General features: G+C 33.7%; 7 protein-coding genes and 1 long non-coding RNA gene across 9 annotated transcripts; 4 read left to right on the forward strand and 4 right to left on the reverse strand.

The window, feature by feature from the left end:
• The first annotated feature begins 22,129 nt into the window (after nucleotides 1–22,129).
• On the forward strand, nucleotides 22,130–25,524 carry LOC129909202 (uncharacterized). Its single transcript, XM_055986233.1, has 4 exons — nucleotides 22,130–22,635; nucleotides 22,695–22,932; nucleotides 23,008–23,105; nucleotides 24,586–25,524. Exons 1-4 carry the CDS (start codon nucleotides 22,299–22,301, stop codon nucleotides 25,092–25,094), a joined length of 1,182 nt encoding a protein of 393 aa, XP_055842208.1. The 5' UTR covers nucleotides 22,130–22,298; the 3' UTR covers nucleotides 25,095–25,524.
• A 2,085-nt stretch (nucleotides 25,525–27,609) lies between these two features.
• Nucleotides 27,610–40,831, reverse strand: LOC129909201 (uncharacterized). Its single transcript, XM_055986232.1, has 13 exons — nucleotides 40,581–40,831; nucleotides 40,389–40,515; nucleotides 39,882–40,318; nucleotides 36,257–36,564; nucleotides 35,827–36,190; nucleotides 35,572–35,762; nucleotides 35,180–35,516; nucleotides 34,563–35,119; nucleotides 31,423–34,396; nucleotides 31,178–31,360; nucleotides 28,008–29,926; nucleotides 27,804–27,933; nucleotides 27,610–27,738 (listed from the first exon to the last, which is right to left on the reverse strand). The coding sequence occupies exons 1-13, from the start codon at nucleotides 40,672–40,674 to the stop codon at nucleotides 27,686–27,688; spliced, it is 7,674 nt and encodes a 2,557-aa protein (XP_055842207.1). The 5' UTR covers nucleotides 40,675–40,831; the 3' UTR covers nucleotides 27,610–27,685.
• A 5,179-nt stretch (nucleotides 40,832–46,010) lies between these two features.
• LOC129909893 (ATP-binding cassette sub-family F member 2) lies at nucleotides 46,011–55,263 on the forward strand. The gene is made up of 4 exons (XM_055987040.1): nucleotides 46,011–46,183; nucleotides 53,010–54,200; nucleotides 54,260–54,796; nucleotides 54,858–55,263. The coding sequence occupies exons 2-4, from the start codon at nucleotides 53,022–53,024 to the stop codon at nucleotides 54,990–54,992; spliced, it is 1,851 nt and encodes a 616-aa protein (XP_055843015.1). The 5' UTR covers nucleotides 46,011–46,183; nucleotides 53,010–53,021; the 3' UTR covers nucleotides 54,993–55,263.
• Nucleotides 55,264–57,067: 1,804 nt separating this feature from the next.
• LOC129910297 (transmembrane protein 98-like) lies at nucleotides 57,068–58,365 on the forward strand. Its single transcript, XM_055987628.1, has 4 exons — nucleotides 57,068–57,320; nucleotides 57,392–57,657; nucleotides 57,733–57,893; nucleotides 57,978–58,365. The coding sequence occupies exons 1-4, from the start codon at nucleotides 57,181–57,183 to the stop codon at nucleotides 58,035–58,037; spliced, it is 627 nt and encodes a 208-aa protein (XP_055843603.1). The 5' UTR covers nucleotides 57,068–57,180; the 3' UTR covers nucleotides 58,038–58,365.
• A 4,047-nt stretch (nucleotides 58,366–62,412) lies between these two features.
• LOC129908746 (abnormal cell migration protein 10) lies at nucleotides 62,413–84,420 on the forward strand. Of its 2 annotated transcripts, XM_055985478.1 has the most exons (4): nucleotides 62,413–63,248; nucleotides 75,233–75,479; nucleotides 75,964–76,738; nucleotides 81,321–84,420. In XM_055985478.1, the coding sequence occupies exons 3-4, from the start codon at nucleotides 76,144–76,146 to the stop codon at nucleotides 83,477–83,479; spliced, it is 2,754 nt and encodes a 917-aa protein (XP_055841453.1). In that variant the 5' UTR covers nucleotides 62,413–63,248; nucleotides 75,233–75,479; nucleotides 75,964–76,143; the 3' UTR covers nucleotides 83,480–84,420. The 2 variants fall into 2 exon arrangements, with proteins under 2 accessions (XP_055841453.1, XP_055841452.1); XM_055985477.1 differs by lacking the exon at nucleotides 75,233–75,479.
• On the reverse strand, nucleotides 62,787–63,576 carry LOC129908747 (uncharacterized). Its single transcript, XR_008771324.1, has 2 exons — nucleotides 63,385–63,576; nucleotides 62,787–63,325 (listed from the first exon to the last, which is right to left on the reverse strand). It is a non-coding gene; the product is annotated as an uncharacterized LOC129908747 (long non-coding RNA).
• A 45,737-nt stretch (nucleotides 84,421–130,157) lies between the features above and the next one.
• LOC129908929 (UDP-glycosyltransferase UGT5-like) lies at nucleotides 130,158–133,440 on the reverse strand. Its single transcript, XM_055985768.1, has 3 exons — nucleotides 132,726–133,440; nucleotides 130,967–131,135; nucleotides 130,158–130,909 (listed from the first exon to the last, which is right to left on the reverse strand). The coding sequence occupies exons 1-3, from the start codon at nucleotides 133,385–133,387 to the stop codon at nucleotides 130,187–130,189; spliced, it is 1,554 nt and encodes a 517-aa protein (XP_055841743.1). The 5' UTR covers nucleotides 133,388–133,440; the 3' UTR covers nucleotides 130,158–130,186.
• A 6,749-nt stretch (nucleotides 133,441–140,189) lies between these two features.
• LOC129908930 (UDP-glycosyltransferase UGT5-like) lies at nucleotides 140,190–142,088 on the reverse strand. Its single transcript, XM_055985769.1, has 3 exons — nucleotides 141,305–142,088; nucleotides 141,001–141,169; nucleotides 140,190–140,929 (listed from the first exon to the last, which is right to left on the reverse strand). The coding sequence occupies exons 1-3, from the start codon at nucleotides 141,961–141,963 to the stop codon at nucleotides 140,216–140,218; spliced, it is 1,542 nt and encodes a 513-aa protein (XP_055841744.1). The 5' UTR covers nucleotides 141,964–142,088; the 3' UTR covers nucleotides 140,190–140,215.
• Between the last annotated feature and the right edge of the window lie 2,091 nt (nucleotides 142,089–144,179).

Raw genomic sequence — 144,179 nt, forward strand, 5'->3', positions numbered from 1 at the left:
TCCCGAGCATGTCCCGAAGATGTCCCGAGCATGTCCCGAAGATGTCCCGAGGATGTCCCGAAGATGTCCCGAGCATGTCCCGAAGATGTCCCGAAGATGTCCCGAGCATATCCCGAAGATGTCCCGAGCATGTCCCGAAGATGTCCCGAAGATGTCCCGAAGATGTCCCGAAGATGTCCCGAAGATGTCCCGAGCATGTCCCGAAGATGTCCCGAAGATGTCCCGAGCATGTCCCGAAGATGTCCCGATCATGTCCCGAAGATGTCCCGAGCATGTCCCGAAGATGTCCCGAGCATGTCCCGAAGATGTCCCGAGCATGTCCCGAAGATGTCCCGAAGATGTCACGAGCATGTCCCGAAGATGTCCCGAGAATGTCCCGAAGATGTCCCGAAGATGTCCCGAGGATGTCCCGCGCATGTCCCGAAGATGTCCCGAAGATGTCCCGATGATGTCCCGAGCATGTCCCGAAGATGTCCCAAAGATGTCCCGAGCATGTCCCGAAGATGTCCCGAAGATATCCCGAGCATGTCCCGAAGATGTCCCGAGCATGTCCCGAAGATGTCCCGAGCATGTCCCGAAGATGTCCCGAAAATGTCCCGAAGATGTCCCGAGCATGTCCCGAAGATGTCCCGAGCATGTCCCGAAGATGTCCCGAGCATGTCCCGAAGATGTCCCGAAGATGTCCCGAAGATGTCCCGAAGATGTCCCGAAGATGTCCCGAGCATGTCCCGAAGATGTCCCGAAGATGTCCCGAGCATGTCCCGAAGATGTCCCGATCATGTCCCGAAGATGTCCCGAGCATGTCCCGAAGATGTCCCGAGCATGTCCCGAGCATGTCCCGAAGATGTCCCGAAGATGTCCCGAGCATGTCCCGAAGATGTCCCGAAGATGTCACGAGCATGTCCCGAAGGTGTCCCGAGAATGTCCCGAAGATGTCCCGAAGATGTCCCGAGGATGTCCCGCGCATGTCCCGAAGATGTCCCGAAGATGTCCCGAAGATGTCCCGATGATGTCCCGAGCATGTCCCGAAGATGTCCCAAAGATGTCCCGAGCATGTCCCGAAGATGTCCCGAAGATATCCCGAGCATGTCCCGAAGATGTCCCGAGCATGTCCCGAAGATGTCCCGAGCATGTCCCGAAGATGTCCCGAGAATGTCCCGAAAATGTCCCGAAGATGTCCCGAGCATGTCCCGAAGATGTCCCGAGCATGTCCCGAAGATGTCCCGAAGATGTCCCGAAGATGTCCCGAGCATGTCCCGAAGTTGTCCCGAGCATGTTCCGAAGATGTCCCGAAGATGTCCCGAAGATGTCCCGAAGATGTCCCGAGCATGTCCCGAAAATGTCCCGAAGATGTCCCGAGCATGTCCCGAGCATGTCCCGAAGATGTCCCGAGCATGTCCCGAAGATGTCCCGAAGATGTCCCGAAGATGTCCCGAGCATGTCCCGAAGATGTCCCGAGCATGTCCCGAAGATGTCCCGAAGATGTCCCGAAGATGTCCCGAAGATGTCCCGAGCATGTCCCGAAGATGTCCCGAAGATGTCCCGAGCATGTCCCGAGCATGTCCCGAAGATGTCCCGAGCATGTCCCAAAGATGTCCCGAAGATGTCCCGAGCATGTCCCGAAGATGTCCCGAAGATGTCCCGAGCATGTCCCGAAGATGTCCCGAGCATGTCCCGAAGATGTCCCGAGCATGTCCCTAAGATGTCCCGAGCATGTCCCGAAGATGTCCCGAGCATGTCCCGAAGATGTCCCGAAGATGTCCCGAGCATGTCCCGAAAATGTCCCGAATATGTCCCGAGCATGTCCCGAAGATGTCCCGAGCATGTCCCGAAGATGTCCCGAGCATGTCCCGAAGTTGTCCCGAGCATGTTTTGAAGATGTCCCGAAGATGTCCCGAGCATGTCCCGAAGATGTCCCGAAGATGTCCCGAGCATGTCCCGAAGATGTCCCGAGCATGTCCCGAAGATGTCCCGAAGATGTCCCGAGCATGTCCCGAAGATGTCCCGAGCATGTCCCGAAGATGTCCCGAGCATGTCCCGAAGATGTCCCGAAGATTTCCCGAAGATGTCCCGAAGATGTCCCGAGCATGTCCCGAAGATGTCCCGAAGATATCCCGAGCATGTCCCGAAGATGTCCCGAGCATGTCCCGAAGATGTCCCGAAGATGTCCCGAGCATGTCCCGAAGGTGTCCCGAGCATGTCCCGAAGATGTCCCGAGCATGTCCCGAGCATGTCCCGAAGATGTCCCGAGCATGTCCCGAAGATGTCCCGAAGATGTCCCGAAGACGTCCCGAAGATGTCCCGAAGATGTCCCGAGCATGTCCCGAAGATGTCCCGAAGATGTCCCGAGCATGTCCCGAAGATGTCCCGAGCATGTCCCGAAGATGTCCCGAAGATGTCCCGAAGATGTCCCGAAGATGTCCTGAGCATGTCCCGAAGTTGTCACGAGCATGTTCCGAAGATGTCCCGAAGATGTCCCGATCATGTCCCGAGCATGTCCCGAAAATGTCCCGAAGATGTCCCGAGCATGTCCCGAGCATGTCCCGAAGATGTCCCGAAGATGTCCCGAAGATGTCCCGAGCATGTCCCGAAGATGTCCCGAGCATGTCCCGAAGATGTCCCGAAGACGTCCCGAAGATGTCCCGAAGATGTCCCGAGCATGTCCCGAAGATGTCCCGAAGATGTCCCGAGCATGTCCCGAGCATGTCCCGAAGATGTCCCGAGCATGTCCCGAAGATGTCCCGAAGATGTCCCGAGCATGTCCCGAAGATGTCCCGAAGATGTCCCGAGCATGTCCCGAAGATGTCCCGAGCATGTCCCGAAGATGTCCCGAGCATTTCCCGAAGATGTCCCGAAGACGTCCCGAAGATGTCCCGAAGATGTCCCGAGCATGTCCCGAAAATGTCCCGAAGATGTCCCGAGCATGTCCCGAAGATGTCCCGAGCATGTCCCGAAGATGTCCCGAAGATGTCCCGAGCATGTCCCGAAGTTGTCCCGAGCATGTTTTGAAGATGTCCCGAAGATGTCCCGAAGATGTCCCGAGCATGTCCCGAAGATGTCCCGAGCATGTCCCGAGCATGTCCCGAAGATGTCCCGAGCATGTCCCGAAGATGTCCCGAAGATGTCCCGAGCATGTCCCGAAGATGTCCCGAGCATGTCCCGAAGATGTCCCGAGCATGTCCCGAAGATGTCCCGAGCATGTCCCGAAGCTGTCCCGAGGATGTCCCGAGCATGTCCCGAAGATGTCCCGAGCATGTCCCGAAGATGTCCCGAAGATGTCCCGAGCATGTCCCGAAGATGTCCCGAGCATGTCCCGAAGATGTCCCGAAGACGTCCCGAAGATGTCCCGAAGATGTCCCGATCATGTCCCGAAGATGTCCCGAGCATGTCCCGAAGATGTCCCGAGCATGTCCCGAAGATGTCCCGAGGATGTCCCGAGCATGTCCCGAAGATGTCCCGAAGATGTCCCGAGCATGTCCCGAAAATGTCCCGAGCATGTCCCGAAGATGTCCCGAAGACGTCCTGAAGATGTCCCGAAGATGTCCCGAGCATGTCCCGAAGATGTCCCGAAGATGTCCCGAGCATGTCCCAAAGATGTCCCGAGCATGTCCCGAAGATGTCCCGATCATGTCCCGATCATGTCCCGAAGATGTCCCGAGCATGTCCCGAAGATGTCCCGAGCATGTCCCGAAGATGTCCCGAAGATGTCCCGAGCATGTCCCGAAGATGTCCCGAAGATGTCCCGAGCATGTCCCGAAGATGTCCCGAGAATGTCCCGAAGATGTCCCGAAGATGTCCCGAAGATGTCTCGAGGATGTCCCGCGCATGTCCCGAAGATGTCCCGAAGATGTCCCGATGATGTCCCGAGCATGTCCCGAAGATGTCCCGAGCATGTCCCGAGCATGTCCCGAAGATGTCCCGAAGATGTCCTGAGCATGTCCCGAAGTTGTCACGAGCATGTTCCGAAGATGTCCCGAAGATGTCCCGAAGATGTCCCGAGCATGTCCCGAAAATGTCCCGAAGATGTCCCGAGCATGTCCCGAGCATGTCCCGAAGATGTCCCGAAGATGTCCCGAAGATGTCCCGAGCATGTCCCGAAGATGTCCCGAGCATGTCCCGAAGATGTCCCGAAGACGTCCCCAAGGTGTCCCGAAGATGTCCCGAGCATGTCCCGAAGATGTCCCGAAGATGTCCCGAGCATGTCCCGAAGATGTCCCGAGCATGTCCCGAAGATGTCCCGAGCATGTCCCGAAGATGTCCCGAAGACGTCCCGAAGATGTCCCGAAGATGTCCCGAGCATGTCCCGAAAATGTCCCGAAGATGTCCCGAGCATGTCCCGAAGATGTCCCGAGCATGTCCCGAAGATGTCCCGAAGATGTCCCGAGCATGTCCCGAAGTTGTCCCGAGCATGTTTTGAAGATGTCCCGAAGATGTCCCGAAGATGTCCCGAGCATGTCCCGAAGATGTCCCGAGCATGTCCCGAGCATGTCCCGAAGATGTCCCGAGCATGTCCCGAAGATGTCCCGAAGATGTCCCGAGCATGTCCCGAAGATGTCCCGAGCATGTCCCGAAGATGTCCCGAGCATGTCCCGAAGATGTCCCGAGCATGTCCCGAAGCTGTCCCGAGGATGTCCCGAGCATGTCCCGAAGATGTCCCGAGCATGTCCCGAAGATGTCCCGAAGATGTCCCGAGCATGTCCCGAAGATGTCCCGAGCATGTCCCGAAGATGTCCCGAAGACGTCCCGAAGATGTCCCGAAGATGTCCCGATCATGTCCCGAAGATGTCCCGAGCATGTCCCGAAGATGTCCCGAGCATGTCCCGAAGATGTCCCGAGGATGTCCCGAGCATGTCCCGAAGATGTCCCGAAGATGTCCCGAGCATGTCCCGAAAATGTCCCGAGCATGTCCCGAAGATGTCCCGAAGACGTCCTGAAGATGTCCCGAAGATGTCCCGAGCATGTCCCGAAGATGTCCCGAAGATGTCCCGAGCATGTCCCAAAGATGTCCCGAGCATGTCCCGAAGATGTCCCGATCATGTCCCGAAGATGTCCCGAGCATGTCCCGAAGATGTCCCGAGCATGTCCCGAAGATGTCCCGAAGATGTCCCGAGCATGTCCCGAAGATGTCCCGAAGATGTCCCGAGCATGTCCCGAAGATGTCCCGAGAATGTCCCGAAGATGTCCCGAAGATGTCCCGAGGATGTCCCGCGCATGTCCCGAAGATGTCCCGAAGATGTCCCGATGATGTCCCGAGCATGTCCCGAAGATGTCCCGAGCATGTCCCGAGCATGTCCCGAAGATGTCCCGAAGATATCCCGAGCATGTCCCGAAGATGTCCCGAGCATGTCCCGAAGATGTCCCGAGCATGTCCCGAAGATGTCCCGAAGATGTCCCGAGCATGTCCCGAAAATGTCCCGAAGATGTCCCGAGCATGTCTCGAAGATGTCCCGAGCATGTCCCGAAGATGTCCCGAAGATGTCCCGAGCATGTCCCGAAGTTGTCCCGAGCATGTCCCGAAGATGTCCCGAAGATGTCCCGAAGATGTCCCGAGCATGTCCCGAAAATGTCCCGAAGATGTCCCGAGCATGTCCCGAGCATGTCCCGAAGATGTCCCGAGCATGTCCCGAAGATGTCCCGAAGATGTCCCGAGCATGTCCCGAGCATGTCCCGAAGATGTCCCGAGCATGTCCCGAAGATGTCCCGATTATGTCTCGAAGATGTCCCGAAGATGTCCCGAAGATGTCCCGAGCATGTCCCGAAGATGTCCCGAGCATGTCCCGAAGATGTCCCGAAGATGTCCCGAAGATGTCCCGAGCATGTCCCGAAAATGTCCCGAAGATGTCCCGAGCATGTCCCGAGCATGTCCCGAAGATGTCCCGAGCATGTCCCGAAGATGTCCCGAAGATGTCCCGAAGATGTCCCGAGCATGTCCCGAAGATGTCCCGAGCATGTCCCGAAGATGTCCCGAAGATGTCCCGAAGATGTCCCGAAGATGTCCCGAGCATGTCCCGAAGATGTCCCGAAGATGTCCCGAGCATGTCCCGAGCATGTCCCGAAGATGTCCCGAGCATGTCCCAAAGATGTCCCGAAGATGTCCCGAGCATGTCCCGAAGATGTCCCGAAGATGTCCCGAGCATGTCCCGAAGATGTCCCGAGCATGTCCCGAAGATGTCCCGAGCATGTCCCTAAGATGTCCCGAGCATGTCCCGAAGATGTCCCGAGCATGTCCCGAAGATGTCCCGAAGATGTCCCGAGCATGTCCCGAATATGTCCCGAGCATGTCCCGAAGATGTCCCGAGCATGTCCCGAAGATGTCCCGAGCATGTCCCGAAGTTGTCCAGAGCATGTCCCGAAGATGTCCCGAGCATGTCCCAAAGATGTCCCGAAGATGTCCCGAGCATGTCCCGAAGATGTCCCGAAGATGTCCCGAGCATGTCCCGAAGATGTCCCGAGCATGTCCCGAAGATGTCCCGAGCATGTCCCTAAGATGTCCCGAGCATGTCCCGAAGATGTCCCGAAGATGTCCCGAAGATGTCCCGAGCATGTCCCGAAAATGTCCCGAATATGTCCCGAGCATGTCCCGAAGATGTCCCGAGCATGTCCCGAAGATGTCCCGAAGATGTCCCGAGCATGTCCCGAAGATGTCCCGAGCATGTCCCGAAGATGTCCCGAGCATGTCCCTAAGATGTCCCGAGCATGTCCCGAAGATGTCCCGAGCATGTCCCGAAGATGTCCCGAAGATGTCCCGAGCATGTCCCGAAAATGTCCCGAAGATGTCCCGAGCATGTCTCGAAGATGTCCCGAGCATGTCCCGAAGATGTCCCGAAGATGTCCCGAAGATGTCCCGAGCATGTCCCGAAGTTGTCCCGAGCATGTCCCGAAGATGTCCCGAAGATGTCCCGAAGATGTCCCGAGCATGTCCCGAAAATGTCCCGAAGATGTCCCGAGCATGTCCCGAGCATGTCCCGAAGATGTCCCGAGCATGTCCCGAAGATGTCCCGAAGATGTCCCGAGCATGTCCCGAGCATGTCCCGAAGATGTCCCGAGCATGTCCCGAAGATGTCCCGATTATGTCTCGAAGATGTCCCGAAGATGTCCCGAGCATGTCCCGAAGATGTCCCGAGCATGTCCCGAAGATGTCCCGAAGATGTCCCGAGCATGTCCCGAAAATGTCCCGAAGATGTCCCGAGCATGTCCCGAGCATGTCCTGAAGATGTCCCGAGCATGTCCCGAAGATGTCCCGAAGATGTCCCGAAGATGTCCCGAGCATGTCCCGAAGATGTCCCGAGCATGTCCCGAAGATGTCCCGAAGATGTCCCGAAGATGTCCCGAGCATGTCCCGAAGATGTCCCGAAGATGTCCCGAGCATGTCCCGAGCATGTCCCGAAGATGTCCCGTGCATGTCCCAAAGATGTCCCGAAGATGTCCCGAGCATGTCCCGAAGATGTCCCGAAGATGTCCCGAGCATGTCCCGAAGATGTCCCGAGCATGTCCCGAAGATGTCCCGAGCATGTCCCTAAGATGTCCCGAGCATGTCCCGAAGATGTCCCGAGCATGTCCCGAAGATGTCCCGAAGATGTCCCGAGCATGTCCCGAAAATGTCCCGAATATGTCCCGAGCATGTCCCGAAGATGTCCCGAGCATGTCCCGAAGATGTCCCGAGCATGTCCCGAAAATGTCCCGAAGATGTCCCGAGCATGTCCCGAAGATGTCCCGAGCATGTCCCGAAGATGTCCCGAGCATGTCCCTAAGATGTCCCGAGCATGTCCCGAAGATGTCCCGAGCATGTCCCGAAGATGTCCCGAAGATGTCCCGAGCATGTCCCGAAAATGTCCCGAATATGTCCCGAGCATGTCCCGAAGATGTCCCGAGCATGTCCCGAAGATGTCCCGAGCATGTCCCGAAGATGTCCCGAGCATGTCCCGAAGATGTCCCGAAGATGTCCCGAGCATGTCCCGAAGATGTCCCGAAGACGTCCCGAGCATGTCCCGAAGATGTCCCGAGCATGTCCCGAAGATGTCCCGAAGATGTCCCGAGCATGTCCCGAGCATGTCCCGAAGATGTCCCGAGCATGTCCCGAAGATGTCCCGAAGATGTCCCGAGCATGTCCCGAAGATGTCCCGAAGATGTCCCGAGCATGTCCCGAAGATGTCCCGAGCATGTCCCGAAGATGTCCCGAAGATGTCCCGAGCATGTCCCGAAGATGTCCCGAGCATGTCCCGAAGATGTCCCGAAGATGTCCCGAGCATGTCCCGAAAATGTCCCGAAGATGTCCCGAGCATGTCCCGAAGATGTCCCGAGCATGTCCCGAAGATGTCCCGAAGATGTCCCGAGCATGTCCCGAAGTTGTCCCGAGCATGTTTTGAAGATGTCCCGAAGATGTCCCGAAATGTCCCGAGCATGTCCCGAAGATGTCCCGAAGATGTCCCGAGCATGTCCCGAAGATGTCCCGAGCATGTCCCGAAGATGTCCCGAAGATGTCCCGAGCATGTCCCGAAGATGTCCCGAGCATGTCCCGAAGATGTCCCGAGCATGTCCCGAAGATGTCCCGAAGATTTCCCGAAGATGTCCCGCAGATGTCCCGAGCATGTCCCGAAGATGTCCCGAAGATATCCCGAAGATATCCCGAGCATGTCCCGAAGATGTCGCGAGCATGTCCCGAAGACGTCCCGAAGATGTCCCGAAGATGTCCCGAGCATGTCCCGAAGATGTCCCGAGCATGTCCCGAAGATGCCCCGAGCATGTCCCGAAAATGTCCCGAAGATGTCCCGAGCATGTCCCGAAGATGTCCCGAGCATGTCCCGAAGATGTCCCGAAGACGTCCCGAAGATGGCCCGAAGATGTCCCGAGCATGTCCCGAAGATGTCCCGAGCATGTCCCGAAGATGTCCCGAAGATGTCCCGAGCATGTCCCGAAGATGTCCCGAGCATGTCCCGAAGATGTCCCGAAGATGTCCCGAGCATGTCCCGAAGATGTCCCGAGCATGTCCCGAAGATGTCCCGAAGATGTCCCGAGCATGTCCCGAAAATGTCCCGAAGATATCCCGAGCATGTCCCGAAGATGTCCCGAGCATGTCCCGAAGATGTCCCGAAGATGTCCCGAACATGTCCCGAAGTTGTCCCGAGCATGTTCCGAAGATGTCCCGAAGATGTCCCGAAGATGTCCCGAGCATGTCCCGAAAATGTCCCGAAGATGTCCCGAGCATGTCCCGAGCATGTCCCGAAGATGTCCCGAGCATGTCCCGAAGATGTCCCGATTATGTCTCGAAGATGTCCCGAAGATGTCCCGAAGATGTCCCGAGCATGTCCCGAAGATGTCCCGAGCATGTCCCGAAGATGTCCCGAAGATGTCCCGAAGATGTCCCGAGCATGTCCCGAAGATGTCCCGAGCATGTCCCGAAGATGTCCCGAGCATGTCCCGAAGATGTCCCGAAGATGTCCCGAGCATGTCCCGAAGATGTCCCGAAGATGTCCCGAAGATGTCCCGAGCATGTCCCGAGCATGTCCCGAAGATGTCCCGAGCATGTCCCGAAGATGTCCCGAGCATGTCCCGAAGATGTCCCGAGCATGTCCCGAAGATGTCCCGAGCATGTCCCGAAGATGTCCCGAGCATGTCCCGAAGATGTCCCGAGCATGTCCCGAAGATGTCCCCAAGATGTCCCGAGCATGTCCAGAAGACGTCCCGAAGATGTCCCGAAGATGTCGCGAGCATGTCCCGAAGATGTCCCGAGCATGTCCCGAAGATGTCCCGAGCATGTCCCGAAGATGTCCCGAAGATGTCCCGAGCATGTCCCGAAGATGTCCCGAAGATGTCCCGAGCATGTCCCGAAGATGTCCCGAAGATGTCCCGAAGATGTCCCGAGCATGTCCCGAAGATGTCCCGAGCATGTCCCGAAAATGTCCCGAAGATGTCCCGAGCATGTCCCGAAGATGTCCCGAGCATGTCCCGAAGATGTCCCGAGCATGTCCCGAAGATGTCCCGAGCATGTCCCGAAGATGTCCCGAAGATGTCCCGAGCATGTCCCGAAGATGTCCCGAAGATGTCCCGAGCATGTCCCGAAGATGTCCAGAGCATGTCCCGAAGATGTCCCGAAGATGTCCCGAGCATGTCCCGAAGATGTCCCGAGCATGTCCCGAAGATGTCCCGAGCATGTCCCGAAGATGTCCCGAAGATGTCCCGAGCATGTCCCGAAGATGTCCCGAGCATGTCCCGAAGATGTCCCGAAGATGTCCCGAAGATGTCCCGAAGATGTCCCGAGCATGTCCCGAAGATGTCCCGAGCATGTCCCGAAGATGTCCCGAGCATGTCCCGAAGATGTCCCGAAGATGTCCCGAGCATGTCCCAAAGATGTCCCGAAGATGTCCCGAAGATGTCCCGAGCATGTCCCGAGCATGTCCCGAAGATGTCCCGAGCATGTCCCGAAGATGTCCCGAGCATGTCCCGAAGATGTCCCGAGCATGTCCCGAAGATGTCCCGAGCATGTCCCGAAGATGTCCCGAGCATGTCCCGAAGATATCCCGAGCATGTCCCGAAGATGTCCCGAGCATGTCCAGAAGACGTCCCGAAGATGTCCCGAAGATGTCCCGAAGATGTCGCGAGCATGTCCCGAAGATGTCCCGAGCATGTCCCGAAGATGTCCCGAGCATGTCCCGAAGATGTCCCGAAGATGTCCCGAGCATGTCCCGAAGATGTCCCGAGCATGTCCCGAAGATGTCCCGAAGATGTCCCGAAGATGTCCCGAGCATGTCCCGAAGATGTCCCGAGCATGTCCCGAAAATGTCCCGAAGATGTCCCGAGCATGTCCCGAAGATGTCCCGAGCATGTCCCGAAGATGTCCCGAGCATGTCCCGAAGATGTCCCGAGCATGTCCCGAAGATGTCCCGAAGATGTCCCGAGCATGTCCCGAAGATGTCCCGAGCATGTCCCGAGCATGTCCCGAAGATGTCCCGAGCATGTCCCGAAGATGTCCCGAGCATGTCCCGAAGATGTCCCGAGCATGTCCCGAAGATGTCCCGAGCATGTCCCGAAGATGTCCCCAAGATGTCCCGAGCATGTCCCGAAGACGTCCCGAAGATGTCCCGAAGATGTCGCGAGCATGTCCCGAAGATGTCCCGAGCATGTCCCGAAGATGTCCCGAGCATGTCATGTCCCGATGATGTCCCGAGCATGTCCCGAAGATGTCCCGAGCATGTCCCGAAGATGTCCCGAAGATGTCCCGAGCATGTCCCGAAGATGTCCCGAAGATGTCCCCAAGATGTCCCGAAGATGTCCCAAGCATGTCCCGAGCATGTCCCGAAGATGTCCCGAGCATGTCCCGAAGATGTCCCGAGCATGTCCCGAAGATATCCCGAGCATGTCCCGAAGATGTCCCGAAGATTTCCCGAAGATGTCCCGAAGATGTCCCGAGCATGTCCCGAAGATGTCCCGAGCATGTCCCGAAGATGTCCCGAAGGTGTCCCGAGCATGTCCCGAAGATGTCCCGAAAAAGTCCCGAAGATGTCCTGAGCATGTCCCGAAGATGTCCCGAGCATGTCCCGAAGATGTCCCGAGCATGTCCCGAGCATGTCCCGAAGATGTCCCGAGCATGTCCCGAAGATGTCCCGAGCATGTCCCGACGATGTCCCGAGCATGTCCCGAAGATGTCCCGAGCATGTCCCGAAGATGTCCCCAAGATGTCCCGAGCATGTCCCGAAGACGTCCCGAAGATGTCCCGAAGATGTCCCGAAGATGTCGCGAGCATGTCCCGAAGATGTCCCGAAGATGTCCCGAGCATGTCCCGAAGATGTCCCGAGCATGTCCCGAAGATGTCCCGAAGATGTCCCGAGCATGTCCCGAAGATGTCCCGAAGATGTCCCGAGCATGTCCCGAAGATGTCCCGAAGATGTCCCGAAGATGTCCCGAAGATGTCCCGAAGATGTCCCGAGCATGTCCCGAAGATGTCCCGAGCATGTCCCGAAAATGTCCCGAAGATGTCCCGAGCATGTCCCGAGCATGTCCCGAAGATGTCCCGAGCATGTCCCGAAGATGTCCCGAGCATGTCCCGAAGATGTCCCGAGCATGTCCCGAAGATGTCCCGAAGATGTCCCTAGCATGTCCCGAAGATGTCCCGAGCATGTCCCGAGCATGTCCCGAAGATGTCCCGAGCATGTCCCGAAGATGTCCCGAGCATGTCCCGAAGATGTCCCGAGCATGTCCCGAAGATGTCCCGAGCATGTCCCGAAGATGTCCCCAAGATGTCCCGAGCATGTCCCGAAGACGTCCCGAAGATGTCCCGAAGATGTCGCGAGCATGTCCCGAAGATGTCCCGAGCATGTCCCGAAGATGTCCCGAGCATGTCATGTCCCGATGATGTCCCGAGCATGTCCCGAAGATGTCCCGAGCATGTCCCGAAGATGTCCCGAAGATGTCCCGAGCATGTCCCGAAGATGTCCCGAAGCTGTCCCGAAGATGTCCCCAAGATGTCCCGAAGATGTCCCAAGCATGTCCCGAGCATGTCCCGAAGATGTCCCGAGCATGTCCCGAAGATGTCCCGAAGATGTCCCGAGCATGTCCCGAAGATATCCCGAGCATGTCCCGAAGATGTCCCGAAGATTTCCCGAAGATGTCCCGAAGATGTCCCGAGCATGTCCCGAAGATGTCCCGAGCATGTCCCGAAGATGTCCCGAAGGTGTCCCGAGCATGTCCCGAAGATGTCCCGAAAAAGTCCCGAAGATGTCCCGAGCATGTCCCGAAGATGTCCCGAGCATGTCCCGAGCATGTCCCGAAGATGTCCCGAGCATGTCCCGAAGATGTCCCGAAGATGTCCCGAAGATGTCCCGAGCATGTCCCGAAGATGTCCCGAAGATGTCCCGAAGATGTCCCGAAGATGTCCCGAGCATGTCCCGAAGATGTCCCGAGCATGTCCCGAAGATGACCCGAAGATTTCCCGAATATGTCCCGAGCATTTCCCGAAGTTGTCCCGAAGATGTCCCGAAGATGTCCCGAAGATGTCCCGAAGACGTCCCGAAGATGTCCCGAAGATGTCCCTAGCATGTCCCGAAGATTTCCCGAGCATGTCCCGAAGATGTCCCGAAGATGTCCCGAGCATGTCCCGAGCATGTCCCGAAGATGTCCCGAGCATGTCCCGAAGGTGTCCCGAGCATGTCCCGAAGATGTCCCGAGCATGTCTTTAGCGTGTCCCGAAGATGTCCAGAGCATGTCCCGAAGATGTCCCGAGCATGTCCCGAGCATGTCTCGAGCATGTTCCGACAAGAAGTGACGCGCGTAAGATTTCAAAAGGGGACGTGCGTCAGTTTTCAAAAAGTGACATGCGTCAGTTTTCAAAAAGTGACGTGCGTCAGTTTTCAAAAGTGACCACAGTAAGTTTTAAAAAAGTGACGCTCGTCAGTGTTCAAAAGAGACGCGCCTCAGTTTTCAAAAAAGGCAAGCTTCAGTTTTCCAAGTTTTCTGCCCTTACCATTTAGGTGTATTCAAAATAGATTTTGGCAGTTTCTTGGACCTCCCCAATATGCATTAAGATCGTTCCAAATTTTTTTGTTTTAAATTTGTTTGGACCATCCTAAAGCCTGGTACGCACATCCGAGCAAAATTGTAGCTAAAATTTAGCTCGAAGTCCCGAAGATGTCCCGAAGATGTCCCGAAGATGTCGCGAGCATGTCCCGAAGATGTCCCGAGCATGTCCCGAAGATGTCCCGAGCATGTCCCGAAGATGTCCCGAAGATGTCCCGAGCATGTCCCGAAGATGTCCCGAAGATGTCCCGAGCATGTCCCGAAGATGTCCCGAAGATGTCCCGAAGATGTCCCGAAGATGTCCCGAAGATGTCCCGAGCATGTCCCGAAGATGTCCCGAGCATGTCCCGAAAATGTCCCGAAGATGTCCCGAGCATGTCCCGAAGATGTCCCGAGCATGTCCCGAAGATGTCCCGAGCATGTCCCGAAGATGTCCCGAGCATGTCCCGAAGATGTCCCTAGCATGTCCCGAAGATGTCCCGAGCATGTCCCGAGCATGTCCCGAAGATGTCCCGAGCATGTCCCGAAGATGTCCCGAGCATGTCCCGAAGATGTCCCGAGCATGTCCCGAAGATGTCCCGAGCATGTCCCGAAGATGTCCCCAAGATGTCCCGAGCATGTCCCGAAGACGTCCCGAAGATGTCCCGAAGATGTCGCGAGCATGTCCCGAAGATGTCCCGAGCATGTCCCGAAGATGTCCCGAGCATGTCATGTCCCGATGATGTCCCGAGCATGTCCCGAAGATGTCCCGAGCATGTCCCGAAGATGTCCCGAAGATGTCCCGAGCATGTCCCGAAGATGTCCCGAAGCTGTCCCGAAGATGTCCCCAAGATGTCCCGAAGATGTCCCAAGCATGTCCCGAGCATGTCCCGAAGATGTCCCGAGCATGTCCCGAAGATGTCCCGAAGATGTCCCGAGCATGTCCCGAAGATATCCCGAGCATGTCCCGAAGATGTCCCGAAGATTTCCCGAAGATGTCCCGAAGATGTCCCGAGCATGTCCCGAAGATGTCCCGAGCATGTCCCGAAGATGTCCCGAGCATGTCCCGAAGATGTCCCGAAAAAGTCCCGAAGATGTCCTGAGCATGTCCCGAGCATGTCCCGAAGATGTCCCGAGCATGTCCCGAAGATGTCCCGAGCATGTCCCGAAGATGTCCCGAGCATGTCCCGAGCATGTCCCGAAGATGTCCCGAGCATGTCCCGAAGATGTCCCGAAGATGTCCCGAAGATGTCCCGAGCATGTCCCGAAGATGTCCCGAAGATGTCCCGAAGATGTCCCGAAGATGTCCCGAGCATGTCCCGAAGATGTCCCGAGCATGTCCCGAAGATGACCCGAAGATTTCCCGAATATGTCCCGAGCATTTCCCGAAGTTGTCCCGAAGATGTCCCGAAGATGTCCCGAAGATGTCCCGAAGACGTCCCGAAGATGTCCCGAAGATGTCCCTAGCATGTCCCGAAGATTTCCCGAGCATGTCCCGAAGATGTCCCGAAGATGTCCCGAGCATGTCCCGAGCATGTCCCGGAGATGTCCCGAGCATGTCCCGAAGGTGTCCCGAGCATGTCCCGAAGATGTCCCGAGCATGTCTTTAGCGTGTCCCGAAGATGTCCAGAGCATGTCCCGAAGATGTCCCGAGCATGTCCCGAGCATGTCTCGAGCATGTTCCGACAAGAAGTGACGCGCGTAAGATTTCAAAAGGGGACGTGCGTCAGTTTTCAAAAAGTGACATGCGTCAGTTTTCAAAAAGTGACGTGCGTCAGTTTTCAAAAGTGACCACAGTAAGTTTTAAAAAAGTGACGCTCGTCAGTGTTCAAAAGAGACGCGCCTCAGTTTTCAAAAAAGGCAAGCTTCAGTTTTCCAAGTTTTCTGCCCTTACCATTTAGGTGTATTCAAAATAGATTTTGGCAGTTTCTTGGACCTCCCCAATATGCATTAAGATCGTTCCAAATTTTTTTGTTTTAAATTTGTTTGGACCATCCTAAAGCCTGGTACGCACATCCGAGCAAAATTGTAGCTAAAATTTAGCTCGATCTGAGTATTTCAGAAAATCAAAACTTATATTTATATACATACATAGATAAAATTGGTTTTTTCTGACAAACGCCCAAAAAATCATACCAAAATTTTAATTAATAACACTATAACTTTTAATTTTAATATAAAAATTTGTAATTAAAATTTTTAACAGTCTACTCAAATTGACTTGAAAAAAAAAGATATTTTATGCTTCACAACACACACCTATAAGTTTATATTAATTCAAAAATATATTAAATTAAATAAAGTATAACTATCAAGTGAAGGCAAATTCCACATTTGTATATGAATACAGGATTTTCTTGTTTGCGGCTTTCGCCGCCCGTTCTTTTTCGTATCTTGAGCCAACTTGGTGGATTCCAATTCCATTCCCAGTTCAGTCTTCAGTGATGTGTTTGGTTCCGCGGTGGTGGTAGATTTTGTCGGCATATCGTCTCTTTTTCATTTTACCCAACCGAAGAATATAAACATAAATAAAAAAGAAAGAAAAAAAAACCAGAGAAAAAAAATATATCCAAATGGGAGATCCATCATCAAGATCTTTAAATGGAGAACATTCTAATGAATGAAGAAACAAGTTACTATTAGACCAAACAAGATTATTTGCTAATTACCTATTGATTTTTTTTTTTTGAAAATTTAAAAGTATCTACTTGTACAGATTAACTATTGATCAATGCATGAAATCATATTTTATGATAAAAATTACAGAATTCGTTGAAAACGAAAGGTGAATTCAAATAAAATAAAACCAATGCCCCTTTCCAAGTACGTGTATCGTCTTTCAAGAATTTTTTTTGAATAAAATTTAATAAGCTGAGTTGAAGTGTGCAAATAATTCCCACGAAGTGCTGTGTGCGGGGAAGATGTGGATGTGCTAAAGAAGATAATAAATGAGTGGCTAACTTAAAGTGCTGCAAGAATTTTTCTACGGAGAAATTCGAAGGTTAATATAATGAGAAAGAAGTTTAAAAGTTATGGATCACCACTTGCACACGGTAAGTCAGATGCATCCAGCGACCGCGATTGTAGGAATATAGGTAGTAGACCCCTTATAACAGTCAGTAGTGGTATGCCAAGTAAAGGTATGGTGTATAGGTTACCAAAAGTTTAGGAATGCTCATCAATTGAGATGCTTTTGACTTTAAAGCATAACCAGTTCTTGAAAAAAAGAAAAAAAATCTTCGAGCTTAACGATTGGCTATTGGTCCAGGGAGTATCTTGTATCTTGTTGAATCGATATTGACTTGTATATTTAAAAATGCACGCTGATATTTTATTAGCTTGAATGTTGTATGCCAATACGTTTTCTTAGCAATTCTTGCCTATTTTAAAGATTCTTTTATTTTTCCTTACAAAAAAATGTATCTAATAAAAAAAAAATATACACCAATCCACCCTAAAAAAAAAGGGCACTTAGTTGGTAGCATAAGTGGCACTTCTTAAATTTCCAAAGCAGGTGTGCGGAGGAAATGGCTCGCGCTATAGAAAATTTGAAGACAGGTGCTGGTGCTAGTGCATACGAACACATATTAGAATAAAGAATTCAGAGGGGTGATCCCCCTCTGACACAAGAATGTAACGGAAATTAAGGAAATGAGAGTGAATCAAACGACAAAACAACATAAGAAAAAAGAAACAGGTTATACTATTCCCGCGTTTCGTATTCCGTAGGATGAATGTTGTATTATTGTGTTGAAATCTTGTTCCGAGGAACTGTCTACCAGTTTGGCGGAGTAGATAGATACTCATATTGGTATGCAAATTTTAAACTAAAAATACCTACTTACAAACCCAGAAGTTATGAAATTCAAATGAAACCGTTTGAATTTTGTTAGTTTGTTAATTTGTTTATTGTTTTTTTGTTGATTTTTTTTATCGGAAGAACATTGAAAATAAGTTTGCTTATGTGAGAATTATGTTTATTTGTTTTTTTTTTTTTGCATATTTTAAAATAGAGTAACGATCCTAATTTGAGTACCTTTGGAAAAAGTTTCAATAAAAGTTTAGGTAATTCTGGATTGATGATAGAAAAAGTGCATGACATTGGGAAAATTTAGTAAAAAAAATCATCTTATCAAATATTCATTGTAATTTAATTTGTTCTTCTTAAATGCATGGTAATGGTATCTTTTTTTAAAAATAACACTTCAGAATGTGAATAGCAGTTTTCAACCTATATAAAAAAAATAAACAAAATTAAAAGGAAGAATTTCTTTCGTCGTTAAATATGTTGTAAAGGAACTTTTCAATTAAACGTAAAGGGTCCAGGGGAAAAAAGGCACATTTCCACTTTTTGTCAAAAATAAACTAATGATGTAGTATTTACTTGTATAAAACAAATTTAAGCCTTGCTAAAAAAATAAATAAATTGTATGCTTTTAGTACTAAGTATGAAATAACTTCACATTTATTGTTATAAATTTAAAGTAAATACAAAAAAAAGACGGACATGTAAATAAGAAATTCTTAGCTTTTTAATGATATACAGTGTGTCCCAAAAGTCAACGTCGAAACGAAAACGGTAGATAAGGTAGGTGGTGACAGTAATCAGAAAAATAATTTAAAAAAATCGCAGCCATGTATTTTGTGAGTTATGGGCATTCGAAAAAATTCGAAAAAATGGTCACCCTGTGACGGTTTTTTATGTGCCGTGACTACAAATCTTAAGTTTTCTCAATTTTTTCTTTTGCTACAGAACCTTGAATAAACTTGATACCAAATGCATACAAAACTTTTAACTCAGCTGCATCAGTCAAAGCAAATATCATTTTTTGTCCAACTAAGTGCGCAAAAATTTTAGATGACTCTAATTCAATGAACCGTAGTGTAAAAAAAGTGCACTACGATATTTCGGCAAGTTACCCTAAAAGTTGGTGTATTCAATTCTCTTTTCAAAATGGTGTAACATTGTTGAGAATATTTCATAAATAACTGAGATACAAATTTCGTTCTTAAGAAATCCGACTTTTTTTATTAGGTCATTTTTCCATATTATTTAATTTTTGTACCCTTTAAGAACCGAATTTGTATTTTTAGAAGTAGTTAAGTGTTGATTTTTAAAGGTTAAACAAGCTTTATTAATATTCTTAAGAGCCGATTTTTCAATATTCTAATAAACAGTCAGTTAATTATGGCGTTTTCGATTGGAAGTCTGGAAGCGTCCGGAATCATTCTGAAAAAGTTTTATTCACACAAAACTATTATTTTTGTGGCGAATAAAACGCTTTCAGAATGATTCCGGACGCTTCCGCAAAGCTATCCGCAGTAGAATTTCCTAAATATCAACACTGAAAAAAAATGTATATGCACACACCAAGAGAAAGGAAAACGTAAACGTATACACCGCGTAAAATTTCTATCCGCAGCTTGGTTTACCTTCTATTCCTATCGGCAGCCAAAAAACAATCCAAAATTTACTTTTTTTCGAAATTTTATTTCTGGTTTATATTAAAATTATATACCTACATAAGTAAAAGCTTTTGTATAAAAATTTAGTTGAAATTAAATTAGCATTTTGGCAGAAAATCAATTTGAAAAAAAAATAAATTGCACGACTGGGGTCGCACGTACTTGCTCTTATGCTTAAAGTAACTATAATGTTAAAGCTTTTTATTCAAGAAATTAAAAATTTGATATTTTAAAGAAATTTCATAATAAGTATAAAAAAATTAAATCTGTTTTTATAATTAATTAAACTCCGTTTTAAATTATCTTAAAAAAAAAAACAAATATGCCATTTTATTTCTTGTATAAAAATGTATTTTTAGAAAAAAATTTTCGAAAATTGTAGGAGCCGTTTTTTAAAAAAATAATTTTTTATATATAAAAATGTTTTAACATTTTTCAAAAAAAAAGTTGGTATGCCATTTTGAAGAAATAATTAATTTACACATAAAAACTAAATTTCAAAATTTTTCATTGATCCGTTTTCAAAAAATTGATTTTTCAAAAAAAAATTTTGAAATATTTTTTAAAAAACCAAAAATGCGTTTTTTGAAAATTTTCTAAAATTTTAATATTATCTTTACTTACACACTTTTGTATAAAAATTTTCATTTAAATCGGGTTAATGTTGTACGAGATATTAAGAAACAAAAAAAACCGTTCTATGACAGGTACCGTTAATAACGGTACAAAAAATATTTTTTTTATTAAAAAAGTTGGCTCTTATGTGTAGTACTACACACAAAAATTTTAATCAAAATCGTTAGAGCCGTTTTTGAAAAAATTTAACTTTTATATTTCCGTTATATGGCAGGTACCGTTAGTTTTGGTCATAAAAAAAAATTTCAATTTCCCCTCTAGGGAATCACCAAAAACTGCTAACTACCAAGTTTGAAGAAAATCACTTCACTCGTTTAGGCTGCAGCTCCAGATAGAGACAGACACACAGACAGACAGACAGACAGACAGACAGAATTGCCGGACCCACTTTTTTGGCATTCTCCATCATCGTAATGTCATGTAAAATTGTTATCTCGAGTTCGATTTTTTTTACGAATCCTAAACTTGCCCTATAGTACCTATATCGCAAGTAAAAACGGTTATATGGCAAGTACCGTTAATAAATGATTTTCGAAAAAAAAATTTTCATCAAAAGATAGAACCAACATTTGATATTTTTTGACAAAATCGTTGGAGCCGTTTTTGAAAAAATTGAACTTTCTCGAAATTAGTATACGACATGTAGCGTTATTTTTGGTCCAAAAAAATTAGTTCCAAAATCCCCTCTGGAGAGTCTCTAAAAAATGCTACATGCCAAGTTTGATGTCGATCGGTTCATCCGTTTATGCCGACTTTTCACGAGTCGAATTTTTGTGTGCGGCGAAGCTTTTCGACTCGTGTGAACGTAAGCCACAGGTGACTTAAGTGACAATCCCCATAGAAAAATCCGTGCGACACATCGTGCGGCTAAAATGGACTCGTGAAAAGTCGGTATTAGGCTGCAGCTCCTTAGACAGACAAACGAACTTCCGGAACCCACTTTTTTGCCTCCTCTGTCATCGTAATGTCATGTCTGATTGTTATCTCAACTTTTTACTTGCTCAATAGGGCAAGTATTGGTTTCGTGTCGAAAAAAAAATTCGAGGTTTTAATCAAAACCAACATTACGATGATGGAGAATTCCAAAAAAGTGGGTCTCGCAATTCCGTCCGTGCGTCTGTGCGTCTGTACGTCCATCTGTACACATTTCCACAGCCTAAACGGGTGGACGGATTTTCTTCAAATTTGGTACAGATAATTTTTATGGAATTCTGAAAGTTGGTTTTTTTTGTTTTTTTTTTTATCTCGCTTAGAAAGTGTACCTCCCATACAAATTTTTTAATTCAAACCAAATAACTCAAAAACGGCTCTAACGATTTTGATTAAACTTTGCAGACGTAATATTTGAAGCAATTGCAATAAAACTGCATTTTTATTTTTTCTCAAAAAGTCAAAAAAGTGTACCTCCCATACAATTTTTTCAAAATTTTGCGCTAAATGTCGGCTCTTCCAACATCAAGAAAATTTCTTTAAATTTATATAGAGGCAGCTCTTAAAATCTACAATTAAACTAACATAAAAGTGTTTTAAACTGCAAGAGCAAGTACGTGCGACCCCAGTCGTGCATTTTATTTTTTGTACAAATGCATAACTTGTTATTATCTTAAAAAATTATTTCATGAAGTTTTGAAAAGCTTTAATGTTCCAAGCAACTTTTAATAAAAGAGCAAATACTTGTGACCATTCCTGCATTTTATGTATTTTGACTTTTCAAAACGCTCGATGACATTTTTTCGTTGGCATTTTCGCTGTCGAATATGGAGATTTAGAAGGATATCGTAGGATAAAGTTATCATTTCCAAACTTTTTCTGTAGGTAGTTTTAGGAAAATATAACTTTCAGCTGGTATAATGATGAGTGTATGTCGTTTTTTGGCGGGATTTTCTTTTTTTAAAGAGACTGTTCGATAAAGTTTTGTTAAGCATTTTATATTTTTGAGATTGTTTTTTCAGGAAAAGAAGAAAAATACATAGGTAGTCCTCAAGAAAGCAAAGTGCATTGCCAAATTTAAATGAATTGATTTTTGGTACCCTTTTTCGTTTAAGTCAATTCCCCTTAATTAAAATGTTATTTTCAATGTGCCGACGACGCGTTGTTTTAATGAAATCTGACCTTTGATTTGTTTTAACCAAACAAATTTTTTTTTTAAATTTAAGTAGGTACATAGGTACGGATAATAAAGTGTATTTATAATAAAGGGTTAAGTTAATATAGTTTCATAATAAAGGGTTGCAAAACATAATAAATTGCGATAGGGTTGACTTTTTGTAACACCATATGACTAAACCACAAAGATTATTAAGGGTTAAGTCAGATTGAATATCATTGAAAATAAGTTGGGCCTTAAAAAAAGGGTTTTTTGGATATCAACATTTTCAATATTTTCATAACTTAATTAAAAGTCTAAGGGTGAAATCGGCTTACGCGATAGTCGATAATTTATAAGAAGATACTTCTGATGTAACTATTTTTAGCGGCTTATATAAGTATGTATATTTAGGATGAACACGAATTTATAGTTATACCTACCTGCTAGAAAAAAAAATTACAAATCATAGATTACAATCTTTTTCAGATGAAATGTTCTAAATTATATAAAAGACATACAATATGAACCTCATTCTTAGGAGAAATCAACGTTCTTCAATAAAAATGTCAATATTAAGCGAAAGAAGCAAATCAAGAAAAGGAAATAAATAAACAAACAAATGTTGAAACATATGCCGCCTATACAACCACCAGGGCAACCTCGTCCACATGCTAACAGGGGCTTACATCCAAGGCCTCCACAACCGTTAAACATATCGACCCTATCAACATCGTCGGTACCACCGAAAAACATTGCCAATGGAGGTCCGAGATTGACAAATTTACTCAACATAGCACCAACTACACCAACAAGTATTAGCAATAATCTTAACTTACTTGCAACCAATGGTTGCAACAATCCCCATAGCAATTGCAATAACTTCACTTTGGGATATCATCCGAAACAGGGTCCAGGAGTGCGGGAAGCTCTCACTAGTTTAGGTCTTCTTTGTTTAGGTAAGATAAATTTGAATATTTTGTAAAAGTTTTAAACTTATTTTGGATTATATTTTCAGTGTCGTTATTATTAGCATTATTGTCACTAATTTTCTTATTGAAAATTTCACCTGGGGGAAGGGAACTCCCACCACAACCTCCAGGACCAGCTACGTCCGAGGACTATATCATAGTTTATGATGTTACTTTGGCATTATGTGCACTATCATTGTCGCTTAATTTGTGCTGCTTACTCGTATGTGCCATTCAATTTCTTTTTGCTGTAAAGTTGATAAGAGGCTCTACCGCAAATGGAAGGTAATTTTTGTTTTCAATAGAATTAATTTCAAGTTTTTTTTACATTTTTTTAAACATTTTTTTTTTATCTTACAGATTTTGTTACAGAAGTAACAAATATTTGCAAAAATCCAGTGTGAGCAGAGTGTGTGCTGTTGGCGGCTTTTTTATATCCATACCAATATTTTTAACAGGTGAGTGTATAAACATAAGCATTACCCTAGCTTACAATGGTTTCGTTTTAGGAACAAAACAATATTTTTCTAAATGTTGTGGGTGTGTTGAACTCGAAACTGAATTTTTCTATCAGCTCGTGTTTTCTAGAAATTCCAATTATAAAATCTCGATAATCGATTTTTCGCTATGTTTACAAAGGCATTTCCCTAGCTTACAGTTTAGTTTCAGCAGCAAAACAATGTTTTTCTAAATTTTTTTGGTGTGCTGAACTTGATACCGAAAAAACAGTAGTTCTAAAATTTCATTAAACATAAAAAGGTGCAATTTTGTTGACCAGGGTAATTCATACAACTCTACAAAATAAAAATTTAATCTTCTAACCGATGTCGATATTTAAAAAAAATATATAGCGTCTTGTCATCAAACTCTGCAGCGGGAAATGTTATTGGAAAGGTTTTTTACACAATTTGTGTAATTTTTGACATGCTACAAGAAACAATCAACATGTTCTTAAAAATGTGTATCATTATTTGTATAAGTCAAATTTCGGGAAAAAACTATATTTTACTTTTGGCACTTAAATGCAATTATTTTGCAAAATTAATAAATCAAATTATGCTCTATAAGAAGTTCCATTTCAACTTTTTCGGTACGAGAGACCAGTGCTCTTTAAAAATGTGAGTTCGATGTTTTTGATAAATGACGACTATTTAATAAAGAATTTAAAACGATATTTATCTCTTAGTCGAATGATGTATTTATCAAAAAAACCGATTGAAAATTGACTGAGAAAAAATTTGAACAACTTCAACCCAATTCCCAATTGATTTTCATAAAAAAAACATGTTTTATAAAAGGTTGAGAAGGTCTCCAAGTCTCTAGCAGCCGTATTCTGCATTCACGTGAATTGCAAGAATCACTTCATTAATCCCGTCAAATTGATTTTGAAAATGTTCTATTTTTCGATTGCAAAGCATTGGTTCCATCGTTTTAAAAATGTTCAAACGCCTCTTATAGACTTTCAAGTAAATCGAAAAGTAGAATAGCCTGAAACGCTCTTGGATCAAAGGTTGGATCAAAGCAAGGAAACAACTTGTTTGGGAGGGGTCTTTGTCGACGCATTGACAAATCTCTCCATGAAATATACAACCCTCCTGTATGGTACGACTATACAAAGTTTTTTTAATTTAAAATGAAATATTCACCCCTTCTTGCTCTGCCCCTAAACATTTGGCCCCTTTTTTCTTAAATTAATATATATCAATTCCTCTAGATGGGAGAGAAAAATACAATAAAATGCAGAATCTAATAAAATATATATTTTGAGAAGCTTTTCTTTGATGAAGCATTGGAACCTTACACCGTAACAATTCTTAAAAAATGTACTATTTTTTTCAAGTTTTTCGTGACATTACTACTTAAAACCATAACACATAATATAATATAGTATAATACTTTCATTTGTTATTTCATTAATTGAACATCTTTTATTTACAGGAATAATTCTCTACACTTTCACCCAATTTCACTCAACACCAGCTATAATCACCAGTGTTCTTATCGGAATCGGTATTGTTTTCTGCGGAGGAGCAATGGTACACAATGTATTCGTCTGGCAAAAAGAGAAAACGATATGTGTTCGAAATCATTCTATGAATATGTCAGCGCTAAGCGCTATTACACCCCCAGTGCAATTTATGAATCATTCCACTTCAAATCACTTGAATTTGAATTCAACAAGCCATTCCAATGCACAAATTCATCCCACATCCGTCACTCCACTATCACCAAATCATTCACATGGTAGTTTTAATCATTCTTGTGCAGCTGGATTTTCAATGCGACCTTCAACGGCCACTCCGCCCACTCCAAAAGTACTATCGAATGGATGTGTTCCTATTGGTGGCCGTGAAGCTAGTGGATCTGTTAGTCCAGGCTTGCCACAAACTCTAGACATGAGCAATGTAACTAGTACATCACAACATGAACTGTCAACTTTAGTGTAAAAAATATAATTAATTTCTTTTACTATATTTTCATCTGCTTAAATTATCTTGCCTCTTATAGATCCTAGTTAATCTACTATATTTTATGTAAGTTTCTTCACTCTTTTATTATACTATGTACCTGATGTGTTGTCAATATAGTTTTATGCATAAGGGTATTCTTTCAAAAGTTTATATTTCTATTTTTAAAAAATAATTGAAACTTGCCTCAATCTCGGTCTATTATATTTAAGATTTTGTAAATAGTTAAATAATAATAAGATTAAAATTTAAGATTTATACTGACGTAATTTATAAGCTTTAAGGATTAAATCTAAACTTTGTACCGATAACTTAAAAAAAAAATAGAGTACAACAAACTCAATACCACAATGGCTTTGTATGATTGCTATATTTTGTAACATAGTTTGAATACTAAAATAAATATAAATGCCCAAGTATTCTTAATAAGTTATTTTATTTTATTAATTTGTCAACTTCTTATTGTTTTTCATGTTGAGCAAAAAAAATATGCCGCACAAAAAAAAGTTCATTTGAAGTACTCCAATGGTTTTAAGCTCATTATCAGGAGTCATTAGTTTATTCTCTTGTTTTACAACACTTCATCAGAATTTGGACCAAAATTTAATTTACCACAAACAAATAATTTAAAAAAAAAATATTTATTTTATTGGTTTTTATATTTATAACTTAAAAAACAAACTTTTACCTAATATAGAATTTTATCTAATATAGAATTTGACACTGTCTTTCCAGTTTCGAAAGTTTTTTCAATTCTGTAATCAATAATTTACTAATTTCAACATTGAATTTATAATTCTGTTGAATAAAGTTCAATTTTTCCTCTTTGGATTTTTCACAATTTTCACCAACACAATACACACCCCAATTGGAGGGCAACTCGTTTGCATCTTTATCAAAAGGTAATCTTTCAACTAAATTGTGTGCCTTTAAAAATTTTTCCAGAATTTCTCTTCTTTCAAGAATGCTTGCAACAATGCTCCACAGTTCTTGATGTTTGGTTTTTATTCTATTTTGATTTTGCAATGAAGAGGTATTTATTGCATTTTCATGTTCCAAGTCTACTGATGATCTATAAGAATAAATAAACAAATCAGTATTAAATGTAGTAATTACCATTTTAACATTGCACTCACCCTAAATTTAAACATAACACCAAATTGAGAACATTTAATACAAAAATCAAATGTGTAACATTTAACATTTTAATAATAAATTAATTCTGTACACCTTACTCACCACCAATGGTAGTAAAACTGTGTATCATGAAGCGAAAATAAAGACATTCAGCAATAAAGACCACATGTTGTAGTTTTTTGCTTATCAAGCTTAAATCAAATGCTATATCACATTTACAATGCCAAGAACAGAGGTGACTTTCACTACTTAGGTTACTCAAGGCTTCGACTTAATGAAATATAAACGAATTGCTTTGGGTAAGTGTACATCAAATCGATTTAGGTGTCGTGTCATGCGTTATGATGATAAGACAAGAAAACTATAACAACTGTGGCACTTCTAACTCATGATGATGGAGCTCGACAGGAACAATTTCATTATCTGACCAACAGAAATTGAAATCATTTTAAAAAAGGTAATGGGGACGAGCCTATAAATTACTTTTTTTTCAGCTTTACAACATTGCATATAAAGTTTGGTGCTTTGATTACATTTTGAATGATAAAACTTAATAAACGAATTGCTTAGCCTTCTATTTTCTGAAGCAGTAGGTATAGAACGTCAATCTTTAACATAAAATGTTCAAAATTTTAAATTAAATATTTTTTTCTACCACACTTTTTCGCTATTATCTGTAGGAATAAGCTAAATCCATTTGATAAAATGTGTGGGGGTGGGGGTGAGAAGAGCGGATAATTGGATTAATGGTCAATTCAATTCCAAAAAGGATCTAGGAAGCTTTACCAAAAGCATTTGATATCCTGCAATAGCTTTAGTATAACCAAACATCTTCTTTTGCACCGCCCCTTAGTGTTTCTTAATGAAAAAACATGCCATGATTGGAACTGTCTCTTTAAAGGCGGTGATTTCAATTCGGTCCACCTGATTCGTGGATAGCTTTTCTACATTTTTTTCTTTCTTTAGTTTTAAAGAAATTTTATATATTTCTTAATAATGTGGATTAACAAAAATGTATGACTTACCATCTTCATGTTGAGTTGTTATTGAAATTCTTTCATATGGTTTCACAAGATCCAATTTCCGACGTGTGATGGATGGTTGATTACTTATAGGCATTGTGAAAAATGTAATCAGTGACCATTTCTACCCAATGCTCCTCATCCAGGTGGTATGTTAAAAGATTTTTGAATTCAACACTGAAGCTCACCGTTGCTTAATCTTTGGCGATATACTTTAACAATCTAATAAGTTAGTTTTATGAAAACTGAAATACAAATTAAAAACCTTAAAAGAAAAAAAATCTTTTCAGCTTTTTTATTCCAACTTAATTTATAAAAAAAACACCAACGCCAAATTGATTGCTTTTCAACAATGTTTTATTCTATTTGTAAAATAAGTATAACGTAATAAATGTTTAATTTTATCAACATTTATTTCTTATGGCGAGTTGTTCTTTTGTTGCTAGCCTCGCTTCCTTCCGAACCTGAAATAAATTATGGTATGAAATCGCACTTTTTATTATTTTCAATCAATCTATGTTAAACTAACCTGAAGGACCCTCCTCCGGTATAACTTTAAGTGCAGCTATTGGTGAAATTTGTTCTTTTACTCTCTTCCTTTTTCGTTTGCTGCTTTCTGTTGAACTGGCAATGCTAACCATATCGTCTGTGATATTTTCCTAGAAAAAAAATCATACATACAAATTCCTATTCACATAATTTCCAATTATGTACAGTCAATATCAAATTTTACCTTTAAAGCCAAACTTCTTGTAACTCTTCGTGAAGCAGTTGAAATATGGCTCATTCGAGAAGAAGTCGATTCATTATCACTTCCTTTAACATCTGGTGGCGAATCAAAGTCTGTTGTATTTGATCCACGTCTTTTTTTGATAACTGGTGACATGACAAGTTGTTTCGACAAAGCTTTATTCCTCTCCATAGCAGCTAATTGTGTCCGTGTAAGACGTCTGGATAAGGTATAATCTTCATTTTGTGAACTTTCTGGTTCATCTTGGGGACTTTTTGAACTGTCTTTTTCTTCTCTTTTTTGAACTCTTGACTTGCTTGTAGTAGGACTAGTGTCATCCGAAGGTGACTCTTTTTTAGAAACTGACAATCTTCGTGGAGTTTTAATAGGAGTATTGATAGCATCAGTATTGATAGCTTTGGAGAAAATTGCTTTCGGTGTTCCAACTGCTTTGGATGGTGTACTAACCACCTCTTTATCGACCGACATACTACTTCGCCTTCTAGTTTTTGGAGTTTGTGGTTGCTCAATTGAAGTTATACTTGAAATAGATGACAGCCGAGAACGTTTTACATTGGATACTGTTGAACTTTCAACATCATCGATAGAATCCGAACGTATTTTCGATCGAGTTCGACTTGAAGGAGAATCAGGTGTGGAATTCTCATCTAAGGTCTCTAAGAGCAAGGATCTCCTTCTAGTAACGATTTGATTGGCAGTTGATGGAGGAACAGATCCACCTCTAGAAAGTCTTCGAGTGCTCGGAGATGCAGTAATATCTATTTCAGTAGTTAGATTTTGCGAAACCGATGATGATCTTCTATTTCGCAACTTCGGAGTGAGTTCTACGTCTACATTCGATTGCTTTTTATTTTCTTCATCTACAGAATCTACATTTGAAGTGCTAATATTTGATTCGACTTCTGTTGGTTTTTTCAAAGGAGGCATAGATCCACTTCGAGAATTTCTTCGAGTACGTGGAGATGCTACAACAACCTTTTCGTTACTTAAATTTTTCGAAAATGATTGTGATCGAAGTCTTGGTGTCAATTCTACTTCGTCGGATAGTTGTTTTTGCTTTTTATCATCTGCAACATCTTTGATTTGTATTGTTTTGTCAATGTTCACAGTTGATTCAGCTTCAACTACTTCTACAACTTCAACAACTTTACTTGGCATAGCAATTTCGACATCTTGGATTTCATTGCTTTTCAATTTATCATCATTTTCTTCAGCTAAAACTGTTTTTTCTTCAATTTTTTCATCCGTAGATGTAGTTTCACAAATTTCCTTGTGTTCATCTAATTCTTTGACTTCTTCAGTTGGTTGCAGTTGAGATTCACAAACATCCTCAGTCTTATCTGCTTCTTTGGATTCAACACTAACAATATCAATTTTCTCTTTTTCTTCCGATTTTGCTTCAATAGATTGCACTTCTGGTTTTTCTTTTTGTGATTCTTCAATTTCAGAAACGTTCGGTTCTAACTGACTTTGATCTAATGTTTCATGAGGTGTTTCTTTGTAAAGCACAACAATATCTTCCGTTTCCATATTTTCTTCATCATTCTGTACATTGGATTGTTCAGCAATTTCACTTTGGTGTGTACTGTCTTCTGCTTGTTTTTGTACATTCTCAACCACAGGCTCTTCAAGTTGCACTGCAACTTCATTATCAGTTTCGGTAACCTTATTTTGTTGATCTCCAAAAATAATTACATTATTTGCATAATTTTGTTCAGTGCTCTCAGGTTCTTCAATTAGATCTACTACTTCAACATCACAAGAGGAAGAAGTTTTTCGTGCCACTTGTTCTTCTTCTATAATTACAGCATTATTTTCAGTTTCATTAATGCTTTCAGAAGTAACAGACAGTTTAAATTCCGATTCACTCGTGTCTTTGCAATCACTGGCTTTTTGTTGTTCTGAACACGCAACAAATTAAATATAAATAAGAAAGTAAATATAAGTTAGGTTCTATAATTAAATGTTTAATAATTTCAGTGGAGTTGCTATAAACTTGTACTTTAAACTAAAATACTTGAAGAATGAAGATGTGTAATTTGCATGTCTATGAAAAAATTATACGAAAACTTAAATTTATATATATTCAGGACTTCTCCACTGCCACTAAATTTTTAGGAAAAACTTTAACTCACTGATTCAAGTATTTGAAAAAATGTCTGTTGAAACTCATAATTTTTTAAGCATTTTGTATTAGGATTTTTTTTGATATAATATGATTTAACGATTTTATAGCCCTTTTTTCACCGAATTCTGTTTTTTTAATAAATGATTTTTTTCGTCAAACTTATCCCATTCCTTTAAAAATCACTAATTCATAAAAATCCAACTGAGGTTGGGTGCCTACATTACGGGGAAATTTTAATTTTTTGATCGAGAAAAAAAATTTGCAACCTGCAGCTTTTTGCCCGTGAAAAAAAAGGAATTTGCGATCATCCAGAATTACGACGTCATTTTATTATTAAAGAATTTCATATTAGCCTATTTTTGACTTTTGTGTGATCTTGCTATGATTTTAATTAAAAATTACCGCAAGTTATTAACCGTTCTTAACATTATTCCTATTGGTTCATTTTTACCAGTCAGTTATATGAAGAGCCTGATGAAATTGGGATACAGATCTAAGGGTGTATAAATTGACGTTAAACTCATTGGACTAAGTATGGTAAATGGCTCTGTTAAGTTAAGATCTGGTGGACAAAAATAATATCTACTTGTTTCTGTTCTATTAATATGTATTTGATGATAAGGGGACCTTGCTAGCGTATTCCAGAAGGCATTTTCTACAACTTACTCACTATCGTCAATGACACTCTGGAAACAATTTGGTCATTGACTAAATATTTCAGAATTCATGGCTGGGATACGAACACCAGATCATACTACTATAAATTTCGGATGGTTGGTTAAAGTTCGACGGATGGTACCTTTTTATGTGATTCCACCTTATTGTGGACTTGTAAAGCTCACTTTGAAGTCGCTAAAGAATCCCTTTGTTATCTTAACATTATTGTATGATGCAGCAGAGTTAATGATTTTCCAAGGGTAGATGAAGTAGGTTAACATGTGTTTTGAAAGAAAACTTCTTCAAGGCATTTAAAATTTAAATGGGAAACAAAAAATAAGAATTAAAACTAAAATTGTTCACTCACCAACATCATCTTTCTCGCCAGAGTGAAGTGTTTTATATTTTGTCGATGCAGATAAGCTTTGAGAATTTGATGAGTCTTCTATGTTTTTAACTTTCATTGTCTCTTGCAACAATCTATCCGAATGTGATGAATTTTCACTGAATACAAAACTAGCTAAGGAAGAACTCGTACTTGTAGAAGTAACTAAAATTAGAAAAATATTTTTAATGTTGTTATTTAAATTTAAAGAATAGTAAACAACATACCATCACGAATCTTGTTCGAAAATGAATTGCTAAGATCTTCTGAGCCATCACTTTCTATTATTTCTACGCTTTCGTCTTCATCTTCATCAGCATCTTCTTCATTGTTATCATTCCCGTCATCATCATCACTATCATCATAATTTTCCTCATAATCATTCTCATCATCATCTATTGAAATGTGTCTTTGTGCCACATCATTTGAATCTTGATTTCTAGAAATTGCTCGTGAACTACTGCGTGATGAGAGTAAAATAATAGACGAACCACTACCATCATCGACAACTTCTTCATTTTCTGATGTTTTTCCATCAAGATAATTTAGTTCTGAATTGGTTGATTCTTCTTCTTGTGCTTCAATGTTATCATAAGTATCTAAACTACTGGAATTCTCACTCTCAGGTTGTTGTTTTTGTTGCGGTTCAAGAAGATTTTCTTCAAAACCCATTGTATCATACAAAGTCATTCCAACAGTAGTGTCTAGCATTTGTTCTTTTTCACTCGGTTGCAAAGTTACACTTGATGGTTCTGGTAAATTTTGAGATACTTCCATTGTTGGCAAATATGTGAGTTCACCAATGACAGTGGTTCGTTCCGAAAAAGTTACTTTCGAAGGCGATTTTTCTGAATCCAGTTTAGATTCTGTTTCCATTATCACTTTATTAAACCTAGATTCAGTTGAACAAACTTTCGAAGATGACGTGTGAGGCTTGAAATCGATTAAGGTATCTGTGCTAAAAACAGTCTTTGTTGTTGTAATTTTCTCGACTGCAGGTTCCGTTGGAGTTTTATATTCGGAAACATCGCCAGAAGAATTGTGAATTGATGCTCGTCCTTTAAGCTGTTTTCTATTGCGTTGAATCGACGAATCATTTGAATTGCTGTCAGAACTCTGAGAAAGTGCTCTTTTTGGTGGTTTTATTGTGGAGCTGGAATTAGAGTCCAAATTTGAGAGACTTTCAAATTTCCTAGTATTAGACTTATCAGTTGTGAAATCCATTGAAATTGTTTCTGATTCGAATCTCTTGGTTGAGGCATTGGTAAAGCTAAATGAAGCAAAAGTATTTTCTTCTTTCGAACGGATAATATTTGTTCCAAAATCTATGTTTGTTTTTGGCTCAGTGACTTGTAAAATGTCAGACTGTATTTTTGATACCGAAGAACTACTTTCAAACAGACTTGTCGTTTTTGCTGAAGACAAGTTTTTAGGTGCCTCATTTTTCACTTTGTCTAAAATATCTTGTAGCTCATTTCTACTAATTGGGGTACAAGAACTGTAATTTAACATGGTTTTAGTTTGGTGTTCTTGTTGTTTAAATTTAGAACCAAAATCTTCACTTGTCTTTGGCTCATTGAATTGTGCGATATCAGACAATTTCTGAGTTACCTCATTTGACTGCGATTTTGTAAACAAAGAATTTTTTTCTATTTGGCTACTTGTCGTTTTTATCGTAGACTCTAATTTAGACTCTTGATTCTTGACTTTATCTAAAATGTCTTGGAGCTCGTTTTTGCTCATTGGAATTAAACTGTAGCTAGTTGTTGATCGTAGCGATTTTCTTGTTGATGGTCCACTATATGGACGTTGCGATTTTTCCAAAGGCTCTTGCAAGACTTCTTCGCTTTCCACTGATAGATCCCGTTCATTGATTTGCTCTAATGATTCATCAACTGGCAAAACAAAACGTATGATTTTCTCTTCCTCAAAATCTTTCTTTTTCTCTGGTTCTTCTGAAGGTGCTTTAACACTGCGATCTGTTTCATCTATTGATGTTTTTGGTTGACTAACTTTAAGAATTCCAGGCAATGCGGTATTCAATTTTTCAGGAACTTGACTACTTGCATTATCTGTTGGAGTATTTTTTACATACGGAGTTTCCAAGAATAATGAATTATCCCGTGATGGTGTTTTCTGATTGATCTTGGTTAAAATACTAACATCAGGATTGTATGTTGATGAATTCTTGAAATGGGTTAGCAAATTATCAGATGTTGATAATTCGAAGTCATATCGACCTAATATTCTTCGACGTTTCTTGGGATTTTCACGAGTTTTACTTGTTTTGTCAGAATCAATCGGACTATTGTCTAGACGACGTTTTTGAGCTGGTTTAAATGGCTCCGGATATGATATAACTTCCCTGGGATTATATTCGGAATAGGATAATGAAATTTGCGGGCATCTCAGAAATGGTGCATTGGTAGATTGCTGCAGAGCATTTCCTTCAGACTTCTGTTGATCCCAGTAATGACTAGCAAAATGAGTACCTAACGCAGAGCTATGGTATATACCACCAAGAAGATCGGTTGCATTTTGTTTGATAAGTTGACAACTTAGGGGATAGGGTGAATTTTGTTCAGTTTCTTTGTTTTTGATTCGTTTTTTTATCTTCAGATACACATCCGATATGTTCTTTGTGACCGGAGTCATTGTAGTGTGATAAGCAGATAAAATTAAAGATGGAGTATCAACATCCATCGCTGTCTGATTATTTCTTCCTTTTGATAACTCATCGACTGCACGTTGAATATCCCTGTCTTTCGAAATTTCATCCTGATAAGCAACAGCTTCAATGTATTTATACTTTTGAAGCAGATAGACAAAGCTTAGATCTTCAGCGCTGCGATTTTTGCTACTCTTCAAAAGAGATTGCACTAATTTTCCTTCACTCTCAGTAAGTGCTAAATCGCGAATTACTCCGAATTTTTTCATTAGCAAACAACGACTGAAGAAAAGCTTTAAAAGCTCTTCGTCTTTTTCAGATCGAGCGAAATGAAATGCTTCTGATATAAGGTCATTTGCTAAATAAGTATTTAATTGAAGGAGAGGTGATATTGGCAAGGATTTGGCTTCGAGCACTCTTAGAGCTAGATTTGATTCGATCTGATCTAGAAGCGATGCTATGAATAATTCAATTTGCCACTGAGGGCATACGTGATCTTTGTTGAATGGCGAAATGAATTCATCGACAGCGGCCTAGAAAAAAAATTAATATTATAAATTTAAAGCTAATTTTTAAAGGCTTTTCAGATTCTAAGTAACAATTTTGCAAAATAACCTATTAATTCCTTAACTGAAAGTTTGCTAAATTACGTGTCCAAAATGTAATCTTGGAACCAAATAAATCAATATTTTAACTTACCTGAAAATGACAATGATCCAGATTCCAAAACGCCTGAATTTGTTTAATTAACGATGCTGAAAGCTTAAATACACTTGGAAATTTGATAAAATTCTGCACGATCGGTTCATACCGCTTGTCTTCGATTGCCATATTAAGATCGAGGAAAAAATACAAAAACAATGCACATTTATTCTCAAACGAAACGTCTGGTATGAGCATTATTCTGAGCATAGCTTGTACCGAAGTTGGTGGATATAATCCATCACCACCACTTTCCTGCCAGCTATCTCTTAATGTGTTTCCTTTAAATGAGTGCTCTAAAAATGAGTCAATAAATAGTAAATAACAGCTTCGAGCTTTTCGCGACGAATATCGCATAAATTCTAATCTTCGTTTCTCATAGAAACCATGCAACGATTCATAAGGATAAGGCACAAGATTCAATTCATTTTCAAGACTTCTTGTTAAACGAGAAGCCTCAGGCAGCAATCCAATATTGAGTAGCCACAATAGAATTTCTTGGTAATCGGAGGCCATGCGAATAGAATTGCCCTGTGATTCCAATGTACTCAAAACTAGACAGAAGAAAGAAAATGTTGTCAAAATAAATTACTTTAGTTTATTTCTTAAATTACCATCCGATGGGATATTTTCACCAAACTTTGCAATTATATCACTTGAAACTTCGGCTAGAGTTCGAAGTTGTTTAGAGATGTAGCAAAGTTCTTGTTTTTCTCTCTGATCCAATGTATAACCGGAATGATCGAATAAAACTTTACACAATTTGTTACAACGTTCTTTTATACATGACGCTCGCACCCATAGCCAATCAGTTAAAGTAGAAAGCGATAGGCCCTCACTTAGAGAAGTTCCTTGGTGACTTCCATCTGACCAATTTTTTGCACATTCTTTCAGCAGTCCATTGCAATTATTTTCTATTGCCACTGATAGTAGAGTTTCTCTTTTTGCTTTCTATTAAAATACAAATTATCAATAAAGGTTTTAATTAAAAAAGTAAAAGTATTACCAATGAGAAGGTAGCTTTGTAGTTAAGACCAGAAAATTGAGGAAGCAAACGTGCATTTAAAACTTCCATGAAAATTGGATTGGGATCTAATAACGCCAGTGATCCTTGGGATCTTAACACATCAATAACTCTGTTTTGAACACCTGGCCAATTCAAGTGTAAGCAGCTTTTTTCTCCAAGTCCGATTGAATCTATAAAACAAATACAGATATATTTGGCGCTTAGTTTTTATTTATAAACTAGCAAAGTACTTACCAAAACTTAGGGATATAGGATAAAAATGTTCTTCTGGTCTTTGAATAGAATTGAAGAGTGAAATCGTATTAGGATTGAAATACATATCCAGACACGACAAACCCGGTAGAACAAACGAAGCTAAATAGCTGGGATCCTCCCTCCAATCACCTACATACGGCATTTCCTCTTTGTACCATTGATTTATGTCGAAGAGTAATACCTCGGTTTGAGTTTCTTGTTCTTGTTTCCAAACTATAGCACATAGAGATATTGTTTCTTCGTTTCCATGCGATGGTGCTTTTGAAATGGCTTGGCATGCAATTGGAACACTTTTGGGACAATTTAATGGAAGCTGCAATCTTACACTTGATACTTGAAAATTCTTTGAAATAAAAATCAACACGAGTTAGTGGAAGAATTTTTTTTAGGTAAAAGATTTTTGACATACTTCAAAATAACAAAATCCTTCATCGGTAACAACTCGCTTTTCATACATTAGAGAATGCATAACAGCCATAGAATTTTGATAGTTTTCATGGAATGCCCAGACATAAACACATGGGCGTGGATCATCTGGTGGCTCCATGGAGCTTATTTTAACAAGCGGTGATGATCGTTCTTGTGGAGGTGCCACATAAAATACCTGCATATCTGTAAGATCATAAAATACCAAACGTCCATCTGCTAAGCCTACGGCGAGTCCTAATATAAGATCGATTGGTAGTAAAGACTGAATGAACTCTGCATTGTCAAGCACTTCAAAGAAAGAAAAAAAAACAAATAACGATTTTTTTTACTGATTTCGGATTATTAATACGTTTTTGAAAAATAACCAAATAAAATATTTAGGCCTAATTTATTCACCATCCATTAAAATTAAATTAGCCATTAAAAACGGGAAAATTTAAAATTTATATGCGATTTAAGAGATTTTTAATGGCGACTTTTTATATAATGGAGAGTGAATAAATTGGGGCTTAATTAATGAATGAGTATTGAGTTTCACTTAGAGCCAAAAGTAAACATGGTAGCGTATCATGTGATTGTAATTTGTTGTTTCTGTAATGTTTTTCTCCTTCTAGATAAATTACTAATACACTTTTTACATACATAGATACATTTAGAAATAGATACGAGTAAATTCTTTGGCACTAAGCCGATTGTGAAATGAAATAAAAAGGTTAACTTGCGATCGTTCGCCATAATTGGGCCCAGATCTTAAGTAACAACTAACTATGATATAACTTCTGAAAAGCCATAGCAAACTTTCAACTCACACTTTTTTCGTTCAAGAAAGTGCTGTTCTTCTGTTTTTTTTTTTTTCTTATTTAGACCTTCTTTTGAATTTAACAATTTTGTTTCTGTCCCGAACGCCATTGTAATTTTTTACAAGTATACAAATTATTTTATGCCAAATAATTTTATCAAACCATTTTTATAGTTATGGTATATGAATTCTTGCAAGAAATCCATAATAGTAAAGATGGCCTTGGCCAACCACCCCAAACTACTGATGAAAAGCATGACAACCAAACAACGATATCCCAAAAATAGGTACTTTTTTGCTTTGCATATATCGGATGAGCACATAATTTCAACGGACAACGAGGAAATAATAATTTTCTTCTATGATTTTTTTAATTTTTTTCTTTCAATGGCGCTGAACAGTGTGCAAGTATTCCTATCTACCATTTACCATAATGAAGTGAGAAGAACCGGCATAATTGTATGGGAGGAGCAGCTAAGAGCAAAATGGATGTTGATAAATAGAACAATGAACAAGGTCTTTAGCACGGGGATTCTTGAAAACGCTTCACAAAGCCAAAGGACCTAAGGTCTTAAAACAAAACGAAGTTTCAGAACACATTTTTTCTTGTACATTTACCTTAATGGAATACTAACAAATAATACAAAAAAATATACATATAATTTGTCAGCAGCGATCAGTTTATCTAGAAGAATTCTGTTAGATTTAAGTTTGTTGTTGCTTAATTTAATGTTTATAACCAGGGATAGGATGTTGTGGAATTTGCCTTTTTTTCTTGCTTAATCGTACGACATTATAGATTAAATACAAACACGTTTCACGTCCCCCTCGTTCCAAATATATGTATTTTATTTTGCCTTTTTTTGCCTTTTCTTTCGTTATTGCCTTTTTTTTTGCCTTTTCTCTTGTTATTGCCTTTTTTTGTCTTTTCCTATGTTTTTTTATCTTTTTAGCATTTTAAAGGTAATGCCTACACACAAAACACTCAAATATACAAACAAAAAGCTAACTTACTCAGTATATTACTTACTCAATATATCTATTCTATATTAAAAATTCACTAATTACCCCACACAAACAAATTCGAATGAAAAGATCTACCTATGCAACTTGTTTGTCTACTATTGCTACCATTTATTGTCTTCTACGTTCTATTGCGCGGCCGACAACCGACACGTATCAGAGTTCAAAAGCTAACTTTCTCAATTTACAATACTCCATTGAAGAAGTTCTCCAGATTTTGGACATAATCCTGTGAGATTTGGAAGCTGCGAAAGGGGCAGTCGCAAAAGATGTTTTTGAGGGACTCGAAAAAGTTGAACAAATAAATTGCGTAATTTATTCCAATTAAATAGGGGTCCAGTCGTCTCTACAGATGTAGAGAGTTATTTTAGCTCCTTTAAAGCACTCTTAAGCCTGGTACGCTGCTCGCGCTAAATTTTAGCTCCCATACAAATTATCGAAAAATTTTAGCAGAGCTAAAATGAGTACCATACAAATTATCGATAACTTGTATGGAAATTTTTATTTAACTAGAATTTAGCGCGAGCAGCGTACCAGGCTTTAAGGGACAATCGCAGGCGCTTGTTAACTGAAAATTTTAAAAAACTTATGATTGTTCCAAATTACTGCAATTAATTTTTATATTTCATTCTTTTCTCAATAAATGCCTTTTTATGCCTTTTTCGGAGTTTTATTTTGCCTTTTTTTAAGTTTTTAGGTCCACAAGATCCTATCCCTGTTTATAACATTGCAGAATGGTAAATGCAGTTTTATTTTAAGTTTTTTTTTAGATTTTATTGCTACGAATTTTACTTTCTAATCATCGATTTTTTTAAAATTACCATTCTTTTGCTTTTATCTACAATTTTCATGATTTCGAATGCGATTATACCCAAAGGCTCCAAATGTAAGGTTTGACGGCAGTTTTTTTTTCAATTATTCCAGGTCTTAAGCCAACTGAATGCAGGTGCTTTTCATTTACATATTTTTTTTCTACAGGCCTGTCCTTTTTTCACGATTGTGTTGGAATTTTGAACGCTTTTTTGAACTGGATTTTCTTCTTTGAACATGACAATATTGTCATTGGAAGAAACTATCTAACTAGATCGCGCTGTATTTTGCTCATGACTGTAGGCCATATTCATAGACACTTTTTAAGTAGCTTTTAATAAAGATTGGAATTCATCATATTCAAATAACATTGGACAAACCCCATTCTAAGATAAACTGGGGTCTAAAAATGACTATGAATTTCCGCCCGTATTTTTAACGTAGAGGCTAAAGTATGTAATTTTTTGTCAGTCACAATACTGAACGTCACGATTGTAGCTTTTACTGGCTGAATACAATGGTGTACCTGTGGTTGTAGCTTGTAGTACTGTTAAAATTTTGCTGAGGGAAAACCCTACAAAAGTTCGCTACAGCTGAGGTAAAAGTTGAGAATTCTTCAACTTGCGCTACAAGCTACAGCCCGGGCTAGACCATTGTATTCAGGGGGTGACACTTCATAAGCCAACAACAAAACAATGCGTTTTGAATGTCAACAACCAAAAAACACATAACCAGTTATGAAACCGGTTAACGCGATAGTCTACAGTTGAATGTGAAAATCGACAATTTATGCCGGTTTTTGACTATCGCATTAGCCGATTCCAACCCTGAATTGATTTGAAGAGTTAAGGTTCCCCAGAATGTAACTGAGATCTGATATATTTTTGTCTAATCCCACACCTTCTTAGTTTTTATTTTTTTTTTAATTCATAATTTTGAATATTAAAAAGTTTCATTAGTGATAATTTCATACCTTCTAATTGAATTCCAAAATGAACTCCTTCCTGTTGGCAATGTTGAAAATGCCTATGAAGATGTAACAAACTCATGCTAGAATCAACAATATGACAAGGAACAAGGGAAATCCCAACGTCTTCTTTTGCAGCAGGAATATCGGCGTTGTTTAAATTCAAATCTACCAACAACACGCTTCCTCCATCAGTTCCAACAGCCAAACAACCATTCATGTTTTGTAAAATTGTATGCTGGGAAACTTCATGACTGATAAACTTGCAACACGTAATTTTGTATTTCAAATCAATGCAACAAATTACTGTTGATTCTTCAACAGAATACAAGACGACCAGACCTCCAGGGCTGTCGGCATATTGGATACCAATTGCGATAAGTGTATCCTTTAAGTAGGGCATTTGAATTTCCGATACACACGTAATAATGCAAACACCAAACCTTTTTAAAGAACAAAATGTAATAAATAACTAGATTTGTGAATGCTCGAATTGGAAAGTAATCTTCTTACCCATTACTTGCATCAAAATCATATTTTGATATTGATTGTCCGCTTCGGAGGGAAGTGATGCATAAACGAGAACCTTTGGTTAACCATCCCCATTGCCCAGATTTTATTATTCCTCCAAAGATATCACCTATTAATTAAACATGTTTAGAACAATTTAAAATAGTTTTTTCTTTATTAAAAAAATAATTTTACCGAAATTCTCCTCGGGAAGTGGTATTGCCTGAACGAGACCTTCGGCGAACCGAACTTCTTTTTTTGTTACTAAATTAGGTTCAAATAGATCCATAATTTTATTATTTCTCTTTATTTGCACACAAACACATAAACTTTTTTGATAATTTTAATAAATAATTTAATAATGATTATTGGATTATTTTATGCGAATAAATAATTCCAACGCGCGAATTTTTATTTCGGTCTTTGACGGCTTTTTACCAAAAATAAAGGGAATGTCAATTCAGAAGGTTTGTTTGATGGCGCACTGTCAGCTCATTACCCAACCCAACAGCGAACGGAACGAGTAGAAAAATAAAAACTACAATAACAGTACCGTCCAGAAATTAAACTACAAAGGCTAGTTTTTACAAACGCGTTTTTTTTAAATATGAGACTGGAATATTTAAAACAGATGTAGAAGATCACAGTACACATAATAGGGGTATTCACGATCTGGTGCAACAGGCCTAGTAAAAATGTAAAATTTTATTTTTTTACAATAGATCGTGAATGCCCCTTTTCTTATCTATAGTAAATATTGAAGCATGAATGATGTTTTTTTTTTAACAGGGTTGTTCCTCCACTGTTGCTTCTTCTTTTTTTTCCATTTTTTTAAATTTAATTTTTTGTTTTGTTCGGGTTAATTAATTTTCACAAATTAGGGGTATTCACGATCTGGTGCAACAGGCCTAGTAAAAATGTAAAATTTTATTTTTTTACAATAGATCGTGAACGCCTCTTTTCTTATCTATAGTAAATATTGAAGCATTTATGAAATCCATGATGTTTTTTTTTTTAACAGGGTTGTTCCTCCACTGTTGCTTCTTCTTTTTTTTTTCATTTTTTATAATTTAATTCTTTGTTTTGTTCGGGTTAATTAATTTTCACAAATTATTTTACATCAAAAGAAACTAAATTACTGATTATTAGTTACTGATGATTACTAATGAGTACCGACAAGCCGACAACCATAATAAACAGAATAAAAAAGACAAACTGTTTATCATGGGCGACGACGCGATGACGGTGAGCTGCCATCTGTAAAAATAATTTTACTCTATTGTATTTTTATTTTGCAATAGGTCTAGGGTATAGCAAAAGTGCAAGACTGTTGTAAAATTTTAATCCGTATATTTTGTTGTTGTAGTGATGTAAGATTTTACACTTTTGCACTTTTGCAATGATACAAGACCAGTTGCATCGGATCGTGAATACCCCTAATAAGGTAATATATTCCGAACGTTGTCAAAATTTGTTTGTCAAAAATGGGCACCAATCTGTCAGGTCGGCCTTTAATTTTTATATTTCACTCGCAGTAAACAGGAAATTTGTTTTTGTTTTAAATTATAAAATGTCATTTAAAAATATTATAAATTGAAAAATATCAAATTTTCTTCGTGTTTCATCGCGGAAAATGGTAAATAATTGTTTAAAAATTAGTGGTGTGCGTGGTTTATCGGTTTTTGTTCGTTTTTCTTCGGTATTTTAAGCAATTAAGAATTCGGTAGCTGACATTGGTCGCCAAAGTGTCATGTTTTGACAACCTGGCGACCAATGTCAGTTCGGAATATATTACCTTTTTATGTGTACTTTGGTAGAAGATAACGGAAATTGTAAATTTTTTACTTTTTACAGTTTAGCGTAGGGACAAAAAAAAAAGGTCAGCTAAAGTTCAAGGTTCATAATGTGACATCATTAGGCGCGTCCCATGAAGAAAAAATCTCTGAGGCTCAATGTCATTTTGAAAGAAAAAGCAAAATAATTTGTGGGAAAAGTTTCTCACTTCAACTGCAACTCCACAGAACTGCAAAATTTCTTCAAGTATTCAATTATGATAAAAATTATTTCAAAATAAATTATTTCGTGTAGCAAGTTAAAAAAAAAATAACCTTTTCTTCAAATTTTCATTAAATTTTTCATGTTTTTATCACTTTTATAACAACTACTGCTCACCACAAAAAAACAAACGTCTAAGCAATAAGAAAAAAAAAAAATAACGAAAGAGAAAGAAAACTGAGAAAAGTGAATCCTAAAAATTCTCAGACATCTCTGAAAAAAATTGAGCGTTCAGCTGAGATATTTTGTCTCACTTAAAAATTGCTGAGCCCTCAGAGATCTCTCTTTTCGTAGGATTCACCTATTGCGAAGGAAAAGTTTTTTAAACTTGGTCCAGTTCAGGAATTTAACTAGCCGATTTCGGTGGATTAGCTGTCGTTCAACTTTGGTTCTAGGTACTCTCTTCTTTTCCTGATTGAAATACATTTACGAAAAAATCTTTCGTATGCAGTGGAACAGGTAAACTTTAAAACACTTCAGGGGAACGATTTTTTCATTTTGTTTCAAATGTGAATCAGTTGGCACGAAAAATGAATTTGCATCTGGAAAACAAATAGATACAATTTAAAAGAAAAATAATTGTTCCATTGTAAATTTTCTTTTCGAAATAAAATTCTTTGAGTCATTTATAATCGATTGGTATAGCATTTGTGTTTCAAATCGAATTAAAACATCACAAAATAACTATTTGAAAATGTTTTCTGATCGCTATAACTGGCCCCTTCACTAGAGCCCAAATGAGATAATTTCGCAAATTATCTCATTCGAATGTCAAATCATAAAGAGAATTTTTTAAATTTGAATTTCGAACTGACCGAATCTGTGAAATTATCTTACTTGGGGTCCAGTGAAAACAGCCCTACTAGCAATTTTGCTTCTATAATGCTTTACAGAAGCAACCATTGGATCTGTAAAGCTTTATAGAACCAAAATTGTTTGTCGGGATGCTATAAAAAATACCTGTAGTGTGTAGTGGCCTAACACCCCGCCTCCACAGGAGATATTTTTCTCTAATACTATGTTTCCACCTACGCTAAATCCGAGATTTAGCTAAGTAGATTTAGAATAAATCTCGAGATTTATTTTAAATCTACTTCGCTAAATCTCAGATTTGGGTTCAGCTACCCTAAATCTAAGATTTTCACCTACTTTCAATCCAAGATTTAGAATAAAACTCGAGATTTTTGCTAAATCTACTAAGCTAAATCTCGGATTTAGGGTAGGTGGAAACGTAGTATAACTCAATGTCTAACATCTACAACATAACAATTTTCTTTTCTTGGCTGGGCAAATTTTGTTCGGACAATTCATTTCATATGCTTCGTTCGCCAGCAGGATGATGTATGATTTTTTGAGGACAAAATTTATTTATATGGTCATTTTGTATGAATACTTCTTTTTTTTTTAATTTTTTTCAATTTGTACATGTACCCATTGCTTGGTATGTTTTTTATTTGCCTTCCAAAAAATAAACAATTTATTTTTATAAAAATCAATTATAATACCTGTTAAATAAATTCAAAATTATTAAATAAATTCAAAAAGTATAATACCATTTCATGAAATCTAATTCATTTCAACATAAAACATGCAAAAATTCCCAAAACAAACAAATATATTTTGTCATCCGCTACTACGGAGACAACCTTCTTCATGAGAGGACAAAAGTAATGAAAAAACTGCAGTTCCAAAAGAAAAAAACACATCTGTCAAATTCGATGTTAGACAATCGTGTTCAGACAAAATCGAAGGTTGTCTAACATTAGGTGTGTTTTTTATTACCACCGGTCTTAACTGGACAAAAAAAAACGCCTCGGGGCTTAACCTGAAATCTTGGCAGCACTGTATATTGAATGTTCCGAAAACAGCAGACACAACAAAAATTTAGAGTTGTCATATTTTTCGCTTTCGTCATTTTCTTGTATTTTTCATATATGTTTTACAAAGAGAGAAAAAAGAGAAATCTCCGGGCTAAACAACTAAGCCCAAGGGGCTAAGGTGTTTTTGTATTTAACATGTAAATTGCTTAGTCCAGACTGCGTTTTTTTTTTGTCTAGTTAAGACCGGTTGTAATAAAAAACACACCTATTGAATCATAACAAGAAATAGCGAGCCTCCACAAGACATTTCTTGTTAAGACACGTCAACATGACAAAAATTATCTCCTGTGGAACCGTCATCAACTTAGCATCACTTAGTGGGGATTTTCAAAAATTTTTATGCAAATAATTAGGTGAGAATTAGGTGAAATTTAGTGAATCAATTTTACAATTTGGTGAATCATAGTTTAAAAGTTATTAACAAATTACGTAAGGCGTAAAGTTAGCAGCACTTGGTCATGAAATTCAAAAAAAAATTCTCCATAATTCAGTGTCAATTTAGTGAATCGTATTTCATCAGTTTCATAATTTGGTGAATCATAGTTTATTAAATAATAACTAAAATAGAAAAATTAACAAACGTGACGTAACGTAAAAAAGCATTTGTTAATCATGGACACAAACCTCACGAATGAGAATGGCAGAGTTCAACACACCAAAACTGAACCTAAATTCAGATTTTTTCACATTGAACGCACTTAATATAAATGTATACTATGACAATGCGTTCAGGTGACGTTTTTCATTTACAAGATACACTTTGATTTGAAAATTTCCAATGCGAGTTACAACAAAAATGCTATTTTATAATACAAAAAAAGTTTGTTTACATCTTCACTAGCCCAGAACTAACATTCAGTGGAAGTTACTCACAAGAAAGATTTTGTTTTTTTTTTCGCATGAGCCTTGGACACTGATCTGTCTTGGAACATTTTTGAACTTCCGCAGATGATTACTTCAAAAGTATGATTCACCAAATTCTGAAATTTGGAACATTTATTCAGAAAAAGACCACAAGCATTTTGGTACATAATTCATAATTTGGTGAATCTTAATTCAAGAGTTACATGCGATTTTCTTTTTTTCGCGTGCGTCTTGGAACATTTTTGAACTTTCGCAGATGATTACTTCAAAAGTATGATTCACCAAATTCTGAAATTTGGAACATTTATTCAGAAAAAGACCACAAGCATTTTGGTACATAATTCATAATTTGGTTTAATGCTTTTTTACGTTACGTCACGTTTGTTAATTTTTCTATTTTAGTTATTATTTAATAAACTATGATTCACCAAATTATGAAACTGATGAAATACGATTCACTAAATTGACACTGAATTATGGAGAAATTTTTTTTGAATTTCATGACCAAGTGCTGCTAACTTTACGCCTTACGTAATTTGTTAATAACTTTTAAACTATGATTCACCAAATTGTAAAATTGATTCACTAAATTTCACCTAATTCTCACCTAATTATTTGCATAAAAAATTTTGAAAATCCCCACTAAGTGCTGCTAAGTTGATGGCGGTTCCTGTGGAGGCGGCCTGTAACAACTCAATTTACATGCAGTCCTGAACATATTCATCCATTCATCGTTAATTCTTCGCTGAACGCATCAAAACTAATTATATTTAACGAAACTTTTTCTTTCGTTAAATCTTACGTCAGTTTCAAAATCGAAGCAAAAAATTATTGCTTTCTTTCTCTGGCACACGCAGTTCCACCGATCACGGAAAAATTTGCCTTTGGTCGTAAAATTTCGAATTTCTTTAAAAAAAAAAAGAAAAGAAATTTACCTCAACACGTGAAATAACTTTATACGTGATTAAATCGTTTTTTCAATTCGCTGCCAACTAAAAGGTTTGTGTTAATTATGTTTAAATATTATTTCTTTAAAAAAGTGCTCTCTGTTTCGTCCCATAAAAGGAAGCAAAAAAAAAAAAAATTACACAAAAAAAATTTTTATTCTGAGAAAAAAATCAATATGTTGTAACGTGGTAAATTTATATTATATGCCCTCATAATAAAACTTAAAGCTTAACTTTCTATTAATTAAAGAAGGTGCATTGTGCATTCATAAAATATTGCTAACAAAGGAAAAAAAGAAAAAAACTAAAATCTATCAAGTACGCAAATTTTATTTGCATTTCATCAACTGTTGTCGAGCACATGTGTGTCGTTTGTCGTCGTCGTGGTGAAGAAATAGGGAAGTGGAAGTGTTTCTTTTTTTTTTCTTGTTTCATTTGATGTACTCATGTACTATTTGCCAGACGATTCACGATAGTGACTGGCGTTTGGGGATTTTCCTCTTGAAAATTTTAAAGCAAGGCCATGCGAAACTGATTTCGTTCGAACTTCGATTGATCAGATAAATGATCATCAACTTCTCTAACTTCTACAAATACGAGTATGAAGTATATTTTGTCCAGGTTGTAAATGAATCATATTAATTATCATTAACAACTCAAGTTCAGTGCCTCAAACTCTTTGTTGATTATTTTTGTGTACCCTGAAAGTTATGTCCGAAGAGACTGAGTGTCGCACAAATCAAATAATTAGGATTTTTGTTTTTTCTTTAAACAAAATAGGTACCTACTTATTTAGATCTACTGCGTAGTAAACGCTATCTGTTTCTAATTTACTAAAAAAACCTTAAGCATAGGAATAAGCTTTCATAATATTCAATTGACTTGATGACTAAGTTATTTGATTTGTATCAAATGAAAAGTATTGACAAGTACACAAAGGTCAATCAATTGCAAGATTTTTATATTTTAAAAACTTGTTTTATATATTTTTGCTTGAAAATGCCATATCATCTACACCACCTGAGTTTTTTTTGAATCACCAGTATTTTTTTATAAAAAAAAATTGGAGCGATGTTCATAGTTTTCGCCACCTGTCAAAACTTGCTACCGAAATACAAATACAATTAAAGGTGGTTCAAGAAATAAAACAACTCCAACACTTTACAAAATATGCAACTTTGATTAAACAAATTATTGATTAAATAGAAAATAAGCCAAAATATCATTTTAAAAGAAGAAGATAAACTATCATATACTGAAATCTTAAGGACCCTAATTCATTAGAGAGAAAAAAAATGTTAAAACAAGTCAAAATGCCTACAAAATGTAAGGAAAACAAAGAGTTATCTTAACTTTGAAATTTTCTAGAAAACTTTGACAAAAACTGTTTCCAGCCATACAATCCATAATCGGTCTTGAATCTTATTATCGATTTTAATTCCATTTCATTTAATTCAAAGTGATATTCGTAATTTGATTATGTTTAGATCAACTTAATATAGTACAAACAAAATATAAATAAATTAAATTATAAATTCTTATTCTCTTCTCATTTCTCTGACAAAGTCATAAAAAGTACAACGGTCACTTTTTCCAAAAAGTCAAAAAGTGAAAATTTTCAAACTCATTTTGTGACAATTTTCCTGACACAAAATTAAAAATAATGATGCAGAAAGCTTATTTTTTAGTTTAAAAAACAGTTTTTGTAGTTTTTTTTTTCCAAAAAAAAAACAAATAGCGCTAGAAAAAAATAAAAGTTTTTTACTTTTGTAAATTTCCCACTTTTTAAAAACTTAAAGCTTTAATATAAATAAAAAATAAAATTTTGAAAAAAAAAATTCATGCAATAAATAACAATTTTTTTTTTCTGTTATAATTCAAATTTAAATTCAAATTGTTTTTCATTTAGTTTTTCTAAAGTGCTGTGATGTATGTTTTTATTTTTTATTTTAACTTTTATTTATTAAATGTCAATAATTTATATTTTTATTTTAGAAAATTCAAAAGTTTTTAATTATTAATTATCTGTCAACTTATAAATGTAACAAAATAATATTTTCATGTAAGTTTAAACAATTTTTGTAATAGTGTAAAAAGTTTTAAATGTAATATTTAACAGATTTAATAAAAAAACCCCTGAAGAAGTCGAGAAATTACAACGAAACGTAGGGAGAAAGTATGAAATAAAGATTTTTATTTGCATACAAAAGGAAGTGACCAAAAAAGCCCGATTCAACATAAACATTAATAGTTCAAATAATTGGTCAAATTATCATTAATTCAATAACAATTATTGTTTTTTTTTTTTTGAAAATTAGATTTTTTTTTAAATTTTGATTTTAGTTGTTGATTAATAATATAATATTACTTAGTTATTTAAAGAAAAATAGCTTTAACGATTTTGAATTTTTTTTCTTCCAAAAATGCATCTTTATAAACGATATTAAATTGCATATTGTTTTTTAACTCAAATTTATTTAAGAAGTTCTGTTTTTTTTTTTTTGAAGAACGAAATTCATGTTTTTTTTTTCAAATACTTATTTTGTATACAAAATGTTTAAGAATTTAAATATTTCCTACCTTCGTGACCTTTGTTGAATAACTTATCTTTTTGTTCTATATAGGTTATAGAACAACAATTTAAGTTTTTGCTTTAAATGTAGTCACTTTAAGGATACCTAAATACCAAGAACTTTTTGTTGAAATTTCAAGGATTTTCAATTTTAAGAGCAAGTGTTTACCTGTGCGTACCTGCATATTACTTGGGTTCATTTATTACCATAAATTACCATGTCAAATTATTTGTACTAGCCGACCCCGCACTCAAAATTCGAGTGCCAATTGTAACTTTTATTTATGCTCAAATAAGCACACTATATAAATCACTTTATTTACTACTAAGAATATGCAACACTTAATTTTATTCGAAATTCGAGAATGTCTTCGAAGGTTCTCGTCTTTGCTTTTAGAAGTTTTCACTTCCAGAAGGGAGAGGGCGTGGTTCAGCACATTTGTTTTTGTTTTTTCCTCAATTTTAATTTATTGTTTTTATCTATTTCGGTAAAAAAAAATAAACAAAGTATACATTCTGCACATCTAGATAAAATTTTCTATCGTTCGGTATATAATTTATGCCCCTTCGGTTTTTGTGGGCCGCGTATTTTGTACCACAAAATAAGTGTTTGCCGTTTTATTATATGATGATGATGATGATGATTCTATGTTTTATTTTAATCTTCCTAGTAAATACTAGCTATAGGAAAATTAATAAGTATAAAATAGGTTTGATATGCACAAAATGTGGATGAAAAAGTTTATTTTTTTTCAAGTAAAAGCATTTACTATTTTTTATGCACATGTGAATTTTAAAATGATTTGTGATTATAATCCAAGGCCATACAAAAAAACAAATTTTACAAACTCTTATAATTTTTAACGTATAGTTAAAAAGTACTATTGTACTGATTTTGATATTGATTTTTCTGTTGAACACTGTCGAGTACAGAAGTTAATGTTTAGTAATTTTATTTATATTTTGAAAATGGTGAACTTTCGTACTGTTAACAATTTGTCCATCGTGCACCTACATACATAATAAAATAAAATTTTCAAAACATTTTTTTATAATTTATGTCCAGTCTATGGTATTTTTGTTATATCTTGAAAAGAAATTATTTGCTTTATAAGACCAAATGCATAAAATGATTTATGACATACAGTGCTGCTAAAAACATTCCGGATTTTTTTGTCATTTTCATCAAATACAATTTTATAACACAAACCTGGAACAAAATATTGTTTTAATATTTTTTCTAGATCGTTCATATATCACTTAAGCAATTTCAACAAAAAATAATGATCTTTAACACATACAAAAAATTTAAAAATTAAAAAATGAAGTAAAGCCGGAATTTCAGCTGTGAAAAACTAACCGGATTTATTAATGTTAATGTTCAAAGTTAATATTTTGCTCAGAAACCTTTGTTTTCGAAAACTGCTTGGCACCAACGAGGCTTGGACTCGGTCAAATTATTTAAAATAGAACTAGGAATATCTTCCTAGTAATTTTTCAAAGCTGCAAGTACGTTAGTTGCTGAGGTGTGCTTTTTCTTCTCTACCTGTCACATAAAGATTGCCCACAAATTTTCAATCGGGTGCGGTCGGATAAATTGTTCCGGCTATTCCAAGCCAGGAGTATTGTCTACCCCGAACTGCTGTTTTACGAGCTTTTAAAAATTTTTGGCATCATAACTTGCAGGAAGAGCCAATGTAAAGGCACTTCTTTCTCCTTTTATGGAGCCATTATCGTCTCCAACATCTCTCCATTCTGAAAATGATCCATAAATCCGTTGATTCTGTGTAACGGGGTAGAGCCTGTAGCTGAAAGAACCCCCAAACCATCACTGATCCTCTGCTGTGTTCACGGTAGGGAGCATATTTTTTTGGTTTTAAACATGTCCATGTTTGAGAGCCTGGCTGCCAATTTACAATCGGAATAGACCCAGTTAAAATTGCTTTTATCATTGAAAAACATATTTTTCCGTTTTGTTATCGAGCAATTGAGATGATTTTTTGTAAATAAAACCATGATGAAGTATTTTTATTTTAAAATTTAAAGATCCTTTAATTGCCAACTTTTTTAGACAATGCTTAGTATTAAAGAATGGCCTTTTTCCGAGTGGAGACAGATTAAGACCAAGTCTCTGAAAGCCTTCTTTACTGTACTTGATGTTGAAGGCAGATTAAGCTCCTCACAAATCGTTTAAGAAGCCGCAAAGGGATCTTATATCAAAAAATTCTTTATTCGCCTATCACTTTTTAAGGATATTTTGTTATGGCATCCACCCAAGTGATCTGCTTCAACTGATTTTTCTCTTTTTTACTTTTTGACGATATCATACTCACTTGACGTTGCAATTAACAACATTCCAAAGGGATAACATTATGTTTTATTTCGGCTTGAAAGTGTTCTACGACTCAGTTACGAATTTTGCGACTATAATGCGTTTTTTCCGTTATTCCATTAAGTAATTTATACAATTCACAAAGCTAACAACTTTGTTTGTCACTGCAAACAAAAATTTTACAGAAGTGACGCTTAAAACCGTTGCCTCAACAGCGAAAATTGAAATCCTTAAAAAATCCGGTTAGTTTTGCACAGACGAAATGCTGCCTTTCCTTCATTTTTCAATTTTTAAAATTTTTGAATGTATTAAAGAACATTAATTTGTGTTCAAATTCCTTGACTGATATATTAATGATCTAGAAAAAATATTAAAACAATATTTTGTTCCAGTTTTGTGTTATAAAATTTCAATTGATGAAAATTACAAAAAAATCCGGAATGTTTTTAGCAGCACTGTACATATCTGAAATGAAATTAAATTTATATTTTTTGAAAACGGCACTCTGTTGATTTTCCTCTCCAAGCTGAGCAAAAAAGAAACAAACATTTATTTATTTCTATTTTGAATAAAAGCCTTGCTTATTTTTTTTTTATTTTGCTCTACAAATCCCATGTGTTCGATATAAAATTTTAACATCTTTTCAACTTAAAAAACTGCAATAGCAGGGCAAATTTTTGAAAAAAATCAGGTATTATGATACCTTACAGTATTTTTTCAGGGGTGAAATTGGCTAACGCGATAGTCGATAGGTGATAATCAAAATCGACGATTTTTGGAGCAAAATTATAGTTTTTTGATCGCGTTAGCCCATTCCACCCCAAATTTCGTACTGTTTGTTAATTTGTAGGAAAATGATGAAAGAAATAAAAACATTTTGTTCAGTAAATTTATTTCAACTATCAACCTTTGTTCAATTGGAAGATTTTGGAAAAAAAAACATAAGTTAATAACGATGAAAGAAATAAACGGTTTAAACGTGTTTTTTTGCTATACTACTGGTGTCTGTATTGATAACATAAAAAAAAGCAGTACAGTGTAATTTTTACGCTCTAGAATGTTTTAAATGCGTGACCTTAAGTGAGTGTTTCATTGGTAACGATTTTTGTTGCACCCTTTGGTCGCTTGTCGTGCTTTAATTTTATTTTGAAACTAATAGCTACTTAATTTTTGTAATAATTTAAATTGTCTTTTTTTTTGTCGATTGAAAAATCTAGAATTAAAGATTTTACATCCGGAGTAAATGATTTTTCCCCTTTTCTAATATATACTATACGAAGAGCAGAAATGACTTGCGCGTCATATAGTAAAAGTAACATGCTCTCAACGGCACTGGTTCTGCTTCCTACATAGACTTTAAAATGCATGAATAGTAAAAATATGTACTAATTAAAAAAATACCCAATTTTCAAACAAGACAGGATAATAATTTCATAATTATAACCGCAGCTTAATTAAGCTTTTGTTTTTATCGCCTGTTGCGTGTTGCAATTATGAAATTATAACAAATGCTTTTTTGTTCTTTTTCTTAAGAAACTCGATGAATGTTATCGGTACTCTACTTTAAACTGACCATACTTCTTCAACGTTTTTAATCTACTCCTAGTTGTGCATGCTTGAACTTCACCACGATGTTTCTGTGTCAATTTGATAGTTTATCTGGTTAAAGCAGTAAATGCTTCGATTTAAGTTCTCTTAATTAAAAAAACAAACTTAGGCTTTTTTTCAGAGAGTCTACCTCATCTACTGCCACACCCTTATTCCTTAAAAACCTTTTAACTGTTTTGCTCTCTTAAATACTTTATGCATTATATATTTTTTCGCTTTGATAATCAGGCTCCCACGTATTTTTCTATGGTTTTTGCTCCTTGAGGTCATACATTAAAAAATATTTACATATACACATGTATAAATCGTGTAGAAGTTTTTAATTTTTTTAACAAAAAATAATAATATCCCTTTATTTTATTTTAGTGATCATTAAAAATGTCTTCTGCTAAGAAACGCGATGCTCAACGCAAAAAGGATGCTCGCAACAAGAAAATTGCACAAACTTCATCTTCGTCTAAGGGAATAACAAAGGCAAATGGAACTAACGGAACCGTCGAAATGACCGAAGAGGAGAAGCTATGCGCAAAATTAGAAGAGGAAGCAAGAATAAGTGCAGAAGCAAGATCATGCACTGGCTCATTGGCTGTCCATCCAAGATCGAGGGATGTGAAAATTGCCAACTTTTCCATCACCTTCTTTGGGTCGGAACTTCTGCAAGACACTATGTTGGAGTTGAATTGTGGCCGACGATATGGTCTTATTGGTTTGAACGGATGTGGAAAGTCATCACTCCTGTCTTGTCTTGGCAATCGTGAAGTTCCAATTCCCGAACACATTGATATATTTCATTTAACACGTGAAATTCCGGCTAGTTCGAAGAGTGCCCTCCAATGTGTCATGGAAGTAGATGAGGAGCGTATTAAGTTAGAAAAATTGGCCGAAGAGCTGGCCTCAAGTGAAGAGGACGACGCACAAGAGCAGCTTATCGATATCTATGAACGATTAGATGACATGGCAGCTGATTGTGCTGAGGCCAAAGCCGCTCGAATTCTGCACGGTTTGGGATTCGATAAAGATATGCAGGCCAAACAGGCTAAAGACTTTTCCGGAGGATGGCGTATGCGAATCGCTTTGGCAAGGGCATTGTTTGTGAAACCCCATTTGCTTCTGCTGGATGAGCCTACAAACCATTTGGATTTGGAAGCGTGTGTGTGGCTTGAGCAGGAACTCAAGGAGTACAAACGTATATTGGTATTGATATCACATTCACAAGATTTCCTCAATGGAGTCTGTACAAACATTGTTCATTTGACAAAGAAACGTCTAAAGTATTATACTGGTAATTATGAAGCCTTCGTTAGGACAAGAATGGAACTTTTGGAAAATCAAATGAAACAATACAACTGGGAACAAGATCAAATCTCTCACATGAAGAACTATATTGCTCGGTTTGGTCACGGTTCGGCAAAATTGGCTCGTCAAGCACAATCTAAGGAAAAGACTTTAGCTAAGATGGTCGCACAAGGTTTAACTGAAAAGGTCACCGATGATAAAATTTTGAATTTCTACTTTCCTTCTTGCGGTACAGTACCACCGCCAGTAATTATGGTTCAGGTAAGCATCATTTATTTAACACAAAATTGGGAATAAGAACTTATTTGTTTTTTTCTTAGAATGTCCACTTCCGTTATAGTGACACCACACCATGGATCTATAAAAATCTTGAATTTGGTATTGATTTAGACACAAGATTGGCTTTGGTCGGTCCTAATGGTGCTGGTAAGAGTACACTATTGAAGCTTTTATATGGTGATTTAGTGCCCAGTTCGGGAATGATTCGTAAGAATTCCCATTTGCGTATTGCCCGTTATCACCAGCACTTGCACGAGCTGTTAGATTTGGATCTTAGCCCCTTAGAATATATGATGAAAGCCTTCCCTGCCGTTAAGGAAAAAGAAGAAATGCGAAAAATTATCGGACGTTATGGCTTGACCGGCCGCCAGCAGGTATGCCCAATTCGACAGCTATCCGATGGCCAACGTTGTAGAGTAGTGTTTGCGTGGTTGGCGTGGCAAGTGCCTCATTTGCTATTGCTTGACGAACCTACCAATCATTTGGATATGGAAACTATCGATGCGTTAGCGGACGCCATCAATGATTTTGACGGTGGAATGGTGCTAGTTAGTCACGATTTCCGTCTTATTAACCAGGTATGATTCAAACTAGAATATTTTCAACTTTTTGCGTTATTTATTTTATTTATTTCTAAAGGTTGCTGAAGAAATTTGGGTGTGTGAAAAGGAAACAGTTACCAAATGGAATGGTGGTATTTTGGATTATAAGGATCATTTGAAAAATAATATCAACAAAGATAATAAAGATAAAGATGCCGCGAAGAAGAAATAATTCGATTAAGTTTAATAATATTGAAGTAACTATATTTTTACAAAAACATCGGCTAATGAGAACTAAATTTGCTGATTGTGATTCTTTATTCAAATTACCTTACCATTACACTTACCGATTAAACAAAAACCGATATTAGCAGTAACAAAGGAAACCTTCATCTCAAACAAATTAATATTGCTTGGATCTGTTGTAACTAATGAAATAACAGGAAATGATTTTATTTATTATTTTGAAGTTGAATACAATAAATTTACCAATAGACAAATTATTTTTTCGTGTGTTTTGTTTCTGTAATGACCCGGGTTCTCAGTCGTGAGTTAACTCGGAGATATTAATTTATTCCTAATTTACTTAAGAAAAAAAAAATCAAGTTGAGAATAAATCCGGATGGCGCTCACGAATTTGTTCACTTGGTCCAAAGTTAACCACATAAATAGCTCAGTCAACTCGGAGTTAGCTTTATTCCGGCTCTGAGGGACCAGCTTCTTTATATACACCCAGTTTTTTGATGAGACATGATAAGGCGATTAAAAATAAATTTCTCTGATCCCAGAATAAGAAATGTATTTCCACGCGGTGCAAACTTTTCAAATACAACTTGCACAGCCTAGATATTTTCTTCAGGAGTACTGCCTCTAGCATGTGGTATCACAATGAACCCCTGAGAGTTTAAGTGAGTCGGGTCACTTTAAGCTCAACTAACTGTCTACAGGTAACAGAATAGGGTAATGTGAATTTTTTTAATGATAAAATGGCGGCGTAGTTCAGGAAGATCGGTGAAACGTTTTCGTGCCTACAAAGTGTTATTACCCCTTAAATGAGAGGCGTTTAAATGGCGGTTGAAATTAAATTAAAACAAATAGTTCTTTTAAATTTCATTTTAAATTTCACTTTTTTACCCAACTAAGTACTAAAAAATTTTCCATGACTCTAATTCAATGAACCGCAGTGTAAAAAAAATGCACTACGATGTTTCGGCAAGTTACTTTAAAAGTTGGTGTGTTCAATTCTCTTTTCAAAATGGTATAACATTGTTGAGAATATTCCATAAATAACCGAGATACAATTTATTTTCTGAAGAAATCCGACTTTTAATTTAATTTTTCCATATTTTTTAAGTTTTGTTCCCTTTCAGAACCTTTCAGAATACAAAAACTTAAATAATATGGAAAAATTACCTAATAAAAAAGTCGGATTTCTTCAGAAAATAAATTTTATATACAAAGCACAGGGTGACCATTTTTTCGACTTTTTTTCAAATGCCCATAACTCACAAAATATGGGGCTACGATTTTTTTTGTTATTTTTCTGATAACTGTCACCACCTACCCTATCTACCGTTTTCATTTCGACGTTAACTTTTGGGACACCCTGTATAATTTTTATATAAGAATTATTCTTTCAGAAGGTGTGTTTTTTATTACAACCGGTCTTAACTGGACAAAAAAAACGCAGTCTGGGCTAAGCAATTTACATGTTAAATACAACAACACCTTAGCCCCTTGGGCTTAGTTGTTTAGCCCGGAGATTTCTCTGGGCTTAACTTTTTGAAGAGTTTTAAATCTGTGCTACCAAACTAATTTTTTCATAAATTGTTTAGAATTTGTTAAAAAACGTGAAAGCTCACGTTTGGAAGGACAAATTGAACTAAAATAGTTTTGCTAGCATACATTTTTGTATCTCTTTGTAAAACATACATGAAAAATACAAGAAAATGACTAAAGCGAAAAATATGACAACTCTAAATTTTTGTTGTGTCTGCTGTTTTCGGAGCATTCAATATACAGTGCTGCCAAGATTTCAGGTTAAGTCCCGAGGCGTTTTTTTGTCCAGTTAAGACCGGTGGTAATAAAAAACACACCTAGAGTTAGAGCACCGCAAAGTAGTTCGAAATAACAACATTCAGCAATCAAAGGCAGAAAACTCAAAACTCCATCCATTATTTTAAAGTACATTATGAGCTTCCAAATCTCACCACCTAGCTGCAGTATTTTGTCTAATTTCAATTTTAGATACTTGGCATTACTTTTTTATAAAAGCTTTTTTTCTATGTTGAAAGCTCTCAAAATGCAATCTGTCAAAAAATTTATCTCGCAAATACCTTTTTTATTTATTTACTTTTTGTTTTATCTTGATTGTTGTTAATCCACCTACTTTTATGTTTATTTAATTTTTCAAAATTTTAATGGACTTAAACGGTGTAGATTCACTTGTTGCAGCAGCATTTGGAGCATTGGGTGTTATATTTATTGGAGCATTTGTTGGCTTGATTGTAATTTGTCGGAAGCAACATCAAAGAAAAAGATGGAGTCGTTTGGATAACAGGTTGTTGTTATTTGTTTTTTTGTTAGACATAATGTAGACACATTTAATTACGGAAGTAATTATGATTTTAGGTCAGTTAAAAAGAATAAAAACGAACATGAATTGGCAATGGCACTGGGCGATATTGGTCTGAATAATGCACTTGAGCAGATTATTAGTGACCAACAGTGGGTAGATGATGCTTCTGGGTTGATTCCTCACTGTTTGGTGATTCTTCGGACTTGCCATGGATTGACTGAGAGATTAGCTACTCTTGCCATGGGTCCGAGTGTTAAGCGATTCAGTAATCGACTTACAGATGCTGCTAAAAGGATTCCATCAAGAGTTGATGATGTTGGTATGTGTATTGAGATGAGATGGAGACCCTAATTTATCTATTGAAGTATTTTGTCATGTTTTATTCAAATTTCAGTACAAGCAATGTATCCACCACTCGATGCTCGTTTACTCGAAGCTCGAGTAGCAGCTTTAGTTTTAGCAGTCGGTCAATTAGCACTTTTAACACAATCAGCAGTTGGATCCCATGTTGAATGGATCGATGAGAGTCTTGAGGAGATGGATAAGCATTTATTAGTAAGCAGCATTTAGCTAATGAAAAAGAGCTTATTTAATATTTTCAATTTTGTTTTTTTTTTTTTTTTTAATATTTGCTTTTAGCTCTTGAGAAATGTTTCTCAAGAAAAAGAAAATAGACCTGAAATGAGTGCATTTGTATAAATTCCATTATGTCCCTAGGTATTATTTTAACACAAAAGTTGGCGAACAAAGACAATACAAAACATGACAATCTGTTACAATATACATTTCTATAACAACTTTAAAAATTTTAGACGAATATTTACAAAAACAAAAAATATATTGTGTTATTTTAATAAATAAAGCACAAACAAATTAGTTAATATACAATATTATAAATTTAAAAAAATAACGAGTGCAAGAATACTCTTTTTAAAACTAATAATGCAGAAGCGATGGGAAAAAGAACACTACAGCAAGTTCAACAGAACAAAAATACACAAAAAAATTCGAGCCGAATGAGGAGAGTGATTTTCTAAGTAAGGTGAAAATAGTATATTTTTAATAACTTGGAAGTAAGGAATATTGTCGGAATTTTCTAGCTTGAACTTGAACATGGATTATTACACTAGTTAACAAAATTAAACTTTTTTTTTTGTTGCCGAAACAAAAATATAACTTTTCTGAAGGTTTTCGGTGTGCTGAACTCGAATCCGAAGTCAAAATAAAATGCACGAACTTAAGACATTTTATATAGACATTTGGAAAATGTAGGTACCTACTACATGGGTACAAAAAAAATAAAATAAAATTCGTTTAAAAAAAAAAAATAAAATCAAATTGCCCTCCAAAACAAGTATGCAGTTTTGATTGATATATTAACATGCATTATTAGAAAAAAAAATTTTCAAAATCGTTACAGCCGTTTTTTAAAAAAATAATTTTTTATAAATAATTTTTTGGAAAAAATCACTAGTAGAAATCACTAGAAATCAACACCTAAGAACAAAATTTCAAAAAAATTCAATGTTCCGTTTTCGAAAATTTGATTTTTCAAAAAAAAATTTTCAAATTTTTGTTTAAATCCAAAAATTATTTTTTTTTGTAATTTTATTTTTGGCTTATACTAAAATCATATAAATTTTTCCTTACAAAAGTTTATTAAGTACCGTTAATAATGATTTTCAAAAAAAAAAAATTTATTAGAAGATAGACCTTGTCTTTAAACTTACATTTGAATTTTTTAGACAAATTCGTTGGAGCCGTTTTTGAGCAATTTCAATTTTACTAAAATCGGTATATGACAAGTACCGTTATTGTTGGTCCAAAAAAATTAATTCCAAAAACCCCTCTGTAGAGTCGCCAAATAATGCCACATACCAAGTTTGACATCAATCGGTTCATCCGTTTAGGCTGTAGCTTCGTTTACAGACAGACAGAAGGACTTCCGGGACCCACTTTTTTGGCATTCTCTACCATCATAATGTCATGGAAAAATGCTCTCAACTTTTTTTTTTGTACGAATGCATAACTTGATATAATAGTACCTATATCGCAAGTATAAATTAATCAGCTACCGTTTTTGAAATATAACCGTTAGAAAATGCAGTACTTTAGGCTTTATTCATTTATATAAGGAAAATTGTTTGCGCATATTTATCTGTTTAAATCTTTCCGATATCTTTTTTATTGCCCGAGATATCCTCAGTTATTTGGCATATTTTATAAATTTTATAACGTCATTATCTCCTTTATGATATATGAAGCAAAACCCACTTAGTTCATTTTAAGATACATATCTCGGGCAATACAAACGATATTGAAAAAATTTAAACAGGTATCGAAAGATGGAAAACAGTTCTTATAGAAACCGTTACTAAAATATGTTCTAACAATTTTCCTTATACAAAAGAATAAGGTCCGAAGAACCGAAAAAAACTTTTTTTACATTTTTTTAACGGTAATATCTCAAAAATGGGAGCTTATTAGTTGTTTCTGACTTCGGATTCGAGTTCAGCACACCAAAAACCTTTAAAAAAGTATATTTTTGTTTCGGCAACAAAGCCCTTGTAAACCAGTATTATCATTGATTTTATTATATGCGAGTCATAATGATAATAAATCTAGGATTTTTTGAGATCAAACTTATTCCCAAAAAAATGGAAGAAACAACATTCCTTAAAAAATGTTTTTTTGCTTAGCTTAGTTTAGTTAACAAAATTGCCAAGTTTCAAAATAAAGCAATATGGGTACATATCAAACGATACCCTTACAAAAAAAGGTGTAGTTAAAAATATTTTGGAATATAATTTATTGAATTTATCATAAGTTTTTCGAATTTACTCATTTAGATTGAGTAGCTAAAATTTGTTTTAAAGATTTTAGATCAAATGATTTATTCAAAGTACTACGCGTTTTTTTTTTAACAAAAAAAAAAAGAACAACAGATTTTCGTTGCAAAATATTAGTTTTAGCTCTTCAAAACAATTATTAAAAAATCAGTTACGTAGGCCAAACAAAAAAAAAAAATTAAGAAAAAACATCAGAACATATTTTTATTAAAAAAATTTATTGCAACCAAAATATTTTGTATAAAAAAAAAATGTTGCACTTTTTTGCGTAAAAAAAATTCTAAGCAAAATGTGTTTATTCAATATTTTTTTCAATATTCTTCGAATTTCTTTTAATTTTGTAAAAAAATCTACAAACACACACAAAATATTTAATTCATACATTTTGCATTTAATTTTGTTATTTGCAATAACATTTTTTTATGCAAAACATTTTTGGTTGCAGTATTTTTTAATTTGTAAAAGAAAGCAAATATATATAAAAGAAAAAAAATTTTTTACAACCCTACTTTACTACCACCTACCCTAAATCCGAGATTAAGCTAATGTCGTTTTCCAAAATTCAAGGAGTGACACTCCTAGCTATATAATCACTCCGAAAAGAAGTGATTTCAAATTCCAAAATTGAAAAAGGAGTGAATTTTTGGAGTGAATTCTTCACTCCCAAAATTTTGAAGGAGTGACGGAGTGATTACCAATACTTCTACATTTGACTTCATGGACTGCTTGTCAAATTGTTGGGTGGTTGTTTTAACTTTTTTTGTGAAGGAAATTATATTTATTTACAATATAGTATTGTAAAAAATCACTAAAAGTGAATTTAAAAGATTGTGTTATTATTTTATTCATTATTTCGTATTACAAACACATGCAAAGCAAACGTCAAATCAATCCACTTGTCAAATTCTTCGTGAACAAATTCCATAATTGCACATAATTTTGGAAAACGACATAAGTAGATTCATTCTAAATCTCGAGATTTAATTTAAATCTCGGATTGAGGGTAGGTGAAAATCTTGGATTTAGGGTAGGTGAACCCAAATCCGTGATTTAGCGAAGTAGATTTTGTCATGTCATGTCATATGTCATGTCGTGTATGAACATAATGTAAACTAACAATCGAACAGAAGCTATAGATCTCATGTAAAACCTCGAATCAAAACTGACATTCATTCTGGGCCTTACAAATAATCAAATTTAAAGCTCGCTTTAATTTTTACCTTAATTCTACTACACGTGTTAAAACTAACAAGAACGAAGAGCTAAAACATTCAATATTATAATATTCGTATTATTTTATATTTCAATAAATATTAACTTTAAATAAGTACCTATTTAAGAATTTTATAAATATGTACTCGAGTACATAACAGATTTAAAATAAATGTCGAGATTTATTCTAAATCTGTTTAGTTAAATCTCGGATTTAGGGTAGGTGGAAGCATAGTATATGGAATGGCTCAGAAAATATATTTTTCTTCGTTAAAGCTGTTTTTGAGAAAAGTATGTTTTAAATATTGCTCATTTCTCTTCACCTTCAACTTTTACTAAGTTTGAAGAAATCTTCAAACTTTAAAATATTAGTTTTTGCATTAAAAGCCGACTCTTTGCAGATGATAATAGATAAATAATAACGATAAATTCAGTGCTTATATGTTCTGTTACTCTTACATCGAAGAAAGTGTCCGAGAAATACTCTCCGTGTTCAACGCAAGGCACCTGAACATAAGTTCTATTTTTTTTAGAGCTGTGATTGGTCAAAAATGTCATAAAAAGTTAGATGAAATTTAGGTGACATTTGATTCTGACCAATCAGAGCCTGTAAAAATTCAGAACTTAAGTTCAGGTGGCCTACGTTTATATGGAGGGCTGTGAATTGGAACGAAATCCATTTTTTTTATTGAAGAGATAAGAAATACTTGTTATTTGTCACGACTTGACGTTTCATTAAAATTTTGACCAAACAATTAAATACAAAACTCATTATTAATAAAAAAAGATTTGTTTTGTATCAATAATTCGCTGCATTGCAACTTGCTTCCACTTCCATGCACATGTGATCCCTGGATTATGTAAATTTTTCCTTCTCCCACACGTAACGTAACACAATTTACCACTGAACACATCCATTCATATCCGTCATCAAATACTTAAACTTGGCACCACTAAATTTCTTCCTGTGTACCAATCATTCCATCTCGCTCTGTTGCACAACTTGAACAATTTTCTTTCTATACTTGTAGTATTTCCATTGGGGGCGGTGGCGGTAATTGCAGTGTCGAAACACCTTTGCTAGAATTTTTTCCATTTTCGTTTACAACAAAATTTGTTTGATAAATCCCAAAAATTTCTTTGTTAAATTGTGCAAATAAATATAAACTTTTCAACAATTTAACTTAATAAACAACAATCTTGAGATTAAAAAAAAACTTTAATTAAAAACTATCCACCCACATATAAAAAAGCAAAGTAGATCATGTAAAAGAAAAAAGAAAAAAGAAGCAAAGAAAAGATAGACGACGACTTCTCTCTGCTGTGCTCCATCGTCATTGTTCTTCGATTTCTGTGCCTGTCGTCGTTCATTCGTTTTTCGTCCCCGTTTTTGTATTTTTTTTTTTTTTGATGAGACCCTTGTGTAGATGTGCGTGCACTTAAAATGGCTGAGTGTCTGCAACCCAAAATGTGCACTTCGACAATAATTAAATAGTTGAAAATACGAAAAAAATAAATTTTGTATTTGTAAAATAATATTTTGTATGAATTTTTTTTAACAAAAGAAAAGACTTGAGAAAATAAAAGAAAAAGAAAAACTATTTTGTTTATGTTTTGTAAAGTGAGCTCTGAAATTCATTTATGTAGCTTTTTTTTTTGGATGATTCCTTGATTTTCTTCATCTTGAAAGAAGAATAAGTTTTTTTTTTGGTGCAGCCCCAAAACCTATAAAGAAGAATCACTGTGAAAAGAAAACGCATTCGCATTTCTTTTGTCGACTAGAGGAGCACCTACTATGGATTGCAGCTTTACGGACTATGATTCGATTGCTAATTACCTCAACGAATCCGTAAGTATCTATACAATTTACCACAAAGGCGTATATATTTTTTGTTTCTTGTTGGTTTTGTTAAATAGAGAAGAAATCTTAATAAAAAAAAAAACATATTAACAAAATACCAGCGCCAGGCAACGAAAATGAATACCTTTTCGACGACAGACAAATGTTCCATAGAAATGTTTCAGCAGATGTTTTTGCGTCCTCTTTTGCTTCGGTTCGTGCTCGTCCGTGCTGCTGCTTCTGCCTGCTGGTCGCTGTATTTTAGAGTGTGTTGTGTTGTTTCCATCAGGGTTCGGATTTCAGTTTCAAAATTTCGAAGCAAAAAAAAAGTAGATCTAAAATTGAATCATTTATTTGCAAAACATGATAAGTCCATGATTTTAAATTTTTCAGGAGGAGAAAAAAACGTTCTATTTTCTTTTGATATGCGTAGAAAAATTTATAAAAAATATATTCTGTAGAACTCTTGCCTAGCTACAAAATACCGTTTCGTTTTTAATTTTTGGAGCGATAGCTCAAAAGATACAAAATAAAAACGCTTTTGGACTTATCATACTTTGAAAATAAACGGATGTGAAATTAGTTTTTAAATGGATATGCAATTTCGCTTTTAGCCCCAGTATATCAAACAATTGTATTTGAGAATAAAATACAATGTCCGGACTAATTTATTTTACTTTAAAGTAGCTGTAAACTTAAGATTTTCAGCCATTAATCTAATATACCATTTACACAAAAAGAAGCTGTTGTTTATTTTCAAAAGATGATAAGTCCGGGACTTATTCTATTTTTGATACTAAAAAAATATATTGCGTGTAGCTGTAAAATCGGATATAGATGGAGTAGATACTTCATATTTTAAAGACAGACGTGGTTATCCCTGGAGTACAAATTAAGTCAAAAAAACGAATTTTGAAAAAAAAGTGGACTTATCATGTTTTGCAAATAAATGGTTCAATTACAGAAGTAAATTTCAAAATAAAACTTTCAGAACATTTATTTTAGTGATGGGAACTATCGAATAAAAACTATCCAACTATCGATTCATTCATTCATTTAGTTACTATTTTTATTCGATAGTTTTTTCACTCGAATAGTTTTCTTACACGATAGTTTTTTCATTCAAATAGTTTTTTTTTATTCGATAGTTTTTTCATTCGAATGTTTTTTTTTGATTCGATAGTTTTTATCCGATAGTTTGTTCGATAGTTTATTCGATAGTTTTTATCCGATAGTTTATTCGATAGTTTGTTCAAGAGTTTATTCAATAGTTTTTATCCGATAGTTTATTCGATAGTTTTTATCCGATAGTTTATTCGATAGTTTTTTTTTCGAATGAATAAATTAATGAATGAATGAATTATTCCATAGTTCAAATAATTCAGTTATCAACTATCGATAGTTCAAATCATTCGATAGTCCATCACTAATTTATTTACAAAAATTTATTCTAAAAAAACAAAATTATTTATCTTAACTTTTTTTATTATCTTCATTTCCAAAAAAACACTCTCATCTAGGGGTTACAATGCTGCTGTGGGGTAAAACGGTTAGTTCAGCATAATCTAACAAATTTTTGATCAGGAATTTTTCAAAATCAATCACTTTGATACATTTTAATTATAGGTATCTGGAATTCGAATAATAATGACCTCCATTCATCTTTTGAGATGCAGCTTTATTTCTCAATGCCTCGACCAGATTCAAAATCAAATCTAAATACCCTTCTCTAATTCTCTTTTCTTAAGGGCCAATTTATTGAGCTTCCATTCAATTTTGAAATTTTATCGTTTTACTTAACCCTTTCGAACCCAAGCTATAAAAATCAATATTAAAAAATGTTTTTTCGGTATTATCGGGTCAAATACATCACAACTAAGAATTATGAACAGCAAAAAGTTATTTTCCAAAATAATAAATAGCAAAACTAATGTGTTTTTCTCATGTTACATGTAAGTAAAATGCACTGCCTATGACCACCAAAAAAAGTCGGAGAACTGAGAAAATAACTTTTTATGAAACTATAATGTATGCTACTTCTTCTAAGCAAAAAAACAAAACGCTTTCTGCATTAACATTTTTTATATCTTTTTTCAAAATTATGACCATATATAAAATAAAATTTTTTTGCAAAAAAAAAAAATGTTAATTTCAGTCCCTTTCTCAGTAAAAAAAATTAAAAGTATGATATTTGACTAACTTTTTGTAATAATCCAGTAACTAGGCATTATTATCTTTCAATTAAGCCATCGTAACCTAAAAAATTGTTTAATTTAAAATTTTTTACGAATTTAAAAAAAAAGTTACATGAGAGTAACGCTGGGTCCTAAAGGGTTAAAAGCGTTGTTAAACTATTGACGCCTTTAAGTACACATAATTTAAAATTCATTTTAATTCACACTTAGGCCCAATTTATTCACTCTCCATTATTTTTAAAGGCTCCATTAAAAATTATAAAACTGTCAAATCGCATACAAATTTTAAAATTTCCCTTTTTTAATGGCGACTTTAAATTTAATGGAGTGTGAATAAATTGGACCTTATTAAGTTAAAAGTTCTTACTGTTAATGGAAACTTTAAATTTAAAACTCTGTTAAAAATACCCTAGGGATTTATAATTTTTTTTGAAAAATAAATCTGTCAAAAGCTACGATTTTGTCAAACTAATAGATTTGAATTTGAAAGATAAATAATATAAAAAACATAAAAACTATGGCCCGTAAGAATTTGCAGCCGTTAAACGCCATGCGAAAATCCACAGACGCGAGTAGCGATATACCATCAGTGATAACCAAAGACTGTTACAATTGCAATATTTGGAAGTCTCACAGCTGTAACGGACCAATAAAAAAAATTCAAATCTAGTACCAAAACTTGCGCAATGTTTAACTCCTTTAAGATCTATCATTACTTTGGTCAAAAAGTGTTTCGTTTCAAGTTTTCATTAGTTCCAGAAAAAATTTCCCCATAAGATAACTCGTTATATCTCCGAATTCAGTTTTTGTGACTTGGTTCACTTCAGCTCTTAGCCCTCCATACATATGTATAGAAATATTCTGTTCTGCACTATTATACATATAGGGATACACACATACATAATTTTATTTTTGTTTTAATGATTCCTTAGCTTATTTCACGAACAAATTTTTTTCAAATAACATAATAATAAAATAATAGGTCTGTGTAACGAAGAAAAACTTGCACAGAACAGATAAGAACTGCACAAATTCTTGAAAACTGTCAGAACAAAAAAGATCACAAAAGTACAACTTCAGTTTTTATAGGGTTGACTGTTGCCTATCAGTTTTGATACTAAACAACAAATTAATTAATTTGTTACGACTTTTGATTCAAATTTCAAATAAATTATAATTAATTAGAATATTTGTTCTCATTTTGAATTTTTCCTCATGAACTTGAACTAAACTGTGCTGTACAACTTCATGAAACGTAAAATACAGTTTGTAGAACAGTTTAGGGCAAGGTTTTCTTTCATGAAACACACAAACCTGTACTTTTCGGATCTTTTCTGTTCATTTCTGAGCGGATCAGATTCATCAAACAGACCTAATAACTGAAATGACATTTGACGCTAACGGAGAGTGAATAAATGGAAATCCTCTTTAAAACCTCCATTTGCTCTAAAAATCCCTTTTAAAAGTTAGAATTCGGCGTTTTATTTAAAAGCACTTTTAAATTTAATGCTGAATTAGTTAATGATGTCAAACTTAAAAAAAAAATCCTTAAAAGAGACTGAATTAAATGAATTTTGTTTTTAATTTCCTTTCCCTTTTTTAAGTTTAATGGAGAGTCCATAAATTGGGCCTAAAGTTATTGTTTTAAAAATATTTTTACAATTAAAAAAAAAAAAGTAGGAAAGTAGATGTTATTTTTTTACCAAAACCGAATTAAATCTACTTCGATCGAAGTAAAGTCCGAACCCTGCATTCCATACATTTTCTTATGATCATGTTTTTTTTTTTTTTGTAAATTTTTATATATTTTCTTTCCGATTTTTATGTCTTTTTTTTTTCTTCCATCCAAAGCGCTATTAATAGGATTATACAAAGTTGAAGTTGATATTTTCTAGAAAGTGTGCATGCAGTCAGGAAATGCATTTGGATTCGGGTGTCGATGTTTAACAACAACACTTAGCAGTGTTGTATACTTGCTTTTTAACTTATACTCTATACCTCTTTGCCTATCTTTCTTGTACGTAGGCTAAAATGGTGTAATGTAATACTCGCTTTTTGCTCGCCATTTGGGACGGGACTCCTCACAGTTGGTGGACCACAATTGGGTTTTTATTTTCTTTCTTTGAGGTTTTTTTTTTGTTAATATTTCTCTTATTGGTTTACCAGGGCAGATGAAAGTAGGTATACCCCTACATTATATTATTATGCATATTGTGTGTAGGATTAAAATGTGCAAAAATTTTGTTTCATTATTTTACACTGAAAATAAAAATACCTACTTTTCCAGCATGCATCTCTCCGGAAATACTGTCGTTGTTGTCGTTTGTAGCTCGTAGATCATCAAAAACACACGTAAAAAAAAAAAATAAAAGAAAAAGACACGGCAGTTCATAATAAGAAAATCTGAATGAAGAAGTATCGTGTCGTTAATATTCTTGGGAGCACGTATAGTTTTTTTCTTTTTTAGCTTGTTGCGGATAAACGAAAAAACAACAACAACTACGACTACAATACCGGAAGTGTATTTCGTTTTGAAAAATTTTGTATTCACATTTTGGAAACAAACTACTGTGTCAGGGTTGCCAGAAGCTGTAAATAAGATAAATTATAACCCTGAAGTAGCTTATTAAACATTTAATTTGAATTGAAATTATAATTATGTATTAATGAGTGTGTTTATTGGAGACAAAGAATACCACAAAACAAAAGTAGCAATTTTGTGGTCGTCACTCTTGATAGAACAAATAATTTGATAAGAAAATGTTTTTGTTTATATTTTAGAGTTGCGTTTGCTTTTTTTGTTGTTTACTATCACGTAACATTTTTTTTTGTACTAATGTTTGCTATTTTTCATGCAAAACTGATTTGATAAATATTTTGGAATTATTTAGACCCATCTCGCCCTAAAACCGTGATATCAATTTATAATATCAGAATAGGTAGTTTATCATCAGTCTTTAATGTGGATAAAACAATGAGGAAGCTTGAATCTGGATCTGAGGAAGTTGCATCTTTTATTGTCATACTTAGGGCCCTATTATGACTCGCAAGCCGAAAGTTCGGCTCAAGTCGAACGGTTTGGAAAATAATAGGGCCTTTATTCTGGAGAACTTTACTTACTTATTGAGGTACTGACCCATGAGGGGTGCCTTCCTGAGTCGCAGTGCCTTTCCATCTTTGGCATCTCTAGCATGTAGCCTCCAGTTAACCAGAACAGCCAATAGATGGCTTGATTTTTGTACCTGAATTTCTTTCTTTATTCCTGCTTCGAATTGGACCTCTGCGCTTGTCTGGCCATATTAGGCCACATAAAATCCTTGTTCGAGTTGAAGAAGAATGTTTCTTTTGAGAAAATTTTATTAACTTACCTTCTTTGCTTTTTGGCAAATACTCTCGCCGTAAAATAGAGTTGAAAGATAAGTATTTTGTAAAGCAAACACTTCACTTTTTTCATTAAATACTCACGAAATATTGCCAAATTTGAAAGTTGGTGTTATTTCATTTGGCATTATTTCACATCACCACTCACAACACCTTTTAAAAAAAAAATAAAAAAAGATTTGGAAGATGTGCACTGTTTTAAAGTATTTTGCACGTTTCTCTAATTCCTATTAGTTCTGCTTGTAAAATTGAGAAATCAAACTAATTTTGAAATATTAAGGGATTCACAAAAGACCGAGTAGAGATATATGTAGGTTCAAACATATTTGTTTTGCCAATTGAACTAGCAGCTGTTCCTAATTGCTTTCTTTTCGAGATCTTCACTCAGGTATTTTTCGTGGAGTTTTGTTTTCTAAACATAACTTTTAGAAAAGTAAAGTCCTTGAATACCTGAAAATTGACGCTATAAATAATTCTATCAACAGTGACGTTTTGTTCTAGGAGACAGACACATGTTTTGTGATAGCATGTGCTCATTTGCTCTTGTCCATCAATCGTTGTTGTTCGTGGATATGCTTTTTTTTATTCTTTTCATTGATACGCCACACATCTGCATCAAAATTTCTTGGATATCCAGTTCAGTCATCATCACGAGCTCCTGCCATCTAATGCTCATTTCGTATACGGTTTTAAATTCGATTTTCTTACTTAAACACAATACCGGTTGAGGGAATATCAGCTATCGTTAAGCAGAAGGACTTCTTAAGTGATCGGAGTGAAATTAGGTATGGTGTTATAGTTCATAGACAAATTGTTAAAATTGAAGTCTTTAGGCCAACTTGTATATTGGTGCATTACGTTCTGAAATGAAATTGATGGCTTACACTCATAATAATACTATGCATACAATAGAGTGGATAAGGCATTATTAACTTACCACCATTCTGAATTTCTGAATCAATTGGAATTCACTCCAAAACTGAAGTGTATACTTGGAGAAATGAAGCATATGGAAAGTGGCACTTAAGTGACTGATAATGGCGACTTACTCTATGTAACAAACTGATCCTAAACATTAAATCCATGTCTTTATACTTATCGTTTGAAGTTACTCTCTTTAAAATACCAGTGGTTTTTGTGATAAATATGATAACTTCTTTTAAAATCATAAACAAAGCTTCTTTGAAATTTGATACTTCATGCTTCTATTTTCACTACATACATATTCCAACCATGAAAACTAAACGTACGTTAAGAGGTGACTGTTATTATTTTAAATTTTATCACAAAGTATTAAACAACATTTTAATAAACATTTGAAAGATTTCGAACCATAAAAACTAAACGTACGTTAAGAGGTGACTGCTATTATTTTAATCCAAAACTATTAAACAACATTTTAATAAACATTTGAAAGATTTAAATTAAATATTCCCATTTTGCCAGTTATAATAGGGTATAATTTTTCTGCCAAAAAAAAACCGATGGAAATCAGACTCTTATTGGAATACCCTATAGCTCTAAAACGCCTTTTATGGAATAGTGATTGTTAAAAGTGAATGTTAGAATATCCAAGATTTTCGACACCTTTTAAATTCAATACGCAAAAGTTCAAAAATAGTAATAGTAGTTCAAAAATAGTAAAGGAAAGATAGTTTTGAAGTATTTTCCTTAAAAATTCGGTAAAACTGTTAAAAGCTAAGTTTTTTGGGCTCCAGTGTGTACTGTCAAGTACAAATACTGTTGAGTGAATTCAAAAAATCTCTAAAGATGTAAATATGAACGATTTAGGCGGCCAATTGGCCTTCGGCAAAACAGAAAAAAATGAAAGAATTTAAAGAAAGATTTCAAACTTTTCAGTTGCATTCTCATTTTTTTGTTATTAGAATATTTCCTGATTTAAATCAGTTTTATTGAAGAAGATCGCATGGATTTTTTTTGTTCAGCTACTAGGATAAAGTGAAATGAGGTCCATTAATAAGATTTTTTGAGTCTTAAATAACCGAATACCATTTTTCGAAATCTAAGTCATTTTTTATATTTGAGGCTATGAGAGCAATAGTGGCGTAACCGGTTTTTTTTTCAAAAATGAGTTTTTCATAAAAACTTGGTCTCTTAATATATCTACTTTATTACAAAAATAGATTTATGCAACTTGATACACTCAGAACAAGATGGCACTCAAAAAAGTGTTGTTTTGAAAAACCCTGTATCTTAAATCACTCGTAGCTCAAAACTTCCTTTTTGTGGCTTACGCCACTATTGTTCTCATAGCCTCATTTATGTTAATCTGAAGATAACTGCATGAAGAAAAAAGACAAAATTTTTACCAGTTGTGCCCTATTCCGGTGATTCATTTTGCACAAAAATTGAATTGCATGAACAGCATGGTAAATTGTTCCAAATCGAATCTACGTTTCTCGTCTATTTTGTTTTTGTTTTGTGCAACTTTCATCAAACTGCACATTTTTTTTAGTTTTTTTCTTTTTTCGCAACACGAACATTCGAATTAGTCATGCTTATGGCATCAAACGAACCAATTTAGTTGATATAAGGTTGGTTTGAGTTAAAACTATATTTATTACTAAAATAAATTAACCTACCTAACAGCTACTGGTGGTTTGATTGGTGTTTTTTGTGCGTGTAAGATAAAATGACTAATTAATAAGAAGCGAAAAAAAAAACACGACAAGAAGATAACTAGTCCCACCCTCGTTGCTTATCAATTTTAAGATTCTTACCTTTTGTTGTTTTGTTATTATTCATGCATGCGCCATACGTGTGTCCAACACGATTTTGGCATTCAAAAATGTCTTCTTCTATGTCCTTTTTTAGAAATCGTTAAATCCAAGGTTATTTCCAAAAGAAAACATAGCGTCAACCAATTAGAATTATAGAAAGAGAAAATTGACTAACCTTCTACGATGAAATTAATTTTCTTCCAAAAAAATATTCATGATTGATTAATTATTATTATTTATGAGTATTTTTTGATCATACATCAAATTATACACTCCATGTTCATTTGTTCAATGAATAAAATCATACTTACATTATTTCTTAATCTATCTTATCAAATGGTAACATTTAATTATCATAGGTTTTTTATTTGGTTATAGTATCAGTGCGTTTGAAATGTGAAGACATCAGTTACAGATTTAGATAAGACGGATTTCTTAGTTCTTTTATCTTTATAAAAACGTCGTCTTTAGGAAATATGGGCCATACTAGTAGACTGTGTCGTTGGCAAAGGGAAAATGAGAAGTCATTTTTATTAAAAAGCAATGAATATTCAAATATGTAGGTATCCATAACAGATAGATAATAGAAAAGAAATTCTACTTTCGAAGTGTTCTTATTTGATCAAGTCAAAGGCCTATTTTGGACATTCTTTTTGGAAAATATAATATTTTTATATATTAGGGTGGGTCAAAAACATCGAAAATTTTTTTTTTGATTTGGTACTCCGAAAAATCGATTGCTAGACCCCTCTAGAATATACACACCAAATATGAGCTCTTTATATTAATGGGAAGGTCCTCCGCTTTGCAATTTTCCATTTTTACATCAAGCTTCTACTAAAAAAAAATAATTTTTTTATTAATTGACTTTTTAGCAAATTTCTTTTCATATTCTTGTAGGAAATTGAACGCTCTACAAAAAAGGCCTTATACACTTTTTTCGTTTATCTAACCGTTGAATAGATATTTGAGGTCCAAAAATCGAGAAAATCTTTAAAAAATCGTTTTTTGTTCTTAATTTTGTAACAAATTGAAAAATTATAATGATCAAACGCGCAAGACATATTCTTATTGGAAATTGATTGCTCCACAAAAAAGGTCTTAATAACTTTTTTCATTAATCTAACCATTCTAAGGATATTCGAGGTCAAAGTTAAAAAAAAATATAAAAACATTTTATATTTTTAAAAAATTTCTAATTCACTGAAACTTCATTATTTTCAAATTAGCAAGATATATTCTTGTAGGGGCTTAAACGTTCTACAAAAAATCCCTTGGAATGAAATTGATTGCTTTTACCGTTTAGAAGATATTCGTATCCAAACCAATGCTCACTGATTTCAATAGTTTTCTTATGACCCGTATGCATTGCGATTTGGATACGAATATCTTCTAAACGGTTAAAGCAATCAATTTCATTCCAAGGAATTTTTTGTAGAACGTTTAAACCCCTACAAGAATATATCTTGCTAATTTGAAAATAATGAAGTTTCAGTGAATTAGAAATTTTTTAAAAATATAAAATGTTTTTATATTTTTTTTTAAATTTGACCTCGAATATCTTTAGAATGGTTAGATTAATGAAAAAAGTTAATAAGACCTTTTTTGTGGAGCAATCAATTTCCAACAAGAATATGTCTTGCGCGTTTGATCATTATAATTTTTCAATTTGTTACAAAATTAAGAACAAAAAACGAATTTTTAAAGATTTTCTCGATTTTTGGGCCTCAAATATCTATTCAACGGATAGATAAACGAAAAAAGTTTATAAGGCCTTTTTTGTAGAGCGTTCAATTTCCTACAAGAATATGAAAAGAAATTTGCTAAAAAGTCAATTAATAAAAAAATTATTTTTTTTTAGCAGAAGCTTGATGTAAAAATGGAAAATTGCAAAGCGGAGGACCTTCCCATTAATATAAAGAGCTCATATTTGGTGTGTATATTCTAGAGGGGTCTAGCAATCGATTTTTCGGAGTACCAAATCAAAAAAAAAATTTTCGATGTTTTTGACCCACCCTATTATATATACATATTTTGCTTTATTGTTCTTTTTCCAATTTATTTTGGCCCCTATGTGTTCATGGGACGAACTAGGGCCTTTTTAACCTTTGCTTTAATACACCCCGTCCTCTGACAATCCTTTTAATGAAGTTTAATTCTAAAATGACTTCAAACTGATTTCATTATAAATAATGATTATACACGACAACGTAAAATATAGGCCACGTTATCATAACTTGTTATCATTATTGGATGAGAGACGCTATAGAAGTAAACTTTCTATCAGTTTACTTTTATAACAATAAAAAAAGATAAAAACACTGCGCTGAGAATTTTTCTATAAAATTACATTCAAATGCCATTTTCGGTAAAAGTAGGGTTTACGAGTTATTCAACCACAACAGATTTTCACTTTAGAGGTTCTGGGTTCAGGGTTTGTAGACCCTCTACATTCTTGCAAACTAGTTATAACCAGGAATGGTTGAGAGTTGAATGCAGCTAGCCCTCGATTTTTCATGAACTTATTTGTGCGAGTGAGGAAAAGGTCTTATATTTACCTTCGTGTGATATTTAGAACAAATACTAAATTCATGTCAAATTACCTAGTTATTAGTAAGATAACGCTAACGACCGAAAATCTCTAACAACCTATCACCAGTTGGGAACATAAAGTTGGTGGAGGTTTTTCACTATTGGTGCACTCCACTTAAGATGAGGTCTGCTTTTGCCCCTCTGTGTTGGGTATGTCCGAGTCAAATGAAATTAAAAAGGTTGCATGACAGATCATCGCTTTGTCGCATTGTCTCGACATTAATAACTTTGGCGAAGTTCTAATCGACTTTAACGAAGCAGCGGGATTCTTATTTGATAAAGGAAACAAATTCTCGGCCATCAACCAAAAAGATTTAAACCTCTGTAACTGCAATTCAGAACGTCTTTCATCTTGTAGATATCTTGTTTTCAGTCCGTCAAGCCTAAAATTTGACATCAAATGCAAGTTAAGCGCTTTGTCTTTGATCATCAATAGCCGATTTCCTTTGAAGGTGGTAAAGGACTAACGTGAAGATAATGATTATACAAACTAAGGTTTTGCATGGAAATCGTTCTATGTGCCTTCAATTTCAAAATCGATAGTATTCATTAGTACTACTTATTTGAAAATGGCCAAATTATAACATTGTTTTTATATTATGAAAAAAAAAAAAAGTTGGCGATGGTAAATTGCCCCCGCATGGTGGGAGATAATGCAAATTATAATATTAATTGTTTAAATTCGATTCTTGTTTTGTGAAAAAATTAATCAAATGTCAAAATATATAGAACATGGTATATTGAAGCACTACTATTGATACAAATATTAAAAATAAATTAAATAAATAAAATGATTATAAATTTAAAATATAAAAAATCACGTATACGCCATGGTGAACAAATTCCAACAAAATTGTTTTATTATAACTGGGACCATTTCAAATTCTCAATTTTTAAACGCACAAACATTTCCAACCCGCTTGAACAATTCTTATTCCAAATCACTCATATTTGTCTCCGTAGGAGGCATTCAATTATCTTGCAGTTTATAAAAGTGAAAACTTCAAGATATTCAATAAAAAAGCATCAAACGAAACGTAATAAATAACAAAATTAAATTAAATTCTATCAATTTATTATCTAGCAAAACCGTTGGAGGAAATTTTATACAAATCTTGCAAGAGAGTGACATTTGACCGAAAGACATTTAACAGAATACAAAACCACAGAATCAATCTACAACACACATTAATCGAACAACAAGAACAACCAACAAATACATTAATGCAGTCTTGTATTGAACGTGGTGTACGAACATACTACATCCAATCGCTGAACAGAATCAAGTCAATTCACAAAACTTGGGTACTGTTCTTTGTTGTCCGTGTAGCGTAAGTGTTAATTTAATTGTTTCTATCATTTTCATCGGCCTCTAATGAATCGCATTCCTCTACTCATTCAATAAAAATGTGACTACATTGAATTGCTTGTGACACACATGTGCTCATTCTAATCACCAACAATTTATATTGTTTATTTGCAATCATTTTTATGTCATTTTCATTTTTTTTTTTTTTCATTCTCCTGTTAAATTACCTACGCACACTTCCAATCTCATTATATTATATGAGGTAGGCAAATGGGTGTTTGATAAATTGGCTTGCACACATTATCATCGTCACAAACAGTTTATCGTACAAAGACCTCATGAGGAACGTAGTTGGCAGCGTAAAACGATTTTTATAGCTCCATAGGAAGTAGAAGTGCTTAAACACATTTAATGCTATTTACGTTCATATACATATATAACATTTTGATTGATAAGACTATTTGAATAATAACTGATTTGATACTTGGTGTTGTTTTTTCTTGCAGGTTCTAGACCTACCCGAACCGTTATCTGTATTATCTTCGCTTAAGAACAAAGAGGGTGAAACAAACTTAACAACATCCACAACAACATCAACAGCAGCAACAACATCACCAGCTGGGGTTGTTAAACTAAGACGAAAAGGGGATAAAATTGTTGATCGCAGCAGTGCTTATAGATTTTCAATGGCTAATCTTGAGGAATCACACGAATCGGAATTGGATGCCATCTTGGGAGAATTGAGTCTCTTGGAACAAGCTGGAAGTATTTGTGGCAGCAATGATAGTCGACTTGGGCGCACCCATAGTCGATCAAATTCGACAATTTCAGGTGCAACAAATTCATCGATCTCATATTCGTCAGAGAGCAACACCAGCTCGGATGGGATGAGTGGTCGAGAAACTCGCACCGAAAGTCCAGACAATGATTCGGCATTCAGTGATACGGTTTCGTTGTTGTCGAGTGAATCTTCGGCATCGAGCAATATTAGCTCGGCACTCAATCATCACAAGCAAATTCTTTTGGCTGAAAATGATCAAGAGGTTCAGTTGCGTGATAAGAGTAAAGCGGCCAAAATTCAACTGGCGCTTCATAAACTAGAACACGCATCAATAAGACGGTTGTTTGTGAAAGCCTTCACAGCAGATGGGGCATCCAAATCGTTGTTGGTGGATGAACGTATGACATGTGGTCATGTTACTCGTCTATTAGCAGATAAGAATCATGTAAAAATGCAAACACATTGGGCTTTGGTTGAGAATTTAAGTGATCTTCAAATGGGTAAGTAATATTGAAATAAAAACTCTATTAACGGTTTCTTTATTTTATTTGTAGATAATGTCTATGATTCAGTATGCAAGAGGTGTAAAAGTTAACCAGCGCTATTAACAGTTGTAGTAGAGTCTCTAAGTTTATCGACACAAATTGTGTAGGGCAAACGTAAGTCCAGTTAAAATTTGTCCATATAAGCCTCTACCTTGTAAGTGTGGAGCGATAAAACATTATTTGAAAACTTTTGGAACAAATTTCGTGTACTCGATAACTGCGCGTATGTTGTTTAAATTTGTAAAAGATTGGATTAAACATTAAAGTCTTTAAATGTAAATTTTCTTTATGAAAGTCTTTAAAAGTTTAATTTAACGATCTGTGGTGCTACATCATTACTTACAAAATTAATGATAGCATTTTATTTTTAGTTAATTGCATTGAATAAATACCCCATAATATTGTCAGAATTATCCTTCCCGCGACATTTCATGTTCGGGGTTGCGATTAAACTTGTGGGTTAACATCGTATCAATTAAAAATTAACATTTGGTTTTACAATACGGGTGTTAATTATTTTTGTTGTCATGGTTTAATTCTCTGCAGAAAGAATTAAACCATGACAATAAAGCATAAAGTAGTGTTCCCGATCGTTTTGTTTTTAAAATAAAACTCATTAAAACCAATTAAATGATTGAACAGTATTTTGCGTGTCCATTTTGGTTAATTTACTATCATTGTGTAGAGATAATTTCATGCAAATATTATCATTTTTTCAATTTGCCTGCACTAAATCCACTAACATACGTTTTGAGCTCTTCTAAGATTTTAATCCATTACTAGCGTAGCCAATATAAAACAGCGCTAGCGGCTTGATATCAAACACGAGATGATGCTCTTCTCAAATTAACCTTTCAATAGCTGCCCGTATTGTAGCGAGTTGTACTATTCTTTCAATACCGCGCCTTAGGTTTCCGTAACTATTTCGAAATTTAAAAAATGATCATCAAAAAACTGTTATTGTTAATGTGATCGTCATTCATTTGCTCTACGTAACTCAATCCCTCTCGTCTGTCGTCTACTACACCTCACAATATTGCATAATGTCCACACTCGTGTGAAATATGATTTATGGTGCTGCACGAATCATAATTGAAAATGTTCCAATTAGAATTAATCAAGTAGAAAATAATCTTTCTTTTGGAATATAAAGCAAAGGTAGAGAGGTGGGGAATAAAATATGTAATGTTAAAATATTGCAATGTTTCGTAATTTAGTTTTTGTTATATCATCGCTCATAAACTTTTTTTTTTGTTGAGAATTTTTTATTGACATATACTTATACAGACTTCATTTTTTGTTTATAAAACATGCTATGTTTCTAATAAACAGTTGAATTTTCATCTACTTTAACTATGTAAATATTATCAACAAGAATTAGCGAATCGTTTAAATTCGCTCATTACGACACACTGCATGGTGATCGAGATACTAAACAATACTATATTTTTAATAGTCCTCTGTAGAGCAACACCACAATAAACTAATCAATCGAAGAAATGTCTTAAAGAAAAGATTCGCCTAAACTTGAGCAGAGTTTATTTTAAGGAAATCGGTCGCTATTCATTCAACGTAAATATGGAGTTCGCTTTTAAGTTTTATTTCTTTATTGATAACAACAATAATTGAATTTGACCTTTTTCAAGTCATTTTCTTAACATAAATCATTTAAACAGAGATTTTAAAAATTGTGCTATGCATGTTTCATTTATTTGACAGAACACGGAGAACTTTTTTTTTGTTTGGTCTTTGCTTGCTTTCGACTTCGCAGCTCTCTGCGACCAATCATATGAATGAAATGTCAAATTCAGCGACCATTACCAATTCACGGAAGCAGGTCGCATCTCCATATGAATGACACTTTACAGCCCTAGGTAAATAAATTTAAAAGATCTGAAGGTTTACCTTCCATTTTTTCTGGCAAATGCTTTCCACAAGAAAATTTATCTCAGAATTGGGATTTGTTTTGACGAATGTCAAATATGCCCAAAGTTGTGTTTTTAACCGCTGCAGTATATTTGCTTTTATGAACTCGAGGACATTTAGAATTTCTGTTGAATTCCTTTCATTTATGTGTATCTGTTTCATGAACAAAAATCTCGCCTCAAATTGGTTTACAATCTGTTATTTTGTGTTTGTGACTATCCAGCGCACTTAAGTTGAAGTGTACTGTTATTTAATTTACTATGAAAAATCATTTCAACAATAATTTTTTAATTTCCCAATTGATATAGATATAGACAGTTGTCAATATTGTAAAATAATATCTGAACTTTTCTGTTGTTTCTGACAGTTTTCACGAACTTATCTAAACTATTTCCAAAGTTTTAAATCTTTATCATTATGTGCCGAATTAATTTTCAATTTTTCCATATAAAATATATATAAATTGTAACTGTAAAGACATACTCCTGGAAATATACTCTTTTCGAAATAAACTAAATTTACAACAGGTATGTATATACTACTCATATAGTTTAGAATAGACAACAGTTGAAGTGAATTATTTTGGGAACATAAATGCTTTGTTTGTATTTCCATTGAATAACTCATTTTCTATGTAACTATTAAAAATTTGGCTGAAGTTTGGATATATACAATACAATACATACATACTTTATGTCTTATAGCTCATAGGTCACTTTCAATAAGAAAAACAAAAACTTTACAAATCATAACATCCAATTTTTGTTTCTCCTGAAAAGTGTTTTATAAAGTGGACTTACTTCATTTTCAAAATAAACGATTCAATTGTACAACCAACTAGACTCATCTAGGATTATGTATTTCGTTAAATCCCACGTCCGTTTTGAGTTAATTGTAAAATACTACAAACAAATTATTTTTTTGATGTCAGAAAAACCTGGATTATGTATTTCGAATTTCCATGCGCTGTATCCTGAATCCGTTTGACATTTAATATGTTTAGAGTGAAGTGAAAAACACAAATAAATTTGTGTTACAAATTACCAAACTATTGGTAATTTCTATTTTAATCATAACCAGGACCTGATGAAGCCAAATGAACCCCGAATTCGGAATCAGCTCATCAAAATACATAACCCTGGTGGTTCGTTGTACACTCCACTTTCTTTTTTTTTTTCTGTACCGTAAAAGATTACAACAAGAAATGGCAATTTCCTGCTAGTTCGGCAAATTAAAAAACGCATGAGTGTTTGGCCGCATATTGATTGTATTAGCTTCGATGAAAACAAATTTTTTCTTAAAAATTTGAATACAAATCGAAAATGACTTTACTATGGCAGTTTTACAAATATTGATCTTAGCCATTATTACTTTTTAGTTATTTTTTTTTCAAACTGAATGGATCAAATATGGAACACCATGCAGAAATATTCTTTATCGAATTGGTACATATTAGAGCCAATATGCAACAAAGGCACGCAAAACCCCAAAAATTAGTAGGTACTAGAAAAACGTTCCTCGAAATGGTGGTAATCTCTTCAAAACGACTTTAGGGGTCTAGAAATAGTATCAATGTGAATGATATATTATTATATTAAGATAGTAGGTCTAAAATAAATCAAATATAACTTTATTTCTTGGGGCAGAGACCGATTTCTACAAAAAAAATGCTTTTATGCACGTCCAAAACACTTAGGCCATAAGTAATTTTTTCTATTGTTTTTTTGTAACTTTTTTGATAAAATTGTATATTACAGCCATACTTAGATAGGATACTGAGTAAAAATACCCAAAAAATGCAAAATTATGAGTGATAGACTACATTATTTATTCAGATTCTAAGAGCGTTCTCGGAAATGACGTTTCCGGAAATGACGTTTTGACCTTAACTTATTTTTATGAGAAAAACGCTTTAAATAAATGTTATTTTGATTAAAAAAATGCCTGAGCATCAATTTTTCCACCTCCATGATTTTGACCCATACGAGCTCTGCAATTTTAAGCCCTTCAGTCTGTCACTTTTCACAACTGTCGCGATGACCTCGTCTTCTTTTGGAGACAAAATCTATGGGGTTCAATAAAAAAAAGAACCTTTTCTCAGTGATGGTTCCGCGAAACCCTTTATAGAACTCGACGTCAGTTTCATCGGTTGTATGATTTTTAGAAAGTTCTAAAAATAGTTTATCCGCGTAGACTGGCGGTCACGTCAGATTGCAACTTTTTAATTTTAATGTTTTTCTCCTGGGTTCTCGTAGTGAATATATGAACGTATGCGTATGAAGCTTAGGCCAGCTAGTATCTTCAGTATGCCAGGAGAGTGCCTTCCGTCTATTACAATATGGGCAATTTGGTTACACGTTTTATCATCAAAGGCACCGTTAAATATCTTTGTAAATACCTTTAATTTGTATTTATTTCAATTCCAATAGATTCAACATAATCTACAATCAAGTTTGTGCGACAGTGAGAACCTACTAATCTGTAACTGCTGGAAACTTTCATCACCTCTTGCTGCAAGATTACTCTCTAAATTTTTTTCTCTTTAAATACACATTTTTCCTTTAGCTTAAAAGTTTTGTACAAACTAATATTTTTTTTTCTTTATTTTTAGAGCGTCTATTCGAAGACCACGAACTATTAGTTGACAACTTAATGACTTGGAATTCAGATTCAAAGAACAAAGTAATGTTCCTTCAAAGACCTGACAAAATTGCCCTATTCAATATGCCAGAGAAGTTTTTACCTGGAACTCAGATGGCTCCAGGCAGCGAACACGACGAACAAACACGAACTATGCTTTTAGAAGAATTTTTCGAATCAAGTGGCCAGCACATCCAACTGGATGGTTTATTATACATGAAAAATGATTCCAAAAAAGGATGGAAACGTTATCACTTTGTGCTACGCACATCGGGAATTTATTACTTTCCCAAAGAGAAAACTAAATCACCACGCGATTTGATGTGTCTTACACTCCTAACGGGCTACAATGTTTATCGAGGTCTCGGTTGGAAAAAGAAATTCAAATCACCTACAGAATATGCATTTGGTCTGAAATCCTCAATTGACTCATCACCCGGTAAGACATGTAGATCATTGAAAATGTTATGCGCCGAAGATTCGGAAACAATGGAAAAATGGGTAACTGCCATTCGAATTGCCAAATATGGCAAACAACTATGGGAGAATCATAAAACACTTCTAGACGAAATTAATAGAACTGACTTGAATAATTTCTCATCAAGCAATAGAAGCGATTCCATAATAAGTATAGCATCGACAGTTCCTTCGCAGTCGGGTAGCAATATCAGTGTTCCTTCTTCAATCTCTAGTGGACGACTATCAAGAGCTTCAAGCTCCAGTTCCAGTGGATGTCTATCAGACGATAATAATGGTTTTGATTCCGAATTCACAACGGGCACCATCAAGCGAAAGCCTTCGATGAAGCCAAATCTCCCCCTAACTACTATGACTCGTCAACTGAAGGAAGTTGGTGAGATAACTATTTGCGAATCGATTTGCTCCACATCACCAGAAAATAGTGGAACTCTAACGCGTCATCATGTACGACGACGCAGTGAGGAAAGCAGTGGCAGTGGTACTCTCAAAAGAAGACAACACAATTCGAAACGTTGCTCGATGGAGAGCATGAACTCTTCGAATAATTCCACTCCGACGCCTACACCTAGCGTTCCCAGTACTCCAATATCGGTGAACGATATGAACTTTGTTCCTAATATGAATACAACTGATCAGATGTCAGATAAAATTCCAGACTCCACATTAACACTGCCTCCACCACCACCACTGGATGCTGTAGACGCTCGAATGACATCTTCAACGTTGTCACTCGACTCACTGCCACCACCACCTCCTCCAAACGAACTTATGACTGATTTCTATGGCTCGCAGGTATCTTTGGTCAACTTACCACCACCACCTCCACCACAGGAACTCAAGCCCGATTATATGTCAAACAAAAATAAACAACAACAACTCCAGGCAGAAAATACATATTCAATTTTGAAAGGTAACGATATTAACAACATGTACCAATCGCCAGTTTCTGTAGGCACCGGATCGTGTGTGAAATCGGTAAAGGCGGCTATTAAAGCGCCTCCTTATAAAGCGCCGCCAGCTTATACTGGAGGTCAACCTCCAACAACTAAGCAAAATACTAACACAATGCCGAAAACAGTGTCATTTGCTGATTCTCCTGTTTTGCTAAGGCGAAAGGTTTGTTTCGTAGAACCGCCACAAGTTGTGCAATTTCCACCAGTACGGCCTAGCCTAGTTCCACGTGAAGTGGGAGTGCCATTGCCTCCACCTAGAGCTGAAGCTACACGACTTTCGATGAATGCGGCAGTGTCATCTCCCAAGCGTCTGGTTGATTCAACTGCAAACCCACCTAGGGACTTCTTAAAAGATTTGCAACGCGTCATGCGTAAGAAATGGCAAGTTGCTCAAAAATGCAAACTCGAACCTTCGACCACGCCTCACGAGGTCCTTGGTTTTCGAGATTTCCCCGAAGAATTTGGTGGTGGCAACTCGCATTACTATCGTGAAACTGCAAATGTAAGCAACTGGGTACAGGAACACTACGGTTCAGGAGCTGACTATGCGCTCTATGAGAATGTCAATAACGATAGTCACAATATACCCGAACAGTTCCCCATATCTTCCCCATCCATACTCACTCCCATCAAGAAACGACCCCCTCCGCCCCCGCCAAAACGTAGTGAATCAACTCATTTGACTCATCGAATATAAAAGATGGGGGGGCACCACTACGGTTTTCTTTTTTATATATCAAATATGAACAAAACAACAACTCTGTGGAGCGCACAAATAAAATTTGCGACAAACAATTATTGAACTATTACCCCCGCGACAAAGACAAGATACAAGAACGAACAAACTGGAGCAGCTCTACTCGATCTTTCCTATTACAATCAATAAATACAAATAATTTAATCGATTACTCACGCTCTATCTGAAGCTCTCAATAGATACATATACATTTTTTTTTAAATATATGTAATTTTCTTTCAAACATAATATTCTATCCAAGGTACAGCGGGGAATGTGCAAATACAAAATATTTTATTTTGTTTTTATTTTACGTTGTTTATATAATACACTTTAAAACGGAGGTTGGTGGTTACTCTTATATTCTTATCAAAAGAATACTTTTTTTAGCGTCAAAGAATATAAAATAATAATATTAATAAATTTATTATCATTTTTTTTTTTAAACTTAAAAGAATATAGTAATTTTAATTAAAGTGCCATAGGCGACTTTTGATCAAAAAGAAGAAACAAAAAGAAAAAAAAACTTAATAAATAGATTCATATTTTTTATATTAATACAATTCATATTGCATTTGTACTAACAAAGAAAAAAAAAAGTTGGCTTGCTCTAATATCATCCCAATGCGGTGTAAAAAATACTGCATTACAAAAAAAAAGGAAAACAAAAAAAAAATACAACTTAATACATAATAGATTTTATATTAAAATACAAACATAAATGTGCATGTCTCGTTTTCAGAATAGTTTTTTTTTATATACATAAATATCATATGTGACAAATTTAATTTAAGCTTTTTATACGGAATTTTTTATTATTTTATTTACGAAAAACAAATGAATAAAAAAAAAACACAATAGGGAAAATGAAACACATACTAAAGGAAAAACAAAAAAGAAAATCAACTAAAAAAAAATACAAAAAAAAAAAAAAATATAAACAGCCAAAAAGAAATATCCAATGTAAATTTCATTGAAATATCAAAAAGAAAATGTATTAAAATTTAAATGTTAAGTCTATTATATACGGAGCGCACCGTTTGATGATGGTCGCTAATGGATAAAAAAAAAAAAAATAAAATTAGCTAATATACTTACTATTATTTATATTAAACAGAAAACAAAAAAAGAAAAAGCAGAATTCATTCACTACATAAAAATGGAAAAAAAGCAGTTGAATGTATATTCGTATATTATATTATATTAAATTAAAATAAAATCATTTTATTATATTATTGGTAAAATAATGTTTCTTTATATCTCTTTCTCTTTCAAAAACCTTAACTTTGACACCAAGAACCCTAAGCTCTTCGCTACAGCAAGAAACAAGCTTTGACTTGATTAAGGTGGCAGATAGCTTCTGTACTTCTGTTAAGTTAGATTAAGAAACCAAAGACAGTAGAAAAAAATAATCAAGGAAAACAATTATCGCCACCTAAACCATAGAAATTTTGCCATATAGTCGGCTTGGAGTGAAAAACAGCTAATTCCACTTTTACACTCCTGATAAAAATATTCACCCGTTCTGCGATTGTCAACTATTGATTGATTGTTGTTAATAAATACTGAAATTTTGTATTTTAAAACCTAATTCATTGGAAAACTGTTAAATTTTTCAATGGAATTTCTGTATCATTCTCTGTTTTATTAATTAAGTCATAAGATATAGAAATTTAACTTTTATCAACTAACAATAGTTGATAGTAAGTAATAAGGCTGATTAAAAAATCAGCCCTTTTGTGAGTTTTACATGGAAAGCTTTCCAACCGGAATATTTTTGTTCGTTTGGAATTTTAAAAGCTAAATTAACATTTTTTGCCAAATTGGTGTTTCGTTCTTCACCAAAATTTAAGCGCGAAAAGAGCTGTCTTGCATTTTACCTTGAAAAATTACGAGGAGTTTTCCGAACGTGAATATTTTGTCGCCCTGAACTCACAAAAACGAAATTCTATTTTTCCTGGTGGAATCTAGTTTACGTGAAATTCACAACAGGGCTGAATATTAGATTTCCAAGTTTTTAAATAAATTGAAAACATTAGTTGTTTAACTACTAAATGTTAAAGAATTGAGAAGATTTGAATGATTTTGAAACTTTAAAATTTTCTAGAAATAATTATATCAAATTGTATACATTTGAGTTCAGTAAGTTTGGGCTTACTTTTTTTTGGCAAAGCTATCCGCAGACGGATTTCCCAAATATCACCAATGAATAAAAATTTATATCCATGCACAAAGAGAAAGGAAAACGTAAACTTATTCACTTCGTCAAAATTCTATCTGGGGCTTGGTTCAGCTTCTATACCTATCGGCAGCTGCGTGTTGTTTTTGTAATGCAAGTAAACGCCAACTACGGATACGGATAGCAATGCCAAAAAACAGCTGTTGATTTCCTTTTGCTTTGAGTTTTTTTTCTCACTTTTTATTCATACTAGTTTTTCTTTAATAAAATTTTACTGGAATGAATTGTATGAACTTGTGTGTATGAATAATTTAAAAACTAGAGGTGCTAAAGAAAAACTAGTTCTTTTTCTTCAGATAATATGCGAGAAAGTCGATAGCTCTTTTCTCACTTATATTTTGGTCGCGAAAAAGAAGCTAGTTTAGCAGAAAGTGTAAATTCCCTTCGGGTGAAACTCACGATAGCTTTTAGAATTCGGGTGAAAAAATGTACACGCGAAACTCACGATAGGGCTGATTGTGTTTTTGTTCAAGACGGTTTATTATTCCATGATAGCGTTAGCCCAGTTTCTTTAGAGGTGGTAGTTTACTCATACATATGTAGATAATCTACTACATTTACTACTAGAACTCTTCTGCGGAGTAGGTGGGATTTGCATTGAATTTTTGAAAGTGCGTTTTATTGAAAATCGCTAGCAGAATACTAGTATTTTTGCACCTCCCAGAGAAACAGAGCTATTGACATTGAAATTTTGGATATTTGATCTTTGTTAATTTGAATTTTATGATCTCGAATCACTTATGACGCATTTCTTAGCAGTGATCTTAGCATATAAGATTTCGGTTTACCAATTAGGAACATAATCTGAAAATACTGAAAATAAATAAATTGGTTAAAATACTTGGTATGGTAACCAATTAGACTTATTATTATGATTAGGTCCATTATTATTATTAGGCCCATTTTACACGACACCGGGAACCGGGTAAACAGCCGGTGTATTGGTGTGAACAATATTTTGTTTTCGAATTATTGTTAAATTCATATTTATTTATTGCTTTCAGAGAAAAAGAAGAATACATTTATGTGAAGATTAACTTTGGCTGTAGAACGAAAGTCTGAGGACACAATATTTTGGGGTGAATTATTATTTCTTACTTTTAGGCAGGTAAGTTTTTTTTTATTGTTTAAAATGTGTAGTTCCTTAAAAATGTTTCCAATTCTTTGTGAGCGTTTTTCCATAACATAACATACCCAAAGTTCCAAAATCGTAACCGTGGGCTTAAGGTATTTTGTTAATATTTTGAAAACCAAGCGAACTACGTAAAAATCGTGTTCAACAAAATAAGCCCATCAAATTTTGGAAGTTACAGTCAGTACTAGGATTCAGAGATTTTTGAACATTAGAAACATTTCCAATATCTTAACTCAATGTAGGATTTTCGGTAGTTGATGAACAGGGATACTGGAAAAAAAAAAACAGTAACTAATATGAAAGAATTAAAAAACAAAGCAAAAAAACACATTCAAAGTATGTTGAACTGAGTTAAGGTGATTAAAGCTTTTAGAGGATGTGTTACAAAATGATAATTTTACTTTTTCTTTTTTTATTGAAGTTATGTCTTTTCAATAATCTACTTAATGAGCGCAATGCCAACTATGGCAATGATGATTAATTCCAAGTATAAAAGTGTGATGGAAAATTTTTTGATAAACTAAATTTCTTTGAGTGGAAGTAGGTACTAATTTGATCACCCATTGTAATTAAAAAAAATAAATCTAAAGTACAAATATGTATTTTATTTAGATAACGGTTTTAAGGCCTGCAACAATAACAAATCCCAAAGCCTTGTAAATAGTAAGAGAATTTTCCTCCAAAAGGACATCTTTCGTCACGAAATCTTCGATCGTTTAGCCAACATCTGTCTGGACAAGGCTTTTTTGCAATAGCGCCTGCTATAACAATCACAAAAACAAAGAGTATTAACAAAATTTTCATATTGTTAAAACTTTTGAGAAATTTAAATGATTAACAAATTCTTGAATTTAAGAATGATATAATTTTTGCAGCATACATTGGCTTATATAGCCCCAAAATTCATTCGTAATCAATTCAATTCCGGCACAACATGCATCTTTATCTTAACTTTTATTAACTTGTATAATATTATCATATGTACATATAATAAAACAGTATGTAAATTAAATACAAGAAGTCTACTTTTTAATTGTTAATTTTAAAAGCGTGTGTATATTTTGTTGCTTAATTGTTTGTTCGGATGCACACGCTGCGCTGCTATCTGTAACAAAGAATGGTAGATAGTACGATCACGTAGCATCTTATAAAGGATACAAAATGGATCAAATCGTGATCAACTCCATGTAAACAACGCTCTTAGGAATAATTGATTTCAAAGTCCAAATTTGGAGGAAAACATTAAAAAAAACTCAGTTTTTTTATTTCACAAGTCTTCTAATTTTAACGCAAAATTAACAGATAAAATTAACTAAACATTGTCTTTCAGTTTTTGAGAAAATAATAAATAAGTAAATAAAAACTTAATAGAATAGTAGTTTTTTTTTTCAATTTAGGGTAAGCGGGGGTACATTTGACACCGGGGCACATTTGACTTTGCGTTTTTCGGTATGATCGTGCCCTTAATTAACAATAGTTTGGATGAAGAAAGAAGCTTAGTTTGATTTAAAGAAATTTTGCAAAATTTCACAGTCTTTCAGTTATGAAGCTCCTTCGGGGCACCTTTGACTTTTGCAATTTGGGCACATTTTTACGTTGAATTTGGGAAATTATTTATTTAATAAATTATTTAAAAGTAAATCGACATCGATTAATTTTGATTAAGATTTAAATGGAGAGATTTTTTGAAATATTTTATGGTTTTTGTTTTTTCTTCTTCTTTTTAGAAAATAAATTTTTTGATTTATTTTTTACGTTATATTGTTTAGTATATTGTTTAAAACCAAAAAAGTATTTTTTTTTCTAATTAAATAATAGACGAGTAAGATCCACTGATAGTTTTAAAAATTTAATGCACACGATGTGGGGTTTAATCCACTATTGTCAAATGTACCCCTTTTAAAGTCAAAAGTGCCCCGTGATCGGGGCACTTTTGACAAAAAGACTTTTTTTAGAAAACATAATTTTTTAAATGTTGTAATGTTGTAAAACAAAAAAAATTACTGTTAGTATAATCTTGAATAGTCAATAAATCAAATACAAAACAAAACATTGGAAAACATTAACAGTTTTCGAAAATACAGACCTTTAAAAACTAAGTGTCAAATGTACCCCCTTCTCCCCTACTCAAAAACTAAAGGATAAATTACTAAACATTTCAGTGTTTATTAAGTAATAAATGGCGGCGGTTAATTTTGTGTAAATTTTGTATTAAAATTCGAATTTTTGAAAATAAAGTAGGTACTGAATGGGTTTTTAAAATTTTTGCTTTGAAATCAATTATATCTAAGACCATTGCTTACAATGACTTCATTAAAAATTTAAATTAAGTGTGGAGTTCAGGCTTTTGAATATTTTTTTTTATTTCTAATAATTTTTTTAAACTGACCCTACTTTCTTAATGGAGGGAGATATAAATCTTATCTCATAGTAAAATAAAATGCACGACTGGGTCGCACGTACTTGCTCTTGTAGTTCACAGTATCTTTATCTTAAATATCTATTGGAAATTTAAGATTTTGTTTAGTGTCGAGAAAAAAAAAATCAAAAAAAAAAATCGAAAGTTTAAAAATTAAATTCAAATTTTTTTTTTTTCAAAAATGTTTTTTTTTAATATTTTTTTTTAAATATTTCATACTTCAAAATGATGTCTAAAAATTTTTAATAAAATTGACTTATGCTTTGATGAAATATATGAACTTAAAAAATATGTCAATTTTTGAAAAACGGCAACGCCATATTTCCGTTCTCCGCATTTTTTGAGAAAAACTAAAAACGCAGTTTTGTTAGAATCAATAAGAGTATTGCGCCCACCAAATTTAATCGAAATCGTTAGAGCCGTTTTCGAGAAATTTGCAATACCTCGAAAACGTTATATGGTAGATATGCGTTAAAATGGAGATATTAAAAAAATAAAAAAAAAATGGGTCTAGGGAATTATGTAAAAATCATCTGTACCAAGTTTCAAGCAAATCCATCCATCCGTTTAGGCCCCAGCTCGATGTACAGATGGACTTACAGACGCACAGACCGACGGACGGCATGACGAAAACCACTTTTTTGATCTTCTCCATAATCGTAATGTTGGTTTTGATTAAAACCTCGATTTTTTTTTCTATACGAAACCAATACTTGCCCTATAGAGAGCAAGTAAAAAGCGTGTATTTGATTCCTCTACAAGAATCTGTTACTATTCTATCGCCTAAGTTATGATACTCTGGCGGAAATTCTTATTAGAAAAGCCTAGAAATAATGAGGCGGCTTAGCGAAACAACAGTGTATTTTGTAATAAAAGCATTAAATTTTGTATTGTTGGCAGTGCTCAATATAATTTTGATTTTATGATATTCGGCCACTTTGGATTCCATCCGAAATCCGGAACGGATACAAGAGTTTTGTCTGTGTTGCACATGTCTTGTTACATTTCAGATTAACCCAATGAAACATTTTTACCCATAGGATACATGATTTCGATTAATTAATAATAAAACTGAAATCAATATATCCTCGCAATTGTTGCCAACCCAAAAATCACATGTCATAGCTTAACATAACTTTAGAATTCGTAACTCTAGTTTTTCGTAACTTCGGTTTCGGGTAACTTTGATGGCCGTAACTCTGTCGCGCGTAACTCTGTTATTCGTAACTCCGTTACCATTTCGCGTTTCCAAACAAAGGTGCATTTTTTATCTGTCACAAATTAGCGGGCGAAAAATAAGTCAATAAAAAGCTATAGCTCTCGTAATTTAAAGTGATCTCAGAAACAAAAGGGATTTTAGTTTCTGGTTTTTTCTGTTCGACTCAAATTATTATTTTGAAACAAATCAACGGCACTTGTCATAATGATAAAAATGGTAAAGTTGTTTTTCTCCAAAACGGCTCCAACGATTTTGATTTAAAAAAATACGTTTTTTAAAAATGTTTCGAAGCTAGATAATTCCTTCAGAACATACCAAATATTTGTTTGAAAATTTCGAAAATTTCAAAATAACTATGTTTTTTTTTTAAACTGCTCCATCCATTCAAATTGCGAATAATGTAGCACTGAATTCTACTGGATTTCTTTAGTAACCTTCAGTTCTGAATAAAAACTCAAAATGTATGTGGTAGAAGGGCTTTCAATCGAAAAGTTTTCGTTGAATTTTTTGATTAGGAGCACTTCTTTCTAAAACATTTCCTCGAAAATTTTCATTCAGAACAAATATAATAATAGGCCACGGAATAACAGTTTCGTGTTTTAATAGGTTTAATTAAAACCATACATTATAAAGGTGTTTGGAAAAAGATACAAGTTTCTTCAACTGAAATTAACGGATGGAAGTCTTTTTTTTGCATTTATTTTATGTTAGTTCAATTTTGGGTATTGTGTGATTACATTCCTTCCCAGGACACATATGTTTCAATATACTTGTAGAGCTCGTTAAAAACTTGTTTGTTTTATGTAAATCACATAAAATGAATTATTATTTCAAATGAAATGCTTTTCTTTTAAACAATATCATTGATAAATTCAGTGTGATTGATGTGTCCACCAGTTCGTCCAGTAGTTACCTTTAACCTCAATTGAACTTTCTATTAATGGCCGGCACCGGGGTCAAAAATTTTTGTTCATAATGCTAAATTGAAGACGTAATCCCTTTGGGATAGTTTACTGCTTATCGAAATAATATCGTCTTTATTACGAAGGGTGTGTTATTTTCTCACCCTTTGAATTTTTTTTTTTTTTGTGTAGCCTCCATAACCCATAACTCACCCATTCAAGGAAACGAGTGTTTTTATGAAATTGAGAAAGAAAAAATTCGGGTACTTTAGTCTTAAAGATCGTACAAGGGTGTGGAATGTGGTCAGTCGAATAACTTGTTTTTTTTTTTTTTTTATATATTAAAGTATCTTAAAGATGTCTTGTCTGTTACATTTTTGACAATTGTTATTTGTTGCTTTATAAAAATGTGTACATGAAGTAAAGACCTCGTTGACCCTGTTTGACCATTGGAGGGTTTAACGGCTAGCCTATAAAAGAAATTTAAAATGGAAGTAACCTTTACCCTTCGTGTGCCTAAGAAATGTAGAGGTCATCACATTCGCTCAATGTAATCACCTCCTTTGATTCAAAAGAAGGGTTATCAATAAAAATGGTTGCTGATATGTACAGAAGGTCACACAATTATGACTCTTGTTCTTTTTTTTTTATTTTTTTAAGTTATGTAGGACTTAAAAAGTAACACAGTTGTCGTACATCATTTGTACCATCCTTAAAATTAAATGTTTAATAAAGATCTCGTTAAGCAGGAAAACTCGAAAAGTGACCCTATAATTTGATTATTTTTTTTTAATAATGATATGGGAGGGATTTTGTGTAATATACAGTAGTTTTCAAATTTTTAAGGTAGAAAAAACTTCTTGCGTTTAGTATTTAAAATCTTTATTTATTTGCTTTGCAAGACATGAACCACGCTGAAAAATCACAGGTTAATCTGTAAACATATTTGTCTGGTTCCGAGCGCCTGAAACACAACACGTAGGTAAATAGCATGAAATACTTTGGGGGATTAATTAAAGGTTTGCATTTAAAAAATTACAGCCTACGCCAATTCCCGATAAACCATACAATTTATTTTGTTAAATCAACGATAACTCTATTAAATGACAATCAATAGCTAACAACGAAGACTTGACTTTAGTAAACCACACAAAACTTTGGATTCAAATCTGAAATGAATCTAGGATAATTTTGGTATACCTACCGCAAATTAACCGATAAACAAATGCCCTTTTTTATTTTGATTCCTTTTCGCGCAATTATTGATTTTGAAAATAAAATATATTTGCAAAAAATAAAGTCAAATCGATTGTGAATCAATATTATGCATAAATAAAATAAAAATTAGTTTGCTCAAAAGAAACAACTTTTTCTTTTCAATATTTAAATATTGAGTGATCTCTAAATCAAACTCCCTCTAAGACAAATTTCCCTCTAACTCGAATTTTTTCAACATTTTTAATTGAAAAATTTGAAGAAAACAGATAAAATTAATCTTTCTTACTCGAATTTCCCTCTTACTCGAACCAATTTTCGTAACCCGTGAAAGTTCGACTTAGAGGGAGTCGACTGTATTTATTTTTTTAACTATTTGCATAGTTAAAATCGGGATAACTAATTCTTAGAGTAGTGAGGCGGCTTAGCATCTAAATCGTGCACTTTGTGATAAAAGCATGAAATTTATATCATTGATAGTACTTAATATAAGAGTTATTTTGAGATATTGGGCCACCTTGTATTCCATCCAGGAGGGTAGATACAAGAGCTTTTCTGTGTTGCACCCGCATTGTTGCATATCATGGTATAGCTAATGAAACCTTTTTATTAATATAATACATGATTTCGAGGTATTTTTTATCGCCCGAACGAATAAAACCAATAGCAATATGCCTGCTTTTTTCATACAAATTCTGCTTTTTTAAGTCACCACCAGATTATATCCGATTAGTCTCTAGTAAGTTACCTGCACAAATTTCTTACCTAAATTAAAAATAGCTCATGATATTGAAAAAGCATCGGAAAAGGGCCCAAGAATTATTTTGCCTAGAGGCCCATGACATGGTTCATCCGGCACTGGTCACCAGTGGTACCACTTTACTTCAATTGAAGTAGATCTACTTTTTTTTCAAAAAAAAAATTAAAATCTACTTCCTACTTCGCACCATCACAAAAATATCGAAATCTTCTTCATTTAAAAAAACTCTGTTCCAATTTACTTCAAGTTATCAAAATATAAGCCAAATCTACTTCTTTTTTTCAGAAAACCAAATATTTGACTAAAAATTGTTGTAAAACAATGTATAAAAAAATATTTATATGACGAAAATATGTAGTTTGAAAGAATAAAAATTTCGGTTTTAGTTGTTTTTACTAATTAAATTATTTTACTTAAATAATTTTAATAGAATAATTTTTTTAATATTGATATTTTATAAAGAAAAGGATATTTTGAAATCTACTTCGATTTTTTTCAATCTACTTCCATTTTTTCTTCAAATCGACTTTTTTTCCGCAAGTGGTAACGCTGGTCACCACTAGAGTTCCTAAGATCGTTTCACTTCATGATAGTACTATGGAAATATATATACAATGCTTGTCTTAACTTAAACTTCATATACACTGATGTATATTTGATGAAAAAAAAAACATCCAATATCTGATCGTTAACGTTAACGTTAACAAAGGGGCAATTTTCTACAAAAATTATTCAAAACAAAAAAATCAATATGGTGCTATACGATTTTTTTGCCTATAGTTTTGAAAAACAAGTAGGTATTCAAGAATAATTTACAATGCAAAAGAAAAATTTACAATGCACTGTGACTTTTTGAAAAGTTTTTAAAGCCAAAATACTATTTTACAAATTCTGATTCAATTTCATATTTTTGAATAGGTGCCGTGAAACAACGCAGAGCGAAATAACGCCGAATTACTAAAAGTCCATTTTGTGGTGTGAAAATAAAAATTCGAGCGAATTTTTATTTTCATACCTAAAAATTGATTATTTCGTGGGCAAAATTTTTTTTCAGCTTCGCGTTTGGGTTCCAAAAATTAAATAGATTCTCATGTAAGAAATTTTGTTTCCGCTTCGCGTTTCCCAACTTATAACACACACACATCTTTGTTGTTTGGTATACACATAGATACAATAATAATACCCAGGGCTTAGGCGTATAAACAGTGAAGTATGTTTTGAGGCTGTGATCGGCTTGGGTGGGACATAAGTGCAAAATCGAATTATGTAACTATCCCAAATCCAGTTGGGAGATAATTTTATAATTTGTGAATTCTTTATTAGTGAGACATAACGCCCATCTTTCATTTGTGGTTCTTATGTGCAACCTGAGTTATGAGTTTAACATAAGCCCCACTCAAGTTTGACTTAAGCCCCACAAATAAAAAGTGGCTGTTATATCCATGGGTCTTATGTCCCTGTACCAAGAACATGGCATTTCAATAACAAACTGACTGCAGGTGGTTGCATAGAAATTTTCCCTAAGCTCCACTTAGCAGGATTTGCCTTAAATAATGCCGAATCGGCGTAATTTCACTTTGTCATTGTGAAATAAGGCCGAATGTTGAAATTCGGTGTTATTTCGCTTTGGTAAAGTGAAATAAGGCCGAATTTTGGAATTCGGCGTTATTTAGCTCGACGTTATTTCACGGCACCTTTTGAATATTATTGTTGTTTTTATTATCCAGTGCTTTTATTTTGTATCCAGTCAATAAATAGAATTGAATAAGTTTTTGACAAAATGGAAAATAACAAATGACTCCACGGTATTGTTAAAATCGGATAGTTGACTATTTCGCTTATCTTATTTCAACATTTAATAATTTAATTACACTGATTTTAAACGACATACATAACTCTTCTACTTCCTTGGAGTGATGTAAGTTTGTGCCTACTTTGTACATTACACGTTTTCGTCCATCACTCTTCAATTAAATTTATTAGTCTACAAACTCTTAAGATATCCCAAAAACAAAATATTTGAATTCTTTTTATTTTTTTTTTTGTTTTTCTTTTTGTTTCCAAGAAATAATCAATTTCCTTTAATTTAAAAATTCAAATGCACTTCACTTCTTTTTATTTTAATGTAAATTAAAAAAAAAAATTCCTCTGTTATTAGAAAAAGGGAATTAACGAAAGGGGTTGATGGAATGGTTGGACAGAAAAAAAAATCTCCAATTTATTCTGACAAACATTTTCTTTTAATGGACTTTTTCGATTATTTTTTTATTGGATGAGAAAAAGAAAGCATTTTCCTCCCTTTTAGACTAGGTTTTTTTTTATTTTTTTTTTTTTGCGTTTTTCGTTGATGGGTTTTAATGTTCTTATACAGTAACCCTTTCGGTTCTTTTTTTTTATAATTAAAGGGGTTGTGATTTGCCATTGTGCAAGTAAATAAATTAAAAGTATGTACACGTCTTACAATGATTTTTGTTGTATATAATATAAATTATTGTATATCTATGTATATAAAAATACTGAAAAAGAAATTGAAAATTTTTGTCATGAACAAAAAAAAAATGTATTTATTTATTCTTAGGTATTCAATTTATAAAGATTGGTATATTCTTAAATAATATATTTTTTTTTTATATTAAAGAATTTGGAGCTCAAATATATATTTTTTTTGAAGTACATAAACATTATTTATGCATGTAAGATCATTAAAAATATATCAAGTCTTTTGAATATAGACACAAAATATCGTGCAGGCACTTAGGCAAATTTGAATTATTATGTAGAGTTAAATACCTTAAAGAACTTTAAAGACTTCTCATATTTTATAATTTTGGGACCAATAAAATACATTTTCGGAATTTATAGCTGTTCAGAATTTGAAATTCGGGATTTTTACTGGCGGGAATTTGTCAATTTTATGTTTCGGAAATCTATAATTCGGGATTCTATTTCGGCGGTTCCTTAATATAGCTATTTAAATAAAAAAAATCTTCTTGATTTATAGTCCAACATTTTCAACCGTGTGTAGATGAACAACAGCGGTTCAGCTTAGCGGGCATTACTTAGTTTAGCTTTTGGTCATCGATCCGAGATATTTAAACTTTTCATAATTCGGAAGAACTTTTGCATTCAAATAAACGTCAGGATAATTCATTTAAAGATCCGAAAACGGGCAGTATAGCTAAGTATAGTAGGTATCTTTTTCACAACTTTTTTATAATTTTGGATTTCCAGAAAATTAAAATTCGCTACACTCTATTGTACACCCCTTATTTTACAAAAAAAAAAGGAATTTTAAAATTTAAAAATAAAAATTCTTTTTTATAAAATTAAACAGTCTTCATATACAAATTTGAAATCTATCATTAAATTTGATCCTTTTTTTTTTAATTCAATCGAAAAAAAACTGCTAGCAGAAGAAAACTGTCTAAAAAGTCAAAAATTGTCATGGACAAGAAAAAATTAACAGTCTTTATAAATTAATGTCTGAGCAACCAAAAAAATTATGATCATTTTTAAAACGTAGGTATGTTACATTATAAGTAAAAAGCTACAACCCGTTAAGCACTAGTGTGAAATTGATCGAATTTTGGACTTCGAATGGGTACTGCTCATAAACTAAACAGTCAAAAAAATAAATAGTGGTGGTTTATCGTTTCTATTACCTCAAAGATTGTAATCAATTTTTTTTTATTAGAATTAAAAATCATGCCGCACACCCTATTTGTTGATTTCATATGGAATGACTCATTTCTTCTAAAAATAAAGACCATCAAGTTTATATCATTAGTATTAACAAGGAAATCATCACTAACATAAGTATACCAAAGTGAGTGTTTTCTCAAACCATTTGTAATTTCATCAACTTTTCAAATAGACTATCACAGTAGAATAATTTCTTTCTTAGAATATCACCAAAAATCACCCCTTAAATTCTCCTTGTCTGATTACGGGACATCCTGTTTAATTTATAAATACAAATACAACCCAAAGAACCTTATCAATCACCTAAAAAAATTAACATTTTTTTAAAAATCAAAACTTTATTCACAACTTTGATAGTTTCTTCAAAGATTTTTCTGGTTCTTATCTCAAACTACACCTAGTTGGCACACTCGGAGTACTACTCTACTTTGTATTTGATAAAATTAGGCGCATTTTAAATTAAAAAGGTACTTATGTATATTCAACGTCACCCAGAACGTTTCCCATCAAATTATATTGAGAGCGGTCATAGGGAAACTGCCGTAAAACTTAACAAATTAGATCGGCTACGAAGGTTGTAGTTTCCCGGTGAACACACTCAATGTAATTTGATGCGAAGCTTTCGGAATGGGTACAAAAAACAATCTTTTATTTAGAACGGGGTTAATCCGAAAATATTATCAAATACAATAATTTAGATAGTATCTACCAAACAACCACGAAAACCTTAAAAGTTGTTTAAAAGATATTTATTCCGAGATTGAAAATCGTTCTTTTCGTCTGAACTACAAGCTTTTTATAGTCCATTCGTAGTTTCAAATTTTCAGTTTTTACATTTAAGACATTACTGAAAGATTGCATTTGCATTTTCATAAATTAAAACGGGCCCAAATTCTAGTAAAAATGAACGGTCATTCAGTTTTCCAAAACCAAAGAAAATGTGCGACAAATACTGAAGAAATTCTTTTTTACGAAAACGCTAGTCCGTTCTTGTAATGCAGAATTTCAAGCTTAGTCTTATAATTTCAATTCAATTGCAAGATACATACTTTAATTGCGTTTAATTCAGAGATGCACATTATCAGTGGCGTATTGAGGGCTTAACCCCCCCCCCCCTCCCCAAGCCTCCAAGACAATGTTATTATTTAGCTGATTTCTTCATAACGTACCTACATGATTAACTGAAACTTGTTCGTAAATCTTAGAGATTTAGAGGCAGCTCAGATGTTTGAGCCCGGTCCAAATTCTGAAAGGGCTGTTTGTGTTTGTTTGAGTAAGAGCCTTTAAATGACCGTTAAATTTAGTAAAACTTCTTATGCAAACTCTAAACACCGTATTTTATCGTCTTCAGTATATTTACTTTTTTTCAAAATAATATTTTTCTCAAAGATAATAGAAATTTTTGGTATCTTAAAATCTTTGTGGTCAAAATAACTAATGGTTTCTTTAAGGAAATTCAGTTTGCGCTTCTGAAAATTAGTTTTTCAGACTTTCACGTTCTGCATTTCACTTTTTGAGCATTCACTTGCCGATAGTGAAATTAAATGTTCTGCATTTTTTTTTTCTCATTTTAAATTTTCTGATCGTTCGCCTTACACTTTACCTAATTAATTTTTATTTGAGTATTTACAAATTGCAATAATATCGCCCATGTTCTGCATTTCACTTACATACATATTTGATATGTCTCGAAAAATGTGTCTACTTATTTTTTCTTTTAAATTCTGCTTTTTTGCATTAATATTTTAAATAAAATTGCATCCATGCTCAAAGCAGCAGTAATTTCACTTTAGAAACAAAATAAAAATGGATGATACTTCAGTTTTGACAGTTCGAAGCATTTACGAAGTTTTTGAAATCGATCGAAGATCCATTTCACGTGAAATTGAAAAGTGATTTCAATTCACTTTCGGTAGAATTGCGGAAAATAGTAATGAGTATAGCTCAAAAACAAGACGTGATAGGAATAAATACGTAAACAGTTTTGAATTCAGCGCATGACAAAGTTCAAACGATATAAAGTGTTTTTTTTTTTTAAGATTACTCAACACCTTGCCTTTTGTGTAAAATGATTGAGATACAAGAACTTTGAAAAAACACTACTTTGACTGTGAAAGGAAGAGACAGTAGTACGAAGCTGTCGAGAGCAGTAAAATGTAACTTTCAGTACTGCAGCACAGTGCTTTTCTCTCGATCAAAGACGAATAAAAAAAAGAGAAATAAAATGCACGACTGGGGTCGCACGTACTTGCTCTTGTAGTTCAAAGTATGGTTATCTTAAATAGCTATTGGAAATTTAAGATTTTGTTAAGTGTCGAGAAAAAAAAAATCAAAAAATATTGCAAGTTAAAAAAATTAAAATTAAAATTTTTTTTTTTCAAAAACTTAAACAAAATTTTTTTAAAACTTTTTTAATTTTTTTTTTTATTTTTGACACTTCAAAATTATGTCTGTAAATTTTGAATAAAATTAATTCATGTTTTGATGAAATATATAAACTTAAAAAATATGTTAATTTTTGAAAAACGGCAACGTCATATTTCCGTTCTCCGCATTTTTTGAGAAAAACTAAAAACAAAGTTTTGTAAGAACCAATAGGAGTATTACCTACACCAAATTTAATCAAAATCGTTAGAGCCGTTTTCGAGAAATTTGCAATACCTCGAAAACTTTATATGGGAGATATGCGTTTAAAAGGAGATATTAAAAAAATGAAAAAAACGGGTCTAGGGAATTACGTAAAAATCGTGTGTACCAAGTTTCAAGCAAATCCGTCCATCCGTTTAGGCCCTAGCTCGATGTACAGATGGACGCACAGACGCACATACGCACAGACGCACAGACGCACAGACCGACGGACGGCATGACGAAAACCACTTTTTTGATCTTCTCCATCATCGTAATGTCGGTATTGATTAAAACCTCGAATTTTTTTTTCTACACGAAACCAATACTTGCCCTATAGAATAGAGCAAGTAAAAATGTTCCTACATTTAGGTACCCTATACAAAATTTTTGAAAAATTTTCCAGCCCCCGCCAAATTTTTTTCTAGATACGCCACTGAACATTATAACGGATCTGGTTAAAAAATATTATTACTTTTTTTTTTTACTTTTTCTCAGCCCTAGGATATTTTCTGTCATCTTAACGGTTTTTAGTAAGATAAGGTTTAGTAAGATCAGTTCATATGAATTTTTCGAAATTAAGCCTATAAGGTGGAACTACAGTGCAATGGTAAACTGAACGACTTTGGCATGCATTAAGCGTTAGTGCCGAGTTCTTACAATTACTAGTGTAATTTTGGTTCAAAAGATTTATTTTATGCTCTAACAGCTTTTTCAATTTTTTTTGTTACTTATTTATTAATACGCGCCCTTCTGAATCAGTTTTTAAAGTTCTTTTTCAAAGTCAAGAATTGGTTTTTAATTATTATAATTTTCAAAACATTCAATTTAAAAAAAAATTTTATTAGCCTAGTTAGTCAGCATATGCTAACTTATTGCCAGTATACTTCAAAAAGGTAAAAATAATAAAAATCATTCAATAAAAACGTTAACCGAATCCAACAACTTTATTTAAGTCAAACTACCTAACCTCCCTACTTTTATCTAAGCCCATTTTTAGTCTTGATATTTGATGTATATATACATATATTTTTTTATATTATAATCAGCACTTTAAATGTTACACGCAAGTGTCTGAAAAGAGTAAAAAATTCATCAACATACAGCAATAACATCTCCCCCTTATGAGAATAAAAATAAAAAAAAAAAACTAAAGTGAAAGTGATGTAGGCCTCGTTGTTGATGCCAATAGCAAAGCAACGACAAGGCCACCCCTCCCCCTATATACACTATAGTTAAGAGAGATTTTAAAATTCTTTACCTCACACGAAGAATCTATCGATCGGTCAGCACAAAAATGCATAACAACCCATAATACATAATACATACAAATATATGTATACGAAATTTTCTTTTCCAAAAAAAACCTAAAAAAGAGAAGCCTCTGATCTATTAACAATAAATCTACACACCAACACACCAAAGTCCAGTCTTGGGGCATTTTTGCCTACACACAGAGAAACACATTATGCTAACATCCCCCCCAAAATGAACGACAACAGCAAAAAAAAAAACGAAATATAAAAAAGAACTAATACAAACACACATATAGATTGAGATTTTTATTCAAACAAGAGTGAAAGGGGTTTTTCGTTTTTCAAAGTTTATTTGAAATTCCATTATAAGAATTTCGACTGACTCCGGACAATGCCGCCACAGAACACACAGCCAAGCCATCCAACCAACCACTCACTCACCACCCACCCACCAGCAATTGTTAAAGGCGCGCAAAGACGCAAAGGACGATAAGGCTGAAGGAAGTCCTGCTCCTGCCATTTACCACCACTCCTGATCCGGACTTCGGTCCTCTCATCCCCTCCTCCTGCTGCTGCAAAGCTAATACAAATGCTTTGTGCTATCATCAGCATAGAAGGGGTTGAACGTCGATGGTGCCGGCATCGGCATCAACATCAGCATCAGCATCCAGCATCTTGGCTCGGCATCAGCATTGGCATCCACGAGTGGACAATTGTGTTTTCTTGCCAAAAAAAAACGGTCAACGGACACACACACCTATAACGGGTGTCTGTATATTTCTGCCCATAAATTAGTAGGAAACGTTGGTGCTTTTTTTTTTCAAAGAGAGTCTTCCACCGACCGACATCCACCGACACGACGACAACAACGACCAGGACGTTCTATTCGTTTGGGCAGTTTCATTCCTTTTTTTTGTTTTTGCGTTGTTATAGCAGCATCCATGGTACGCATTTGGCAGGTGGTCCAGGTTCTGGACCAGGACTAAAACTCAAAGGGGTTGGTTTGGTTTGGTGTGCTGGCCAGAATTGATGGGGTTATGGAAAGTTCTTAGCACACACTTATGAAGAGTTTTATTTTTATACAAGCGACCATCTGCATATTTCATTTACATCTCCCACGCCAAGGCGGCAGCAGCCAGCACCAGAATCCATGAGGACCATTCTTTCTTCTTTAGAATAAAAGAAGGATTGAACAAAAAAACGAAAAATAAAAAACAACAAAAAAAAAACTTGAGTTTTTCAACTCAAATGCGAAAGGGTGCGCGGTTGTGGGTGGCGATGTGATAGGGTTGAACGAATCACCGAAGAGTTTTTTTTCATTTCTGTTTTTTTTTTTTTTTTTATTTTTATTTATATTATATATATATATTTTTTTTTTCATTTTTCAAAAGGCTACTATTAAAGTATATAAGTACGGACTCTATACTAGCATCAGAAAAGAGTAGGACTTTGGTTTGTTATATACCATGGTTGGCACTGAAATATGATACAGCTTTTGACCGGAAGAAGCTGCAGAAGGGTAGAGTGACAGAGAGGTGGAAATTTTCAAATTTTCTAAGCTTTTAAATTACATAGAGAGATGGTCAGTTTTAAGAGGGTGGGTGAACTTGTGTGATGTTTTATTCTCGTAGATGTATAACTCGGTTCGAGTCGGTGTTCTTATCTTCTTCCCCCTTTTTTTTTTCTCTACATTTTTACTATATTTTTTTGCTGGGAATGTGTACGCATCGGTTTTTCACAAACAAATGGGTTTACAATTGCAAACGAATTTATATCATTCAGGTTGTACTTCTTGAAGAAAATAAAAAGAAGAAGATAGGAAGGGTGATTTACTGTGATGGGATATGGTCTTTTGCAAGGGGTAGGTATAGGCTGTTTAAGTTCTAAACACATACATAGGTATAAATAGTGTTTTTTTTTAACCTCCTTAAATTTGCATTAGGTTAAGCTTTTTTTTTTGTAACTTTCGATGAAGTTTTTATCTTACAATTAGGTTAAGAGATACATTTTTTTAAATCTAGGGTTAATGTCTAGAAAATCTTTGTTATAAATTTATTTACCATTTATTTGTCCAACAAAGAATAAAATGTATAACAAAATAGTTATAACCGCAACAACTTTTATTTGCATATTTTTTTTCAACTCATTTCAAAACTAAATTTGATAGCAGAATCTTTAACTTGTTTGTACTAAGGTCCTCAAGCTAACTTTTGATTGTATTGTATAATTTTTTGAAAATTTCATCAAAATTGGTTCAGTTATTTAAAATACAAATGCTTCAAACTGATTTGAAGAAACTTTGCAATATCCAGAATTTTAAAGTTATCAGAGCAAACATGATTGAAAAATTGGAGAACCGGGCTTAGGCACATGTTTTTGCTAATATTAAGAATTTAAAGCCTAGTCAATACTTGGTGAAGCAAGTCGTGAAGTGAATCCATACATTTTTTTTTTGGTCACCCGTTCCTGTGAACTTTCGTGGTGAAAACAAAAAAGGGAGAGTTTTTCAAACGAACAACACCCAATTTTATCATATCCATTAAAATAATTAAAATAATTAAATAAAAAACAAAAAAAAATTATATATAATTTTTTTGGGACCCTCCTTTTGAATACACAAACAAAAAATTAGGGGTAAAAAAGATTTTTTTTACCATCAGCCATTAAAAAATTCTAGAGGATCTTCAGCTAAAACCAATCAATTTAAGTTAGAAGCAATAGTTATTTAAAAACCTAGAAGTTATAAAGATAAGAATTTTGTTTTTTTTTCACATTTTCTTTTTCATCTACAAAGGTAGGTACAACGTGGTTTTTTTTTATAAAAATCGGTTCAAAACTAGCGGAAAAAATTTTTAACGATTTCAACGTTTAAAATTTTGTCTTATTCAATTTTTCAACCGATTTTCATAACAAAAATATTGTTATACAACAATTGTTAAAATTAACGTGTTTAAGTTCTTGTATTTTAATAAAACCGATGTCAAAAAAGATTTAATGTGGAAAAACAGCATTTTGAAATTCTTGACTTCAATAAGACAATAGGTTTTTCTCCAAAACCACTAGTTTGATTTTTTTATGTCATTGGAAATGTCTCAAGGTCTTTCTAAAATCTATACGTGGCATAGCCGTAGCTAGGATTTCGTTTCGGGGGGGGGGGGGGTTAGCTTAGACCAAACAAATTTTTTTTTTTAGAAATCACAACACTTTGTATCAACTATACATATGTAACTGCAGTCGATTCTAAATCCCGCTAAATCAAATAGTCATTTGAACTGTGTAGAAGCGAAAAATTTGCCAATAGGTATCCTTTTTAAGTATTTTTTAGGAGAGGAATTCGTAGTTAAAAGTTTAAAAAAGCCCTGCTTACGGTAAACGAATTTAAAAATGGCCGAATATTCAGCGGCATCTCTAGTTTTGTAGGTACAAAGAGTGATAAGTTGGTTGATATAAATTGCGAGCGTTAGCGAGCAAGAAAATTTTTTTTAAGAAACAAATTTTAACCATTCTAAGGCTTTATAAAAAAAATTATTTCGTACAATTTAATATATAAAACATTGAAAAATGGATTTTTTCTTGCACTGAAATTTTGTAGCAGAAAATTCACAGGTACATTCTATCTATTGAGTCCTAAATGAAATTTGCAATACTTAAAAACCAAAATTTTAAATAATCCAAGTTGTTTGACATGAGCTAATTACACTGGTCAACAAAGTTTTTGTTACAGAAACCAGGGTATACTTTTCTATAGGCTGAGCTCGAATCCGAAGTCAGAAAAATTCTATCACATCACGTTTTGGAGATATTCTCGTTAGAAAATCGAAAATGCCGCTTTTTACCAGTTTTCACGGTTATTTTTTAGCGTTTACTTATTTTTTTTAAATTAAATTTGTAACAGTTTCTAAAAGAATTGTGTCAAAATTTGAAAGCGATTGGTACAGAACTTTTCGATATTTGCTATTAAAAGCAAATAAATATGAGATGCCCCAAAAACTTTGATTTCAAGTTATGATTTCTCGAGGAAGAAAATAGATATTTAAAAGATTTAAACGGATTTAGAGAGACAAAACTTAATTCTTTTCGAAACTGTTACAAATTCAATTTAAAAAAAATAAGTAAACGCTAAAAAATAACCGTGAAAACTGGTAAAAAGCGGCATTTTCGATTTTCTAACGGGAATATCTCAAAAACGTGATGTGATCGAATTTTTCTGACTTCGGTTTCGAGCTCAGCACACAAAAAACCTATAGAAGAGTATACCCTGGTCTCTGTAACAAAAAAGAAGTTTAATTTTGTTGACCAATGTTATACTTCACTTTGAAATTTAACAATAAACTGAAATTGTTTAATTTTATAATTTAAAACAAAAGAATAACGAAATGTTGTAAATACAGTGCTTTGCAAAAGTATAATCGCAACATATAAAAATGCTATTTATAAAACCGAGTATTGCAGCCACACCCTACTATTTTTTTGTTAAAGGGGATCAAAAAACAAGAATATTGAGAAGAACAAAATGTCCCGTTACTTTCTCTTATAATTTTTAGAAATAAAAACAAGTTTTTCTTCCATTGCAAAAGTATAATCGCATTTTTTTTATTTTGAGTATGGCCAACAAGGTTTTTGTTACAGAAACCAAGATATACTTTTCTAAAGGTTTTTTATGTGCTGAGCTCGAATCCAAACTCAGAAAAATTCTATCACATCACGTTTTTGAGATATTCCCGTTAGAAAATCGAAAATGCCGCTTTTTACCAGTTTTCACGGTTATTTTTTAGCGTTTACTTATTTTTTTTAAATTAAATTTGTAACAGTTTCTAAAAGAATTGTGTCAAAATTTGAAAGCGATTGGTACAGAACTTTTCGATATTTGCTATTAAAAGCAAATAAATATGAGATGCCCCAAAAACTTTGATTTCAAGTTATGATTTCTCGAGGAAGAAAATAAATATTTAAAAGATTTAAACGGATTTAGAGAGACAAAACTTAATTCTTTTCGAAACTGTTACAAATTCAATTTAAAAAAAATAAGTAAACGCTAAAAAATAACCGTGAAAACTGGTAAAAAGCGGCATTTTCGATTTTCTAACGGGAATATCTCAAAAACGTGATGTGATCGAATTTTTCTGACTTCGGTTTCGAGCTCAGCACACAAAAAACCTATAGAAGAGTATACCCTGGTCTCTGTAACAAAAAAGAAGTTTAATTTTGTTGACCAATGTTATACTTCACTTTGAAATTTAACAATAAACTGAAATTGTTTAATTTTATAATTTAAAACAAAAGAATAACGAAATGTTGTAAATACAGTGCTTTGCAAAAGTATAATCGCAACATATAAAAATGCTATTTATAAAACCGAGTATTGCAGCCACACCCTACTATTTTTTTGTTAAAGGGGATCAAAAAACAAGAATATTGAGAAGAACAAAATGTCCCGTTACTTTCTCTTATAATTTTTAGAAATAAAAACAAGTTTTTCTTCCATTGCAAAAGTATAATCGCATTTTTTTTATTTTGAGTATGGCCAACAAGGTTTTTGTTACAGAAACCAAGATATACTTTTCTAAAGGTTTTTTATGTGCTGAGCTCGAATCCAAACTCAGAAAAATTCTATCACATCACGTTTTTGAGATATTCACGTTAGAAAATCGAAAATCCGGCTTTTTACCAGTTTTTGAGGTTATTTCCTAGCGTTGGTAGGTACTACAGTCTCTGAATAAATCGATACATTTATTTTCGCTTACATACTGGATTTAAGGTTAACATAGAACAAAAGTGGGTAATAAGCAACTGAAGATATCTCGGACAGTAGAAAAGATGCCTGAAAGATTTAAATAGATTTAAGGGTAATATTTCAAAAACGAGATGTGATCGTATAAGTCCGTCTTTGGATTCGAGTTCGGCCACCGAAACCCTTTGAAAAAGCATAGTTTAGTCTCGGCACCAAAAACCCTGCATAAGTACTTGTGGTATTTAAACGGTTCTTAAAAGAGCATTTTAAGGTGTTAACATAGTGCTTAAGAAAATGGTCAAAGAGATAAAAACTCTTTGTAATGGACTAAACAATTTTTGTTTTCCTTTATACAAACTTCATTGACAGCTTCTGCAACAATGCAAAATTGGTAGTGATTTTAAGGGAGATTTTCATATAGGTAAACAAATCACTAAAATACAAAAACAAATCATTTAGTGCTGTATATTAGACTAGTATATGTTTATAATATAGGTATCTTTTGATTTTCTAAAAAAAATTTCGGGGGGGGTTAAACACCCAAACCCCCCCCCCCCCCCCTAAATACGGCTATGATACGTGGTTGAAAAGGTGCAATCAATTTTGGACTTACCATTTTGTAACCAATGTGACAAACCTTACAAAATGTGTTAGACTAAAAAATATGTTAATCTTGTCCTGATTCCATATAAATGTATTTTATTTTGCTTTGCGAATAGTATAGGTACATATTTGTTTGATTTTTTTTTTGTTTGGTTTTACTGTTTTATCTATAATTTTCATTTTTTTCTTTTTCTGTTTTTTAAGATCTAAAATGTACACATAAATATATATCTATTAAACAAATCCAGATCCAGTAGTGTTTTATATATATATGTATATAATGACCGACTGTGCAACACGCCGCACTTACTCTTGTAATTCAAAGTACCACTGGAATTTAAAGGAAAAAACCAAAAGGATAATTTTGTGATTTCTTTTTCAAAATTTGAATTAACTTTACCAATGAAAAATGAAAAGAAATGCCTGTGTTTAAATTTTGAATAAAAATATACGAGATACCCAAAATGCCAAAATTTCACAAAAAACAACATCGCTGTTTTGTTAAAATCAGTAACGACAATAACGTTAACTAAATTTAATCGAAATAGTTAGTTGTCTTTGAGAAAATTGCAATATATTGAAAACTTTATACATATGTAACGTTAGAAATTACATCCATTTAGGCCTTTGTTCGATGTACAGATGGACGCATTCACGCACAGACCGACGGACAAGTTATTTAGCACTCCATAGAAGTTTTTTAAAGATGTCATTACCGGAAATTCCTAAAAAAAAATAAGTAAATAGTACGTATACACCACAGTGATATATATTTTTCGATAAATGTATGGCTTTGATACATCGTTCTTATAAAAGTTTTTTTCCGCTAGTATGATTTTATGACGAAGGAAATTTTAATTGTTTCTTTATTTGTAAATATTGTTAAATCGCAGCACAGGCAATCAAACCGATACAAATTATCAAAAAAATAAAAAAAAAATTGATTGACAGTTTATTCTAGTCAAATTTCTTGTGAGCTTGATTAAGAAAAAAATAATAAAAAAAAGTCTTGACTTGAGTAACAACTATGATTATTATCTTTCTAGCCAATACTAATACAATAAAATGACCATTACATAATTTTATAACAAGTAAAGAAGCCTTGTAAACTGTACTCGGTTCACACCACTACGAATATGTTTCCAAAATTTCGACGAGGTTTGTAGGCCAACACAATGCGATAAGTACATCTTGGACAAGTACAATTGGTCACACATCTGTCACTTCTAATTCTAGAAACCCGACAAAAACTACACATTTTGTCAGAAGGAAACTCAAAAGTGCTTCTGAAGACGATTTTTTATTTGGAAAGCGCATTTAAGGAAAGCGCATTGCTTAAAAACCTTAAAGTTTGCTTGATTTTATTGATAAAAGGTGTATCGGCTTAGATTTAAGTATATTATTAAACAATTTGTGATCTTAAAGGCTGATTTTGTATAAATAGTTTTCAAACATAAAAGTTGTTCTAAGATATGATTTTGCAAAAAAAAAAAAAAATAGTACGTATACACCACAGTGAACTATATTTTTTTGAGACATTTATGGCTTCAATACATATTTCTGTCAAAAATACAGCCTATAAGAGCTAAAATCAACAAAGAAAAAGTTGGGTACCCCTACTAACAATTTTGCTTCTATAATTCTTTACAGAAGCAACAATTGCATCTGTAAAGCTTTATAGAACCAAAATTGTTTGTCGGGACTTCTTTTCTTTCTCTGCATTTTGTGATGTTACACTCGACAATCTTGTTCGAAAACTTAGGATGTTCATTGGACCATAATTAAAAACAACTTTTGCCAAAAATGTTTATTATTACCACAAATAATTATTATTGCTTTACAGTCTTTTAGTAAACATACAAATAAAAAAATCCTAGTTAGTATTTAAATAAAAAGTAAATATTTCATTACAAATTATTTAACAGAAAAATTGATCTAGTTTTTTCTATTAACATCTTCATAAAATCTATTACGTCCATTTTTACTACCGGAATTTTATTGTTGAGAACAGTCAGTCAGTATGTTAGAAACATTAAATGTATAAATAGGTATAAACTATTAACATAGGGTTTTCATTTTTCTTGGGATTAACCAAAACCCCAAATAGTGTCTTTATTATCATAAACTCTTCCAACAAATATACGTAGGTACATGTATGTCCTCAAAGAAATGGGTTACAACACATCCCTTGGAGTCAATCGTATCATATGGGGAATACCTACACCCTAAGGATATAAACAAAAAAAGGACTTAAAAGATTGTGTGATACCATAACAAAACAAAGTAACAGAAAAAAAAGAAAAAAATAGGCACTTTGGTCATATAATTTTTATTACATACAAGTATGTAGGTAAGCTTTACGGGTGTTGAGATCTCAGTTTACTTTATTTGAAGTTCTTTCAAAGTAATTAGTTAAATCATTATGTGAATCAAAGGCATCATAACAATCATGGAATACGATTTATGTTTACATTTTACAAACATTTAGATCGGTAAACAGACAATAATTGATTACAATTTATCTCAAAAAAAAAAAAAAAAAAACACTCTTAAGGGCTCTATAGAATCCGTTGCGTCCGTTGCGTCGAAGTTTTTGACTGACAGCTCGATAAAATACACACGTTCTTATGGGAAGTCCGTCTCCGTTCGATCCGTCGCTTATGGGTCGCTTCCCATAAGAACGTGTGTATTTTATTTTAAAACTTCGACGCAACGGACGCAACGGATTCTATGGGTCGGGCCCTTTATAAATCTGAAGGTTTTGACACATGGCAAAGTTTTAAACATTCTTTTGAATCGATGCCTTTTTGCAAGTTATATTACTCATCATATTTAAAAAAAAAAGCTTTTTCGACAGGTGGGTATGTCGTGAATGTCGTTTTCGAAACGTGGTCAAAAGTTTTATTAGGGTCTAAGGTTTAATAATATGTAAAAAAAAAAAATATAACATCGTTTGTCTTTGGCTCGCTCAAATTGTTAGGAAAAAAAAAACGATTTTATATGAAAAAAATCATGTGTGCAATTCACACGTGGTAGAAGTGAAACCTTAAAAAATCATTTTTCTTGGAAAAAAAAATATAAAAAAATTCTACCTATTTTTATTCTATCACCTTCAAATCCATGTTTTTTATATGACAACCTAGATAAATTTTATATCATCTGAAAGCTTATTGTCTTAGCTCAAAATATATATACCGATCAGGTGTATGAGACATCCACAAAAAGAGCTAGAATTTTTTAAACTCGATGAAATTTCATCCAAAAAGCAAAAAAAACATTTATTTTTATGTTTTCATGCTATTAAATCAATTTTTTTGTTTGACGACCTATACAAAATTTTATACCATGTGAAAGTTTATTGTTTCACCTTGTATAATAATGTATAAATCTTACTTCAAAGATGTCTACAAGAGAAGTTAGAATTTTTTAAAGTCAACCATGTCGAATTTCCAGACTGAGATTACGGTACTTCCTACACTGGTAGCTGGTCATCGCCAACAGATCTATACAGGTGTTTTGAGGTATTTTTAAATTGTTTTCAATTTAAGATTGTGTAACTTGTAGAACACGTAACGTTATGTGTGATATGTCAAATAAAGGGTTATGTTATCAGCATGCGTATTAAAGTTAAACCAAATTTGTATGTGCACTAGATCAAAAGATATAACGTGTGTTGGAAAAGAACATCTTTTTACCGTTATCTCCGAATTTTGAATATGAAATTAATTGAAATTTTGTACAAATATAACTTATTTAATTACCTATCTACAGTACAAATTTCATTCATCTATCTATTAAAATAAAAAAGTTATAACAAGTTGAAGTCGTGTCGCGTTTTCGTTTCATCTTGTTTCAAATCACTACGATACTAAAGAAGTTTTCACTTCAAAAATGATTTCTTTTCTTCGCATATTATTTCGCAGCTTCTTTACTAAGTGTTCAATTCCAACAAATATAAGCTTAAAACTAAGCCAAAGATATTAATTAAAATGAAAATTGTAAACGCAGGATTTATTTCTGATAAGTAATGCAAGTTTTAAAAGCTATATTACATTTGAAAATTCCATACTTTAGCATTTTGACACACCCTAATGTACAGTAATTGAAACTATGAACAGATGTTTTCGGTGTATTTTCAATTATATTTACATTTTTTAATAACTGTCGATTCATAACTATATTCTAAAAAAACCGATGAACTCTGTTTTTTTTTACTTTGAATTTTTTTTTAAGTCTTAAGGTTCAATTTTGTATGGAATTAAGGAATTAAGATGGTAATGCATTTTTAAGACATTATTGTTAGAGACATAACATCAAAACTAAAAATATAAATATACCCGGGTACCCGGTAGTTTACATGTATTATAATACCCGAGTACCCGGGTACCCGAGTACAATAAAGCCATTTGTTTTTTATTTTATTTGGAAGCGTTTGATTTAAGAGTATTAGGCCAGTCATTATGTCGGAAAAAACGGCTTAGAAATGCAAAATGACCGAGAAAGCTAAATTTTTGATATGTTGTAGAGGATGCTTAAAAAAGCTTAACTTGAAGTTTTCGACCAAGATTTCCTATGAGCTTTTTCCGCCATTTTGAAAAAAAAAGGATAAAATTGTTTTTTTTGACAATAACTCGGCTATCTGACGAGATGCGAAAATTTTACAAGGAGCTTTTTCGTAGCTTTTAACGAGTTCTACAATTCATGCGTACACACTTTTTGTGTATCATGAACCGTTTTCGAGATATCGATTAAAAAAGTCAAAAATTTAGGACATGCCATTTGTTTTTTGACATAATCTATTTTTGGGTGATGAATATCGAAAAAATTATTAAAACAAAATTTGTAGACCACATTCAGACCTACAATGTCGTATTTTTATATTTTTTTTTTTGACAAAAATTACGACTTCCAGCCGGCCGCAAAGTCGTTTAGTCCGCGCCCACCGCCAAGCAAAACGCCCGTTCGGTTGTAAAAAAAACAATCATTCATGTTTTTTTAATGTTTATTAGACTGGGCCAAAAAAATATATTATTTTTTTTTTTGAAAGTTACTTCGAAAATCTTGTTCAGGATGATGAAAAAAAAATTTGGTGAAAATTTGAGCCGTTAAAAAAAATTTTAAGAGGTCTATCATCGATGTTTTTTATTTTTATACATGATATGATGTGTTACAACAGAACTGCTAGACGATCAAAGTAAAAAAATTTCTGTTCATTTTTTCTTATATAAAATTAAATTTCCTACAAAAAAGATCTGATTTAAAGTTTTCGTCAGACGAGCCGTATTCGAGTAATTAAGCTTTTTAAATCGAAGTGTTTTTTTCAATTTGACTGTTTCACTTTGGAATTTTGTGATGAGCAAATAAGTGAATAGAAAAATAAAACCACAACAGATTCTTATAGGAAATTTAATTCTCTACAAAAAAGGTCTTCAAGTAATTTTCCCTAAATTGAGTTCTAAAGAAGTTATTCACGATTTAAATCGAGAAAAAAATTAAAAAATCAATTTTCAATTTCAAAATTTTCTAATTCACTGAAAATTCAATATTTTCAAATTAGCAAGATGTTTTCTTGTAGGGACTTAAACGTTCTAGAAAAAGTTCCCTGGCAGCAAATTAATTGCTTTAACCGTTAAGAAGATATTCGTATCAAAACCAATGTCCACTGATTTCAAAAGTTTTCTTATGACAAGTATGCATTGCGATTTGAATACGATTATCTTCTAAACGGTTAAAGCAATTAATTTGCTGCCAAGGAACTTTTTATAGAACTTTTAAGTCCCTAAAAGAAAACATCTTGCTAATTTGAAAATATTGAATTTTCAGTGAATTAGAAAATTTTGAAATTGAAAATTGATTTTTTAATTTTTTTCTCGATTTAAATCGTGAATAACTTCTTTAGAACTCAATTTAGGGAAAATTACTACAAGACCTTTTTTGTAGAGAATTAAATTTCCTATAAGAATTTGTCATGGTTTTATTTTTCTATTCACTTATTTGCTCATCACAAAATTCCAAAGTGAAACAGTCAAATTGAAAAAACACTTCGATTTAAAAAGTTTAATTACTCGAATACGGCTCGTCTGACGAAAATTTTCAATTTGATCTTTTTTGTAGGAAATTTAATTTTATAAAAGAAAAAATGAACAGAAATTTTTTTTACTTTGATCGTCTAGCAGTTCTGTTGTAAAACATCATATCATGTATAAAAATAAAAAACATCGATGATAGACCTCTTAAAATTTTTTTTAACGGCTCAAATTTTCACCAAATTTTTTTTTCATCATCCTGAACAAGATTTTCGAAGTAACTTTCAAAAAAAAAAATATTTTATTTTTTTGGCCCAGTCTAATGTTTATATTATTATATCAGTAACACATACATACAAATGTATGTATTTATATTAATTAAATAATAATATAGAGATTGAAGCAAATTACAAAATGCACAATCAACACAAAAAGACGGTATACTGTATTTGCAGAATTTTGGTTAATAAAATTGGGGTTACAAAAAAACCATTACCATCTTCTTCTCATTATTTATTAAATAAATACATACATTTGTATGTATGTGTTACTGATATAATAATATAAAGATTAAAAAAAAAACATGAATGATTGTTTTTTTTTACAACCGAACGGGCGTTTTGCTAGGCGGTGAGCGCGGACTAAACGACTTTGCGGCCGGCTGGAAGTCGTAATTTTTGTCAAAAAAAAATATAAAAATACGACATTGTAGGTCTGAATGTGGTCTACAAATTTTGTTTCAATAATTTTTTCGATATTCATCACCCAAAAATAGATTATGTCAAAAAACAAATGGCATGTCCTAAATTTTTGACTTTTTTAATCGATATCTCGAAAACGGTTCATGATACACAAAAAGTGTGTACGCATGAATTGTAGAACTCGTTAAAAGCTACGAAAAAGCTCCTTGTAAAATTTTCGCATCTCGTCAGATAGCCGAGTTATTGTCAAAAAAACAATTTTATCTTTTTTTCAAAATGGCGGAAAAAGCTCATAGGAAATCTTGGTCGAAAACTTTAAGTTAAGCTTTTTTAAGCATCCTCTACAACATATCCAAAATTTAGCTTTCTCGGTCATTTTGCATTTCCAAATGTATATAATGACTGGCCTATATTAGGGCCATGGGATCTATGAAGGGTGGAAAATTTTTTTTTACCAAAAACCAAAAATGATTGGTATATTCTAAGCTACAATTTAAGACAGTAAACACTAACGTTAGGTGTGTTTTTTTGTTTATATTATATAGATTTTGTGCAAAACAACGACATCGGGATTTTTGAAATCCATGCAAACATTTGGCACCACTGTACATACACTTTGGCATCTGTCTGCCAAAAATGTTGCTGATGTTTTTTTTTTATTTTAACTCCGAAGTGGGGAGGCCATTACATCCATGTTGGATACAAAAAAAATTTCACAAAAAAAACAAAAACCATTTGTATGGCCATGGCATCCATGTTGGATTCAAAAATTTTTTTTTTCACAAAAAACCAAAAATCATTGGTATATTCTTAGCTACATTTTAAGCCCATAACCATTAACATTAGTTGCGTCGTTCTTGTGTTATAAGCGTTTGAAGATAGCCATATTGATTTTTTTTTCGATTTTTAAAAAATCAAAAGTGGAAACTTTTTTATTTTTATTTCTAAGTTTTCGAAAAAACTTTGGTAATTTTATATCATTGAATAATTACAAATAGAAGTGGACACCCAGGGAAACTTCCGCTGTAAAATTGTAGTCGCTAGTATCGTGCGTTGAATTAAAAAAGCAAATCCAACAATCAAAAAGCAAAGCCAACAATCCAAAAGCAAATCCAGCAACCCAAAATCAAATCCTAAAAAGCTTATACATATGGATAAAAGTTTTCTTATTTCAAAAAGTGGAGATAGCCTAGAGGATAAGGTGCATGCTTGTTAAGTTTACCTGCCCAGGTTCGAATCTGAAGGGAGATTGAGATTGTTTTTTTTTTTTCTACATTACTAGAATAAAAATTAATTAAATTTCTCAAAAAAAATCTCCGCAAAAAAAAAAGTTTCAAATTTTACCGGTATTCGAACCTAGGCCAGTAGGAGTAAAAGGCATCGGCCTTGTTCTCTAGACTAATACGACTTTTCAAAATACGAAAACTTATATCAATATAAGCTCTTTGAAATGTATAATAATAATTATTAATTTTTTTATGAAGGTTTAAAAAAATTATTAGTTAAGATTCAACTCGAAAATACATGATAGTTGGGGCGCAAACCTGTAGTTCATCTATCTTCCGGTACTCTTATAGTCGCATGAGTAATCTGCGGTGTCACTTCTATTTGTAATTATTCAATGTTTTATATATATATTTGTTCAACAATCTTATCAGGATCCATTTAAGACTTTGATCTGAAAAATGCATTGCGTATATCTCGAAATATTAACATTTCAATACAACCATGTCAAACAAATTTTTGATTATTTTTTTCCATGAGAGCTTTTTTCAAACCTCATTTTCTCCGCTTTTTTTTTTACTTAATATTTTGGAAAATTTTTAAAAATCAAAATAAACAAAATGAAAGGTATCTTTGCACACGGCAAGGACCCTTTTCCGGTGGGCATAGTTCGGCCACCCAGGGAAATGGAGACGATGCGGATATTGCATCTTTTGATTTTTGCTAGTAAACCAAGTTAAAACTCTTTTTGACGACAATTCTTCGCTTTGACTGGAGAACTGCTTTGAATTTAATTTTTGCCTTCAATCTTATACCTATGGTGTGTTATTTACCGTTTAAAATGCTCAGTATCAACAATTTTCCTAACAAATACTTTTTTTTCTTTTGATACCCGAGTACCCGGGTACCCGGGTTTACCTTTAGTTAAGGTAGTTACTTTTAGTTAAATTCCAAAGCCCCTTGTAAATCTGACTTCAAGCAATGCGTCACATTTTTTACCAATAGGTACTCGTAATTCAGCGATCTATGAAAACAAACTGTTGGAAATTCCAACAATTACACTGGCCAACAATTTTCAACTTTTTAAAATTTTCCAGAAAGATTTATTATCTAATTTTATAGATTTGGGTTCAGTAAGCTCAAAAATCATATTGGTTTCTTTCTAGCAGCTCTAGTTTTTGAAATATTTAATTTTTCATATTTGGGGAATATTCATACTAATTTTTCAGTTTTCCTTATTTGTTCGTTTTTCCAGAAAAATTTATATTAATCCTAATGTATTAAGGGTCAGTAAACCTAAAAATCACATTTATTTATTTCTAGGAGCTTTTTTTTTTTGAAATATTTAAGTTTTCCACATTTTGGGGATAATTTTTTGTCAAACCTATTGCATTTGGGCTCATTAAGCTGGTTGCTTTCTAGGAGCTTTAGTTTTTTAGATATTTCCATTTTTCACATTTTGGGGTGATTTCATTACTATTTTTTTAGATTTTTTATTACAAACGTTTTTAAAGTTTTGCAGAAAAAATTTATTTTGAATGTATTGTATTTCGCTTCAGTAAGTAAAATAAAAATATAAAAAAAAAATTTTTACATAAAAAAAAAATTTAACAAAAAAAAATTTGTATGAGTTTCTATGTCTTTTCATGTATGAATAACTTAAGAACTAGAGCTGCTAGAAAAAAACCAATGTTGTTTTCGGAATCAGCACTCTAAATTTAGTAAGAAATGATAAACAACGCTCTGGAAAATTTTTATGTGTTGGCCAGTGTTATTTAACTCCTTCAGAATATTCAACTGATTTTTTAGCTTAATGTTTTCCTAATGGTATTGCAATCGGCCTATCAAATGTGGCTTCACATTCTCGTCAGTATTTAGATAGTTTTGGAATAAAAAGCATTAGGTTAATATATTCAAAAAGTTCATAAAACAGAGTTACTCAAAGTTTTTCAAAATCTCCAATAACAAGCGGTGCTCAGTAATAAAGTGCAAATACTCAGTTATAGCTGAAAATCTAGATATTACTTTTAGACTGATTAATATCTACAGCCCTTTCACCCCATAACCTCTACTTCAATCCTCTTCAGAACTGGTGTTAAAATTTTACAACTAACCTTAGAGCTCGAGCCTACACTGTGAACCTTTTTTTATACCTATAAATAACCACAAGACCGGTTGACATACATTAAAATTTCTTGTACTTGTTCCCTTTCTATACCCCTTCAATTATTATAATGGCTCATTTTCTTGATTATTTGATATAAATCAAAGACCTTCATTGAAATAGAACTTAAAATTGGCTTACATTTCTTGAGAATCTTTTTGTTTTTTTTTTTTTTAATAATACAAAAAAACAACAAACAAAGTTATGCATATTACCTACCCAACGCTTGAATAAATTGCTAATTGCAATGATAAAAGTTATTCTCAGGAAACTTCTATCAAACGAAAAAAAAAGAAACTACAAATATTTCGCTAATCTAATGAGATTGAAGACGGTCGGGAAGATGGTTGGTTGGTCGTTTTTTTCTTTCCCCTTTTATCTTCTGGCTATTCCCAGTTGGGATACTTTTTTTTTATTTTTCGTCTTTTTTATTTGTGTGTAACTGACCCCCTACCCAATTTCATTTAAGCTATACTATAGAGAGAGGTGTATATGTTTTGTTCATAGAAAAATGTTCCTTGAATTAGTTGGAAAATGCTTAACCCATTTCCGAACGCAAATACTCTTTCTCTTTGCTGCCCTCTTTTTTTTTAAAGAAGTAAACATTTATGTGTTGTTGTGTTCAGGCGGCTGACAGGCTCACTCTCTAGCATTGAGTATACACATGGACCAGGACCAGAACCATAACCAGGACATATCTATCTATCTACCATCATAGGGATGTAGTATAGCAGCTATAGTGTATAGTGTACTAAAAATGATGGCATATAAAACAGTCCAGTTTCAGCAGTGCGAACTTTTGCAACAACATAGCCAGCAGAGCCATAGTGGAGCAGTGAGCAGTAAGAAAAAATGCTGACATACATATAAACCACCCTTTACTTGCTTTAAATTAGAACTTTCTTCGTGCCTTGAATATTAAAGACCAAAGACTCAAAGTTGGATGGAGTGGGTGCGAGGGGGGGGTTGGGAATACTTTCTTTTTTTTTTTTAACCCTCAATACATCCTGTTGTGTAGTCTTGTGTGTGTGATCTTTGAAGATGAAGAAAAAAAAATGTACAAAAATGAAGCTCAAGAAAAATAAAAAAAAAAAAACCGTTTTCCAACAGCCCAAGTCCAGTACATCACAATACAACTCGTTTTGCACACCCTTCTTCTGCTTACCACCCCCGAAATTCAAAGAAATTCACTAAAACATTTTTTTTTGCGTAGCCTTACTCGTTCCTTCGTTCGTCTTCCTAATTTTCTGTACTACGAGGACGGTGTACGGTACGGTACGGTGTGCGGCACGGCAAAGTAGATGACCATTTCCATTATTTACAGAGCCAGGGTACAGCTACAGATGTTGTTATCTATGTGTTAAAGCTGACATTTAAATTTTTTACTTTGCAATGCAGTATCGAAGACTATACACACAGATACCGACAAACATACACTATACACAGTGTTTCTTTTTGTTAGAGATAAAAATACAAAAAAAAAAGAAATAAGTAAAAGATGGAAGCCTATGTACCACCTTGGACGGGGGTTTCTTTTGCAAAAGGACGAGAAGGCATCAACAGAGAGAGCAGGCGGAGAGTGGGTGGGTGGGCAAAACGCCAACGACGACGTCAACGACGACCGACGAAGCTTGGACAAGAAAGGGGTGTAATTTGGGCAACGCACAAAAAAAGAGTTAAGCTGTGTTACTTCGTTCGCATAATATAGAAACCAAAGTACAAACAGAATAAAATAGGGTTGATTTTTCTACCTCCCCCTTTCATTTCATTTCTTTCATTCTTTCTTTTTTTTTTATCGAAATAGCACAAAAAAGTCCAAAAAATAAACTCTCTATAAAATAAGGGTTATTTTTTTCTTTTTTGTTTTTTTTTTTTTTTTTTAGAAATGGGAAAAAACTGTAGGTAGGAATAGGACGGCGAAAATATCTAAAATGATTGCACAACACTTTTACTTGATTTTTGATGAGTTTGAAGACACATATACAGAAAAAATACCCCGTTACCTATAGTTAACTTTCTATGTTTTACTTTCATCAGATTTTTTCAGTTATAAGCACATTTCAAAAAAGGATTCATACAAAACAGTATCATTTTTATACTAACCCTCATTTGTCTGGTTAGCACTGCGAAGCAGGACAGGCACTGAATAAAGTTATATTTTGCTGTTCATTTTAGCATAACAAAAATAACCCTATATTGCGGAATAAGTTTTACTAAAACGTCAAGAAAAAGTCAAAATTGACGAGAAAAGACTACATTTAAAGGACAAAACTGTGAAAACACTGAAGTTTAGTTTGATTTGAAGCGTTTTAAGTTTCCACATCACATAATAAAAGTACCTCCCGGAATAATTATTAACACAATCTAAAGGTTGAGCGGTTATTTTGACTAACGTATTAGGTACAATACTAATAATAAGTGCAAACCTATTTAAGGATTATTGAAATGCCTTGTTTTTATTAGACAACCCTAAAACTGCGATAACCCTACCAGATTGGAATTTCTTAATTCATTTATTAGCATAAGTCTTTTACCAATAGTCCTTAAAGCTTATTAATTTGTTCTCTAACACTTGAACCATTGCATTGTAATCATTGATTGTAAAATGTATTCATCCTTGCTGTTGTTGTTTTGAAACACTTCCTTTTCCACATTGCTCACTATGCGTTTTTAAGGGAAGTCCCAACGGAGAACATTTAACCAGCCAAAACAAACTATCGTCAAACAAACTGCCGGTTTTGTTTCATTATGAAATTATATTGTTCAAATCAAGTGGCACGGTAGTGCCCAGCCAAGTTCTCTTGCAACTTTGGCACTGCACCCTTATTTACAGGGAACAACTCAGGCCATTTTCGACCCCTCCTCTAACTTCCATACCAAAGATGTCAAACTCGCTTCATTTGTTAAAAACCTAGCTCCTCACAAAATTTCAGCTACTTACGATGAGTAGTTTCTGAGATATAAAGCCTCAAAAATCGCAAAAACCGTTACTGACTCACTGATTCACTGATTAACTGATTAACTGACTCACTGACAGATCATCAAAATTATAGAGAACTTCCCGCTATTGTATAAACTTGTAAGTTTTACAGCAAAACCTTGCAAAAAGTAGTGAAATCACATCAAAAATATTTATTACTGTTAAAAAAAGAGCCAAATTCTCCTATGTTGAAATTATGCTGGCGCAAAAAGTACTGAAATGTAAAAGTTTGCCAAGTTCTAAAGCTTGGCTTTAAATTTGTATAAATAGAAATTTTCAAATAGCTTTAAAAATCGGTAATTTAAAGAAAAATTGTCAAGAGAACAATCAAAATTCTATTTACCTATACAAATTTAAAGCCAAGATTTAAAACTTAGTACACTTTTACATTTCAGTACTTTTTGCGCCAGCATAATTTCAACATAGGAGAACTTGGCTCTTTTTTTAACAGTAATGTTTTTGTTGTGATTTATTTTACTTGAAGAAAAATACCGAACATGAACCACTAGATCCGTTGATAAAATTCTTACAATAAAATATGTCATACAAGATATAGTGTACATATAATTCAGTGCATGTTTTCTAGACAGAACACGTTGCTTGTATTAATAACTTCTACTTTTATTCAGACCATAAATTAAAATTCTAGCAGAATTTTATGTCATTTATGGTGTAATGAATGACATATTACATAAAAGACTGTATGAAATAAAGAACATAAAAGTTTTTAATCACTGTGTATTAGCTTTTACTCAGTACAAACGTGTAAGATACCTGTTTCAATACTGAAAACATGTACTCAAAATAATCAGTAAATTCACCTTGTACCCGTTAACTGACACATTACATTGAATGGTTTCAAAAAAGTTTGTACTCATTTAATGCCATTCGTATGTATGTATTCAGTAAATCAAAGCCTGTTCTGAATTTAAAAAATTGTACTTAGTACATATATGTAGGTACCTACAATTTTATTGTCATACTTAAGATTCTGAGTTCAGTACATACAAATATTTAGTCATTATATCTTATATGAAGCCTGTACCATAATTAGTGCATAAAGTTGTGTTCCTAAGAATCTGTACAGATTCATCGAAGCTGTATCTATCTTAAAAAAAAAAAAATAAAAACAATTTTGTTTATCCTTTTTTTCCTTTTTCCCTTATTGCGATTACCCATGAAATAAGTATGCACTGGCAATGCTTGCTCTAAAAGATGATAATAGTGCTGTTTGAATGCGTAAAGAATGAGCTTAAATTCAGTTTACATATTGCTAGTCATCAGTACATATTTTTATGAATTCTCAGTGTTTAAACTTAAATGTGTATGTGTAATATTTTTGTTTTCTACTTATTGTCGTTTCTTTTGCTAAGCTATCAGTGCAACTAGTTTTCGGATCTTTAATATTAAGTAGAGGTCAAAGGATGAAATTCTAAAGCTTGTATAGGAGTCAACGGGCACAAAGAGGTCGCGGTCTATTATGGTCTATGGATAGACATAATCCATGATGGCAGCAAGGGGACTTTATTTTAAAACGATAAATGTATTACTTTGCTTAAAAGTTAAATGCTATTATGAAAGTGTTTTTTTAGCCCTCAGTTTGTTTTTGTCTATCGTTTGCTTGGGACATTGTAGTTTTAGAGATAGTGAAATTAGAGTTTTGGATTACGATTCACATCGTAATTTTTGATGCATTTTTTTTTGCACTGTGAAGCGTTAACGATAATAACGTTTCGACAGTAAGTTGTTCTAATTTTTATTTTAAAAGTAAACCGAAATATTTTTTTAGAGGTGGCCTCGATCGTTTACCTACCAAAATATTGCAAAAATATATAGGTAATTTTAATTTAAATTCGTCCTTAAACACACTGAAACTTCAACTTTTTTATAACATATGTAAATTTAATTTATTTTTCCATACAAATAATTGTGTAATGATAAATCCATTCAACTTCAAACAAAAATCGTTTGCAACGCCATTTACACGTTAGATTATTAAAATTTTGACAGTTTACGACAACTTGATCTATAACATAACACACATTCTTTGGACAACTTATTAATTTATCAATTTTTGTATAGGTAAGTCATAAAAGTTGAAATTTCGTATTAATATTTAGCATAAGTGTTGTTAAGAAAAAAAATACAAATGACCGAAAATAATTTATCTTTATGCATTAAAAAGCCATTTGAAGTTCCATTTTGGAAATATGGAATTATTCCGGGCTTTTTTAAGATGTAATAAAATTTAAATGATCTCTTTTTTTCTTTAAATTAACGTTGTTTTGATTCAAAAAAATTCCTGGAAATCAAATTTTCCACCTTTGTGTGCATCAGTTTTTAAAAATTATCAAGGTTTCCTAATTATTGTTTAATTTATTGCAAACACCAAAATTGCAACGAAAGGGCTTCCCTTTATCCTGTAGAGTTAATATTTCATCGCGCTACCGTTAGTTAAAATTTAGCATGAACACAGTAAAGTGCTCAAATGTATTTCTACAACAAATCAGAGCACCCCGATAGCCTGCTCAAAAAAAGAAAAAAAAAAAACGCTAATGAGTATCAAAAATCTCAAGTTTTGTCTTCTGAAAAGTCCAAAGAAAACTAACCGAATGAAGCATCAGAAAATTACCAAATTGCAAAAAAATAAACAAAAAGGGTTGTTTTTCTTTTCCCCTTTTTATTTTACTTACAATTTATACATATTTTGTTTTGTTTTTATAAAAAAAAGAAGACAAAATCAAAAACCCCGAAAGAATATTCTATAAAATAAGGGTTTATTTTTTTCTGTAATAATAGAAGTGGGGAAAATGTAGATAGGTAGATGCTAGATAAATGGTAAAAATATTGAGAATTATGGTACAACACTTTCACTGGATTTTAACTGTTTTTGAGACAAAAAATAAAAAAAAAAAATCAAAGATAGATAACTTCCTGGTTTTAACTTCGATCTGATTTTCTATTTAGCATATTTCAAAAGGTTCTTAAAATATCATTTTATCCCTCAATTTTACTGACAAACCAGCCAAAATTGATAAAGGGTAGGATTTACACACAAAACAAATACACAAAAAAAAACACACGCACAAAAAAAAAGTGAAATTAAAATGGAAATATCATGTAAGCTGCCATTCCGGTAAGCGAACTCAATTAGATGAACAAGTAATTATCGCAGAAACAGTCCACCACTTTTAAACTGGCTAAATAAAAAAATCTAAATATATAAAAAATATTCATAAAAAGCTAAAACAAACATATAGATAGGTATATAATTCTGTATTTGGATTAAGAATGCGAATCTTTATATTAAAAATTAATTATCCAAATGAAAAAGCAGATAGATAGGCTCGAAAAAAAAAAAAAACAAACAAAAAAATCCCAGAATGGCTAATGAGATGTTTTAATTGAGAGCCAAAAATATAGCTTTCCATTTAGTGCGCTGCCATCTTCTAATAAGAATTGCATAACTTATTCATGCAATTGGAATGGAAATTCAATTTCTTAAATGTACCTGCTTTGCTCTTAGAACTAATGGACACCTTATAGCTTAATTCTACGCTGTGTAGGTATAGATAATGCTCTTTCTTTTAATAAGACATCATTGCTACCAAATAGGCTGGATAAACAGTCCTGTATAAGGACTATACTAAGGGGAATGGGTGTATGAAGAATTTAAATTTTATACAGGTACAAATTCTTTTCAAAGGAAGGAAGTAGCTAAGCAAGTTGTTACATATTTTAAGGACTATTCGATAACGATGTTCCTATTAGTGCTATTAAATAAGTTGTGCGTTAGCTGAGAGCTTATGTTAAAATATTTTTTTCAGAAGGGAAAGATAAAAGAAAAAGAAAATAGTTTTCTATTTGTAAGGGAAAGATACAAGCTTTTTCGTGGGCAATAATTCTGAAGTTCGCTTTTCTTTTCTTTTAATCAGGAACTTTTTTATTAAACTAAAAATCAATAATGAAACCTGGCCAATTTTAAAACTGGAGTTCTTCAAGGCTTAAAACTTAGACCAATTCTGTAAAGAAATTTACCGTACTATACAAACTTCAAATTGTTATCCCCAATCACAACTATTCGAATTGTTAAGACACTCTTTTAAAAAATGTTAGTTATGAAATAAAATATTGCGAGTCTTATAACACTAAGGACTTTTTTGGCTTATAACTATTATAATATTCAGAATATCAAAAAAGTGTTCTTAACCTCAAAGACGCGAAATTCAACTGTTTACGTTTTTTGTGTTACCTACTTTTAACTAGAATGAACAGAAGACGAGATGTTTAAAAAAAACTAAATTTCAAGATTGCTACCAAAAGGTGAATTTCATCTGAACTTAGCATTTTCTGATATTTTTTCCTTGCATTTGGATAGGCAAATATCTGCGGAAAAAAGTCTTGAAACAAGTTTTGGTTTGCAGATATGAGTTCACCGTGAAAAGACTTATCTATGCATTGAGATAAAAAAAGTAATTTTTTTTTTTGTCAGATATTCCAAAAAAATTCAAGGGTGACCCCTTGTCGAAAAAAATACATTTTTAAAACACCATTTTTCCTCCAAATTCATCGAGTGGGATATCAAAGAAAAGATCTCTTATAGCTTTATTCATTAATGATCCTGGTTGTACACGCGAATTTTAATATTATGTTTTTGGAGCTTTTATCATGTTCTACAATTCATGCCAAGACATTTTTTGTGTATCATGCATCGTTAGTCCAAAATTTAGGACATGATATTTGTTTTCTGACATTATCTATTTTTTGGTGATAAATATCGAAAAAATTATTGAAGCAAACTTGTGGACCCTGATCAAACCTACAACTATGTACATTTTTAATTTTTTTAATTTTTGACAAAAATGACGACCTTTAGCCGCCTGAAAAGTCGTTGAGTCCGCGTCCACCGCCAAGCAAGGTTGTTAAAAGAACCAAATCATTCAAGGTTTTTTTTTTTTTAATATTTATGTATTTTTATCAGTAACACATTCATATAATGTATTTAATAAACAATGAAAAGAAATTGGTCATAGTTCTTTTTACCCATTTTTTAACTATACAGTATACCTTTTTAAAAATTGTATTTCAAGAATTCCTAACAATGGCTTTTTTGTGTATTTTAAGTAATTTGGTTATATTATTTATCAAAATTGCAGACATTTTGGCTGTTGTCCTTATCTTCAAATAAATTCTCCTTTATCAGGAAAAATAACATTTAATCCTCTACTCAAAAATTCTGCTTAAAACTAATTTTTGTTGCAAAAGTGCATTCTGAAAATTTACTTGAGGGCGACATACATACGTAATAAGGATAGTACTCTAAAGTACTATTTGGCTTATCATACATTTATGACACTTTAATTTCGTTATTTTTGTTTAACCATTTCGAACCCAAGTTATGAAAATCAATATTAAAAAATGTTTTTTCAGTATGATCGTGTCAAAAACATCACAACTAAGAAATATGAATAGCAAAAAGTTATTATAGCAAAACTAATGTGTTGCTCTCATGCTACATGTAAGTAACATGCACTGCCTATGACCACCAAAAAAAGTCGGACAACTGAGAAAATAACTTATGTATGCTACTTCTTCTAAGCCAAAAAACAAAACACTTTCTGGATTAACATTTTTTATATCTTTTTTTTTCAAAATTATGACCATATAAAAAAAATTGCAAAAAAAAATGTGAATTTCAGTCCTTTTTTTGATAAAAAAAAAAATTAAAAGTATGATATTTGACTAAATTTTTGTAATAATCCAGTAACTAGACATTATTATCTTTCAATTAAGCCATCGAAACCTAAAAAATTATTGAATGGAATATTTTTTACGAATATTTAAAAATATGTTACATGAGAGTAACGCTGGGTCCAAAAGGGTTAATAAATAATAAAGGATATGAAATCTAATTTTGCTTTCTTAATAACTGAGTTAAAACAAGACTAAACTGTCCCAAATTGTTTAACTATAGTATGTACCCCAAAAGGTTTTACTTATCAAAATAAAAAATAGTCTAGGTTCCTCCGTGGTATTGTAGCCTTTTATTGTAGAAAGAGTTTCTATAAGTTATTCATTAGTTTCTGAAGCTACCTATACTACATATAACCCAACAAATCCTTTTTTCAGATGAACTGATTAGCCTGTCTTTATGTAAAGATGTCTGAACTATTATTTTTGGATCTGCAAGTTTCTTCCCCAACTTCTTTTCAGCAAAATCACACAAATAGTAATAACGATAGTTGCCAGATTGGTATCATTATTGATTTTTTTGTTTTTAATCTCTTTTATTCAACTTTTAACATAACTTTTGCCAAACTATACTTTTTAAAGTCGAACACCATATTCTTCTATAGGGATAATGCCTTGTTCTGAAACCGGTTAAAGGGACCAAAATCACTTTCTCAAATTTAATGTTCCACTTAAAATCAAAAATTAAAAACTGAAACTTTCCCTTTCCCTTTTTCGTTTTTGGAATTTGAAAACGTGCCTATGTATTTATATGAGGATTAATTTGGACTCATATACCGTTTCGTATATCCCCTTTATGTATATGTATTCAAAATATTTTGAGAGTAGATCGAATTACATAAGCAAATTACATGTCCAACTACTCTATACTCGTATATCTACCTTACATAAGTATAGTGGAATTTATTTCAATTTATGCCTAACAACATATAACATAGTCCACACTTGCTTAAAATTCAAAACTTCCTCTGCCATCAACCCCTTCTAGTCGTTGTCGTTGGTGACTCCTCCAACCAATCCATGCAGGTAGTTGTTGTGATAGCGGCAGCAGCGGGCTTTTGCCAGTATATCCAGAGTATCCAGTATCCGTATCCGTTTGTTTAATTACGGGCACCCAAGCCTTCAGTTTCAATAAATTAATTTTATACTTTGTCCTCGATCTGCAGAATATCTAAATGTTTACATATCCGACGAGGACACGAGCATGAGTATGGGGATGAGGATGACGACGACGACGGACGTCTCTATGAAGACTCTTTATACCTTTGCGCATGAATGTAAATACCCTCATCAGGACTTTGGTTGTAGGACACTAAAGGACAGTGGGCACAAAATTCTATAAGGATACAGCATACGAGCTTCTCCAACCGAGTCAGGACGATACGATAATGCTGTGTCGGTGGGATTTTGGGTGGTCGGGCGGATGGAATGGAATTGATATTATGGAATGAGGGTGGTGTGGATGGGGGGAGAGATGCTGCTATTGTGGAACACATATGGCCAGTGTGGAGAGTGTAGTTTGTGTGGGTAGGTATTTTAAAATGTAAATTTAGAGAATTTGTAAATATGTAGGTATGTATGGTATGTTTATATTTATGTGTGTGTACCTACATGTCATGCTGATGCTGATACTGGATTCTGGATGCTGATTCCGATGCCAGAGAGTCCTTTAATGTTTGGCTATTGTGTGTGTATGTAGGGGGTGTGTGAACGCATTTAATTCAAAAGGGATTTTCGAAAAACGGGTAGCAGGGAGCTTTGAAAATTTTGAATGTTGTATGGGATGATTGCTATACGGTCGGTCGGTCGGTTGGTATAGGTATAAATGGAGTGAGTGGTCTTCGAATGTTGCAAATTACAGAAATCGCCATGGAAAGTGCCGTATGTTGCTTTCATGTTTATTTTGGTAAATATGTACTTTTGCAAAGGATATATATAACATAAGAATGTCTAGTCCGTCCACTATGCGTCGTCGTCCCTTTGGAGTTTGGTTTTAAGGTTAAATAACGGAATAGAAAGGGAAAGGAAACGAGGAGCTAGTCATCATCAGTGCGGGGGAATAATTTAAAATACATTTACTTACATGTCCTGGGAGGGTTGTGTGAATGCTTATAGATTCCCCTTGGAGTTCTGGCACACACAGGTCTACCACTCTGTGAGCCTCTGAGCATAGCATTCAGCGATATTTGATGAAAATTAATTCGTAATTTGAAACATTAAAGTGCGAGCGAGTGTAGAATGTATTTTTATTGGTATAGACTAGGCGATAGTAGGTATACCAAGAGTAGTTATAAGTATGTGTAGGTAACGGACAATTCAGGGTAAAACTATAGTTTTGTTTTTAAGTTGGGAGGGGAGTTAAATAGGTATGTGTTGTTATAGTTTGGGCAACATTTGTGTTCTAATTGGAAGTTTGGTGAAGGTAGTAACACAAAAGGAAAAGGGAAGCTGTCAGGCTCTGAGGTAGAACCAAATTACTTGTAATAGTAGTAGTTGAAGATATCTCAACACTGTTGAAAAAAAAAACTTGGTCATCAATCAATGTAAATGTTTTGAGGCCTAGTTAAAATAATTTATTCTGTTACATAATGGGGTAAGGATAGTTTGAGAACACATTTTCTATGTTTTTTAAGTTAAAGAGGGCGGAAGAAAAATATTGTAACTTTTTGATGAGAAAAGAACAATGAAGAAATCCACTCAAGCAAACATGGTTCATTCTAAAAAAAAGAGTTTTAAACTGACTCCGATTTTTGATCAGAAGAAATTTTATAATTTCGTCGAATTATAACTGAAAATTAATTAGATCCGATTACTCCTAAAACTTGGAAGAACAGTTGACAAAAACTCAAGAGTTGAAACGTAAGTTGAAATTTGTTTTTTTCTCCTATATTTTTCTCAACCCACATGCTCAAAAAACACAAGGGGCTATCTTCCATTTGTTATTTTAAAGTCTCCATGATCAGCTAGTCCAACTTAAAGTTGTAGCTCAAGAAGAAAAACAATTTGCATTACCCGTGAAGATTTTTCAATAAAAAAAAGTTACACATACGCCACAGTGACCTAATAACTTAATAAAAAATAGCCAAAAATTAGTAAAAATACAAATTTCGTTGACAAAATAATGGAGTGAACGCAGTTGATCTTTACTGGAGTCACCTTGCCTATAGAGAGTGGAGCATTTGTCAAATTATGATAAGTGGTTAGTAATGTGGGAAGAGATGAACAAGAACATGGGTATACATAGGTATACCACCCAAAAATGAAACCCTTTATTTTTTTAACTTATGTAAGATATCTAAAATCAACTTTTTAATTACGTTTATAAAAATCAATATCAACACTGAACAGTTTTAATAATCCAAAATAAATTATTTTTATTTTCAAGAAGTTAAAATGTATTTAAAGGCCCAATAATAGGCATATGCGCCCAATTTTGTTGTTCTGGTTTTGAAGACAATTAAAATAATTCTGACAGTGCCAATATCGTTTTTCTACGTCATCTACATACATACATATTACGTATGTTATGAATTTTATTATTTCGAAAAACAAAACAATATTTTGCTTAAATACTTGACCATTTTCATGAAGGATTTTGATTTTCATCACAATACAATATAAAAAAAAATTCGTCTGTGTTAAATATACCGAATATAAATACTTTTCTACTCTAATAAATATTTTACCTAAATATTTGTTTTTTTTTTAGTTGAAGTTTAGTTGAATTGACAATTGTTCATAGACATTTGGAGGGCTAAAGGCTAAACTAACTCAAAAAAAGTGAATTTAGAGATATAACGAGCTAAAGTAAATACATATGTACGCATTGAATCTTATGAGGTAAATTTTTCTTGAACAAATAACAATTTGAAACGAAACACTTTTCGTACAAACTAATGACAGATTTTAATAAAGTTAAACCTTGCGCAAGTTTTGGTACTAGATTTAAATTTTTTCAGCTGTGAGACCTCCATTTAAATTATTTATGTTTTTATATATTTTAGACTTAGTTTTATTTATTCAGTTTTACTTTTCCTTTTCACTAATAGTTTTAAAAACATTGAAAAACAAGTCTTGATAATTTTGAAAACAATATACAAAATAGCTAATAAAAAGCCAATCACATCAACTGACATCAACTGTAATGCGTTCAAATGTACTGCAGGACTTTGCATGTGTGGAGCACCGTGATGCCTTAACACATATTCAATCCAAAAAACTGCAGTTTGTCTTGCTGTCATCGGTCTGTCTTTGTAAAGTGTAGCAAACTTCCGAACAGTGTTGGTGTATTTTTTGTTTCTTAAAACCTCTGTTACAGCATTTTCAAATGCTTCTTTTGTAAGTGTTGCAAATTTAACAGACAATCCAAATCCAAGTAACTCAACATTTTCCATATTTGCTGGTTGATCACCAAACATCGGAACACCAACCATTGGAACGCCATAAAATTGAGACTCAACAACACTTCCTTGGCCACCGTGGGTTATAAAAAGTTTAACATTTGGATGAGATAATATACTTTCTTGAGGTAACCACGTTTTGTAAATAATATTTGAAGATGTTCCTGGTAAATTATTTGAATCATCCCATTTCCACAGAATAGTTTGAGGAAGTTTTGAAAGTAAATCAAATATTATCTTCACTTTGATGGGATCTAATTTACTCGAAGGAATGTTAGATCCAACACTGAAGAAAATCACTCCATGCTCGGATGATTTGTCCATAATTGATTGTAAGTCCTAAGATGAGAGTTGTGTTTGCATAAAGTATACATGTTTTATATTGTTATCTCTTACCTCGGGCAGAGGAGCAGGATTATCTTTAATTTGAATTCCTCCAATTTCGATTAATGCTTGTACATCTGGACGAATTGGACTTTGACTGAAGTGATGGTTTGTTAGGACAAGTGAAATATTTTTTATCATATCGTCATACGAGGGATACTTGTCTTGAGGAAAGTTGGCACTGAAAACAAAAACAAAATTACAATTACAATTACAATTACAATTACAATTACAATTACAATTACAATTACAATTACAATTACAATTACAATTACAATTACAATTACAATTACAATTACAATTACAATTACAATTACAATTACAATTACAATTACAATTACAATTACAATTACAATTACAATTACAATTACAATTACAATTACAATTACAATTACAATTACAATTACAATTACAATTACAATTACAATTACAATTACAATTACAATTACAATTACAATTACAATTACAATTACAATTACAATTACAATTACAATTACAATTACAATTACAATTACAATTACAATTACAATTACAATTACAATTACAATTACAATTACAATTACAATTACAATTACAATTACAATTACAATTACAATTACAATTACAATTACAATTACAATTACAATTACAATTACAATTACAATTACAATTACAATTACAATTACAATTACAATTACAATTACAATTACAATTACAATTACAATTACAATTACAATTACAATTACAATTACAATTACAATTACAATTACAATTACAATTACAATTACAATTACAATTACAATTACAATTACAATTACAATTACAATTACAATTACAATTACAATTACAATTACAATTACAATTACAATTACAATTACAATTACAATTACAATTACAATTACAATTACAATTACAATTACAATTACAATTACAATTACAATTACAATTACAATTACAATTACAATTACAATTACAATTACAATTACAATTACAATTACAATTACAATTACAATTACAATTACAATTACAATTACAATTACAATTACAATTACAATTACAATTACAATTACAATTACAATTACAATTACAATTACAATTACAATTACAATTACAATTACAATTACAATTACAATTACAATTACAATTACAATTACAATTACAATTACAATTACAATTACAATTACAATTACAATTACAATTACAATTACAATTACAATTACAATTACAATTACAATTACAATTACAATTACAATTACAATTACAATTACAATTACAATTACAATTACAATTACAATTACAATTACAATTACAATTACAATTACAATTACAATTACAATTACAATTACAATTACAATTACAATTACAATTACAATTACAATTACAATTACAATTACAATTACAATTACAATTACAATTACAATTACAATTACAATTACAATTACAATTACAATTACAATTACAATTACAATTACAATTACAATTACAATTACAATTACAATTACAATTACAATTACAATTACAATTACAATTACAATTACAATTACAATTACAATTACAATTACAATTACAATTACAATTACAATTACAATTACAATTACAATTACAATTACAATTACAATTACAATTACAATTACAATTACAATTACAATTACAATTACAATTACAATTACAATTACAATTACAATTACACACGAAAGTTCCCCAAAATAATGATTATTATAAATTATTTTTTTTTTTTTAATTTTGAAGTGACCTTAATATTGTTTTCATTCATAAAACTCTCACTACTCACTTGTAAAAATGTTTCTGGTTCGACTGCTCAATATATCTCACCAAACCATTCTCCAATAAATTCATACATATAAAATGATTTACTCTGTCAAAAAATCCCATCGGCTGTTTCCCTCCACTCATATAACTCGGAACATACGCTATCTCCTGAGGATTCCCTACGAGACTATTTATCCTCGGCCCTGTCCGAATCATGAACGAAACCACTACAGGGCATTTAAAATGTGCTGCAACTCCCAATAGAAATTCATTCAAGAAAAATCCTTGAATCACCAGATCAAAGGACTCCTCCCTCATAAGCTTTTGCATGGCCCAATGATGTAGACTATCATTGGCGTATCTATTAATTTCTTCCATAAAATATGTGTATCGTTTGTAGAAAGGTGGTGGATCATTGATGTAATCTGCCAGAAGTGCCGGTGAAAATTCTTTAATATCCAATTGAATGTGACGAAATTTAGAATTTTTGTTGATTTTTGGCAATGTTGAAACAACGGTTACATCATGACCACGTTCAACAAGTGCATCAGCTATTGCACTGTGAATGATAAGATGACTTTTGAATGGAGTTGGAAATAAGCCAAGAATATGCGCAGAATTGCTTAATGCTATTGTTGACGTTATGATAAGAGAAACGAAAATAATTTTCAAAGCAGGCAACATGTTCGATAAGCTTCAAGAGCAACGTCTAGTTTGGGACTAAAATCTAAATTGATTCCGTAGCTATTAAAGTAGACGCTTATATAGGGAAGGCCAAGAATAAATTAAATATATAAAGCTAAAGCGCTTGTACTCGCTGTTATCGTGGATACAACTAAATAGGTTCGTAAGGGGTAAAGTATTAGTTTAATGAAAAAAAAAATCAAAAGTACAATAGTTTTACTATCAATATCAACGGACCAAAAATTGGAAATTAAAACAAACTTGCGTTGCGTTGGTGGAAAGGTATTGGAAAATTAAAATTCACCAAATAAATCCTGAATTAGAGCTTCATCCTGTCGCAAACCGAAGAAAAAACGTTAGTAAGGGATAGTAAAGAAATATCTCGACAAGACAGAGTAAGGAAATTTAAAAACCTGCGAAGAAGTTGAGGTTTGCTTGTATGTGACATTCGCTTCTTGGAGACTATACCTGTGTACAAAAATAAATTTTTAAAATAAGACAACTTTGAAAGAGTCAGACGAAAAGAGCTATGGATTTCACAAAGACATTTTCTTCAGGTTTACTGCCTTTTCCTAGGAATTGAAAAAGCCTTCAAGTATTACCTAGTTATTTTTTAAATCGAAATTAATAGAAATGTCGTTCAATGAGTTAAAACAAAACTTGAGATATTTCTTTGTAAGTCACATTTGAAGAAGCTAGAAATACCACTGCCATTTGATTTTCAAAAAAAAAAATTGTTATGTATGCTGTTCTGAATGACATATTTATCCACACATTAAAAAATTGAATTTTTGAAATTTATCTTACATAACTAAAAAATTAAAGAAAATATTTCGTTGAAAACAGTTAAATGGTTTATTAGAAAGTCAAGGGCCGAATTTCGACACACATTCGTTAACGTATGGTCACTATGTGTCCCTATCTTCTAATTAAATAGAGACAGAAATAGTAAAAACGTTAACGTATGATCGTAATCGTGTGCCGTAATTCGACCCCAGAATACGTAAAACCATTCTATGACAGATACTTTTCACAATTTTTTTCTCATTTACTATATCATCATAATGTAATTCGATATTTTAAGCGATGGGAACATTTACGTTGATTTGGATAATTGGCAAATGCTGATGGTTTTATATGAATAATTATAAAAACTCTTATTTATTTCCTCATTGTTTAAGGGTTCAATGAGAAAAACTTATATTTTTGACATTTTTAAATATTAAAAAAAAATTGTATTGTTAGATTTGCAACCTCTACATTTATAAAGCTTGTACTTCTAATATTCTGAGAGTTAAGAATAAAAAACTGACATTTTCGACACTTGACCTTGAATAACATCTAATGCAAATGTCGGTTTTATGAAGATTTTTTCTATCTGCTGTCTAAGCCTAGTACACAGCTGCAGCGAAACGAAATTTTCCATACAAAAATAGCATAACTAAATCTTGAACGAAAAATTTCGTTTTGCTTTTCGTTTTTCAGTTTTCAGGGAAAAATTGGAAAGTTTTCACTCATTTGTCATTAACTTTTTATTGCCTTGTGCATTTTTCTTGATTCCAAGATTAATTTTTAATTCATTTATTTCTTTTGACTTTGACAGAATACTCGATGATATTTTTGTCGTTAGCTTTTTCGTTGTCGACTTTAGAGATTTGGAAAATTTTCGTTTTGCTTCAGATGCGTACTAGGCTTTATAGCATACATAATAAAAGTGTCTTCCCTTGTACTTTCTCAGTAAAAGTACATTTTTTCTCCTCTTTGAGATTTTTGTATTAGGTCAGAATGTTTATCTTATGGAAATCCGAACAGTAAAATTTGTCTAGAGTTCTATGTAGCATTAATCCAATTTAATCGAGCATTCCTAAAAACAATACATTTTCTACAAATTTTATTGTGTGAGCGTACCTTTATGATTTGAGTATTAACAATATGCACTTGTTAAACAAACAAATCAATAGGTTGTGTTAGTATATTATTGATGTGATAAGATAATAATTTCGTCTCTAGGTTGTACCGAATGTATGTATGCTTGGAATAAGCTACAGCATTATCTGAAAAATCAGATAAAAGATAACCTAATGAATTTCATGATATTGGGCAATGAGATTTTTTTATCTTCTCATAATTTGTTTTTTTTTTTTTTATTTTAATATTTATCAATTTCAAACATTTTTTCAATTAATTATTTCACTTAATTGTGTAGGTAAAAAAAAATTTCTTGAATAGAGTATAATAAGTGATATCATTGTGTTTAAGAAAGAATGACTATTCATATTAATACACACAATTATGAGACCAAGTTAATTGATTCTAACATGGTACGAGTAATTTGTATGAGTTGATTTTTAGTTGTTATGGTAGTGTTGCCCAAAGTACAACTTAAGTAGTACACTTCTGCGTTAAACATCTTCCGATTATTGTATTTCCTTCTTTTGGATTTGTACTACTATTTTACTCAAAGATAAGACAAGCATTTTATTTACAGAAATGTGTAAAATTTTTTTTATTTACAGAAATGTGTAACATTTTTTTTAGTTTATATACTTCTTTCGGACATTTTTCTCCGGCAACACTGTGCGTTCGATTACTCTGGTGTTGCTGTACTTGTTGTCTTACACCTACTTTAGCTGAAATTCTTATTATTGGTATACCAAATTATACATAAATGATATGTGTTTGTATTCAGTGGACATTTGAATTTGAGTTTTCTTTTCAACACAAGAGAACAAACCAAAACAATGAATAATAGAGAAATGAATTGATTGTTTCCAATTAACTCAAACCATGTTTGATGGCAACATGAGGTTGTTGTTTGAAGCAGTATCTAGCAGCTTAAGTTAGGGGAATTTAATTGAAAGAACATTATAAAATAAGCTTACCACACTTGAAAAATTTATGTTCTCTCACGTTCCTCACGAATCCTGATAGTTTTTGATTAAATGCAGGTTAATCGTAGGTATTCGACATGCACACGTAGAAGTTACCAAATTTTGAAAGCTTTCAGTGCTATTCTTTAAAAAATATCCATCTATTGACACCATTTTTTTCAAAACAAATTAACTTTCTCACAGAATTTTATTTATGTCACACTGTTTGTCATCTTCATTAAAAATGGTAAGCTTATTTTATAAGCTCCGTGCGAGTAAAAAAAAATCGATAAATTTCATAAAAATTCCTAACAAATTGGGTTTTATAATGCGAAAATTTCGATTTCATTTTCTAATTTGACTGCGCCTATAGGTACGCAACTGGATATTGCTTTTATTTTTCATAATATGATACGTTGATCTTAAAAATCAAAGAAAATTTACAAAAATACAGCCTATTATGCAAACTCATATTGAATGGTCACTGTGGCGTATGCGCAACTTTTTTTTCGTTATAAAAACGTAAGCAGTTCCTACAAAATGTTATATTGCTTATTGACTAATTTACTGACTATTCAAATACATTGCTCATAATTTACCTACTATGTAGTTTATTTTTTTCATTATTCATTGAACAAAATGAAGAAACTCAAAAAAAGTTGTTCTCGCAATTCTAAATGTCTGTCTGTATACATATATATATAGCGTATATACCTCGAGCTACGGCCTGAACCGCTGCACGAGGTCGAGCCATTTTAAATCTTGTTAGTTAACAGTTTTGGAGAAATCGGAATTTGTCTTTTGAGACCAAACTAAACGTATTTGTTTAATAACGAAAAAAGAAAAGTTTTTTTTTCCAAAACTCTAACGATTTTGATCAAAATTTTTGTGGGTGTATAACGTACAAAAATTCGGTACAAAAATTACAAAACCATTTTTTTTTTAGATTTTCGAAAAAAATCTAAGGTTAATCCCTTTACAAAAAAATGCAAATCAAAAGAAAGGTCTCTTTTAGCTCTAAATGATGACGACAATTTTGTTTGAGGCCTAGTTGCTAAGTTATACTTGCAATCGAAATACATACTACACATCTTTGCTGTCGGGTACAAAAGGGTTAAGTCAACAAAATCGATTTTCGGATTTTTATTGGACTTCAGTCATTTTTTTTTTCTCTTTCGTTTGGTCTTATCGCCATAGCTCTAGCGTATCTTTTTCCGTTAGAAATGATTCGGTACAAAAGGTTTGAGTCAAATTTTTTTTAAATTGTATGGTAGGTACTAAGGGCGTAAGTTGACTTAACTCCTTTGTTTTTGCATTCATTTTTAATTTTTAAATAAAAAGAATAAATCCTAAAGCGTTAAGTCAAGAAGAAGAAAAAAAAAACGAAAAGCGATTTTTCTACAGTATTATATTATTTCAAAAAGAATTTTCACATTTGGTAATTAATCACATAAATATTTACAACTTTATTTTATAACCTTGTAATCAATGTAAACAAAGATTTTTCTTGACTTAACACCTTTGGACCAAGTTTATTTTTGAAGACTAAATAGCTCTAAAGTGTTAAGTTAACACAATTTTTTTTTAAAACGGTCATTTTCTGGTCAATAGCATATGCAGAGCCGGTTTTAGGGGGGGGGGCAGCCTGGGCCGTCGCCCAGGGGCGCAAGAATTGAGGGGCGCCCCAGGCGCCCCGAACTTTTACAAAAGTTATATAAATAACGAAGTCTTTCCAATCGATGTTTTATTTCTTTTTCTATTTTACATTTTCAACGGCGCTCGTATTGTTTGCCCTAAACTTTTTGAAGAATGAAGGCGCCCCCCAATTTTGGGTTAATTTATTTAGCTTCCGGAAGGACAATGGTGTCCAAAATCTTCGTTCATCTTTGAAGAACAAGGCGCCCCAATTTCTTTTGAAAGACTAAAGCAATCCTAATATTCCTCCTACCAATTTAATTTTTGCAAAGGTGCCCCTATAATAATGAATAAGGAAAGAGAAGGGAGACGGACAGAATCCCGAAATTAAAAATCCAGAAAGCCCAAAATCCAGAAAACCCTTAATTCCGAAAACACAAAATCCCGAAAACCCACAATCCCAAAATCCCAAAATCCCGAAAACCCAAAATCCAGAAATGCCAAAAATTGACAGCTTCTCCATTTCTCATAAAAACTACGTTTGTGTGTGAGAATAAAAAAATAGGTCTATTCGTTGTTCCCCCCTCCAGGGCACTCTAAGTCATTTCAATTAACTGTGAAAAAAATCAGAGTTTCTCGGGTTTTCATTTTACATCGAACACCTCAGAGCTTTAGTTTCATCAGCGAACATCGAACACAGAGGAAATAACTCTGGTTGAAAAAGGAGCTACAAAAAACGCTTGACAACGAATTCGGAGCGACCCAGAGTGCCCTAGAGCTCACAACGAACAAACCTTATACTTATAAAGGTATGTTGTTTTCGATTGGCCGTCCGGAAGCGCCTGGAATCATTAAGAAGCGTGCTGCAAGTTTTTTATTCTCCTAGTGAAAAAACAAAAACAAAATATTTGATTTTTCACCAATACAGATATTAAATTTTAGAATTGGGTGGAAGCGATTCAAAGTTTTTTATTGGATTTCAGAATGAGTGAATCATTTTTGAAAAAATATTGTTCAAATAAAACCAACTGTACCTAATCTTTAAATGTATTTAAACAAAAAAGTCAGAGATAAAGGTAGTCTTGTCAATTGAGCCTAAATGACATGAATAATTAATTTTTTTTTTTTCAAGTTAACCTTTTTAAGTTAATACACTGCACATTTTTAATAAATGCATTAACAAGTATATGAGAGGTAAGACATAATCTGCTATTGATTTTTCGTGTTTTTAAAAAATTGTTTTTAGATGAATTTTTTTTTAGAGGCGTAACTTGCAATCTTGCCCAGGGGCGCCGGTAGTGCTTAAACCGGCACTGAGCATATGGATATTAAAATAGATCTTATAAATGATGTTTCTGCATCATTACTTTTTAAAAATAATAATATTTAGATTTACAAACAAAAATTGAAACTTCAATTTTATTTTCCTCAAAACTAGCTTTTATGACTTAACACCTTTGTACTCGGTGCCAATTGAGACTCAAAAGTTATTTTACAGGTCTTATTTTTGAGTTATTTACAAATTTTGGAAGCACATAACTTCGAATGAAAGCCTGTGCACATATTTCGTCCTTTCTTCAGGTTGATTTCCCACTACAGCTGTAGGAGGACAAGTCACAAAAAGTGAATTCGAAGAAAAAAAAAAGAGTTAATTACTATAGTAATGACTTTATATATTTATCGATATCCTAAAAACGAAACACTTATTTACCCAGCTCTTTGCAGGTCCTAATAAAGTAAAGCCCTGCCCTGCAGAGTTTTTCGCTAGATTCTGAAAAATATTGAAAATATTAAATTGGTCCACTAAAGCCATCCAATTTATCAATTGGACCATGGTCGTATTTAATGAATCTTCCTTAAAGATCCATCATATTAAAGTCAAGGATTGTATTATAAACTCTGTTACCTTTTAATACAATACATGATAATTGATATATTGCTAGTTTCCAATTATTAAGATATACATCATTGGTTACTAATTTTGTGTAAACCGTTTACGTTGTAAATAGAAATAAATGTTACGCATACACCATAGTGACCTTTTTTATATGACTTAGCATGATAGGATATATTTTTTTTATAACTATTCTTTCCACTTTTGAAATAAATGAAAAAAAAATATTTGTAGAATGAACTGTCACACTGAAGGTTCTTGGTTGAAATCCACCCTATAGCATTGACAAAACATCTAAAAGTATGCATTAGAAATCTTTTGTAAGATTAATTCATTGTTCTTCATTTGAAAACTTCAACTAATTATGGTTTTTCTTTTAAAATTATTATTATTTATTCCATCTTAAAGCTAAAGAATTCTATACATACATTACTCTGGTTTTTCTTTCTTGATTTTAGATTTAGTTTTAACATAAATTATTTTGATCATTTTGAAACTAACAAACCAGCTAAAAACAAAAACGCCAACTACATCGAGTGATAACAATTGAATCCAATTTAAATGCAATGCCTGACTTTGCAAATGCGCTGCACCATGATGTCTCAACACGTATTCAATCCAATACAAAGCAGTTTGTCTTGGAGTCATTGGGCGATCCTTGAAACGATTTGCAAATTTTTGAATATTGTCAAAATATGTTTTGTTTGACAAAACTTCCGAAATTTTATTACTGAAATCAGCTTCGGTTAAAGTAATAAAATCCACAGACAATCCAAAGCCCAATTTTTCTACCACCTTCATATTCGAAGGTTGATCACCGAGTATTGGTATACCAACCATTGGAACACCATGATATTGAGATTCTACAACACTACCCAAACCACCATGGGTAATAAATAGTTTGACATTAGGATGAAATAGAATATCGTTTTGTGGCAGCCATTTTCTGAAAACTATATTTTCAAAATTGCCAGGTAATTTTGAATCACCCCATTTCCAGAGAATAGTTTGTGGAAGTTTCGAAAGAACATCGAATAGAATTTTAATTTTGTCTTGACATAGTTTTTCGGATTGAATATTTGTACCAAGACTAAAGTAAATAACTCCATGTTCTGTTGCATTATCTAGGATTGATTTTAAGTCCTAAAAGTGCAAGAAACATAATTTATCAATAAAGCTTTAAAAGTTGAAAAATGTCAAAATGAAAGTTTTACCTGTGGCAATGGGCTGGGAGTGTCCTTTATTTGAATACCGCCAATTTCGATCATTGTCGGGACATCTGGTCGAATTGGGCTCTGACTGAAATGGTGGTTTATAAAGACGAGCGATACATTTTTCTTCATATTTTCATACGATGGATACTTTTCGGAGGGGAAGTTTTCACTGAAAAGTTAATTGAAAATAATATTTTGAAATAACTGTCTCGATTATGCAAGATTCTGACCAAATCAACGAAAAGAAAAGGGTGAACTTTTTTGAATTTTTTTTTATAAAATGTAAGCTTCAAAATTTCCTTACCGATACAACACTGATTGCCTCCACTGTCCATAGATTTCTTCGATTCCATTTTCAAAGAAAACTATAAATAGGAAATTTTTAAGTCTATCAAAAAATCCCATAGGCTGTTTTCCACCCCCAACTAAACTTGGCACATAAGACAATTCCAATGGATTACCCATCAATTTATTTACATAAGGAAATGGCCTAACTGTAAACGACATAATCACTGGACACTTGAAATGAGCTGCAACTCCTAAAAGAAATTCATTGAAGAAATACCCTTGAATGACTAAATCGAACGATTCTTCAGCCATTAACTTTTTCAATTGAGGTTGATTTAAACTTGCATTTGCATAACCACTAACAAAGTCTATGAATCCGGTAAACCGTTTATACCATGGTAGTGGATTTTTTAACATTTCTGTAAAAAAATTCGGATACTGGACATCCAGTTGAATGTAACGATATTGGGGATTTTTTGTCACTGATGGAAGTGTTGATACCACTGTGACATTATGACCTCGCTCCGCTAATGCATCTGCGATTGCACTATGAACTATTAAATGACTTTTCGAATGTGTAGGAAATAAACCGAGAATACGCGCCGAATCGCTGAATGTCAATATTATGGATAGTAAAATCAAAAATGCAAACTTTAGATGATACCGAAGAGACATAGCAATGGCACACACGATGTGGTCAAATAGTTCTGATAGATTAGGTTTGCAAAATTAAACTCATGTTAAGCTGATTAATTTTCAGTGTTTTTATTTCAAAAAAAAAATTATTCTATCAATTCGTGATACGAAAATGTGCGTGGTACTTTAATTATATTTTGTTATCTTAATAGACTTTGCGATGAAAAAATTGCACGTGAATTTGCTATAGTTTCTTTATGCGTGTGTCGATAAATTGAATTATCTTTGGAAATTCGCTGAATAACAAATTGAAAATAAGTTGAAGAGCTTTTAAATTTTAGTTCAATTGATAAATTAATCTTTGTAACAAGGCCGTAGGCAAGATTTCATTTCAGAGCTTTTAAAACGGTAATTTCTTTATTAATTAATTACTCTATATTTGTTCAGCTTTTAGGTTCTTTAACCAATTTCACATGTTTAAGTACTTTTGCAGAAATAATAACTTCCAGCACTAGTGCCAATTACTGCATTTTGGAATTGGAATTTTATAAAGTACACCTTCCTGTGTTAACTTAATTTTGATCTTGTTTAACTTTTCAATTTTTATGGAATCTGGCAATACTTGCTTTTATTTACGTTTTTGTTATTATTATTTTTTTTTTCATTGATTGATGTAGATCTATATGCTATACCTTATGACGAATTTTTGCAATTGGCTCTTATAGATTAAGACACATGTGCGTGCAGATTACATCTATATTAAATTATAATGTTAAGTGTTTTGATAAACATTTGGTATTTTCAAAATATTTACTACAATTTATGACGTATAGTTCACCATATGATTGGACTTGCTTTGATACTTTAATTATTTTCAAAAGTTTATTGAATTTATTGATGTTATAAAACAACTTCCATCGTTTTTAAGATAACTCAAATTAAATCGAAATGTAAACTTCCCTAATCTTATAATTCTGAATTTTGATATTAAATTATTGGTCAATTACAACTTAATAACAAAATTTCATAGTTTTTTTAATTTTTTTTTTTTAATTTTAGAAAAATTTGCCGACAAAAAATGCATTTTAAAAAATGTCCTCCAAATCCATCGTATGAGACATCAAAAGATAGGTATGTTTAGCCTCTATTCATGAATGGAACCCAAAAGTTTCTTTGAGGTCTGGTTTTTGAGTTTATTGCACACCAAATATGTCTTTTGTTTCTTGCATTCGGAAGCAGTTATCTTCGGGCTAAAACAAATTTTGTTTTAAAGCCTTAATTAATTTTAGCTCCCATACAACATTCTCTCCAAATTTTAGCCGAGCTAAAATTTTGCTGAAAATATTAACCGGAAGGTATGCAGTTCCCAACTAAATTATCAAATTTTCGTTTCCAACTGTATACATAACTATACTGTCAAAGTTTAGTAAAATTCATATATAAAAGTTTGTTAACCCTTTCGGACCCAGCGTTACTCTCATGTAACATTTTTCTAAAAATTCGCAAAAAATATTAAATTAAACAATTTTTTAGGTTACTATGCATCATTAAAGATAATAATGCATAGTTACGGGATTATTACAAAAAGTTAGTCAAATATCATACCTTTAATTTTTTTGTTTCGAAAAAGGGACTGAAATTCACAAATTTTTTTTTTTTTGCAAAAATTTTTTTTTTATAATGGTCATAATTTTGAAAAAAAGATATTAAAAAATGTTAATGCAGAAAGTGTTTTGTTTTTTTTTTTGCTTAGAAGAAGTAGCATACATTATAGTTTCATAAAAAGTTATTTTCTCAGTTCTCCGACTTTTTTTGGTGGTCAAAGGCAGTGCATGTTACTTACATGTAGCATGAGAATAACACATTAGTTTTGATATTTAATATTTTGGAAAATAACTTTTTTCATAAATAACATATTTCTTAGTTGTGTTGTTTTTGACCCGATAATACCGAAAAAACATTTTTTAATAATGACTTTCATAGCTTGGGTTCGAAAGGGTTAATACACTGGACGTTCAGTATTACGAATAACCATTTGATGTCGATTAATAATATGAAAAATTTAATCTTATATATATAATTCTCCTGTGCGTTTGTTTGTGACCCTATTCCTTCTAAATGACTTGATAGATGTTTCTGAAATTTGGTTGATAAGGTCTATCCGAGACAGGTTTTGTTTTATAATTGGACCCGGTAGGTGGCGCTGTTGTCAAGTTATATGCAAATTCCGTATTTGGGGTCGAATGACTAAACAG

This window comes from Episyrphus balteatus, chromosome 2 (assembly GCF_945859705.1).
Source record: "Episyrphus balteatus chromosome 2, idEpiBalt1.1, whole genome shotgun sequence".
NCBI lineage: Eukaryota > Metazoa > Arthropoda > Insecta > Diptera > Syrphidae > Episyrphus > Episyrphus balteatus.

Coding starts and splice junctions, on each gene's coding strand:
- LOC129909202 (XM_055986233.1), top strand. CDS start 22,299: ATGTTGAAACATATGCCGCCTATACAACCACCAGGGCAACCTCGTCCA. Junction 22,636..22,694: donor TTTAGGTCTTCTTTGTTTAG/GTAAGATAAATT, acceptor TTATATTTTCAG/TGTCGTTATTATTAGCATTA. Junction 22,933..23,007: donor GGCTCTACCGCAAATGGAAG/GTAATTTTTGTT, acceptor TTTATCTTACAG/ATTTTGTTACAGAAGTAACA.
- LOC129909201 (XM_055986232.1), bottom strand. CDS start 40,674: ATGGATCTATTTGAACCTAATTTAGTAACAAAAAAAGAAGTTCGGTTC. Junction 36,191..36,256: donor AAGGATTTTGTTATTTTGAA/GTATGTCAAAAA, acceptor TTTATTTCAAAG/AATTTTCAAGTATCAAGTGT. Junction 34,397..34,562: donor TGGATCATTGTCATTTTCAG/GTAAGTTAAAAT, acceptor TTTTTTTTCTAG/GCCGCTGTCGATGAATTCAT.
- LOC129909893 (XM_055987040.1), top strand. CDS start 53,022: ATGTCTTCTGCTAAGAAACGCGATGCTCAACGCAAAAAGGATGCTCGC. Junction 54,201..54,259: donor CGCCAGTAATTATGGTTCAG/GTAAGCATCATT, acceptor TTTTTTTCTTAG/AATGTCCACTTCCGTTATAG. Junction 54,797..54,857: donor ATTTCCGTCTTATTAACCAG/GTATGATTCAAA, acceptor TTATTTCTAAAG/GTTGCTGAAGAAATTTGGGT.
- LOC129910297 (XM_055987628.1), top strand. CDS start 57,181: ATGGACTTAAACGGTGTAGATTCACTTGTTGCAGCAGCATTTGGAGCA. Junction 57,321..57,391: donor TGGAGTCGTTTGGATAACAG/GTTGTTGTTATT, acceptor TTATGATTTTAG/GTCAGTTAAAAAGAATAAAA. Junction 57,658..57,732: donor ATCAAGAGTTGATGATGTTG/GTATGTGTATTG, acceptor TTCAAATTTCAG/TACAAGCAATGTATCCACCA.
- LOC129908746 (XM_055985477.1), top strand. CDS start 63,195: ATGGATTGCAGCTTTACGGACTATGATTCGATTGCTAATTACCTCAAC. Junction 63,249..75,963: donor CTAATTACCTCAACGAATCC/GTAAGTATCTAT, acceptor TTTTTCTTGCAG/GTTCTAGACCTACCCGAACC. Junction 76,739..81,320: donor TTTAAGTGATCTTCAAATGG/GTAAGTAATATT, acceptor CTTTATTTTTAG/AGCGTCTATTCGAAGACCAC.
- LOC129908929 (XM_055985768.1), bottom strand. CDS start 133,387: ATGTTGCCTGCTTTGAAAATTATTTTCGTTTCTCTTATCATAACGTCA. Junction 131,136..132,725: donor AACCAGAAACATTTTTACAA/GTGAGTAGTGAG, acceptor TTTTGTTTTCAG/TGCCAACTTTCCTCAAGACA. Junction 130,910..130,966: donor ATCCTGCTCCTCTGCCCGAG/GTAAGAGATAAC, acceptor CTCTCATCTTAG/GACTTACAATCAATTATGGA.
- LOC129908930 (XM_055985769.1), bottom strand. CDS start 141,963: ATGTCTCTTCGGTATCATCTAAAGTTTGCATTTTTGATTTTACTATCC. Junction 141,170..141,304: donor AGGCAATCAGTGTTGTATCG/GTAAGGAAATTT, acceptor TTAACTTTTCAG/TGAAAACTTCCCCTCCGAAA. Junction 140,930..141,000: donor CTCCCAGCCCATTGCCACAG/GTAAAACTTTCA, acceptor TTGCACTTTTAG/GACTTAAAATCAATCCTAGA.